The sequence below is a fragment of the Bos mutus genome, chromosome 7 (assembly GCF_027580195.1).
Source record: "Bos mutus isolate GX-2022 chromosome 7, NWIPB_WYAK_1.1, whole genome shotgun sequence".
In the NCBI taxonomy this organism is placed as follows: Eukaryota; Metazoa; Chordata; class Mammalia; order Artiodactyla; family Bovidae; genus Bos; species Bos mutus.
Window position 1 is genome coordinate 82,918,986 of NC_091623.1, and position 116,826 is coordinate 83,035,811.

Genomic DNA, 116,826 nt, shown 5'->3' on the forward strand with positions numbered 1-116,826 from the left:
CAACCAATCTCTATGGCCAGAGGGTATAGGGAATGCTCTGATTGGCTGGTCTGGGTCCCATGGTGTTGAGGGCTGCAAGGAGAAGGGTGAACTGAAGGAGGGAGGACCCAGATGAGCCTGGCTAGGACCCTTAGACTTGCAGGAGCCCCAGGGTGCTCATAACAAATGAGTTTCATACCATCTTTATTCATAACAGCCAAAATCTAAAAGACCCCAGATATCCATGGACAGATGGAGGGATAAACACACAGATGATGGATAAATACAATGTGGTCCCTCCACAAGCTGGAATATTATTCTGCCTTTAGAAAGAAAGATTCTGACACCTGCTACACCATGTATGAACCTTGAGAACACAATACTCAGAGAAACCAGATCCAGAAGGACACACACTGATTCCACTCACAGGAGGTCCCTAGAGGAGTCAGATCCAGAGACAGGAAGTATTTGGTGGGGCCACGGGCTGGGGGTGGGGCTGGGGAGTCAGTGTTTCATGAGGACAGAGCTTCAGTTTGGGAAGATGACGTTCTGGAGATGATGGGGAGGGTGATCCCATGACAATGTGAACGTACCTAATGCCATAAGCTGTGCATTTAAATACAGTTAGGATGCTGCATTTATGGTGTGCGTATTTTGCCACAATGAGACAACAGGGCAAGGAAATGATCGAGCTGAAACCACACAACACCACGGCTGAGCTGGGAGGTGGAACATGACGGGGTAATAGATGCTCAATAGGGATTCCTGTAAATTTTTCAGATGTGATCATGGTGACAGGGTTTTGTCTCCAAAGAGTGCATATCTTTCAGAAACACCTGGGGGTGATGTGGAATCATCCGGAGCTGTGAATGTCACCTCCCTCCCCCACAGGAAGGGTGGGTGTGAACTGTGCTGGGGCTCGGGGCCAGAACCGTGGAGGCCCCCAGATCCAAGATGCTGCTCCTGCTGGTGGTCCTGGAAGCCCTGTGGGCAGGTGAGCGAGGTGGGGACCCTGAGGCTGGAGCTGCGGCACCCAGGGTCCACGGCGAGGGGCAGGGCAGGGGGGTGAAGAAACAGACTGGATACAATTTCCCTGTCCCCAGACAGGACTCACTGAAAAAACATCAGTGGCCCCCAGAGCACGAGATGGCTGTCCATGAAACAGCCTCGAAAAGAGCTTGTGGGGAAAGCAAAGAGCAAAGGGCAGAGGACACCCGTCGTCCTGAGGGTGTCCGTTCCCCTTCCCCAGATGAAATATTTCTGGAAGGAGGCTCCAGAGCAGGAAGCAGGGCGGCAGCGAGGGAGCTTCACTTTCCTCCAACAATATATTTTTTTTAATTTAAAGTGGAGTGGGGGACTTCTCTGTTGGTCCCCTAGTTGGGACCCTAAGCTTCCATTGCAGGGGACATGGGTTTGATCCCTGGTCAGAGAAATAAGATCCTGAAAGCTATCATTCAGGATGGCCAAAATTTTTAAATTAAAAAAAAAAGGAATAAATTAGAAGTTTCGAATTAACAGATACATAAAGGGCTTCCCAGGTGGCTCAGCGGTAAAGAATTTGCCTCCCAATGCAGGAGACACAAGAGATGAGGGTTTGATCCTTGAGTCGGGAAGATCCCCCTGAGAAAAACTGGCAATCCACTCCAGTATTCTTGCCTGAGAAATCCCATGGACAGAGGAGCCGCGGGGGCTGTATAGTTCATGGGGTCACAAAGAGTCAGACGTGACTTAGTGACTAAATAACTACAAGTATATATAAAACATACAGCAAGGTTCTACTGTTTGGCACAGGGAACTATACCTAATATCCTGTAATAACCTAAAATTGAAAAAGAACCTGAAAAAGAATATAAATGTGAGTGTTAGTCACTCAGTCATGTCCAGCTCTTCACAACCCCGTAGACTGTAGCCCGCCAGGCTCTTCTGTCCATGAGATTCTCCAGGCAAGAATCCTGGAGTGGATTGCCATGCCCTCCTTCAGGGGATCTTCCAGACCCAGGGATGAATATATATATAATATACATGTATATGTATATAACTGAATAATATATATATATTTTATATATATATATATATTTTTGCTATACACCTGAAACTAACACATGGTAAATCAACTATACATCAGTCTTTTAAAAAGTGAAAAAAAGAAAAAGCAACCATTAAAGAAAAAAAAAGGTGTGAAGTGGGTTGCTAACAGTTCGGGGCTTCTTCCTGGGGTGATGGGACTTGCTGTTGGGGAAGAGTTTGGTTTCACAGCTTGGGTGACCGAGGGTCTGTCAGTTTCATCTCCATATGGCTGTCATGACTTCTTCTGAGTGAGGCCTGAGGGTGAGGGCAAGGCTTGGCAGATGTGAGGTTCTTTTCCTTTCTTGAATTAAAAAGAAAAATGTGTTTATTTTGGCTGCACCAAATCTTTGGTGGCACGCAAGATCATCAATCTTTGTTGCAGCAAGCAGGATCTTTAGTTTTGACATGTGAATTCTTAGTCACTGAATGTGGGATCTAGTTCCCTCACCAGGGACCAAACCCACGCCCCCTGCACTGGAAGTACAGAGTCCTAGCCTCGGGACCACCAGGGAAGCCCCCCCATTTTTTTCCTTCTGACTTCTTTCCACTTTCACAGAGAAATCAGGAGAGTCCTGCAGACAACTTTCCTTTTCTCCTAATCCCTCGGTGGTAAACATTTTGCCTCCATTGCTTTATCATCCCCCCCAACCTACCCCACCCCTTGGTGTGTATACAAAATACAAATATGTGTTTATCATTATTTTCCTGAACCATTTGAGAATGAGATTTAGATGCACTGCCCCTCACCCCTAAACGCTTTGGCATGTATGTGTGTGTGTGCGTGTGCATATGTGTGCGTGTGCGTATGTGTGTCCGTGTGCTTATGTGTGTGTGTCGGGGTGGGGGGGGGTTATGTGTGTGTGCTGGGAACAGGCCATCCTGTCACAGGATGGATTCTCAGCATCCTTCCCCTCAGCTCACCTACAGACCTCACTCCAGTTGTCCACACGGTGTCCTCAGTGAGCAGGATCTAGTCGTCCTGCTGTTCTCGGTCCCCTGTGCTCTGGTAGCATCTCCATCTCCCCCAAGTCCTCCGACCGCGGCCCTGGGCTGAGTCCCCAGGCTGGGCTCGGATGATGCATTTTCCGGAGGAACCACGGAGGGGCGCTGTATTCGCCCCTTCATGGTGGATCCCACCAGGCCTCTCCAGGGTGAGGTCGCGCATGTGCGCTTGGTTGTTGTCTTGAGAGGCGGCCGTGGGGCTCTGGTGGAGCTCTGGTGGAGCTGGATTCGCAGCATGTGGGACAGGTGCAGGCTGTTTGCTCCCCAGCAGCACCCAGGAAGTGCAGAGAAGGAAACCACAGCCCCACGAGCGAGGCAGCCTTCACACGACCGCCCCGCTAGGAGGGACGGAGCTGGAATTTCAGCCCCAGCTGGCTACCTCCCCAGATTGTATACACTTGTTCATAAATGGCACCTGGGAGCATGAGATGCAGACTGGGTGGGATGGTGGGCATCCCACCATGCTGGCCCACCATCACTGTGATCAACTGGTGACCCAGCAGGATAGGGGTTCCCACCACCCACCCATCATCCTTTCTCCCTTCCTTCTTTCCTTTCTTCCATTCCATGCATGCATCCATCCATCTGTTATCCATCCATCCTCATCCATCATCCATCCATCAACAGCAGGGAGACCGGAGTGCTGGAGGGGATGGGGGCAAGTGTGAAGGAAGCAGGGTCAGCTGAGGTGTGTCTTGTGGGTCATGAGGAGTTTGGATGTTTAACGCATGAAGGAGGGACTTCCCTGGTGGCCCAGGAGTTAGGAGTCATGTTTCCACTGCAGGGGGCATGGGTTTGACCCCTAGCCAGGGAGCTAAGATCCCACATGCCATGCAGCACGGCCAAAATTTTTAAAAACAGATTTTAAAAATTAAAGCATGATGGGGAATCACAGGTAGATTTTTTTAAGCTAATTTACATTAAAATGCTTTTTATCAATCATTTTTAATTCACAATTTTCCAAAAAATTTCTGGCCACATCCCAGGGCATGTGGGATCCAATCCTTGTCCCTGCATTGGAAAACTGGTAAGTCCCCATGATTGGTTTTAAAACAATTTTTATGGCAGCTTTATTGAGATGTCATTCACATACTATGCAATTTACCCAGTTAAAGGGTACAAGTCAGAGAATTTTAGCGCATTTGGAGTTGTGCAACTATCACCATAGTCTAATTCCAGAACATTCCATCCAGGGCCTTGGAGCTGGAGTCAGAGTGTCAAGGCAGGGGTGGGGCACCCAGTCCTAACCTGGCCTTTTCTCTCCCTCTCCCCAGGAGGCAACACCTTCGAGACACACATCATCGGGGGTCGAGACGCTGTCCCCCACTCACGCCCATACATGGTCTCGCTGCAGAAGTCGTCTGGCTTACACCAATGTGGTGGGGTGCTCCTGCACCAAAATTGGGTGTTGACAGCTGCCCACTGCCTGACCCAGCCGTGAGTGACCCAGCCCCACCCCATCACACCAGATGTCCCCAGACCTATCCTGGTTTCCCCATTCCCACCAGGAGGTGGGTCTGGAGAGATTTAAGTCAACTGTAGTGTTGTGAGGGGGTCCCCTTCCCCTCTGCAGTGATTGCTGAGGCAATAGTACATCACAGCAACCTTATTTGTGTATGTGACATTAGGCTGCGAGGATTCCTGGGGGCAGCTTATTTGCTATAAAAAAGAACCTTCCAAATGGACAGAGGTGGGTCTCTTGTGACACCCAGGAGTGTGTCTCCCACCTGTGGCCACAGGGACAGAGCTGGCCTATGAGGGTGGCAGGGCCAACACAGAGAGGAACCTGGGTGCATGACGCCATTGTGAAACCACCAGGTAAAGCCATCCCAGAGCTGTCCTACCTCTGGACTGGCCAGTAACAAAGACCGCAGATCAAACCCAGAGAAGTAATCAAAGGGGGTCTGTTTATTCAAGTAACTGAAAACATGGAAAAGAGACAGCCTTCAGGCATGGCTGGACAGGAGTCTGGGGTGAGGCGGGAGCAGGGAAGGCTTCCTGGAGGAGGCAGGGAGAAGACCAGACTGGGCAGGGGAAGGACTGCAGAAAGAAGCCGGGTGAGGGGGTGCAGTATTGTGAGTGCCCCTGGGCCAGAGCCTGGGAGGGCTGGGGCTCACACCCAGGCCTGCCGCCCCCCACAAATCCTGCAGCACCCCCACACCTCAACCCTGCCGCCCCCAGGACGCAGCAGCTGAGGCTTGTGCTGGGGCTTCATGTGCTGGGAGAGATCAGCCCTATCTACCGCATCAGGAAGGTGGTCTGGCACCCCGAATACAAGCCAGTCCCTCATCTGGAGAATGACCTCGCGCTGCTAAAGGTGCTGCCAGTGGGAGGAATGGTAGTTCCAGGTCCCCTCCCCCTGGCTCCCCTCCCTTACTGTCCCCTTCCCCAGACTCACCTTCCCACTGCCCCTCCCGCTGTGTTCTCCTCCCCCAGCATCCCCTCACCTACTCACCTGCCTCTTCCTGTCCCTATAGCTGGACGGGAAGGTGAAGCCCAGCAGGACCATCCAGCCCCTGGCGTTGCCCCGAGGGCGCCAGGTGGTGGCCACAGGCACCCGGTGCAGCCTGGCCGGCTGGGGCCTGACCCACCAGCCTGGGAACCTGGCCAGGGTGCTGCAGGAGCTGGACGTGCATGTGTTGGACACCAGGATGTGCAACAACAGTCGGTTCTGGCACGGCAACATCAGCTCCCACATGATCTGCCTGGCAGCTGACTCCAAGAACCAGGCCCCCTGCAAGGTGCGGGTGCTGGGGGTGGGGGCGCCCAGGTGAGCCTGGCTCCCTCCCTTCCCTGGAGGTCCTGAAGCTGGGAAGGAGCAGGCGCCCACTTCTCAAGTGCAGAAACTGAGGCACGGAGAGACTAAGCAGTTTGCCCATGGTTACACAGCGGGTGGCAGAGCTAGGCTTTGAACTCCAGCACCTAGAAACATCAGGGCATAGACGGAGCATGTGCAAAGGCCCTGGGGCGGGAAGGGGTCACAGAGAGAGTTACCAGGCAAGAAAGGAACTGAGAAGGGACTAAAGGAGGTGGGGGAAGGGGATAGATGGGGGTCTCTGCCCTGGAATCAGCCTTCCATCCCCTCCCACTGGATAAGCGGCCCCCTTCATCAGGAGGTGACTGGTGCTCCATTGCCTCCACAGGGGGACTCAGGCGGGCCGGTGGTGTGCAAAAGAGGCCAAGTGGCTGGAATCCTGTCCTTCAGCTCTGAGAATTGCACCGACATCTTCAAACCCCCCGTGGCTGTCGCTGTGGCCCCCTACATGCCCTGGATCAAGAAGGTCCTCCGCCACAATGGCTCACCTCCCTCACCTTGACCCTCCAGAGGTGGCCCTGATTCTGTGTTCCAAGGGGCATCCTGCAGCAGGGCAGCCAGGGGCCTGGATGTATCAGGGGACCAATACACCATAATAATAAAACTGCTTGAGCCTCCTGCGGGCCTTGGGCCTCGGGTTTGCCACCTACAAAATGGGTGGCACTTTTCAGGCTGCATGGGAGGGCCAGCCGCGGCCAAGGCCCATGGGCACTGGGGGCCAAAGGGAGAAATGGAGAAAAGGCCCCCGAATCTCCTTCCTTATCTTTTTGACTTTGGTTCTGTGTTTAGTGGGCTTCTCTGCTGGCTCAGAATTTGCCTGCAATGTAGGAGACCCGGGTTCCATTCCTGGGCTGGGAAGGTCCCCTGGAGGAGGGCATGATAACCCACTCCAGTATTCTTGCTGGGAGAATCCCATGGACAGAAAAGCCTGGTGGGCTACAATCAATGGTGTCACAAGAGTCAGTCATGCCTTAGCAGCTAAACCATCAACCACCACCATCTTTCAGTTCAGTCACTCAGTTGTGTCCAACTCTTTGCAACCCCATGCACTGTAGCACACCAGGCTTCCCTGTCCATCACCAACTCCTGGAGCTTGCTCAAACTCACGTCCATCGAGTCAGTGATACAACCCTACCATCTCATCCTTTGTCATCCCCATCTCCTCCTGCCTTCAGTCTTTCCTAGCTGCTGCTGCTGCTGCTGCTGCTAAGTTACTTCAGTCGTGTCCGACTCTGTGCGACCCCACAGACGGCAGCCCACCAGGCTCCGCCGTCCCTGGGATTCTCCAGGCAAGAATACTGGAGTGGGTTGCCATTTCCTTCTCCAATGCACAAAAGTGAAAAGTGAAAGTGAAGTCGCTCAGTTGTGTCCGACTCTTAGCGACCCCATGGACTCCAGCCTACCAGGCTCCTCCATCCATGGGATTCTCCAGGCAAGAGTACCGGAGTGGGGTGCCATTGCCTTCTCCCTCTTTCCTAGCATCAGGGTCTTTTGCAATGAGTCAGTTCTTTGCATCAGGTGGCCAAAGTGTCAGAGCTTTAGCTCTGGCATCAGTCCTTCCAATGAATATTCAGGACTGATTTCCTTTAGGATTGACTGCTTTGATCTCCTTGCAGTCCAAGGGACTCTCAAGAGTCTTCTCCAACAGCACAGTTCAAAAGCATCAATACTTCAGCACTCAGCTTCCTTTATGGTCCAACTCTCACATCCATACATGACTACTGGAAAAACCACAGCTTTGACTATACAGACGTTTGTCAGCGAAGTAATGTCTCTGCTTTTGAATAGGCTGTCTAGGTTGGTCATAGCTTTTCTTCCAAGAAGCAAGCATCTTTTAATTTCATGACTGCAGTCACCATCTGCAGTGATTTTGGAGCCCAAGAAAATAGTCTGTCACTGTTTCCATTGTTTCCCCATCTATTTGCCAGGAAGTGATGGGACCCGATGCCATGATCTTAGTTTGTCTTTATTGAGATATAATTCACATGCCATGCAATTCACCCTTTTAAAGTGTGTAATTCAGGGGTTTTCAGTGCATTCCCAGGGTTGTGCATCCAGCACCTCTATCTAGTTCCAGAACTTTCCAGCACCCCAAAAGCAACACCACCTCCTCCCCAGCCCCTGACAACCAGGAACCCACTCTCTGTGTCTGTAGATCAGCCTGTTCTGGACGTTTCCCATCAGTGGAATCACACCCTTCGTGTCCTTCTGTGTCTGCTTCTCTCACTAAGCTCGTGTTCTCAGGGTCCCTCCACGTGGTAGCGAGTGTCAGGGCTTCTCTCTTCTTCAGAGCTGAGGGATGCCCCATGTGTGGAGGGACACGTGTGTGTATGTCTGCTCACCTGTCCATGGACACCTAGCTTGTTTCCACCATGGCTACTGTGGCCACGGGTGCCAAGGCATATGTGGATGTGTTTTTAGTTCTCCTGAGTGTGCTCTGATGAGGCAGAGAGAAATTGCTGGACCGTGTGGTGACAGACTCTGTGTGGAACAGTGTGAGAAAACTGCTATTTTCTGGTAGAATCTTCTGCTTTTATTATGAAAACGCTCAAACAGCCACACTGAAATAACCGCACACCAGACACCTAGGTGCCTGCCCCCCCCAGCCCCCCACCCCTACCCCTACCCAACTCCCACCACGCAGGTTTCTCCCAGGAGCAGCTGAAGTGCTTGCTTCTTCCTCCACTGTCCGTCTGTCCATCTGTCCATTTGGCTTTGTTGCTGGTGCATCTCATGGAGGTGGCAGCCTCCCCGAGGAGCCCCCAGACTGCCCTGGGGGGCCAAGGCTGGGTCGCAGGACTTACTCAGGCCCATCTCTCCCTCCCTCCCTCCCACACAAGGAAATACACATATCTTGATCAAGGGTTTGCTGCTCTGACAGCAAGACATGCACATGAGCAACCCAAGCCCTGTGGAATCTGCACCACCGACCCCAGAAGATCCCTCACTTCTTGCAGGCTTGTCTCGCTCAGGAGAGAAAATCATCTCTCCTCCTCCATCGAAACATTTTTCCCAGGAAGCAACGGTCTCTGGCAGCACCTTCCGTGCTCATCCAAGGGTGTTCTGAGCAGGAAAGGCCACTGGTCAGGCAGCCCAGAAGGTGAGTTTGCCCATCACAAGGCAATAGCTTTTCTCTTCTGGTGATGCGGCAGAATTTCCTGTCTTCTGAGCACTGTGAGTTCCAGGCCTCCTGCAAGGTGGTAAGACGCTTTGGGAAACGCTTATGTCTTTATTTCAGAGCCAGAGAAAAGGAAGGACAGAAAGGAGAAGGAATCTACTCAACTCATTTTTCTTTTTTAAATTGCTAAAGGTTCTTTTATCTGTCTTTTTTTTGGGGGGTGGGGTGGGGCGTGCCATGCAGCATGCAGGATTTCAGTTCTCCCATCAGGGATCAAACCCGTGTTCCCTGCATTGGGAGCGTGCAGTCTAGCCACTAGACAACCAGAGAAGTCCCTAGAACAGTTTTATATTTACAGAAAACAATGAAGAGAGTACCAAGTCTCCAAGTGTTCCTTCCCCTTCAGTTGACGAGATTCTTATTATGATGTGCCTGGTGCTCTGTCGTGTCTGACTCTTTATGACCCCATGGACTGTAGCCCACCAGGTTCCTCCATCCATGGAATTTCCCAGGCAAGAATACTGGAGTGGGTTACCATTTTCTCCTCCAGGGGATCTTCCCAATCCAGGTGTTAGGGGAAGCACACTGATTGAAACTGCCCAGCCTGGCCAGGCACCATAGTAACCATTTCCATCTGAGTTGTTTTACAACAGGAGGTCCTGGTAAGGAACATGGAACTAATAAGTCTCCACCAACCAGAAGAGTTTGGGAAAGGTCAAAACGAGACACCACATGTCCGACCACCTCCCAGAATCCTTCTATCTGGCATCCATCTTAGTTGAAGAAGGCGTGCACCACCAGGAAGGGCTCTGACTCAGAATGATTGGCTAAAGACAACCCGGAAAATAATCCCATCACCATAAAACCCGAGACTGCAAGCCACATGTCAGAGCTGTTCTGGGTTCCCTTACCCTACTGCTCTCCATTCGGGTGCCTTTCCCAATAAAATCTCTTGCTTTGTCAGCACATGTGTCTCCTCAGACAATTCATTTCCACATGTTAGACAAGAGTCCAGTTTCGGGCCCTGGAAGGGGTCCCCCTTCCTGAAACACAGGGATCAGATCAAACTCATGTCTCCTGCACTGGCAGGCAGATTCTTTACAATCTGAGCCACCAGGGAAGCTGTCACAATTAATGAACTAATCTTGGTATGTTATTATCAACCGAAGCCCATATTCACCTCTCCTTGGGTTCCCTGACATCCTCTCAGCCCCAGGACTTTTCAGGGTCCCCTGTGATGTTCAGGCCTCTCTGGGATCCCCCTGGGCTGTGCCTCTTTCAATGGCCTGGGAAGTCGGGGGTGGGGGCACAGGTCAGGGGTTTTGGAGAGCATCCTTCCACGGAGCTATTTTTTCTCTGATGTTTCTCTCAGGACTGGATAACCCAACCCAAGATTGATGGGTCTGCAGGGGCAAGTGCCTTGTTAACCTTTAACTGTTTATGGAGGTGTCACCTATATACAGAACACACCCAGGTCACAACAGCTGGTGATTTTCCACAAACCAAACTGCTGAATCCTGTCCTGGCACACGGCTCCTAAAACCCTCCTAATGAGCCTCTTTCAACCACCTGAGTTCACATCCAGGACAGGAGGGACCAGGCTAGAAGCCCTTTGTACCTAAAACTCTGGGACAAAGGGTTCCCTTTTCTCCACACCCTCTCCAGCATTTGTAATTCTTAGATATTTTAACAATGGTCATTCTGACTGGTGTGAGGTGATATTTCACTGTAGTTTTGATTTACATTTCTCTGATAATTAGTAATGTTGAGCATCTTTTCATGTACCTATTGACCATCTGTCTGTCTTCTTTGGAGAAATGTCTGTTTAGGTCTTCTTGTTTTTTTGATTAGTTTTTTTTTTTTTCTTGATACTGAGCTTCATGAGCTGTTTGTATATTTTGGAGACTAATCCCTGTGGGTCACTTCATCTGCAAATATTTTCTCCCATCCTGTGGGCTCTCTTTTTGTTTTGTTGGTAGTTTCCTTTGCTGTGCAAAAGCTTTTAAGTTAAATTAGGTCCCATTTGTTTGCTGTAACAAATTGGTCAGACCCAGGGAGAGGGGTGGCAGGAACCATGACACACAGCTAGTTGGACGGTAAGAAGTTCAGGGGTCACAGAGGACTCGGGACTGGTATGAGAAGGGGACAGGGTTGTGGACTGAGCCCTTAAGCTGTGGGTTCTGCACTGACTCCAGGCAGAGAGGGTCAGAACTGAATTAAAACTGCATGATGGTGTCCTCTGGGCATTGGAGGATTGCTGGATGCTTGACAAATACCCCAGGCAAACAAAACACCACTGTACTCAGTGCCCAGGTCAACACAACAGGATCCCCCAAGCCTCCACCCCAGCAAGGTTCCTACCTCCAGGTTCCCATTCCTGAGGTGGGTCCTGTCTGCTGTACCCCCCAAGGTTTCTGGGCTGTGTCTAGTCCTCCCCTCAACACTGAGTGTGGCAGTGCTCCCACCTGGCCAAGTGTGGGGCGGAGGGAGAAGTGGGCCATCCATGCCATTCCATGGGGGTTCCATCACGCACCCCCTCACATCTATTCTCTCCCATAGACCAGGGGGTCTCACTGGGGGTGATTCTGCCCCAGAGACATCTGTGGTCCCCAGGACTTGGAAATCTGGCATTGAGCAGGTGGTGTGGCTCCACACCCTGCAATACCCAGGACATCCCACAGAGGGTGACCCCCCCATATCAGCAGTCCAGGGTGGGGGAGCCCCAATATGGATGGATGGATGTCGATTGTCTTCAAAGGTTTGGGACTTTGCAAGATGAATGCCATGCTTGCCCACCTGTAGAGGGAGAGGGCCAAGAGCCTGAGCCCATAGGACGCACCAGCCTTTCCTGTGTGCATTCTCTAGCCTGCAGAAAAGCTGAAGCCCCTGCAGAGAATAGCGACATTCCCACCTCCTGGGCCGACACGAATGGCCCTGTGCATGGTCCCTGCCTGTTCTGGATGTTTCCCATCAGTGGAATCACACCCTGCATGCCCTTCTGTGTCTGCTTCTCTCACTGAGCATCATGTTCTCAGGGTCCGTCCACGTGGTAGCAAGTGTCAGGGCTTCTCTTTCAGGGCTGAGGGATGCTCCGGGGTGTGGAGGGACCACGTGCTATCTGTCCCATTTATCCATCCATGGACACATGGGCTGTCCCTGTACCCTTGGCTGCTGTGGGTCCGTGGCTGCTCCGTCTGGCCACCACTATCCTGCAGTTGGCCTGAGGCATCAACAACCAAGGATGTAATATCCCTCAGTGATTTCGGACCTCCAAATGTGAACGAGGTTCCCAAAAGGGAAACAAGGCCTGCGACTCAGATCCAGGAGATGCCGCCAGCCCCTTTGGTGACTGCTGAGGAGCTGCAGGAGGGGGCATGTGAGAAATCAAAAGGACAGGATGCTGCCCCCAGGTAGCTGAGATGCATGAAAGGAATGATGTCAATAATCCCAGACTCTTGCATCTTCTCATATGGAGAAGAGCGAGCATTAAATTCCTTGAGGTATCTGATTTTCCTTAATTAACAGTAATCCTTTGAGGTGCTGACTGCCTGCCCCCATTGTGGCAAACTCCTATAATCCTGACTCCTTCCCTGGCCTCCTCCATGCTACCTGAGACGCTACCTCCCTGGCTTGAAGTCCTAACATTTGCACCAAATAAAATAACACAACTCTCTATTTTCAGGTGGTGACTACATTTTGTAGTTGACAGAGGAATTTCAGCACCGCACCCCCACCAGGGCCACGGGAGCTGTGGTTTTAGGGATCTCCATTGTCCTGGGCAGGGACTTGGAGTGACTCCAGCAGGACGGAGATCAGTGGAGGTGGGTAGTGTTTGGAAGCCCAGCACCCTGGTGGGAGGAAGCTTATCTGTCTCCACAGAGGTTCCTTCCCGTGCAGCTAGGCCCTACCCCACCCCCAGTGATGGGAGCCCAGGGGTTTCAAGGGTTGGGAGAGGGGGTGAGGCAGCTGCAGCAGGAGGCGCTGGGGGACTGAGGCACCACTGCCAGGTGGGCAGAGGGCTAGACCAGGGGCTCTGTTCTCAGCTGGACAGCTGGGGTGGGGGGAGGGACCCTGCAGAGAAAGACTTTCCTGAAACAAGCCCCACAAACAAGCCCCACACCCAGCCCTTGGAGCAGCAGCTGTATCTGTCCCAGAACCTGGGCCCAGATGGCAACAGGGCAGCTCGACACAGTCAGGCCCCGGCTGGCCCTGGAGCTGGGAACAACTGCCATGAAGGAAGGCTGAGGTCAGTCTTTGGGGTACTAGACTGCAGGGAGGATCCCACACGGACCTCAGAGGGGCCTATGGACCCCAGGCCCCTGCTTTGTTCCTAGGGTGAAGCTGGTGCCTGTCCTTACTCCAAAATGGTTCTGCAGGGAAAATGTGAGAGACACAGAGACAGAGAGATGGGGCACAGACAGAAAAAAGAGAGTGAAGAGACAGCAGACAGGGAGGGAGAGACAGAAATAGAGACACAGAGATGGAGAGATAGACAAAGAAAGATAAAGAGACAGAGAGACAGGGAGAGATGGAGAGACAGATAGAGAGACAGGGAGGGAGAGACAGAAGCAGGGGTGGGGGAGGCAAACGTGGCCAAAGTCTTGACTGGGAATCCAGGTAGCTGGGGGTGGGGAGTGCAGGGGTTGCTGTCCCCAGACTCCTCTGCCTTTTGAGGACGTCGCAAAACAAACCTGAGAAACAAAGACCCCTCTCCTTATTTCAGGATGACATATCAGCAAACAGGCCGAGGAAACCTGGAAACACCAGCACACCTTGAAGCTCGGCCCCCTTGCGGCCCGGGGAGGTCTTTCGTTGACAACAGCCTCCCAGGTGGTCAGGACAGGGCAAGCCATGACTGTGTAGGACAAGAGTCTGAATTACCTGCAATCTTGGCTGGGGAGGCTGGACCCACTCTCACTCTCAGAAGCTTTCATTTTTGCTTTGTCCTGCTTCACCCATGGGACTTGCCCCCTAGGAAAGATCACTAGCCCCGGGCCACCCCATCACAACCCCGGGTTCATTTGGGGTTGTCCTCTGTCACTTTTCCAGGGACGACAGAGGTGAGAGGACGGCGGTGCCTATAAACCTCCCCTTCATGTGTCCCCCTCCTCCCACACACACCGACCTTAAAGCCAGAGCCAGGCTGGCTTGTGGGGCGTGTCCAGGGCCAGGACTCACTCCTGCAGGGAGCCTCCCAGGCTCCCAGCCTGGTGTTCCCCCAAACTGGGCAGCCCATGGCACACTTGAGTCAACCCCAGCGCCAGAGGGATCAACCACCGGACCCCCTGTACCAGCTCCTGGAGCTGCTCAGACAAAGCATGACCAATTAGGCCATTCACACAGCAGAAACCATGCTCTTGGGAGGGTCCTTTCTGCCTCTTCTAGCTCCTGGGGGCTCCAGGCATCCTGGGCTTGTGGCCACATCACCCCAGCCTGTCCCTCCATCTTCACATGGCCTTTCCTTTTTTTTTTTTTTAAGATTTATTTATTTACTTTTATTTTTGGCCTTACTGGGTCTTCACTGCTTTACATAGGCTTTCTCTAGTTGCATCGAGTAGGGGCTACTCTCTGGTTGAGGTGGATTCTCTTGCTGCAGAACACAGGCTCTAGGCACATGGGCTTAGTTGCTCTGAGGCATGTGGAATATTCCCAGACCAGGGATTGAACCTGTATCTCCTCATTGGCAGGCGGACTCTTATCCACTGGACCCCCAGGGAAGCCCTTCTTCTTCTGTCTCCTCAAGGACACTGGTCATTGGATGCAGGGCCACTCTAACCCAGAATGACCTTATGTGAAGACCTTTAATTAACAGTTACATCCGCAAAGATGTTTTTCAAATAAGGCCCCATTCTCAGGTCTGGAAGCAACCACTGAACCCACTGTACCATCCTGTCCTCCCTAAATTCCACTCCTAACCTGCCCATACCCAGCCCCAGATCAGTCTAACAGCAGGACACGTCCCTCCCAGGGCTCCTGAGTACCCTGAGGATAAAATCCACACCCCAGCAGAGGGAGGGTTGGATTTCAAACCCCACCCTCACAGAAAAATGCACATAAATCCTTAAGCTGGACAGAGAGATGGGTGTGATAAATGATAACTCATCCTGCTTTCTCTCCCCTTATCTGTGAGTTTGAAAGGTTTTGTAGGAAAAAGTAGAAAGCAAACAAACCAAACTGCAAACAAAGCAAACTGGACAGAGGCTGGGGTCCCAAGTTGGGGGGCCCAGGGCCAGAACTCTGGGAGCGGCCAGGGCGACGTGGGAAGGAGCGAGGCAGTGACCTGGGAAGGCATGCCTGGCGGCAGCAGACACTGCCCAGGCAGAACTCAGGGCGGGAGCAGGGCCAGCGAGGCTGGAGCCAAGCCGTGGGGGAGGTGAGGGCTACAAGGCCCGAGGGTCAGTACGGCCAGGCCCCAGGGCGGGGTTTGGCGCTAGCTTCTCTCTATCTGGCTGAAGGTAGCGGAGGCCTGTCTGTGCACACTGCAGAGGTGGGGGGCTGCTCCCCTTGTCCTTCTGTTTGTGGGTCTCTGGGCCCCTCCCAGTGTGCCCTCAGGCCTCCAGAGGCCAGGGAAGAATGGGGATCCAGGGAGGATCTAACCCTCCCATGGCCAGTTAGGGGCACCGGCTGAGTGCCGACCAGAGCATGGCAGCAAGCCCAGGCCAGGCTGCCTGGCCCTGCCTGCACGCACGGCCAGCGAGGAGCACGAGGTGCCCACGAGGGCAGAGAGTGACCAGGGGGCCAGGGGAGTTAGTTACAGAGGGTGACCAGACCGGCTGCTTTGACAGATGGGGTCAGAGTGAGGCAGGAGACAGACGGGCCCCAAGCTAGGTATTTACAGCTGGCCTTCTGTTCACACATCCCGGGGTAAGGAGATGAGCTCCAGGAGTCCATGCATCACCAGCCCCCTGATTACATTTCCTGAAGCAGGAGACAAACGGGCTCCAGGACAACATATTCATGACTGACTCCTTTCCATAAAAACCAACTAATGGAGGGCTTCCCTGGTGACTCAGTGGTAAAGAATCTGTCTGCCGGTGCAGGAGACAGGGGTTCAATCCCTGGTCTGGGAAGATCCCACATACCTCAGAGTGACTAAGCCCATGCACCGTAACTATTGAAGCCCATGTGCTCTGGAGCCCATGCTCCACAATAAAAGCAACTGCAATGAGAAGCTCGTGCAGCACAACTTGAGAGTAGCCGCCACTCCACACAACTAGAGAAAGCCCAAGCAGCGATGACGACCCAGTGAAGCCAAAAGTAATAAATGAAAATTAAAAAACATACACACAGCAACAGGGATGGGGTAAATAACCAGATAGCGGGCATTTTTATGGCAGGAACAGATTGGGGCTAGGCTGTTATTAATAAAGGGTCAGGAGGTCACACACTTCCCATCCTTGGAGCAAAGAAGACACTAGACATGGGCGAAACCTTCATGGGGTCAGAAAGGTAGGGGACGCCAGCCCATAATGAGTAGTTTGTTGTTCAGTCGCTAAGTCGTGTCCAACTCTTTGCAACCCCATGCCACCCCATGCAGCACACCAGGCTTCCCGTTCTTTACTGTCTTCTGGAGTGCTCAAGTTCATGTCCATTGAGTCGGTGATGCTATCTAACCATCTCATCCTCTGCTGTCCTGTACTCCTTTTGCCCTCAATCTTTCCCAGCTTCAGGGTCTTTTCCAATTGGTCATCTCTTCTCATCAGGTGGCCAAAGTATTGGAGTCCTGTTACCCCCTCCCATGAGCCTCTGCTATGAGATCCATCTTAACTGAGGGGTGCCTGTGCACCCAGGGGAGGGTCCAGAGGCAAATTAGCCAGGGGGTCAAAACAATACAATTGGCCAAAAAGAAGACAAAGACCTGGAAAACTGCACCCTTCCCTGACTCAGTCAGTAAAGAATCTGCCTGCAATGCAGGAGACCCAGGTTCAATCCCTGGGTCAGGAAGATTCCGTGGAGGAGGAAATAGCAACCCACTCCAGTATTCTTCCCCAGGAAATCCCACGGATAGAGGAGCCTGGTGGGCTACATTCTTTGGGGTCGCAAAGAGTTGGACATGACTGAGAGATTAACACTACTCATAAAGGAATTAAATACTTCCCAAAGGAATGACTCTCTCTCTGAATTTGCCCCTGCATCTTTCCACAGGGACTTTTATTTTCAATGAACTTTGGACTTTACTCTTTACCTTTTGCGTCCTGGTCAGGCAGGCAAGGACTCAGAACCCAGCCCCGCACTGCTGGCCCCTGTGGTCCAGCGGTTAGGTCTCCAGCTACTGCTCTCTGCCCTTACAGCTTCCGAGGTCCGGCATCACAAAGGGCCCATGGAATACAGGGCTGCAGTGAAATCTGAACTTCTGACAGACAACAGATCGTTTTTAATATAAGTATAAACCAGACAGTGCGTGGGATATACTTATACTGAATAATTCGTGATTTTTGGAAGATCTGAAATTCCAGTGTAACTCGGAGTCCTCTGTTTTTATTTGCTAAATCTGGCCACCTTTTCCGGGGTGATCCTGAAAAAACTCTTCTTGGAAGCAAAAGGGGACAGGGACCACCATCCTGAACTGGCAAAGAGGGGGTCCGGTGGGTGCAGGACAGCCAGGTCTGCAGGGAGCCGCTGCTTTGTTCGATTAACACAGAGCCTTCCTGGCAGCCCGGAGATCTCCCCAGCCCCACTCCGGGTGGGCAGGGGGCCCAGAGTTCTGTAGGGGCCTGGAGGTGCTTTGAGGCCAGCTGGCAGCCTGCCTCTTTCATCCAGCACGTCCATCTCCATACTGCTCCCTGCGGGCTCGCTGAGCCTGCCAGTCCCAGGCCCCAGCCCTGCTGGCCGCAGGAAGGGTCCTCGGCTCCCCTCCCTCACCGCCTCCATATCAGCAAGTCCAGGCTCCTCTACCACGCCCTTCCAGCCCAGGCTCTGTCAGCTGACCACCCCCACCTCCTTCGGCCCCAGCCAGCTACCCACCATCACTTCCCCGCACAAGGCTGCCCCGAGACTCACAGCTCAGCCCTTCCCTGGCTGCTGCCCCCTCCTCATTCATGGGTCACCTCCAACATCATCACCTCCAAGAGGCCTCCTGATCCACATCACCCCATTTTTTAATTGAGATGATTCACTTACCATACAATTCACCCATTCGAGCATAAAGGGTTTTGGTACATTCAGAGTTGAGCACACTTTACCGCAATTAATTCCAGAACTATCCATCACTCCACAAGGAAGCCCCGTCCCCACCAGCAGTCACTTCCCATCTCCTCCCCTAGCCCCTGACAACCAGGAACCTGCTCCCTGTCTGTGGATCGGCCTGTTCTGGACATTTCCCTTCAGTGGTATCACACCCTGTGTGTCCTTCTGTGTCTGCTTCTCTTACTGAGCATCGTGTTCTCAGGGTCCCTCCACGTGGTAGCGAGTTTTCAGTTCTCCTGGGCACACACCTAGGACTGGCATTGCTGGGTTAAGTTATCACTTCATCTCCTTTTGAGGAATGGAAGCACAGTTCGTTCCACCTCCTCATCAGCCCTGCACAGGGCTCCACTTTCCCTATCTCATTATTTCCTGACCTTATAGTGGCTGTGAAGTGGTGTCTCACTGTGGTTTCCACTTGCCCGCCCCTGAGCACCTTCTCATGTGTTTATGTTGTCTATTTAGGTGTCTTTTTTTGAAAGCTATGTTTTCAGATCCTTTATTTTGTAATTGGGTTATCTGTCTTCATTTAAACTTTTTAAAAAGTTGAGTTAAAAAAAAGTTGAGTTGTAAGTGTTCTTTATATATTCTAGGTACAAATCCCTTATCACATATATGCTTTACCAGTATTTCCTTCCATCAGGTGGATTGTCTTTTCACTTTCTACTTTGAAACAGAAAAGTTTTTAAGGGCTTTCCTGATGTGGCTCAGTGGTAAAGAATCTACCTACGGGTGCAGGAGAAATGGGTTTGATCCTGATCCCTTATCCAGGAAAATCCCACATGTCTCAGGGCAACAAAACCCTGCACCACAACCACTGAGCCTGTGCTCTAGAGCCCAAGAGCTGCAAATACTGAAGCCAGCGTGCCCTAGAGCCCATGCACGGAGTCTTAACCACTGGACCACCAGGAAAGTCCCCCAAAGTTTTAATTTTGATGAATTCCAATATATCTAATTTTTTGTTGTTTTTGCTCGTGCTTTTGGTGACATTCATAAGAAATTACCTAATCCAAGGCCACAAAGACTATATACTATATACCCTGTTTTTTGTGTGTGTCATTTTGCAAAGTATTTGTTGTAAAACACGGGCATCTCAGGGTATGCAGTCCAGCCAAATACAGGACGACTAGTTACGTTCAATTCGGACAAATGATGATACTTTCCTTGCAAAGCAGTGTGCATACACTGCACTGAACACCTACACTACGAAATTACTCATCCTTCACCTGGAATTCAAATGTAACTGCTGTCGGGCTATTTGTATTTGCTAAATCTGGCAATCTCACCCCAGGGGACATAGCCTACCTGTTCACAGTGATCCTCATCGCCTCCGTCGCTGCTTTTTTTAGTTTTTTGCACTGGGGCAAAGTACACAGAAATTGAGCATTTTAACTACTTGGAGCGTAAATCAAGCCAGAAAGAGGTGAGACTCCCGGCCCAGCCTGCCAGGCCCCGCCCCGTTTCTTAGCAACGTAACCACGCCCCTGGACACAGGGCGTAGCTCACCCGGGTGATTACACGGCTCCGCCCACTCGGCTTCCTTAGAACGAATGAGTCGGCCGGGGCTGGAGTGTGCGTACATGCGTCCGTGCGCGTGCGCAGGTGGTAGGCGACTCACCGTGCACGCGCCCCGCCCGCAACGCTGCCTGCGTGCGCGCGCCCGGCGACTGTCGGGTTCTTATAGTGCCGCGGGCAGCGGTTGCGCGGGGACGGCTGGACGGCGGGATATGGCGGCCGGTCAGATCGCGGTGTTGGGGCTCGTGCTGCTGAGTGCCCAGGGTGGCTTCGGGGCAGGTCAGGACCTTGGGGTGGGGGCGCGAAGCCTGTCGGTGGTCCGAGCTGGCAGGGAGCAGCTCGCCTTCAGCTCAAGGGGAGATCCTGGCCTCTGCGAGAGGGGGACCCACGGCCTGGCGAGGGAGACCCCGGCCCGGGCGGGAGAGGAACCTCGGACCCGGGAGGGAGACCCCGCTTGGGGGAGGGTGGGAGACCCCAGGGGAGTAGAACCCGGCTTGTGGAGGGAGACCCAGGCCCGGGGAGGGGGTGGGGAGGGAGACTCCGGGCTGAAGCAGATCTGCGCGAGGCATCTTATGAAGAGCCTTCCCAGCTCGGAGAGCTGGAGCGTAGGGCGCAGGGGAACCCCTGGCGCCCAGACACTGGCTGTCATCCGGGAGGTGGGTGGGCTTTTGTCCCCAAGGGGACCTGCGGCTCCCCGGCACGTGACGGCCCCTGAGGCGGGCCGGCTTTTCGGCCGGAGGGATTGTCGCATTCTTGCCAGGATTTAGGTCCCATGTCTCTCTGATCGTGCACTCAACCCCTGGGGTCGCCGAAACACTTAAACCTTTGTGAGGAGGCCGACACTCCACCTCCTCCAGTTTTGTCCGATTTCAGGGCCCAGGAGGAGGTGGCGATGGTCCACCCTCCTATTTTTATCGGGATAGGAGTGGAGGCACCGGCCGGGAGGGGAGGTGTTCCAAGGTCACCGTGAGCCACCCGACTCAGAGCAGGAAGTGTGGGGGGCCCAGACGTCTGTTTTTTACAGACTCTTCAACACGAGGCTCTGTTTGCCAAGCTTCCTTAAGGTAGAGGCAGCCTGTTTGGTGGGCAGGTCGGATTTAGAGAATGCTCGCCTGAAAATACATTAAGGCATGCCTTTCCTGGAGAAAACCCCACAGACTCTTTGCCTGAAAGACAGATTTTTTTTTTTTTTCTTGTGTGGATCGAGGCTTCACAGTTGGTTCTGGGTTAACGATTTATACTGACCGGCACACGGAGAACAAAGTGCAAACCAACAGGGTCTGGGTCTCTTTCCCAGGGGAGGCGGGAACAGGTGGGCTCTGAGCAGGGCGCCAGCTGCCTTAGGGTGTGGAAGGGTCTGCATTTTGGGGAAGCTTCCCCTGGTTGCTCCTGACCCACTTTAAGATCCAAGATCTCAGTCCACCTCTTTCCTCTTCCTTATAATCAAAGTGGCCCTTTATTGACCACCTCTGGGTGAGGCCCTGGCAGCTAGCGCCCTCCAGGTGCAGGCCTCGCTGGCCAGTGGGGCAGGAGGCCCTTTGTGGCCCTCTGTAGAGGGCCATTCCTCCGGCGGTCCATCACCCTTCCCTGTGGACTGCTCGCGTGCTCGTGCGCACGCACACACACACACACGTGTACTGGGTGGGGGGTGGGGTGGTCAGGACTGGTCAGTCCTGGGGCAGTGTCTGCCTCATCCTCCGTTTTCACTTTCCACCTTTTCCAGGGACTCTGGCAGAGACCGAAAAGTCTGGGTCCCATGTCCTTTTTCTGCCCGGGGTGAGGGCGTTCGTGGAAGTCTTTGCCTCTCCTGGCCAGGTCAGCCAGAAACTTGCCTCAGGGGCCTCTTCGGCCCTTCTGTCACCTGAGGCCCCAGGACAGTGTTCCTGCTGGGAGGGACCTGCCGTCCAGATGTGCAGGGTCCCCTGGTCCTGGCACAGCTGGTGGGCAGGCAGGGGCTTGCTCGCTGGTCCCTGTCTGGGTCTTGAGCGAAGGACTGGCCCCTCGCCAGCACAGTGGAGGGGTGAGCAGCCCAGGCTGGCCTTCCAGAGGTGGTCTCCTGTCTGCCTCGTCCCAGGAGCTCCCTCTGGGCTGTGTACCAAGGCCTGCCTGGCCCTGCGCCCGGCCCGGCTGCTGAGTGGGCACGGAGGAGGGGTGGCTGTTTTTAGATGAAGGTGACTTTACTTGAGAACGTGGGTTGCAGTCACATGGCCAGGAAAGGAGGAGGGTCAGGCGCCCTCCCTTCCTGGGCTCTGCTGCTTCTTGCCGGGGTCCCTGTGAGTCCTGGGGGTGCTGCCCGGGCCTCCTGGTGCTGGACTGGCTGGGGGTCAGGCTTGCTTTTCCCGTCAGTGCTTCCTGAGGGGCACTGGGAGGCGTCCTTCCTCGTGGCCCTGTCCTGGTGACTGTCAGTGTCGCAGGTGTCACATCCTTCGTGGTGGCCTTGGGTGGCTGCATCCACTGCACCCCACACACACACACGCACAGGAGGGACCCAGCCCTGCTGATGGGCAACCGGGATGGGGCAGATCACTCGAGGGGGTAGGATGACTCCCTTGCTGTGTGCAGCCCTCTGACCAAGCTTGGGGTGTTGGCCTGCAGGGCCTCAGCTGGGGAGACTCTCCTGGTTGATTCTGGCCCCACTGGCTCCTGTAGACGCCCTGGGTGAGGCTGGGGCCCTGCCTCTGCCCCTCTGAAAGCTGAGGCCTCACCTTGCTGCCACCTGGAGGTGGCCTAGGGCACTTCTTTTCTCACTCAGGAGGCAGGGTGGGGCCTGTATAATACCTGCCTGAGCTCCTTCCTAGCACCCTTGAGTCCGAGGGCCTTCTCTGGGAGAATGGGGACTGCCAGCCTCACTTCCTGCCCTGACTCACCTCCCAGCTCTGCACAGAGCTGCTGGTTTTGCAATCTTGGGAAATCTTGACAGAGAAACGGGTGACTGGAGGCAAGCCTTCGAAAGTGGCGCAGAGGTGGTATCCAGCCTCACACCCCTGTTCCTGTCACCACCTAGCCTGGGGGCTGAGTTGCCTGTGGGCTGCCCTGGGTGGTTAGACTTGAAGGTGGGCCTGTCCCTGGGCCTTGTGGCCTTCCAGGCGCATTCTCCTACACAATCTGTGTGCGCACATGTGCAGGTGCTGCTGTGGGAGAGTCCCGGGGCAAGGGCACCCAGAGCTGCCAAGGGGCCTCCTTTGCTTCAAGCCCTGCTGGCCTGTATTCTGAAACACCCTGTCCTCTTTTAAAGAAAGCCAGCAGGTGGTTGGAGGTGGGGCAGTGAGGACTGGCGCTCAGAAAGAGACCCCACCGGGCCGTCCAGTGTCTTGTCCACGGGCTCCCTTGGGTCTCCCTCCTCCACCTGAAGGAAGCTGGTGTCCCCCGAACCAGAACTAGAGCTGGGGTCTGGATCAGCCTGCGGCCAGCCCACCCAGGACCTAAAGCCGAAGGCAGCCCAGCTGTGAAGTCTGTCCTGGGATTCAAGCCTCAAGCCTGGACACTGGGGCGATGCCCAGCAGCCATTCCACTTCGTTCCACCCAGTCTCCTGGGTGGCTGGGAGTCAGTGTTGACAGAAGTGGGGAGTGGGGGCTGAGCAGGTTGTGCTCTTAGGATGGCCCCTGGTTGGGGTATTGGGCATCAGTTGGAGTTTTCACCATCTCCAATCACTCCACCAGCTTCTAATGCTTTGTCTGTGCTGTCAGATGGCACTGTGACCCCATTGAGGAAGCAGGAGTCCGGATGGCGGCCTGGGCTGCTTTCTGGCTGGCTGAGCTGTCCCAGTGCAGCCCTGGGCTGTGCTTTATGCCAGAGACCCCTGGGCTGGCTTATTCTGCGCATCCACCCTGGGAGTATGGCCTTCCCCAAGGGACACCTCGGGGGTGTGTGTGTGGGTGATGGTTCCAGAGAAACAGACACCTCCTGGTGGATGACCTGGCAGCCAGCTTTATTACAAAGTCCACTGTCCCCAGGCACAGTGAGAGCCCTGTTCAGCCACGGATCCCAGGGGGCTGACGGGAGTGTCCCCGGGACGCCTGCTCCCAGTGCTGGGAAAGGGCTGTGGTGTGGACATGGCTGAAGGTCAGCACCTGGAGGCACAGCCCGACCCCCAAGAGGGGTTCTCTTCTGGTCTGCCTCCTGGCTCCTCCCTGAATGCCTGGAGGTCTGGAGTGTCCTGCCTTGGTCACTGCAGAGGGACCTTCCCTAGCTCAAGCCCAGTTCCCCTCTCCAGAACCATCCACCTGCTTCTGACCATCTGGTTCTAAGTGGCTTCGCATTTTGGTTCCTAAAGAGAAGGTCGTAACAAATGGGGAGGTTTGCCTGGCTGGAAACGAAGTGGAATGGCTGCTGGGCATCGCCCCAGTGTCCAGGCAGGACACTCTGCATGGAGGCTTGGTGGCAGGTGTGGCCTCCTGGAAGGCAGGCACATCCAGCTGGGCTGCTGCAGCACCATGGCCTGAGCACACCTGACCCTCATGGTGGCCTTGCCTTGGTTGGGGGAGGGGGGAGTATACCAGGCCGTCCAGAGGGGGCAGACCCAGCACTCACTGTCCTGGTCCTTATTCTGGCATGAGGTGGGTGCTGCTGCTCCCCCCAGACCTGCGGCCCGGCCAGTGAAGACCATTCTCCCAGAGTCCCGCCCCAGATCCCAGGGGAGGACCTTCCAAAGCCCTTGTGCTTCTGGACTCTGGGGACTAGCCCTGGCCTCCCTTCCCCTGTGGAGGGGGCTGGGGCCCATGGCAGACTGACACCATGGGTTCTCCTGACGGATGGATTTTCCTGATGCCTTTCACATCTCTCCTTGGCTCCGTAGGGAGCAGGATCTGGACGAACATAGACAATGATGGCTCCAAAACACGACTCACCTGTGCCTTGAATCACAGTGCCACTGAGATTGTGGGCCACCGCTGGGTGAAGGGGGGCAAGGTGCTGAAGGAGGACGCCCTGCCTGACCTGAAGACGGAGTATGAGTAAGTGGGGCCACCATACAGATGGGTGTGGAGATGGCTGAGGCCCAGGATCCAGGGAAGTTCCCGGGCTGCCAGACTCCACCACCTTCAAGAACCTTCCTGCTTCCTGTGGATTGGGTTACCCCACTCCTGGCTCTCTGGGCCCTGCGACCCACAGGGAGCAGCTCCAGAAGCTGCCATGGGCTTGGACTGCAGCCAGGCCGGGGCTCCTGGGTGTGGTCCCTCCTCCCCGGGAACCTGCCCACTTCACCCTGCTCCCTGCATCCGCTTGCAGGGTGGACTCAGAAGACCGCTCAGGCCAGTACTCCTGCATCTTCCTTCCGGAGCACGCGGGCCGCACCGATCTGGAAGTGAAGGGTAGGCTCCAAGGGGAGTGGGGGCAGGCGCAGATCCCACCTTGGGGGCTGGGGCAGGGCAGCTCCACCACCATCTCTGGCTGGGGGTCAGGCTCCAGACTGCCCTCTTCCCCGCAGGACCCCCCAGCATCAAGGCCGTGAAGAAGTCAGAGCACGCCACGGAGGGGGAGACTGTGATCCTGGTCTGCAAATCGGACTCCTTCCCGCCAGTCACCAACTGGCTGTGGTACAAGGAAAGCGAATCTGGGGACCAGGTCATCACCAACAGCACCCAGAGCAAGTTCTTCGTGGTCTCCTCAGAGAGCCGCACAGAGCTGCACATCCCCAACGTGGACCTGAAGGAGGACCCCGGCAAGTACGTGTGCAACGGCACCAACTTGGAGGGCACCAGCCAGGCAGCCATCACGTTGCGCGTGCGCAACCGCTTTGCTGCCCTCTGGCCCTTCCTGGGCATCGTGGCCGAGGTGCTTGTGCTGGTCACCATCATCTTCATCTACGAGAAGAAGCGGAAGCCAGACGAGGTCCTGGATGGTGAGCCGGTGCCACAGTCTTCCACTCCCTCCTGGGTGGGGGACCCTGGGCCTCTCGGCGGGGATGCGCTCCCTTCCCTGGCAGGGAGTCTTCCAGCCCATGAGACCTGACCTCTCCTCTCCTCCTCACTGGGCTGCCTGGTGGGGCATCCGGGGCCGGGCACCTGCCTGCAGGGGTGCTCCAGGGTACCAGACCCACCAAGACCCTAGACAGCCCATGTGAGGGTGCCTGTCCCAGGGGCGGCTGAGGGCAGAGTGCTGTAGGTCAGGGCCACCCAGTGAGGGGTCTGGTGTGGGGAACCCCTGACGCCTGCCCCTTCTCTTGCATGTGGCTGCCTCTGCTCTGCTCAGATGAAGACATAGGCTCTGCTCCATTGTAAGTCCCCTGCTGGGGAGTGGGTGGGTGGGGGAGGGGCTGGGACCCCGATCCACCGGGAGGGGGTGCAGGGGTGAAGGAGTGGGGACTCCCAGTCTCGTCTTCCTGAGGACTCCTCTGCCCCTAGGAAAAGCAGTGGGAACCCCTTGAATGACAAAGACAAAGACAAGAATGTTCGCCAGAGGAACTCCAGCTGAGAGGTGAAGGGGAGGGGAGGGCACGGCAGGGGGCGGCGGGGGGCTGCTCCCGGGCTTGTCTGAGTCCCCACTTCCCGGGCTGGTCCGAGTCCCCTCTTCCCGCAGGACCAGGATGAGTCTACAGGCAGCGCAGAGAACAACCCCACGCTCTTCCCTCTCTGAAAACCCCCCAGCGAAAGCAGACCGTGTTGTACATTCAGACTACACATTTTGTCTCCTTTTTAAAAACTGAAGTAGGATTTTCTCTGTGTAGAATTCTGTTCCTTAGGAGCTTTGCTTTTCTTGTTTAAACATCTCGTGAGCACCCCAGACCTCATGAGGTTTGTGTAAGGCTCCTGCTGCACCTCCTACCCCACTGGTCCCCTGGGCTGTTGGTGTCCTGATGTATTCACAGGGCAGGGGTGAAGGCTCCTGCCCCAGGTCCATCTCTGAGGCTGCTGGGCTGGGCTGGGCTGGAGCCAGGTCCCTGCCCTTTGTGGAAGGTCACAGGAAGGTCCCAGGCTGTGTGCCGTGCCAAGCGTCCTGCCGTGTGGAGCCAGTGTTGTCAGGTCACTGCAGGTCTGACCACATGGAAGCCTTAAGCACATCCCCCTCACCAATGCCCCATCTGCACACACAAGAGGAAGGTAGTCTGGCCGACAGTCTCAGAGCCGCTGTGCTGGGCCTGAGCCCCACTCCCTACCATCCTGCTCACAATAAAGTCTGACCCTCGTCCTCTGTCCTCTGTTGTGTGTCTTTGCTGGGCCTGGGACTCACCAGGAGAGCTCGGGAGATGGGGAGGTTTAGCTGGTGAGGCTGAGACTAGAGCATGGCAGGAATGCTGGGGGCCAGGTGAGGGGGAAAGGTGGGAAGGGATAGGAGGAGCCCTGCAGCAGAATTGAAGACACCCGCTGGCTCTTCAGGCAGCAGCCCTTCTAATAAGCCTGTTTATGTCCTTCGAAGGGAACCTGGGCAAAACCAAGGCATCCTTCCCATAGGGCCCCCAGGTCGGGCAGCTCTCACACCAGCTGCCAGGTACCCCCCTCCTGGGCAAAGCAGTTCCTGTGTCTTGGGTGGGCCTCACTCAAGCTGGAAGTCTGTCCAGGAGGCATAGCGGGTAGGGGTGGGGGACTCAAGGAAGGGCAGGGCCAATGCCCTGAGACCCTCCAAGGGAGAAGAGAGTTGCCTGCTTGCCCATTCTGTACCCCAATAGCTGGACCAAATGGGGATGGGGCCAAACCCTGGTCTTGGGGAGCCTAAGCCCCAGGGTTGTGTGGTCCCCCAGGTGCCCTCTGGAGGCCTGCAGACCTTCAGGTCTGGATGAGGGGCCCGGACCCCTGCTTTTCCGGAGAGGCAGGGGTCTCAGTGTTGGGCTGGCTTTTCCCATATTTCCAGAGAAGCCAGAGATCTGGTGGTAGTGGTTTAGTCGCTAAGTCGTGTCCAACTCTTGCGACCCCACAGACTAGCCTGCCAGGCTCATCTGTCAATGGGATTCTCCAGGCAAGAATACTGGAGTGGGTTGCCATTTCCTCCAGGGGATCTTCCTGACCCAGGGATTGAACCCAGGTCTCCTGCATTGCAGGTAGACTGTTTACCAACTGAGCTACAAGGGAAGCATTTTTCAACACTGGCAAAAATTCCCTACATACCATGTGGATAAATTAGGCCCGCTGGCCACCAGTTTGAGGCCTGGTAGGTTCTGAGGTAGAATGGACATGCCTCTGCTCAGCAGATCCCACTGCACCAGGCTGCTGACCAGGTGTGTCACAAAGTCACCTGCTGCTCTGGTTCCTCTGAGCGCCCGTGGAGTGAGTAGGGGCACTTTACAGGTACTTTGCACCCCACAGCCTAGAGAAGATGCCCTCATTCACAGCAACTGAGGCCACTGGTTCCAGAAAACCAAGGGGCTGGGGCAGAAGGGCTGCTGCTGGCCAACCATTCCCTCCAGCCACCACCAGAGGGCACCTAGTGCACACCCCTGAGGGTACTGGTTCCCGGGAAGTCAGAGAATCGTGTCTAGAGGCTTTCGGTTGCCCTACCTGGTCCCAAGTGCCCCCTTGCTGGACACACTGGGCTCTGGGCCCCGGGCACCCACCACTTCAACTTCTCTGGACATCCCTACTGGGCAGTGTGGTCAGCACTGATGCACCTGAGGCTGGGTGTTCCTCCAGCACAGAGGAAGTGATGACAAGGCTGGACCTTCTGGGGGTGCTGCCGAGGCTGGGGCTCAATATTGGTATGGAGGGGGCATGGGTAGAGGTTCCCTTGCTTGGGGCCTGTAACCCCAGACCCCTGGGGCTCCACCCATTCTGCCAAACCCCTTTTTTGTTGTGCCTCGGGCACCCGCACAGCAGCTTGGGGTTCAGGAGGCAGTGCTGGTTTCTTCATCCAAAGTGTGCATCTTTCCCCAGGCAGCACCTTGGGGGACAGAGTGGTGGTCCATGTGGTGTGGGGAGGGGACCAGTTCCAAGATAGGCCACTGCTCGCAGGGCCGGGCCGTGGGGCACAGACACACGGCTCCGCGTGTCTCCTTCACCAAGTGTTCCTGGCTGTTCCTGGAGCACGTGTTTGGTGAGTGTGGCAGTCTGCGGCTCCTGTGCCACAGGGGCTTCCTCAGTTCCCCCCAAGGGGATGTCACAACCGTGTCCCAAGATCCAGGGAGACTGTCTGCGGCAAACGCCTGGAGGCTCACGACCTGGGTCTGTCTTGAGGTCCAGTGGCTGAGGCCGGGGCAGGACTGGGTGTGCCTTCCCTCTGGGCCACAGCCCCAGCTGCCCACCCCGTCCCTGGGCCCACCGCCCCTGGAGGCACCCCAATGTACCACGGCAGTGGGCAGTAAAAGACGGACTGAGGGGTCTCTCCCAGCAGCAAAGGGAAGAGCTGAGAAGGAACAGCCCAAGGTGTGGGGGTCCTCAGACCCCGGTCCTCCTGTGTCCTTGTGCCCTCACCAGGCAGTTCTGGGGCTCTGTAGGGAAAGGAAATTCCAGGCCAACAGAGGACCCGCCCTCGCTGTGCAGGTGCCAGGACTCAGACCTGGGCAAGGGGCACTCTGCTTAACTAAGGCCATGGGCCAGGCAGGGCCTGACAATGGCATTCATGCGGGCACCCCCGACCAAGAGTCTTCCTCCTCCTCCAAAGTCAGCGGTGCATGTGGGCGCTAGGCCGCCATGCAAGGCTGAGGAGTTGTTTGGTATTTCCCTTGAACTTAAACTCTGGGCCCCTCTCTCGCTGGTCCCCGGCCTGCCAAGACCCTGGCCTAGTCTCAGCTCCTTGGCCTAAAGCTGTTTTTCACTCAGAGGGTCCCCAGACTGTAGGCTCCATGACTTCAAACCTGGCTCTGGCCCGACTGAGCAGGAAGTGTGGGTGGTGTGCTGAGGAGGTGCTGAGAATCTGTGGCAGGGGGCTGGACAGCCAGATTTCAGGACAAAGGCTCCAGGCCCCGCCTGCTGGAGGCCCCCGGGCCCAGAACGCGATGCCGGTGAGGAAGAGGCAGAGACACAGGGTGGCAAGAACTGGGCTTTCCTTCCACACAGTGGGGGTCCAGCAGTTAGGACAACAGACTATTAAGAGTTTTATTCCATCTGCACTGTCTGGTCTCCACCCCCACCATCTCTGTGTGCTCATCTACACCTCCCACCCCCTGGGGCCTCAGTGTCCCTTCTCCTCCACCAGCCAGGCATCACGTTGCCCAAGGACCTTTGCATAGGCGGTGCTGTCTGCTGGACCCTCTTCCCACAGACATCCACAAGGCCCCATCCCTTCTGTCGGGTCCTGGCTTGGCTTCGGACACCACCCCTAACATCTCCTCATCCCCTGTCCTGGCTCAGGCTGAGCTCTGAAGGATACAACCATGTCTGCTAACATCACACCTGCCATGCTGACTGTAGCCTCCGCTCGACTGTCACCTACCAGGGTAGGGATGGCCTGTTAGGTTCACTTCTGAATCCCAGCCCCTGATCAAGTGCCTAATAAGTATTCATTGAATGAAGGAATGAATGATGCTAAGAACACTCTGGCTTGGGCAAGTGGTAAGAGTGGGAGGGAGGGACAGGGAGCCGGATGGTGGCCTGGCTCAGGGTGGAGCCCGTGGGTTGGGGAGGGGTCTGTAGGAGAGGGGTTGGGACCCTGTTCCTCTGTGACTCACAGGTCCCTGGTGGCAGGGTGCCGTTGTGCCCCTCCAATGTCCAGTGGGTCCTTGGGCTGAGCTGTGGGCCTGCCTCCTCCCTGCTCTCAGCCCAGAGCCCCAGGGCTCTGGCGGTCTGCCCAGACTGACATCTTCCCAGGGTGAGCATGAAAGATCCCCCTTCAGCCAGAACACACATCTGCCCAGGGCGGGCGGCAGCCTGGCACTGCAACTCCATGGCTGCCCAGCCCCTCTCTCACAGACTCAGGACAGACGGCAGCCCAGCCCCTCTCTCACAGACTCAGGACAGACGGCAGCCCAGCCTTTCCGCCCATCTGGCTGCAGGTCTGGCTGAGGGCACAGCAGAGATGGCCCCCTGGAAGGCCCCTTGGGGCCCAGAACAGTCTAGAGGGTGCCTGAGATGGCCCAGTTCAGCCCACCCACTGTCCACATGGGCCCATCCCTCAATCAATGTTGAGTACCACCTACTGTGTGCACTGTCAGGGCCCTCTCCAACCTCACCATCCTGGTCCTGACATCCAGGTGGATGGAGGCTCCCAATATGATATCAAGTCTGAAAGCACTCAGAAGGCCCGATGGTCTTTGGAGGCCGAGGTCCCCCACCCTCCCCCACTTCTCCAGGCCCTTCCTAATCTCTGCTCTCTGTCTGTCCATCAGAAAGCTCTGGTTGAGCTGGGGTGTGGACTGGAGGCCAGGAGGAGCCCCAGGGTTGTGGCCTATGTTACCTAATGCCAGGAGTCACCCCCACCCCCAGCCTGGCTACAGCCCCCAAAGCAGAGCCTCAGGTGTTTTCCCAGATCTGGGGACCCAGAGTTGAGGGGCCGGCTGGGGCCTGAGCCCAAGAGGCAGAGAAAGGAGGCAGCCCAGTGGGGATCACATGCGACCATCTGGTGAGAAAGGGTGGCAGACCCTGGGTTCCCCTGTGATTCTGGGTAACTTCCCACTTTAAAGTCCACCTGCCTTTTGGGAGATCCCACTTCTCACTGTTTGAAAGTGGGATCCACAGCATCCTTGGGTGGTTCTTCCTCTTGGCCTCATCCTGCCCAGTTCAGCCTCAGTTTCCTCATATGCGGGAGGTGGTGGTGAGGCAGGGCGGCCACCGTGGAACCCGGAGACTCCTGGCCTGACCGCTCTTTGCCCCTCCCCCTCCACAGATTCTTAAGGGTCCTTGTGGAGGGGCTCAAGTGACAAGGCAAGGAAGGGCTCTTGTGGCCTTTTATTATGGAAATTCTCAAACCTACAGAAAGGAGGGAGGCTGTCGCGGGGGCGGGTGGGGGGGCGGCTCCATTTCTCCGAGCCCCAGCGTCAGTGGTTCCCGCCCCGCTCTGCCCTCTGGAGAGAGGAGAACCGAAGCGCCAGGAGAAGGCCCCTCGCCAAGGTCGCGCGCCAAGGCCCCAGCTCCGCGGCTGGGCTCGGTGACCTTGGACGCGTCCTTCCGTTTCGCGGGCCTCAGTTTCCCCTTCTGGGACTCAGCTTGATCGGGTCTCCGAGGTCTTGAGCCACGTGACCTTGGACTGTCCCCGACCCGGCGGCCTCAGTTTCCCGGGCGCAGGACGGGGAGGGGCGCGCCGGGAGTGGGCGCGGGCAGAGGAGGGGCTCCCACCCCCGCCCCTCCCCCGCGACCGTGGCTCCGCCCCCCGCGGCTCCGCCCCGCCCTACCCCCGCCTTCCCCCCTCCCTTGGGCTCCGGCCGGCGGCGGCGGCGGCGGCGGCTCCGCTCCGCACTGCCCGGCGCCGCCTCGCCATGGACGCGCGCGGGGGCGGCGGGCGGCCCGGGGAGAGCCCGGGCGCGACCCCGCGCCGGGGCCGCCGCCGCCGCCGCCGCCCGCGGCCCCCCAACAGCAGCCGCCGCCGCCGCCACCACCCGCGCCCCCTCCGGGGCTCGGACCGGCGCCCCCTCAGCAGGCGCCCCGGACCGAGGCGGCGCCCCCGGAGGCAGCAGATGAGAGCGGCCCGCGGGCCCGGCTCCGCAGCCGAGACAGCTCTTGCGGCCGCCCGGGCACCCCGGGCGCCGCGAGCACGGCCAAGGGCAGCCCGAACGGCGAGTGCGGGCGCGGCGAGCCGCAGTGCAGCCCCGCGGGGTCCGAGGGCCCGGCGCGGGGTCCCAAGGTGTCGTTCTCGTGCCGCGGGGCAGCCCCGGGGCCCGGGCCGGGCTCGGGCGCCGGGCCCGGGCCGGCGGACGAGGCGGGCAGCGAGGAGGCGGGCCCGGCGGGGGAGTCGCGCGGCAGCCAGGCCAGCTTCATGCAGCGCCAGTTCGGCGCGCTCCTGCAGCCGGGCGTCAACAAGTTCTCGTTGCGGATGTTCGGCAGTCAGAAGGCCGTGGAGCGCGAGCAGGAGCGCGTTAAGTCAGCGGGGGCCTGGATCATCCACCCTTACAGCGACTTCAGGTACTGTCGCTCGGAGGGCCAGCTGGCCTGCGCGGAGGGGCACAACGAGCGGACGCGCGCGGAGGCCGTCCTGGGAGCGCTTTGGAAGGGCGGGGCGGTGCGCCCCACGGGTGACCTCGGGCCCCCCTCAGTGACCTCGGGAGAGTCTGGGACCCGCCCCAGAAGGACCTGGGCGTCAAAGGCGCCGCCCTTGGAGGGGCGCTGGGAGTTGCACGCAGGCTCGTGCCATGACCCTGGCGCGCCCCCTCCCACGCAACCTGACATTCTCCGCCCTTCGAGTGGGCGCACGTCACGGGCCGCAGGACCAGGGTCTGAGCGCAGAGGGGCGGAGAGGACGAATAGAGGGGAACGTGGGCGCCAGGGAGGCGGAGGAGCGGAAGGAAGGAGGAAGGAAGGGCGCCCAGGAAGGACGCGCCCCGTAGAGGCTGGCGGAGAAAGGGTTAAGCGGACACGCCGGATCCCACGGTCTCCACCTGCGCCCCACGCCGCAGAGAGGCGCGCCCCGGGTCCCTGGGCCTGGGTGTTGCGCGAGGAGTGGATGCTGAGCGTGCTGGTATCCCACGGCCGTGTCTTCTCAGCCTTATCAGCTCTGGAGGCCGGGTGGCGTGCCCAGGTGTCGGTGGTTGGGTTGTCGATGTGGAGCCGGCTGGTGCGTGGAAAGGCTCAGAGCGAGGCTGGAGCAGGGTCATGCCGCGTTTGTTTGCAGTTCCGTTCCTGGGCGTGCGCTGTGTGGCCTGCGAGTGAGAACGATGCCTGTCACTGCAGTCCGTGTGTGTGATCAAGAGCATGTGACTGCGGGGGACGGGGGTCCTGGGGGCGCGGGCCGAGCGCTCTGGGGGGTGTGTCTGCACGGCAGATCGCGGCTGTATGTTGGGGAGAGATGGTGTGTGTGTGTGTGTGAGATGATGTGTCCCTGACTGGAGTGTGTGAGCTAGGGTGCACAGGGTCTGTGTGCCCCACTCCGCTCGCCTACTGGCTGTGGCTCCCAGGGAGGATGCGGTTTCAGCACCACGGACAGCAGTCCGGAGGCCTGCGGGTCCTCTCCTTCCGCGGGTCTCCGGTCTCCCCTCTTCTGGAGTCGGAGGTCTTTTGCTCCTGGACCCCCAGAGCTGGGAAAGGGGGCTGCGGGACTCTCCCTTTCTCTGGACGGCTGGGGAAACGGAGGCCCAGGGACACAAGTCAGGGGTAGAGGCTGGAGGAAAGTCCATGATTCCAGCTCCTCACCCTTCAGACCCTCCTGGGAGGTGAGTGCAGCCTTGACTAGAGGTTTGGGTTTGGGGAGAGGCCAGGGGCAGAGGTCTCAGGGTCACGTTCTGATGGGGTGGCGGGGGGCGGTGGGGGGGCCTCTGGATGGTCCTGACCTGCCTGGGGGCTTTGCATCCTTCTGTAGATGGTTCTGGTCTGTGAAATGGGGATGGACTTGACTTCCAGGGCTCTCTGGCCCACCTGGTCCCCCTGTGAACCGGGGGCTAACACCAGCTGGCTGGAAAGCGATATGGGGACATGTGGGCACCGGGAGGTAGCTGCAGAAAGTAGTCATTCCCCTGTCCCCTCCAGCACGTCTGTTTGCAGCTTCCCCAGGGCAGTGGGTAGCCCAAGCTTCCTCTCAGCTGCAGAAGGGATGGTGGTGCTGGGAGAAGGAGCTGGATGTCCCCATCCTTCTGCCTGTCCCACACAGTCATTCGTGTGTCCCTGGGCAGATACATTGTAAACTGGGGGTGATCAATGGGGTGGGGGCGAGGGAAGGGGCATGTGTGGCCTGTAGCTGGGACAAGGTAAGCCAGTCAAGGTAAAAACCCTAAGATCCTGCCAAGTTGGAGTGCAGCTACCCCAAATTTACACACCAGGAGAGGGGCACAAAGAGGTAAATTCACTTGCCCAAAGCCACGCAGCTAGTCCCAAGCCAGGTAGAATGGGGATTCACGCCTAGGGAGGCTAGCCTCTGAATCCACACTTTGGATTGTCAGGCACGCTGGTTTCTGGCCATGTCCTGTCCAGGCCAAGAAGAAACAAGAGGAACAAAGGCATCCTGTGTTCATGGGTGTGTGTTAGTTTTAAGAACCATTCATAGAGCAGCAGGGAGGGTCCTTGGATCTGCTTGTCCACACTTGGCTCTGTCTGTGCTGATGACCTGATGGTGCAGACACTGTCCACGCTGGTGCCCAGGTGAGCCCTGGACACGACTGAGAAGGGAAATGAGGCTAAGAGGCCAAGGCTCCCACACCAGCCCCAGGACCACTTCCTTGAGCAACAACTTTGTTCAGGTTGACCTGGAACCTGTCTGGCACGGACGACAGGACAATTCACGTTTGATGAGCTGGAACAGCTGCAGCCATGCCTCACTCCAAGGACCACGAGGGCTTCCAGGGAGAGGGAGTGTCTGCAGAGGCCTCGGGGAGGAGGGCTCTTGAGGCAGGTGACCAGACCAAGGCTTGGAGAGAGGAGTACAAAGTCTGGAACAGGCTGCGGAGGGGCTGGGGAAGTCTGCAGTGAGGCCTGAAGTCCCTGTGTATAGCCTGGAGCCCTTCCCAGGCTTCCCTGCCTCAGTTTCCCCAAATTCAAGGTGTACCCCACTTCTCTTGATCCGATTTGTGTCTGCACCACCTGTGCACTTGGAAGTGGCCTTTTCCCCCTTGATACGCTTACCGGCCTTTCACACACTCCCCTACCATGGTTTCCTGGGGCCTGGCATGCAGGGGGGCCCAGGATGATTTGGGGAGCCCATTGAGGGGCCCATGTGGGTGCCAGGTGAGGCCGAGAGTCAGGTCATGAGCCCCATTTCCTGGCAGCTTAGGACCAGCCCCAACCCTTTCTGGCATGTCTTCACTTTTTCATGGGGCTGTGGGTAACCCTAGAGCTGGCGCCTGGATACAGTCTACGAGTGTCTGTGGGGTTGGGGAGGGGAAAAGCATGTTCCAGGAACAACAGGAAGCTCTCCCACTCTGGACCATCCACTCCTTCTGCCACTTTCTTCACCTCCTCGGATGGTGATCACTTGGGGATCAAGGCAGCTGTGGTTGAGTGGGGGCCTGGGCATGTCTGGGATGGGGGGCCAGTGGCCTTATCTCCCCAGAAAGAGTATGGGCGGTGGCTTCCCAGGGCCTTTCATCCTGTTTCCAAGTCTGTAAGCTCCTCTGAGTTCTGACCTGAGTCTCTCCTGCTGCTCAATGTTCCCAAATTGTGTGCCACCAGAAGGCCTGATTTTGCAGGGAAAAGAGAAGTGGGTCCCTTTCCTGGCCCTCAGCAGAGTTCAGACAAAGCCAGGTCCTGTGGATGCTGGCCTGTATCTGTGACACCCTAGGGGACCCCAAGAGCCTGGGGTGGTAGAGGACTGGCCTGAAGATCCAATAGGACTAGAGGCCTTCTCCTGCCCCAGATGGCCCTATGGATCAGCGGGAGATCAGGATGCGTCAGCTCATGAGAATAAGCCCTGAATTATCCCAGGGGTGGTGGGGGTGGGGTGGGGTGGGGAGGGGAGGCAAGACAGGAATGGGGCTCAGAGCTTCCCTGGTTCTGAATCCAGCACTCAGAGTTGGGGGCAGTGGACATACCCATTTCCCAGGTGGAAGACCTATGGCCCAGGCCCACCCAGCAGGTAGGAAGGGAGCTTCACTGTCCCTATAGGGGGTCGGGGCCCCCTGTCACTCTACGGGGTTCCTGCCTGAAGTTGGAGCTTCTGGACCTTGAATTCCCTGCTTTAGATTGTCACACACCTATGCCCTGTGTCCACATCCAGGGCCTGGGCATGACCTGGGGGCTCAGGGGGAATGCTGGGAGAGTTCACTTTATATAAGCTAGCTTCCTCTGCTACTCACTTGCTCAGGAAAAACCCTGCTTCACTTCCCCCAAACACAGTGAGCACAGGCCACCCCACCTCCTGCCTGAACACTACCCTCCACCCCTTCCTGGCAGGGATGTTTGTCCTTCTTACTTTAAACTCACTCTGGCCATGGCCCCCACAGCCCCACAGAGCCCGGCTCCCACACCTCTCATCGCTTTTCACCTCCCTTTATGCCCCTGCTCCAGCCCCAGACCTTCCAGCTGCCCAAAAGGCAAACTCTTTGCTGGCTGTTCCCTGGGCCCAGGGTGCAGTGCCCTGTACTTTGCCTAGCGGCCCTTCTCCATCTTCTGCCCACATGCCACTTCCTCTGAGAAGCCCTCCTGATTCATCCTGGCTAAAGCAGCCCCCCTGAAGCATCCCAGTCATTTTTCTGTCTGTGTGGAACATCCAGCTCCCCACCTGGGCTGGGGCCCCGAGGGACTGACAGGTTTGTCTGGTCACCACGTGTCCCCCTGGCCTGGCACCCAGTTGGCCCCACAGTCTGCCCTGTCTTGGGATCACCCAGGAATCCTCCCCCGGGGAGTCTCCCTTTCCAGATCACTGACACCTGCCTGGGATCTGTAACTCATGTCCAAGGGCTCAGGCCCTAATCCTCCACCACCCCACCCTCCACCCCTCCAGGCTCATCCTTAATTGCAGACCTCCAGCCCCTAATCCCCTGGGATTTGCCTGATCTGATCCATAATTCCTAGACTGCCTCCTGCCCAGTTCTTGGTTCTCCAACCTGGAACGGAGGGAGCTGCTGCCCTTGTTCACCGTGTCCATGGCCAGCAGCTTCAGGCTCCTGGGATGCCCCTACCGGCCCCTCTCCTGGTCCTGCCTGCCCGGTCCTGGAAGCACAGGCTGCTTGTCCAGTTTCCAGAGTTGAAGGGAGGGGCCTGGAGCACTGGAGATAGGAGGGTGATCACGTGGTCCCCAGCTCTGGTCCTGAGGTCTGACTGCCTGGCTTCTGTCACTTAACCGTTTCCAGCCTCGGTTTCTCCATCTGCACAAAGAAAGGCCGGAGAGCTGCTGGAGCAGGTGCTGGGCTCCCGGTGGGCCCCACTGACATCAGAACCACCTGGGAGAGGGTTCTGAGTGCTCCTGTTCACAGAGTGCTGGGGTCATTGTGCTGAGCCCCCCACTTCCTGCCCAGGAGCCCTGGCCTTGCTGTCTTTCAGGGCCCAGTTCCTATCTGGGCACAGGTGGGAACCAGGGTCTGAGTGTTTTCTCATGGGGTCTGTTTGTTCGGGAGGACTTCTCCGTACAGGGTTTAATTACCATCCCCAAAGACCCTGGGTAACTGAGGTAGCTGTGACCCCAGACCCTGAAGCCCTGACCTTGTCCTGGGAGCTCTTGGGGTCCTGGGGGGTTCCCTGGGTCCTGGTGGGAGGGGTCTCTGGGTCCCAAGGGTCCCTGGGTCCCGGGGAGTCTCTAGGTCCTGGGGGATGTCTCTGGGTCTCAGGGGTCTCTGAGTCCTGGGGATACTGGGAGGTATCTGGGTCCTGGGGGAGGTCTCTGAGTCCTGAGGAGTCTCTGGGTCCCAGGGGGGGTCCATGAGTTCTGGGGAGGACACCTCTGGGTCATGGGAGGGCATCTCTGGGTCTTTGGAGGTCTCTGAGATGGCCTACTGTAGGAGGGGCTGCCGGGATTGGGCAGATAAGGCATGGAGGCTCAGAAGAGAGTGATCAGCCCTGGGGCTGCACAGCCCAAGGGGGCGGGCAGGCCTGCCCAGGAGACGTGGAGGTACAGGGGAGGGGGACTTGGAACCTATACCCCAGGCCTCAGTCCCCTCCTCCTGCCCACCTCCAGGAGGACTGCGTTGGCTGAAAGGGATGAGGCTGAGACCCTGGGCAGCCAGGGATAGTTCTCAGTGACCAAGGGGCACTGGCCAGGGCTCAGGCCTGAAGGTGGAGTTCCTGGCAGTGTGGGCAGTAGACAGGACAGGCCCAGGGGTGGCAGGCTGGCTCTCAGGTCTCTGGCCCCGCATCCCAAGCCTGGGCCACCTCTCTGGTCTGTCAGTAGGGAAGTGTGGTGTCTGCCCACACCTGCCCCCCTACCCACACCCTGACCGCAGAACAAAAGGAGAGAATGTCTGTGATGTGTCACCTGGGGAGGAGAAGCACTTCTGCTTCTGGCCATTTAGACTTTCTGCCCCACCCTGGGGATTTCTAGGCCTCCCAATTTAGACTGTTTCTAACCCCCTCTCATGAGTTTCTGGGCTCTCTGGAGGTTTCTTCTTCACTGGCCTTTAGTTACTCTTTCCTACTTGCTTTGTCCTCAGGCATAAGCCCTTCAACCCCAAAACTGGGGCTGGGGGAGAAGGTCTCAATTCAGAAAGCGGGGGGGTTAGGAGCTTTGCTGTGGACATGCTGGGGGTGGAGGTAGGGAGCAGGCAGGTGAGGCCCCTCGGTCAGGTTGGGTCTTGGGTCCTGGGGGTCTCAAGGCTGAGTAGATGATGCAGATCAGAGGTCTGAGCCCTACATCTGCTCTAGATTTATGTAAAGAAGGCTTTGAACTTGGAGCAGTCCTTTGTTCTGCCCTTATCACTCACCCCAGATCATGTTGACACTTTCATCTCTAAAGGTCTCCATCTATCTCCACCCCAAGGTGGGTTTCCCAGCTGGAGTCCCCATGGCCACTGGGAGAAGCCCTCAGCACGTGTGGGTGGACAGGGCCAGGTGACCCTCAAAGCCTGCCTTTCCCTGGGCTCCTCCCAAACAGATAGAAGAAGAGACTGAGGTTCCCAGGGGCTGGAGGGACTTGCCAAGGTCACACTTGCCAGTGGGCAGAAGCCCAGACCTGGCTGTTGTCACCACTGTCTTGGACTTTGGGTCCTTTCCAGGCTTGGCTCTCACAGACCAGGCTGCTGTGAACATCTTGTTACAAATCACTTTTTAATTTTTTTCTCTTCCTCTTGGATGATTTCCTTGGGATCAGTTCCCCGAAGTGGAAGGCCTGGGTTACTGGGCAGGTGAGGTGCTATACTGCTGCTGCTGCTGCTGCTAAGTCGCTTCAGTCGTGTCCAACTCTGTGCGACCCCATAGACGGCAGCCCACCAGGCTTCCTCTTCCCTAACAGGGCTGCTCCCGAGAGAACCAACCCACAGTGTCTCCCAAATCAGGGTGCTCACTGTAGTCAGGTCAGCACTGCTGTTTATACCTTTCTGTTAGTTTTTGCTAATTTGGGAGAGTCCCTCCAGCCCCTGGGAACCTCAGTCTCTTTCTGTCTGAGGGAGGTCCAGGAAGTGGGAGGCTTTGAGGGTTCCCTAGCCCTGTCCTGCCTGCATACACTAGAATCTTCTCCAAGAGGACTTGGGGACTCTGGCCATCATGGGGAGGGCGCCTGGCCTACCAGATGGCCCAGGACACCCACCTCAGGGTGGGCGTCTCTCCCTGCACTGTGAGAGGCAAAATCAAACAAAGGACTCTGTTCTGAATTTTAGACCATCCTTTGTCTGAATCTTGACAGGGAATGTGGCCTCAGACCCCAATCTGGGGCATCCCTTCATCACTAAGATCCTGGTCCTCGGTGTTCTCTTGTATACATGTGTTAACATAAATACAACATAGCATTTGGCCTTTAACCATTTAAAAGCATACAGTCAAGTGACATTAAGTACATTCACAATGTTGCTCAATCACCACCTTTCATCCTTGCCAGAACATTTTCATCTTCCCAAACAGAAACTCCCTAGCCTCTGACAACCAGGAACCCACTCTCTGTGTCTGTGTATCTGCCTGTTCTGGACGTTTCCCATCAGTGGAATCACACCCCACGTGTCCTCCTGTGTCTGCTTCTCTCACTGAGTACCATGTTCTCAGGGTCCATCCACGTGGTAGCGAGTATCAGGGCTTCTCCCCTTTTTGTGGCTGAGTGATGCTCCCATGTGTGGAGGGAACACATTATGTTTATGTGTTCATCCACTGATGGATGCATGGATTGTTTCCAATTCTGGCCACTGTAAGTCGTGCCATGGTGGACACTGGTGTACAACAGTCTGTTTGAATACCTGCTTTCCATCCTTGGGTGTAGGTCCAGGACCCATGTGGAATTGCCAGGCCACATGGTAACTTTAACTTTCTGCAGCGCCGGACAGTTTTGCCTTGAGTAGTTTTGATTCCTGTTTGTTGCAGGGCTGGGCATCTTTCCATGTGGCCTTTGCTGCGTCCATCTGTCCTCACGGGTGAATGTTGAACTCAGGACACGGTGCCCGGCTGTTGATAGATTTATTCCTCAAATGACAGGCCGTTTCGAAAGAGCATAGCATTCCCAGGTGGAATTCTGGAATTGACCTCAGGCACACATTATCAGTCCTGGGTGTGTGGGTCTGGCAGCAGAAGCAACCAGTCATCCCACTTTTAGGCATATTTATCACATGAAACATCCAAGCCTGGCCAAGTTGGGTCACTCAGGTTCCTCTGTCGCCTGGCCCTATGCTCTGCCTGCCAGGCCTTCCTCTTCCTTTCTCCCTGCCCCTGGGGCACCCCAGCCTCTTCCCTGTCTCCAGCGCCTCCCCCCCCGCCCCCCACCCTGTACCCTGAGCGCTTTCAGAAATGGAGGGATAGCCAGTGACCCCTGCTCAACCTTCCGGTGCCCTACAGGGAAACCCAGTGGGGGTGGGGGTCCTGCACTCTGTCTGGCACCCATCCCATACCTGCAGCCACCACCCAGCCACCCAACACTCCTGGAGCCAATCCCCACCCCACCCCTCCAGCTTCTCCCTTGTCTCCTCCCTCCCTGCTCAGCCTTACTTCCTTTGGCATGCCAACCTTATGCCAGGCACATCGGACCTTTTTGGTCCCAGGAAACATTTAGTCAATTTTTTGAGTGGCTATTCTAGGTCTCTGACTTCTTCAAAGAAAGACGGTCAGGCTGGGCCTGTGAGAGGAACTGGGCTGGAGGAGTCCAGGCAGCAGTAGAGTGCAATCTGGGACGTGGGAGGGCTTCCTGGAGGCAAGGTCCACACTAGCCCTGCGTGCTAAGTCACTTTAGCCATTTCCGACTCTTTGCAACCCCACGGACTATAACCCTCCAGGCTCCTCGGTCCATGAGATTCTCCAGGCAAGAATACTGCCCTCCTCCAGGGGATCTTCCCAATCTAGGGATCGAACCTGTGTCTCTTACATCCCCTGCATTGGCAGGAAGGTTCTTTACCACTAGCGCCATCTGGGAAGCCCTCACCAACTATGACCCGGGGTGGGGGCAAATTGTCAGCTTCGCTGGAGTATGCGAGTTCTGGGCTGGTCTTCAATGGTACCTGCGTGCACAATGGGGCAGGCAGAAGCGCTCAGAGGAGGGCCCCACACAAAGGCAGAGTCGTGACCCACTGCACCTCGCCCCCAGGTTCTACTGGGACTTCACCATGCTGCTCTTCATGGTGGGAAACCTCATCATCATCCCCGTGGGCATCACCTTCTTCAAGGACGAGACCACGGCCCCATGGATTGTGTTCAATGTTGTCTCGGACACATTCTTCCTCATGGACCTGGTGCTGAACTTCCGCACGGGCATTGTGATCGAGGACAACACGGAGATCATCCTGGACCCCGAGAAGATCAAGAAGAAGTACCTGCGCACGTGGTTCGTGGTGGACTTCGTATCCTCCATCCCCGTGGACTACATCTTCCTCATCGTGGAGAAAGGCATCGACTCTGAGGTCTACAAGACGGCCCGCGCCCTGCGCATCGTGCGCTTCACCAAGATCCTCAGCCTGCTGCGCCTGCTCCGCTTGTCGCGCCTCATCCGCTACATCCATCAGTGGGAGGAGGTGAGTGGCTCTGCGTGGGCTCAGGGGCGGGGCCAAGGCCATGGGCGGGGTTTTGCGGGGCTGGTGGGCAGGGGCTGTGGGGCTGGGGCACAGAGGCAAGGGTGGGGTCAGTGGGGTCGTAATGGGCTGGAACTGGGCTGGGATGTAGGGGCAGGGTTGTGATGGGCGAGGAGGTGGTAATGGGTGAGGATGCCGTTGTGATGGGACCAGGCGATGGCTACAGGAGGCACCGGCAACAAAAAGGCCGGGCCATGATGGGAGACCCTTGGCGGGGGGTGCTGCAGGGTCCAGGGGCGTACTACAATGAGAAGACAGGCGGGATTAGACACACAAGAGTAGCGGTGTCATTGAGTACACCGAGCGGAGTTACAGGAGCTGCGGAGACGGGCCTGGGAAACACGGGTGGAACCTGGGCGGATTGGGGGCGGGGAGCTAGGGGCGTGGTCACAGGAGCCCCTACCTGCTGGGGAGTGGGTTCACAGAAAGCACTGCATGAATCCTTGACACATCTGCAGCCCTTCCTTCGTTCTGCCCTGTGAGAGGCAGACTTCACAGCCCTGTTGGCAATGGGGAAACTGAGGCCCCAAGAAGTGAAGTCATGACCCTCTCTCCCAAGTTCAGACCCACTTCTGGACTCAGTGTGACCTGACTTCTGCAACCCTCGGCCACCATACGGGCTCAGTCACCAGCACTTTCCAGGACGGCGACAGGCTGCCGGGGGGGTGTGGGTGGGGACTGGGTCACTGGAAGAGGCAGTGGTCCTCAGAGAGGACACTGGGTGGCTGGCCAGGCAGAGATTTGGTGCCTGGGTGGCAGGCTGGTAAGGGGCCATGTTCTCTAGTCTAGGGCACTTCATTACCTTGAGAGGCCTATGGGGAGTGGGGGCTACAAGGAGGCAAGGGCTGCCCCTCGTTGGGGACTGCGTCTTCCCACTGCTGGAGCATGAGTAACCATGGGTCTGCCGGACACTCACGTGAGCTGCCCTGCCTCGCCCCTAGATCTTCCACATGACCTACGACCTGGCGAGCGCCGTCATGCGCATCTGCAACCTCATCAGCATGATGCTGCTCCTCTGCCACTGGGATGGCTGCCTGCAGTTCCTGGTGCCCATGCTTCAGGACTTCCCACGCAACTGCTGGGTCTCCATCAACGGCATGGTGGTGAGCCCCGCGCTCGTGTCCCTCCTGCGTGCCTGGAGCACAGGGCACCTGAAACCCCCTCTGGTGGTGAGCGCTCCTCTGGGCTGCTGTCCCAGTTGGAGCCTTGCAGGTCCGGAACTATGGAGATCCTTCGCCGTTTGAGGGCAGTAGAGCTGCTTTTGTCCCCCTCTCCCCTCTAGAAATCACGTCATCTGCTTATTGTGTTTTGTGATCCATTCCACTCTTTTATTTGCACGCATGTGTGTGCATGCTGTTGCTTAGTCATGTCTCTTTTCGACCCCCTGGAGTGCAGCCCACCAGGCTTCTCTGTCCGTGAGATTCTCCACGCAAGAATACTGGAATGGGTTGCCATTTCCTCAAGGGGATTTTCCAAACCCAAGGATCGAACCCGCATCTCCTGCATTGGCAGGCAGACTCTTTCCCACTGAACCACCTGGGAAGCCCATTTTATTTGCACCCATGTGTTTAAATGACAATTTTATCATAGTCCTCAAATGGGAAAGTGGTATCATCGGTCTTGAGAAGTAAAAAATTGGGAGATTCAGGAGCACCTATTGCTTTCTGGCTGAGACTGTTAACAAGCCTTTCTCCCGCTGGGATGCATTTGGGGCACAGGGCAGGTGGGCATTGATGGGCGGGAGCAGTGGAGGGAAAACCCTTGGGCGCCCAGCCCAGCGCCTGGCACAGCTGCCTGGCTGAGGCAGCTCATTGTCTGGCCGGACACCCGGGCATGTGGTCCTGTTTCCTGAACGGGGCCTGCTGCCCCTCCCCTAGCTGGTTCAACTGAGGACTGGCAGGGGGTGGTGGGTTTCTTCCTGGTCCTGTCTGATGCCTCTTCCTCCCTGCCCCTCTGATCAGTTCAGTGTCCTCAGCTCACTGTCCCCAGGACTTCCCCATTCTTTGGCCTCAAAGACACTCATCAGAAGTTGTAAAGTGGTGAGGGCTCTTGAACACCCAGGGCTGGACTCTAGCTGCTCGGAGCCTGTTTCCCCAGGAATGAAGTGGGGAGGTGGCTTCATGCCAGCCCTCTGCTGAGTTGCTGTAACATGTGTACACATCACGTTGGCTGCCTGAATCTAGTTTCCCTTGGTTGACTCTGGACACAGGGAGCTGGATGCCTGGGGAAGGGTGGGCAGGCAGGGCCCTGGGGGGGGGGGGTTGTCAAGAGGCTCCCTGGGGACTGCGAGCCCCTGCCCACCACCCACCCTTGGACTTGCAGAACCACTCATGGAGCGAGCTCTACTCCTTCGCGCTGTTCAAGGCCATGAGCCACATGCTGTGCATCGGGTACGGGCGGCAGGCGCCAGAAAGCATGACGGACATCTGGCTGACCATGCTGAGCATGATCGTGGGTGCCACCTGCTACGCCATGTTCATTGGCCACGCCACCGCCCTCATCCAGTCGCTGGACTCCTCAAGGCGCCAGTACCAGGAGAAGGTCTGAGGGGGGAGGAACCCCCGAGGGTCTGGGGTCCACCCCATGTCCCTCCAGCTCCATGCGTTGTGCTCAGGATGGAGGCCAGAGGGGTAGAGGGGATGGGGACCTCAAAAGGATCTGTGGCTGTGATCAGGACTGAACATCCCCCCCCACTCCTTGGTGGGGGGAGCAGCTCACAGAAGGACAGTGAGAAAGCTCAGAGCCCTGAGGAAGAAGTCTAGAGGGGACACAGGGGCCAATGACGGGGAAAGGACAGGGCCAGGAGACCCCTTGGTGAGGGGTGTCTCTGGGCTGTCCCAGGAAGGGTGGGGGTGCTGGGGTTGCTCAAGGACACAAGGGAGGCCTCTGGGAAGCAAGGATGTCCTGGAACTTAGCCTCCCTGGGGCGAGGCCAATGTGGCCCCATAGACCAGCACTTCCTGGAGGTCAGCATCAGTCTTCTGCCTCAGTTTCCCCTCCCTCGGGCCAAGGATGGCCCAGTTCCCCAAACCCTGCCCCACCTGTCCCTGTACTGCTACCCCAGGGCTGGCCTTGGCCCAGCAGCTGCCGCACCCCCAGCAGTGGCCCAGCAGTCAGGTCGGCCGGGTCAGCTGGGCCTGGTGCCAGGCGCCCCGGCTGTCCGGAAGCCACCAGCCTCCCACCCAAACACGAGCTGGTGCCGCCACCCGCCCGCCGTCACGGGTTCCGCTGAGCTCAGGACAGCTGTGGCTGGGCGGGGCTAGGGCGGAAGCGGGGCCCGAGCTCCCCTGGGGGTGCCACCCTGGGGACAGTAGGGCCTGGCACCCCTGACTGGTGCCCTTGCCCCCAGCCCTGTTCAGGAGGGGCTGGGCTGGCGATTTCTAAAAAGATCATCGAGGAGGGGGCCACCAAAGGGTCAGGGGTGGTGGGAGGGGTTGCCAGAAGATATTCAGGACACAGGAGTTAACTTTTACTGCCAGGGTTAAAATTATCAGGGGCATTTTAGCCATTCATCTGAAATTCAGATTCCCTGAGTGTCCCATGTTGTCGTGGTCATAAGCTGAGGCCCGCTCAGGCTGGGGCTCTGGAGCGGACACTGCTGACCCGGGCCCCCCCATCCTGTTACAGTACAAGCAAGTGGAGCAGTACATGTCCTTCCACAAGCTGCCAGCCGACTTCCGCCAGAAGATCCACGACTACTACGAGCACCGCTACCAGGGCAAGATGTTCGACGAGGACAGCATCCTCGGCGAGCTCAACGGGCCCCTGAGGGAGGTAGGGGGTTCTGAGAGAAGTGAGCTCCTGGTGATCTGTATTTGATCTTTACTTAGACATTTACATCAAGTTAAACTGGCAAAACTGGATATAGGCAGAAGATAGCCATCTTCTGTCCTGTCCCTCCACCGGGTTCCTCCGGCTCTCCATCCGTTTTCTTACAAAACCATGGACGCCTGTGGGCCTCCAGGTGTCGGCACTCCCAGCGCCCCCTCTCTGAGCCCATCCTTCGCATTGAGGGAGGAGCTCGTGGCGCCCAGAGAGGCGAGGGAGGGGCACACCCTTCGATCCCTCTGAGGGTGACACAAGGGATGCCCTGGGAGCTGGTTCCCAAATGCTCAGTGAGAGGTGAGCCCCAAGGAGCTACACTCAGGTGCATTCTCTTCTTTTGGGAGAGTTTCCCTGTGATCAAGGGCTTGTGTTTCTGTGAATTGTCCGTAACTTTTGTTTTCCTTCGGAACTTTTGGCCTTTTTTAGAAAATTTTATTTTTAATTGAAGTATAGTTGATCCTCTGGGAAGATCCCCTGGAGGAGGTCACAGCAACCCACTCCAGTATACCTGCCTAGAGAATCCACAGAGGAGCCTGGTGGGCTACAGTCCATGGGGCTGCAAAGAGTCAGACACTACTGAAGCAACTTAGCACAGCACACAGTTGATTTATAATGCTGTGTCAGTTTCTGGTGTACAGCAATGACTCATCTATCTATACACACTCTTATAGATTCTTTTCCATTATGGTTTATTACAGGTTAAGAGCTTTCTGTGCTACATAGTAGGACCTTATCTATTTTACATATAATATCTGCTAATCCCAAACTCTGCAATTACCTACCCCTTTCCCCTCTGGTAACTGTTTTGTTTTTGGCCAAACCATGAGGCTGCCAGATGGTTCCTCAACTAAGAATCAACCCAAATCTGGGCCCTTGGCAGTGACAGCATCGAGTCCTAGTCACTGGACCTGCCAGGGAATTCCCTAAAAACCTGGAGGACTTTACCTCTTGGTGATGTAGATTTCCACCCCGTGACCATTTGTCTTTTTTGAGATTTTTTTCTGACATGGACCATTTTTAGTCATCCTTGAATTTATTACACTATTGCTTCTGTGTTACGTTTTGGTTTTCTGGCCAAAAGGTGTGTGGGATCTTGGCTTCCTAACCAGGGATTGAATCTGCTGCAGCCCTGCATCAGAAGGTGAAATCTTAACCACTGGACTGCCAGGGAAGTCCCACCATTTGTCTTTAAACCTTGCTGATTGTGGTTTCTCCCCCATGTGGAATTTTTATGCTGTATACATCAGGTGCTTTGTGTATGCTTGCTGTGTACAGCAGGTATTCCATGTACGCTTGCTGCATACTGCAGGTGCTCAAACCTGACTGCTGCACACAAGTCTTCAATATCTCCTCTCTGTGTATAGCAGGCATGCAGTACATGCTCACTCTACAAAGCAGGTACCTAACACCTGCCTGCTCTACACCTAGGTTTTAGAGAAATTCTCCTGTGTCTTCTTCCGATATGTGTGGTCCCCTGTTTTGCATGTGGACCCCTGATGCCTTTGGAATCTGTCCTGGAACTGGCGTGAGGAAGGGTCCAGGCTCTCCTGCTGTGGGGCTGCACCCTCAGGCTCTGGGTGAACCGCCCTCGTGCCTGGTCTGTTTCTGGACTTTTCATCTGGCCCACAGGCCTGTCTGCTTTGTGTGCACCAAACCCACACTGTTTGTGTCGCAAGTTTTCAGTGTGTTTTGGTGCCTTGGAGGCTGAGTCCTCTGCTCTTTCTTATTTTGGGCTAAGCTGGGTCTTTGTTGCTACACAGGCTTTTCTCTAGTTGCGGTGTGCAGGCTTCTCATTGTGGTAGCTTCTCTTGTTTCAGAGCACAGGCTCTACGGTGTGTAGGCTTCTCATTGCAGTGTCTTGTTTCCTGGACACAGGATCTAGAGTGTGCGGGCTTCAGTAGTTGCGGCACACAGGCTCAGTAGCTGCGGTTCCCGAGCTCTAGAGCACAGGCTCAGCAGTTGCGGTGCACTGGCTTAGCTGCTCCATGGCATGTGGGATCTTCCCCATCAGGGATCCAAGCTGTGGCTCCTGCATTGGCAGGCGGATTCTTTACCAACTGAGTCACCAGGAAAGCCCCCTCCTCTTCTTTGTCATGGGTTTCCTGATGTTTCTGCTTGTGTATTGAGTGAACAGCCCCGGTTGTTAAGAAGCGAGCCAGGCAGCATTTCCACAGGCTGTGCACTGTGGCCCTACCCAGGGAGAAAGGGTGTCTCCTGTGTCAAAGATGGTAAGTGGCATGTGTTCATGGCTCTTCTGTGCCTTTGGGGGGTTTCAGTACATCTTCATGTAGGGTTGGACGTGTCTTGTTAAACTCATGCCACGCCACCTCATATAGCTCTTTATCTGGGTGGATACAGGGTCTTCTCACGCATTGCATCTTCTTTGGAGTGGCTTTGTTTGTACAAAAAGCTGGGTTTTTCTCTTTATGGTAAGCACTCCTTCTTATTGAAATGTACCTTAGAGAAAAGTACCCCTCCTGTCATCAGGGCTCACCTGATGGACATTCTATCAAGTAAAATCTGCACGTAATCCCTACACAGATCAAACATGGAATCTTCCCATCCCCTGAAGCTTCTCCACCAAAGATAAATGGTACCCTGTCTTCTACACCATGCGTTTACTTTAAGGCTCTTGGTTTTCATGTTGTTTTTTAAAAATCACTTGCTATTTTGACTAACTTCCCTTGTTATAGTTTTCCATTGACTCTTTTGGGTTTTTCAGGCAGTCCTATTAATAGAAAGAGTAAAGAGATAATTTTACTTTTTCCTTTCCAGTTCTTATAATGCTGGAATGCTTTCCCATGTCTAACAGCATCGACCAGTGTTGCCAACACAGAGTTAAACAGTAGGGAATCTTTCCCTGATCCTGTCCTTGGCAAAACCTCCAGTGACTGCCTATTAAGACGCTGGTCTTTGGGCTGAAGTGTACAACTGCTTTCACAGACGGAGAGTTTGAGGTGCAACCTCCAAAAGGAGGATAAGATGGGGAAGCCTGACACTGTCCCCCTCCCACCCCCACAGGAGATCGTCAACTTCAACTGCCGGAAGCTGGTGGCCTCCATGCCACTGTTCGCCAATGCTGACCCCAACTTCGTCACGGCCATGCTGACCAAGCTCAAGTTTGAGGTCTTCCAGCCAGGCGACTACATCATCCGTGAGGGCACCATTGGCAAGAAGATGTACTTCATCCAACACGGCGTGGTCAGTGTGCTTACCAAGGGCAACAAGGAGATGAAGTTGTCTGATGGCTCCTACTTTGGGGGTGAGTGTTGGTGGGGAGCCAGAGGCCAGGGTGGCGAGCTTAGGGGCACAGGTGCAGCAGGAAGGACCCCAGATTGGGTGAGGGGAGCTGGGGTGCTCCGCTGGCTGGAAGTGCCCTGGGGGATGGCCCAGCAGTGAGGCCGCCGCCCCTGGCCACACGCAGAGATCTGCCTGCTGACGCGGGGCCGGCGCACGGCGAGCGTGCGGGCCGACACCTACTGCCGCCTCTACTCGCTGAGTGTGGACAACTTCAATGAGGTGCTGGAGGAGTACCCCATGATGAGGCGGGCCTTTGAGACAGTCGCCATTGACCGCCTGGATCGCATTGGTGAGTCGACACAGCGGTCAGCCTTAGTGGCCGCCCAGCAGGGACAGTCTGGGGGGTGGTGGTGCTATGGCCTAGCTGACCCTCAGGGCCTCTTCTCTGGTCTTGGGACCAGATTCCCCAACCCATTTTCTCCCTTGACTAAATACAGCCTGGGTTTCCCAAGGAAGAGGAAATTTCTGCTCAGCAGGCAAGTATTTGAGAACCTGCTGTGTGCCAGGAGGTGACAATGTGGCCCCTGAGGAGGATGTGGCAGCCACCCTCAGGCTTGTCACGGAGGAGAGGTGTAGGGGCAGGGAGCTTCCATGTGATTCCAAGTAGAGACCCAGATGAGTAGGTGTTACCAGTAGAAAGACAGAGGGCATGACCTGGAAGTGGACACAGCATGTGCCAAGGCCCTGAGGTGGGAAAGGGGCCTGGATTACCGGGAGTCAGGGAAGCTGGGACGAGGGAGGCTTGAGAGGGGTGGGCAGGCACAAGAGCCCTAGCTAGTGGTAGAAGGCATTTGGACTCAGAAGCAATAGGGAGCTATGGATGATTCCAGGCAGGGGAGGACCTGATCAGATGTGTATCCTATGAGGCTGTGTATATACAGGAGGATTCTGGGAGCCTGCCTGTGTGTGTGTTGGGGGGTGTCCTGGGGAACCGGGGAGAGGCAGTGGAAGGGGTAATCTCAGAAATGGCTGAGCACTAGCTGAAGACTAGATGCAGGAGTCAGGGAGGCCCTTGATACCGTGTGTGGGAACAGACACAATGAATGGCTGCAGGACCGAGAGAGGGTGTGGGGGGAGGAGAGCCAACAGAAAGAGGACTTCCCAGGATACAGAAAAAACACTCAGTATGTTTATAGACAACAAGCACATACAATGTAGCTCTATACAATAGGTGCTTAACATATGTACTATGTACAGTAAGTGCTCAACAGCAGCTTGCTACATATACCATAGACCTTCAGCATGCTGAAGGCAGCGCACAAGGCACGCCACGGGAATTCCTGACTGTGTACAAGCAGGAATTCCACATGTTAGCTACACATAAAGGTGCCTGCTTCCTGCTTTCTGTATACAGTAGGTGCACAATTTCAGCTTTCTATATGCAGCAGATACTGGAATCTGTTCACGCTGGCTGTGCAATCAGGGTCCAATACCTGCTTGCTGTGCACACCAGGCACTGGGACACTGGCCTATTGGTTGGACGAGGCGCCCAGGCATGCCTGCTGTGCAGAGGCTGGCACCTCTGACACTTCCCCCTGCCTCGCCCCCAGGCAAGAAGAACTCGATCCTGCTACACAAGGTGCAGCACGACCTCAACTCTGGCGTGTTTAACAACCAGGAGAACGCCATCATCCAGGAGATTGTCAAGTATGACCGCGAGATGGTGCAGCAGGCTGAGCTGGGCCAGCGTGTCGGCCTCTTCCCGCCACCACCGCCACCTCCACAGGGCACCTCAGCCATTGCCACGCTGCAGCAGGCCGTGGCCATGAGCTTCTGTCCACAAGTCGCACGCCCGCTTGTTGGGCCCCTGGCACTCGGCTCACCGCGCCTCGTGCGCCGCCTGCCCCCGGGGCCTGCACCCACTGTCGCCACTGCTGCCGCCTCACCCGGACCCGCCCCTGCAGCCAGTCCCCCTGGCGCGCCTGCCAGCCCCAGGGCACCGCGGACCTCGCCCTTCGGTGGCGCACCCGGCTCCCCTGCTGCGCCCCGCGCTGGGCCTGCGCTACCTGCGCGGCGCCTAAGCCGCGCCTCGCGCCCGCTGTCTGCCTCGCAGCCCTCGCTGCCCCACGGCGCACCCGGCCCTGCGGCCACGGCGCGACCGGCCAGCAGCTCCACGCCGCGCCTGGGGCCCACGCCCGCCACCCGGGTCGCGGCGCCCAGCCCGGACCGTAGGGACTCAGCCTCGCCCTCACCGGGCACCGCCGGCGGACCCGACCCGCTGGACTCCGCGCGCTCACGCCTTTCGTCCAACTTGTGACCCTCGCGCGCCGCCCCGAAATGGGGCGGGGCCGTCACCCAAACCAAAGCCATGCCATTGCGCAGCCCGGGCCGCCTGCCCCAGAAGCCATAGAGGAGATGTAGGTAGTTGTAGTCGGACGGGCGGCCCGGGCAGGTGGGAACAGCCCCCGCCGTGCCCCACCCCCCCATCGCCCTGCGCCCACCCACATTGCCCCTGCCCCCGGCAGCCGCGCACGGGCGAGGGGGCTCCCTTCACCTCGGTGCCTCAGTTCCCCCAACTGTGAAGGGGGGACGGGCTGGCCGCGGCCGAGGGGAGAGGGCCGGGGAGGCTGCCCGCGCCCGCCCTCTGACGAGGATTGGTTTTTAAGTGCAATACTTGGCCTGCCGGCTTCCCGCTGCCTCCGTTGCGCTCATGCAATAACCAGCCTAGTCCCTGTCCAGGCGCATCCACGGTGACCTCCCCGGAGCGGGCACACCCTTCTCCCTCCAGCGCCCCGGCGTGGGGGTGAGGCCGGGGGTCCCCGCCGTCGTGATGAATGTACTGACGAGCTGAGGCAGCAGCGCCCACCGCACCCCCCACGCCCCATTAACTCCCACACCCCCATTCCGCGCAATAAACGACAGCATTGGCGCCCAGCCTGCCGCGTCTGATTGCTCGGTGGGGACACAGAACGTAGCCCCCCCTCCCCAGGCAGCAGCCCCCATGTGGCGACAGACCTTTATTCACACTAGAGTACAGGGCGGCCCGGCAGTCAGCTGAAAAAGAACGTGGAACGCTTCACCTGGTCCAGGTCAAAGGTCCCTGCAGAGCGGAGGGAGACTGTGGGTGGGCTCTGGGGGCCCTGCCCCCAGCCCACAGGGGTGGCCACCCCGCCGGGGGTCCCACCTGTCGGAGGCACAGACAGCAGAGTGTCCTTTAGTCTGGAGACCCACATGCTCTTGGAGGTTCTGAAGGCAAAGACAGGGTGGGGGTGAGGCCAGGGCAGCCTGGAGAGAGGACAGTAGCAGTGCGGGTGGGAGGGGGGCCCTTACCTAGAATCAGAGCAGAACCGCTTGATGAGGAACCTGGACAGGTCATGGAGGATGGGCTGGCTATGCAGTCGGACGAATTGCTCCCGGCAGACCTGGGGACCGGAAGCAGGGGCAGAGGGCATCAGCAGCCAGAAACCAGACCCAAGCAGCATGGAGAGTGGGCTCCCTGGTTAGGCAGGGTGGGGAGGAGGCTGGGGATGCGAAGCCGCTAGTGGGCGCAGGGCCGCACCTGGTTCATGACCCCGACATCAGCCGCATGCGTCCAGAAGCAGTCATGCACCGAGACGAAGGTCAGGCCCTTCCTGCAGCCAGAATGAGGGGTTCCTATAGAGGCACTGCACCTCGAGGTCCCCTCCTCACAATCCACACCTCCCCCAACCCCCACCATTGACCCAGTTCTCACCTCAAGCCCCTTCCCACCACTCAGTGATGCCCACCCTCCTCCTGCCTGCACCCCTGCGCGCTCCAGCGGCTGTCTGTGTGCACGCCCCGCTCAGCGGGTAGGTGACGAGTTCTCTCAGGAAGATGCCTCTTTGCCACCAACCCCCAGCTGCTGCCTGATTCTCAGCTCCCTGTAGGGGGCTGCTGATGCTGGGCCCTGGTCCACCACAGGGCTCCATCCCACGGTAGCCACCCAAGGGGAGGGGAGGTCAGTAACACAAAACTCCAGTGAACACCAGGCTCAGAACAGCCACACACACCACCCCCCACCATGTGAGCAGCTGTTCCTAACAACCATCAATACTTCCCACCAGGTCAGAGGAGCTCAGGATAAACCAGACACCTTTGCCCAAACCTAGAATGTCCATGCACGTTGGGGTACCCTCAGAGAGCCAGCTTCACACTCAGAGCCCCTCCCGTACACCCCCACACGAGGACCCTGACCAGCACACCTGTAACAGTACAGGGCGGTGAGCATCATGTGTGTGGAGTCCAGTGAGTGGATGAAGTTGGGTGGGAAGCCGTTCTTTTGCTTCAGTGTGTTGGGCTTCCTGGGGGCGAGCAGGGTACATAGTCAGGACTCAGAGCCTGGCCACAGCCTGGGCCCCACCCATCCCTACCCGGGTGGCCTCCTGCATGTCTGCCCGTGCCCACACTCACTGGTTGGTGTCCACGCTGCTGCTGAACGTGAGGCTCTGGAGCCCGCCTTTTATCTGCAGGGTGGGCATGGGGGACACAGAAGTGAGTCCTGCCCTGCTCAGTGGGGGTGGGCATGGGGGACGGCACGTACCATGACCTTGGAGTCTCGGTGGTAGGGCTGGATGATGGGGACACCCAGGGGCGTGATCCACTCCACAGCCGAGCCCGTAAGTGAGATGAGCCGGGCACTCTCAGTCAGCCAGCGCTGCGGGGATGAGCACCAGGTCAGCAGGGCTGGGTCTGGGGCCACAGCCCGGGGCAGGGGGAGGATAAGGCCTCACCTGGATGGACCGGGTGCCAGAGAACATCTCCTGGAGGCTGTTGAACACCTGGCGCACAAGGTAGTGAGATGCCTCCCACACGAACTCCTGGAGAAGAGTAGGGTGGATAGGGTTCAGGGTCCCTCGCAGGAAGTCCCCCCGCACGCAGGGGGTGGGTTTGCTCTGGGGACCCCGCAAGTGGCAGAGCCAAGCCCCTCCGTCAGGACTACCTACTGCCGGATGCGCACCTGGGGGAAGTCCTCGAGCTCCCGGAGGCGCTTCTCGATCTGCAGGCGGCCGCCGTAGCGGGTGACGCCGTACACCACGGTCATCACTGTCTGCTTGACCACCTTGCGGCTAATGAAGCCCTCCAGCACCTGGGCCACCCGCACTCCCTGCTTGGCATCCTGCCTGCGGAATACCTCCACCTGCAGAGGCAGTGGGCGGGGCCACCCACCCAGAGGTGGAAGTTTCCTCTCCTCTTGTGGGTTACCCCCTCTGCCTCCCGGGAACCCTGCTCACGGCCTGGTATGGTGACAGCTGGTGGCCATGGGGTCCAGCATCCAGACCCTGGTGGGTTTGGGGGATCAGGGCACACGGGGGTGGGGGGGGCCATGGTGCCTACCTGTGCAGCTACCTCACTGTACACGTCCTGCGGCAGGTCAGAGGGCGACAGGTTGACAGAGGTGGCCCCCGTGCTGTCCCGGCCCAGGGCGGCATAGTGCTGGAGGCCGTTACAGGAGCCGTCCTGGGCAGGGGGTAGACAGTGACGGACTGGGTGAGGTGGGCCAATGTCCGCGGTGGGGGGCTGGGGCTCCTGTTTCCCCAGCTCTGCTTAGGCAAGACCGCCCTGGACCCGCACACTGACAGGCAGCCAGGAACCTCTGCAACAGGGAACTGAGGCACAGAGAAGCCCTACCCGGGAACACCAGCCAGTGCAGAGTGGACACCATGCCATCCCTCAGCTCCTTAGCCTGAGGAAACTTTGGCTGAGCCCATGAGGGCTGGGCATGCTCCACAGCAGGGTCCCCCAACTCACCTGGTGAACCGGAAAGTGGGAGATGTAGGTGGTAGGGTCGGGGGAATGCACCACCTGGGCAATCTCCATGCAGCAGGCCAGGGTTTGCCAGGGCTCATCTGCCTCCATCCACCACTTCCGGCCCTGTGGGAGGCAGTGGGCAGGGTGAGGCCAGACCCACGGTCTCCAGGCCCCACCTAGTGGGGTCAGAGCCAGCCTGGGAGTACTTCCTGGGCACAAGCAGCAGCTGGTTGGGCCCAGGTGGTAGAAGACATAAGGAGGCCCTGGAGGCATGGAGAGGACCAGAGCAATGGACCAGGGAGGGGACCGGCCTGGAGAGAGGGCCACAGTGGTATGAGAGGTGACAGTGCTGTCCACAGCCCGAGACAGAGAAAAGGCCAGCAGGAGAGTGCCAGGAAAGCAGCAGGGCTGGGGGTTGCCTGCAGGGTTCTGAGGTGGGTGCGGGGGCGGCGGGGCACGCCCGATGGTGAGGGGTCAGAGCCCACCGTCATAGGTCGTTCAGCTGAGTCCAGGATGTCCTCCATCACCGCGTCTGCGTAGTCGCGGCGCGTCTGTAGTGACTCACGCTTCTTGAGCCCTGTGAGGTTGATCAGGTGGATCTTGAGCCAGTCGAGGCCATGGGGGCCAAGTGGGCGGCCCTGGGCAAACTCCAGCAGCGCGCGGGCCAGGTCACTGCCGAGGTGGTTGAAGTGTGGTGAACAGGGGTAGGTACGGCCTCGGAAGTCCATGTTATGCGGCAGCCAGAAGACGTGGTTCCGCAGATGCTGGGCCAGCGACAGGCGGTAGAGTGCATCTGCACGCAGGCTCTGCATCTCCCGTGCCACCTTCAGCCGCCGTGCCAGCTCCCGCCGCATCTCCGCCTTGTCAGCGGGTGAGGCCTCGGGCAGCAGGCAGCCCTTGGGGGTCTGGCGGCCTTCGGGGGGCCGGGGGGCCTCAGTGGGTGGGGCGGGCACGCCCAGGCGGGGGCAGCCCTTGTCCCTGAAGAGGTCAAGCACCAGGTCGAGCACGCGCCCATTGACACGCCAAGCACAGTTGCCCAGCTGAGTGAGGGCATCCAGAGCGCCATGCAGCTCAGCGGGCGGGCAGCGCTCCAACAGGAGCTGGTGCTGCTGGGTGCCCTCCAAGGACCGCATCATCTTGGTGGGGCTCAGCAGGAAGGCGCCCGAGTGTGGTGACGTCCAGGGGAGGGGCGGGCACAGCATGGGCACCTCCGTGGACTCGAAGATCAGCGTGCGCTCCGCCGCTGTCTCCTGCAGCTGCGTGAAGGCTGGGTGCGGCTTCAGGATCCCGATCTGGAGGCAGGACAGGCCAAGAGGTCAGGGTACACTGTGAGGCAGCGGAGGAAGACACCAGGGTCCCCTCAGACGCCAGGACCCTGAGTCCAGGTCCTCAGGGTCTGGAGCCACAGCAGGATCCCAGAGCCCCACAGCCCCTAGGGTGCCCCCTCCCCCTTCCAGCGCAGAGGAGCACCATCAGAGAAGCACCTGGCGGAAACTGCGGAAAGAATACACGTGGTAGAGCACAGGGATGAGTGTGCTGGGGCCCCGGGGCGCTGCCAGGCTGCTGGGCATCTGCACGGCTCGCACCAGCACCTCTGCCAGCTGCTTGCCCAGCTGCACTAGCACAGACACAGGCCAGGGCTGCTCCGGGGGGGCCTCAGGCACGCCCAGCGCTTCCCAGTGCTGGCGAGGCAGGCAGGGCTCTGCTACCTGCGGGTGGGAGGGTGGTTCAGAGACCTGAGAGTCCAGGTGTAGACCTGAAGACCCCGGCTCAGCCCCTGGCAATGAGCAGGGTTAGGTGAAGAAACTGAGGAGGAGTCTGGGGGCCAATCTGGCCACCCCAGGCACGGAGGGGGAGGGGACCTCTGCTTGAGGCCTGGGGCACCCGGCCTGGGCTCCCCAGAGCTCCTCGCCCAGGCTCCCCCTGTTCAGGCTCCCTGGCCTCACCTGGGTGTCCGAGGCCAGCAGGTGCAGGTACTCGAAGTAGCGCTGCTCCAGCTCTTCTACCTGGTTCCTGAGCCGCTTCCTCTTCAACACACGCACGCCCAGCTCGTGCGCCAGGAAGAAGAGCGACTCGCCATGTGAGGGCAGCGCCTGCAGGGTCTGCGGGGCAGCCCCAGAGGACAGCACCGTAAGCCCCATGCTCCATCGGGACCACCTGACCCACCCCCTGGCCCGCACAGCAGCACTCCTCCCACAGCCCCCCAGCCTACAGCAGTGGCCCCGCCCCCTCCTGGTGTGCACACCTGCAGCAGCAAGCCCACTAATTCCTTCTCACTGAGCAGGCACAGGTAGGGGAAGAGGGATGGGCGGCCTTCTGCAGCAGCGCGGGCCTCACTCTCCTTGGTCTCCTGCAGCTCCAGGGACAGCACCGACTCCCATTCGGCACGCAAGGCCGCCAGGGTCTTCCGCTGGCAATTGGAGGGAACAGGGCAGGGTTGCACAAGGAGTCACTACTGTGCCCAGGCAACCTGGCCCAGCCTGGTGGTAGAGGTCCTGGCTCAGAGAGAGGACCTAGTGGGACGGGTGCTGGGATAAACCCTGCCCAGCGGACACCCAGCTCAGCAGGCAGAAGCACCGCCAGCCCCTTACCGCCTGCAGGACCTCCTCGGTCAGGAGCGGGGCCTTCTCCACGGACTCCACGGTGACAGTGGTGGCCATCTCCACACCAAGCTGCTGTCGGAAGAGGCCCTGCAGCTCCTTCAGGGACAAGTGCAGCTTCGGGTAGGACACAGAGGGGTCCTGCTGGGGCAATAGGCTGCCAGTGAGGCCCCGCTGCTGACCTCTCCACCCACCAGAGTAGTGCAGCGTCTCCCTGGCCTGGGGTGGGGGTGGGGGAGGTGCTAGAGACAGTGCGAGGCCCCGGATGCTGCTGTTTTCTCTTCCAACTTGCAACTGTGTGACCCTTCTAAAGATAGGTACACTATAGAAAACCCAAAATATACATCCACACAAAGACTGGTCCACAGACAGCCACAGGAGCCTGGTTTATGGTGGTCGAGTGTCCAGCAAGGGATGATGGATAAACACCACGTGGTCCCTCCACACATGGGCATCCCTCAGCTGTGAAAAAAGAAGCTCAGACACTCGCTACCACCTGACGCTGAGAACATGATGCTCAGTGAGAGAAACAGACACAGGACACACGGGGTGTGATTCCACAGATGGGAAACGTTCAGAACAGGCCGATCCACACAGGGAGTGGGTTCCATGTTGGCAGGGGAGAAGGTAGGAGGTGACCACTGATGGGGATGGGCTTCCTTTCAGGGTTATGGAATGTTCTGGAGGTAGAGATCAATGTACTAAAAACAACCCACTGGATTATACTTTAAAAGGTGAACTGCAGGTCAGGAGAAGTCTGTCCCAGTAAAAAAAGAAAACTCCTTGCGTCGCCCCAGGGATCTGGGTGTTACGCTCTCCTCCACCCTGGGAGGTGGCTTTACCTCATGCGCCCTGTGCCGCCTGCAGCATTAGCTGTGCAGTTTCAGGTGGGTACCCTGGCCCTGCAATACCCCCTTGCTGTGCCTAGGGTGCGCCTCCATGTGGAAACCAAATATGGCAGGGTGTGGGCCCCCCAGGACAGGGCAGCCTCCCATCCACCAGCATGGGGTTGGGGGGCCAGTGCTGCCAGGAGAGACAAGGGGAGGGGTCGAGGCGCCCAGTGACCACCCGCCCCCTTCAGGTTCCCAGATGCAGGCCAGCTCACCTTGGCGTAGATCTCCTGGAGCAGTGGCGAGGTGTTGACCTGGGGTGGGGGCGGGGGTGGCGGCTGGGGGCTGAAGGCAGGTCTGGCCTTGCGCACAGCACGCAGGAGCTCCTCCCGCTCCTCCGTGCTCAGGGGCACGGCTGAGAAGAGCCCCTGCAGCGACAGCCCGTCCTGCTCCATCTGCTTCAGGCACCTGAGAGCACGTGCACCCAGCTGTTAGCACCAGCGGGGAGCCCCTGGGGTCCCACCCCAGCTCCACCACCGCCCCCCGCCCACCTTCGGATGGTGCCGGCATCCTGGTCCAGGCGCCCCATGCACTGCAGGGCGGCTGCGTAGGACAGCAGGTCCGGGGCCAGGCCGGCATCTTTCAGCATGAAGAACACGTACATCAGTTCTTTGAAGGAGCCCTGGGGGGACCAAGCCGGGTGAGAGCCTGCAAGGGGAGTAAGGGGGTGGGGGTGGGGGGGCACGCCTGCTCCTTCCCCAATTACCCCACCACAGGCTTCCCAGACAACTCAGCCAGCACCTTCCCCTTGGCCCTGAGGATCTAGGAGAAGTGCCACAGAGATGGGCATTGCCTGTGCCCTGCCCTGGGGCCTGCTCACTGTCTGAGAGCTGGGTCTACACCCAGGACAGATGGGCCGGGGGCTGCCCAGTGTGGTGGTCACTGGGCACGCTGACCAGAGCTCAGTTTCATACCCAGTTTGGCAGCAGCAGGAGGCTGGTGCAGCTGAAGGAGATTGGCAAGGTCACAGAGAGCTCCATTAGACACACTGGTCTAGAAGCAGCCCATCTCTCCTGCCTTTCTAAACTCACAGGACCGTCACCACCACCAGGAAAACAAGCACAGACCTTGCACAGCATCCCCCCACCCCCAGTGCCAAAGCCCTGGGCAACAGCCTTCACGGCTCCCAAAACCCAGCAGGGCTCCCCGTTCTGCAGATAGGAAAGCCAAGGCCCAGAGGGGAGGGGGGAAGGGTGTGGATAGAGGGGAGCTCGTGGCAGAAACAGGAGGGCCGCCTGACACATCCACCTGGAGCCTGAGCAAAGGGCCTTGTCTGGAACAGGTACTGTATACACGCTGGACGCTGTATGGCACTCAAGGCAGAGGTCAGGGGGACACAGACACGCCTGAGAGACATCGCTGCCCAGGAGCCGGCAGAGGCAGGAAGGAAGGATGGGATGCGGGGAGGGGGGGCCTGCCTCGCCCTGACCTTGAACGTCAGGCCTCTGGGACTAACAGAAAACTAGCATCTACTGCTGGAAGCCTCCCAGATGGTTCAGGTGTTCTGGGGCCCCAGGAAGCTCGTCTAATCAGAAACCTGCCGCCCTGACAGAACTCTCCGCAGGCAGATGCCAGAGGGCCGGCACCGCAGGAAAGGAGACTGACGCCTGGAACTGAGCAGGCCTCCCACAAAGACAACGCAGGAAACCCCCTGTGACTGTTGCCGTGGAGACCTGGTGCCTCCCAGTGCTGCCAGGCTGCTCTGGGCCCCATTCTATGGTGAGTCAGCACAGCTGAGGCCCTGTTGAGAACCTGCCTCCCCAGAGCTGCACCCGCACTCGCCTCCCTCCTTCACCGCGCTAAGACTTTCTCCGATGCTCCTCAGATGAGGGTGCAGACGCACAACAGGGAGGGTGCTGGGGAAGTTGTCTCCACAAGGGTGCTTAGGCAACTCTCCTCAGCAGTCACAGGTCAGAAAAGTCACAAGTGAAAAGAGCACTTCCCTTGAGGGAAGTGGCTAAAGCTGCACCCAGCGGGAAATTTATAGCTGGGGATGGCTGCACCATAAGGTTCTCGTCCCAGACAGGAGCATCGAGGAGGCTGCCCTGAGAAGGGCCTACAGTGCCCCGTGCACCAGAGCCCTGGCTGAGTAACCACACAGGAATGCTGTCTTCTGGCCGTTTTGTCATTTTCACATTTTCCATCGAGGGCCACGTGTGACTTATAATTAACAAGTCTCAAGAATTGTTAAATGGCCACTTAAGAAAAGATGCTCAACATCACTATTAAAGACTGCAAATCAAAACTACAAGGAGGTATCACCTCACACCAGTCAGAATGCCATCATCAAAAACTCTCTACAAATAATAAATGCTGGCAAGAATGTGGAGAAAAGGGAACCCTCTCAACCTGTTGGTGAAAATGAAAATTGATACAGCCACTGTGGAGAATGGTATGGAGATTCCTTAAAAAACTAGGAATAAACTACCATAACCCAACAATCCCACTACGGGGCATATACCCCAAGAGAGCCACAATTCTAAAAGACACATGTAACTCAATGTTCGCTGCATTCTAAGTCACTTCAGTTGTGTCAGACACTTTGAGACCCCACAGACTGTAGCCCGCCATGGGAGCAAAGAATACTGGAGTGGGTTGCCATTTCCTCCTCCAGGGAATCTTCCTGACCCAGTGAAGTACATATATACAATGGAATTTGACTCAGTCTTAAAAAAAGAACAAATTTTGAAATGTAAGTCCAAATGAGGTGAATGAACCTAGAGCCTGTTATACAGAGTGAAGTGAGTCAGAAAGTGAAAAACAAATATCGATATTAATGCATACATATGGAATCTAGAAAAATGGTGCTCATGAACCTAACTGTGGGAAACGAATGAAGACGCAGATACAGAGAACAGACTTGCGGACACGGGGTTGGGGGAAGGTAAGGGCTGGACGAAGGGAGAAAGCAGCAGTGACGTATATACACGATCGTGTGTGAAACAGACACTGGCAATAAGTTGCTATGTGATGCAAGCAGCCGAACTGTGCGCTCTGTGATGACTGAGAGGGGTGGAGGGAGGGGGAGGTTCACAAGCGAGGGGTATTTGTATAATTATAGCTGATTTGTGTTGTTGTACAAAAGAAACCAAGACAGCATTGTAAAGCAATTTCCCTCCAATTAAAAAATAAATCAATGAAGAAAGAAATGACAACCCACTTTAGTATTCTTGCCTGGAAAATCCCATGGACAGAGGAGTCAATGGGCTACAGTCCACGAGGTCACAAAGAATCGGATAGGACTTAGTGACTAAACAACAACAAAAAGAGTAGATATAACTGATTTGCTGTGCTACCTAACACAACACTGTAAATCAACTATACTCCAATAAATTAAAAAAAAAATCTAAAAAAAAAAAAAAAAAGCTGTCAGAATAATAAAAACTGAAGGCCTGACTCCTGGGGCTGAGAGACCAGAGTTGGGATCTAGGTGCCCCGGGTTGGCTCCCGCCTCCGACCCCAGCCCCTCACCTGGCGAGCCCAGCCAAGCATGACGGTGTTGTACATGGGGAGTGTGAGCAGCTGCTGCTGTGGGGCCCGGCTGTGCTGTGCAACCAGCACGTGGTGGGCCAGGGGCAGGTGGCCTGTGAGCAGGCAGCACTCCAGGAAGGCCAGGAGCTTCTGGCGCTGGCCCTCCAGCCGGGATTCGGAGCCCTCATCTGCCTCCCGGCTCAGCTTCTTCGGGGCCTCCTGCAGCAGCCGGGCCAGCTGCTCCTCCCAGGGGCTCTGCGGCCTCTTGCGCTCCCACTGCTGCAGCTGGCCCGCCAGCTTCCTGCTCAGCAGCCGCGGCTCCATGCGCAGACGCTTCTCCCAGGTCGACTTCTCCACGATCTTCGGCAGCTTCCCCTCCAGCTGCTGCAAGCGCTTCTCTATCAGCTGCTGATCCTTGTCCAGCTTCTGTACCCAGTGGCTGCTGAGCACGGGGGCAGCCCCTTCAGCCCCCACTGGGGCCTGCCTGGGGGGCCAGATGCCACCAGCCTCCGGGGCCTGAGCCATGGCCACCCTCTTCACCATCACCTCCTCTGCCGTGCCCTCAGCCTGCAGTTGCCGCACCCGTGCCTCGAGCACTGTGGGGAGAGAGATGTCAGGGGACCCCGCTGTCAGGAGTGGGGATCAGTCCTGGGTGTGTGTCTGCTCACCACCAAACGCACAAGTCTGCCTGGGCTGCTCAAACCCAGCCCCGAAGGAGCTCCTGGAGTTGCCCACCACCTGCTCCTTGACATCCTCCCGCCCCAGCAGCTCTGTCCTTCCCAGGGCTCTCTCCCTCCAGGTCCAGCCAGTCAGCGCCTCCTTGGGGCTCTGCCTTCAAAATCTACCCACAGCCCCTGCCTTCTTGAATCCCTGCCTCCCTTCCCTGTCGCCACTCCAGCTGTAATGCACATGCACAAGCATTCACAGCCACAGCCCACCCCTGCCCTGTGCTGCTTCACAGCCAGCTCTCATGACTCTATGGGGTTTGGGGCCACTGAGTTGGTGAACAAGAATCGACCTCACCCAGGGAACACAGGGTTCCTGAATGCCCAAGCCCACACTCCCACTAGCAGATCCATGCATCACCCTGTTGTGAGTTTTCCCATCTGATACACCTTATTTCGTACACATATTCGTGATATATACATATACAATGGCCAATACTGGAACTCACTCCTGAACAGACTTTGCCAATCCGACAAATTTTCTCCAAAAGGCACATTACAGACCCCTGGAGCTGAGGGGCTCAAGATGGTCCTGCAGCACCATGCCCAGGGCCATTTTAAACTGCTAAACCACCAACACACAGCACAAAATGCAAACACAGGGCACTAGATATACCCTGAAAAGGACGCCTACTGACAGAGTGTCACCCAGCTCCACCTCAGCTGAGAAGGTGTGCACTGACTGGGGTTTCAGGTAAAGTTCAGCTGGTAGGAGATTCTGCAAACACAGAATCCGCAGATGTGAGGACCAATGGTACTTGTCTCTTGCCCGTGCCTCTCTCACTGTAACATCAGCCCAGACACAGGAGGGCCGGTCTGGAGCAGAAACACAGCAACAAGAAAGGCACAGCCCCCACCTCAGTGGATGGAAAGTCAGCAGACACTTTCTGAACGTGCAGATGGTCAGTGGCAAAGTGCCACAAAGGGCACGAGGTGGCCACATCTGAACCCCCTGGGGGGTGACCGGGGACAAGTAGGTGCATTGATCCCGCTGGCAGAAGCCAAGGACGCTGGCAGAGGCCACAGGGCTCTGAGGCCCTCAATGGGGGTGGAGACGGAATTCTGCCAGAAAGGATACAGCTGGAGGGTCGAGACTAGGGAGTGACACGAAGTGATCACATTTTCAGACCCTGGGCTTTGCCTTAAAATAATGAGGTGGGTGAGAAATCAAAGAAGGTTGCTCTTAAAGCTGGTAGGACCTGTGGCTTCACTTCTGCACGTTTGGGATTTTCTGAAATCAGGCTTTTCTTTTTAAAGGTTCCCCCATCCCACTCCTGGCTGCTGGCCACTCACTGGATGCGGGGCAGGAGGGAAGCAGGAGGCATTGGACACCTGAGAGGGAGGGGACAGTGAGGCCCCCAGCTCACTCTGGAGATGCCAGGACCTGGCTGTCCATCCCCAGTGACAAAGACCACCAGCAGACCCTATCAGGTGCCAAGTCCAGGAAGTTGAGCCAGGACCACTGAAGTCTGGCATGTCACAGGGCAAAACCCAGCTCTGCACACAGCAGGCCAGTCTCTCCAGCCACAATTTAGGCTTCAAGTCTCTCATCTATTAGGACTTCCTTGAGAGTTCAGTTGGTAAAGAATCTGCCTGTAATGCAGGAGACCCCGGTTTGATTCTTGGGTCAGGAAGATTCCTCAGAGAAGAGACAGTTTACCCACTCCAGTATTCTTGGGCTTCCCTTGTGGCTCAGCTGGTAAAGAATCTGCCTGCAATGTGGGAGACCTGGGTTCGATGATGCCCTGGAGAAGGGAAAGGCTACCTACTCCAGTATTCTGGCCTGGAGAATTCCATGGACTGCATAGTCCATGGGGTCTCAAAGAGTCCAACCCAACTGAGCAACTTTCACTTCATTCTCTCATCTGGAAAGTGGGAGCCCCTGGTGGGTTTGGGAAGACAAGGGAACTATAAGAGCTCACTGCACACAGCATTCACTTCACAGTGGCAAAAAGGGGGCCCGTGGACCACTAGAGAGCAGGACCCAGTGAGTTACCCTATCTTGCAGACTGACAACCCTTCTCAATGGGGTGGAACCAAGGAACCTTGGAGGAACGAAGGAGGTGGCTCCCAGGAGTGTGGTCGGCGGGCTGACAGTGAGAAAGGAGCATCAGGACCAGTGCCCTGGGATCAGGCTCACCCTCCAGCAGTTCCGCGTGGCCGCAGCCCTTCCGGCGGTCCTGCTCACAAGCGCTGGCAGACAAGCTCCTCTTCCGGCCCCGGACGCCACCAAGGGTCCCTGCGGGAGAGACCAGGGAGGCTGAGGCGGGTGGATGTCAGGGCTGGGGCGGGGAGGGCCGTCGCAGGGTCAGGAATGGCAGGATCCGGGGCAAAGGAACCCTGAAGACCGTACAACTGTCAGTGGTCACCCGTCTCAAAGGAAACACCACAGGGTAAGGGAAAAAGGAAACTGGGGCCTGAGTTCGAAGATAAATGGTTCCGCGAACTAAGGCACAGACAATTCAAAGGTTAAAAACTCTAATTCGTAAATAGTGGGTCATGGGACTCCAAAAGAACCCAGGAATCAAAGGTCAAAGTGCACCGACGACCCCGGTCCGTAGAGTGGCCCAAGGGGCCACTGAAAGCGGGATACAGTCACTCGGTTCGGCAGAATCGCCAAAGCAAGTTAGCTGGATCCCTGGGGTCGAGAAGCCAAAGGTCACGGCGGCGGGTGAGGGGGCAGAGCAGCGGTCCCGGCGTCATCCCCGGGCCTCCCCTGCGTTACCTTCTTCGGCAAGGAAGCAGGGGTGGCCCTTCGGCCACAGGGCCCTCCGAAGCCCCGCAGCCCCGCGGCCACAGCGCAGCGCCGACATGCCGCCTGCACGCGGGACCACCGCGCCACGGCAACGCGCCTGCGCCGCCTACGCCCGCCGGGACTCGTAGTTCCGCTGCCTACGGCGGCCGCGAAGAGACCACGAACCGGGAAGGCACCAGGAGAACCACAACTCCCAGGAGGCAGCGGGCCCTGAAAGGGGAGGGGGGGGGCAATGAGCCGGTAGTGCCCGCTGATTGGCTGTTCCCTGTCCAGGAGGGGCGGGACAGATCCGTTGCTTGGGCAACACTCTAAGCCATCTTTGAGAGGACCCGGAACCTGAGTTTTGTTTATTTCTGTTTAAAGCGGTGGTTTCCAACGTTTTTGGCACCAGGGACCGGTTTCGAAGACATTTTTTCCATTGGGGCGGGGGAGGAGGAAGATGGGTTGGGTTTTCCTCACCACTGACCTCCTTCTGTGTAGCTGGGTTCCCAACAGACCACAAAGGGCACGAGTAGTGGCCCAGGGGGTTGGGGACCCCTGGTTTAAGGAATAGTCCCCGAATAATTGGGCTTCTTAGGTGGCTCAGTGGTAAAGACTCCACTTGCCAATGCAGGAGACACAGGAGACACGGGTTCCATCCCCGGGTGGGGACGTTCCCCTGGAGGAGGAAATGGCCACCCACTCCAGTATTCTTACCTGGAAAATTTCATGGACAGAGGAGTCTGGGGGCCTTACAGTCCACGGAGTCGCAAAGAGTCAGGCATGACTGAGCACTCACGCATGCCAAATAATTAGGACAGCATTCCGCAATTTACAAATTCCTGTCCATCTTCATTGATCCAATGATAGCTTTGGGGAGGTAACTATTACTATTGCCCAAAGACACATCACGAATATCAGAGACACTGGAATGAAGGCCCAGGCCCATCTGACTCCAAGTCCCAAAGCCAAGGGTGAGCTGCATCAAGGTGTTTCCTAAACTTTACCCTTACACACTCTTTCTGGCCTCTGTTTACCCACTAGTTTCCAAGTTTCCAAGGCCGGAAGTGGAGTGGGGTGGGGAGAGCAATGATAATTGGAATAAAATACTCCCTGGAGCCTGAAACGTCTCCGCCCTAGTCTCCAGACAGATCCCACTCAGGGGTGAGCAAGCCAGAGCTTTAGAATCAGACCTGAAAGGTATGCCCCACCTTATCATTCGGGTGGAGAAACTGAGGTCAGGGGAGGGAGTGTCTGTTCTGGGATCAGCTGGTATGTGAAGGATGATAATAGAAATAAGTGGTGTAACTTCCCTTCAAGCTGCAATCCTATCTAATGCAAAAGCCTTGAGGTGAGAACAATTGTGGATAAACTGTTGGAATTGGAGCAGTGTTTGGGAGAGAGGTGGTTGTTCAGTTGCTGTGTTGTGTCCCACTCTTTCTGACATGGACTGCATCACACCAGCCTCCCCTGTGATGCTATCTAACCAACTCATTCTCTGTCACTCCCTCCTGTCTCCAATCTTTCCCAGCATCAGGGTCTTTTCCAATGTCACCTCTTTGCATCAGGCGTCTGAGGTGTCGGAGCTTCAGCTTCAGCATCAGTGCTTCCAATAAATACTCAGGGTTGATTCCCTTTGGAATTGACTGGTTTGATCTCCTTGCAGTCCAAGAGACTCAGTGGTGTCTCCTTCAGCACCACAGTGCAAAAGCATCAGTTCTTCAGCACTCAGCCTTCTTTATGGTCCCACTCTCGCATCCATACGTGACTACTGGAAAAACCAAAGGTTTGACTAGACAGACCTTTGTTGGCAAAGTGATTTCTCTGCTTTTTTAATAATCTAGGCTTGTCATAGCTTTCCTTCCAAGGAGCAAGTGTCTTTTAATTTCATGGCTGCAGTCACTGTCCACAGTGATTTGGGAGCCCAAGAAAAGAAAATGTGTCACTGCTTCTACTTTTTCCCCTATTTGTCATGAAGAGATGCGACCAGATGTCATGATCTTAGTTTTTTTAATGTTGAATTTTAAGCCAGCTTTTTCACTCTGCTCTTTCACCCTCATCAAGAGGCTCTTTAGTTCCTCTTCGCTTTCTGCCATTAGAGGGGTATCATCTGCATATCTGAGGTTATTTATATTTCTCCTGACAATCTTGATTCCAGCTTGTGATTCATCCAGCCTGGCATTTTGCATGATGTACTCTACATAGAAGTTAAATAAGTAGGGTGACAATATGTAGCCTTGACATACTACTTTCCCAGTCCGTTGTTCCATGTCTGGTTCTAACTGTTGCTTCTTGATCCACCTATAGGTTTCTCAGGAGACAAGTAAGATGGTCTGGTATTCCTGTCTCTTTAAGAATTTTCCACAGTTTTCGTAATCCACACAAAGCTTCCCTTGTAGCTCAGTAAAGAGTCTGCCTGCAATGCAGGAGACCCAGTTCGATCCCTGGGTCGGGAAGATTCCCCTGGAGAAGGAAATGGCAACTCACTCCAGTATTCTTGCTTGGAGAATCCCACGGACAGAGGAGCCTGGCAGGCTATAGTCTATGGAGTCACAAGAGTTGGACACGATTGAGCGACTAAGCACACACACAGTCAAAGGCTTTAGTGTAGTCAATGAAGCAGAAGTAGATGTTTTTCTGGAATTTCCTTGCTTTCTCTATGAGCCATGAATGTTGATGATTTGATTTCTGGTTTCTCTGCCTTTTCTAAACCTAGCTTGTACAGCAACTTGTATATCTGGAAGTTCTTGGTTCACATACTGCTGAAGCCTAGCTTGAAGGATTTTAAGCATTACCTTACTAGCATGTGAAATGTGTGCAATTGTACAGCACTTTGAACATTCTTCGGCATTGCTCTTCTTTGGGATTAGAATGAAAACTGACCTTTTCCAGTCCTGTGGCCACTGCTGAGTTTTCCAAATGTGCTGATGTATTGAGTGCAGCACTTTAACGGCATCATCTTTTAGGATTTTAAATAGCTTAGCTGAATTCCATCACCTCCACTAGCTGGTTCATAGTAATGCTTCCTAAGGTCCACTTGACTTCACACTCCAGGATGTCTGGCTCTAGGTAAGTGACCACACCATCGTGGCTATCCAGACCATTAAGACCTTTTTTGTATAGTTCTCTGTGGCATAAGTAGTTGGGTCATAGACTTGGGTTACCATGATGTTGAATGGTTTGCCTTGGAAACAAACTGAAATCATTCTGTCATTTTTGAGATTGCACCCAAGTACTGCATTTCGAACTATTTTGTTGACTATGAGGGCTAATCCATTTCTTCTAAGGGATTCTTGCCCACAGTCGTAGATTAATGGTCATCCAAGTTAAATGCACCCATTCCCGTCCATTTTAGTTCACTGATTGCTGAAACATCGATGTTCACTCTTGCCATCTCTGGCTTGACCACTTCCAATTTACCTTGATTCAGGGAACTAACATTCCAGGTTCCTGTGCAATATTGTTCCTTACAGCATTGGACTTTACTTTCATCACCATACACATCCACAGTTAAGCATCATTTCCAGTTTGGCCCAGCTGCTTCATTCTTTCTGGAGCTTAGTAATTGCCCTCCCCTCTTCCCCAGTAGCATATTGGACACCTTCCAACCTGGGGTGTTGGGACTCATCTTCTGGTATCACATCTTTTTGCCTTTTTTGTTGATGGGGTTCTCAAGAATACTGAAGTGAGCTGCCATTTCCTCCTCCAGTGGACTGCATTTTGTCAGAACTCTCCATCCTGACCCATCCATCTTGAGTGGCACGGCACAGCACGGCTCACAGCTTCACTGAGTTGTGCAAGCCCCTTTGCCATGACAAGGCTGTGATCTGTGAATCAGTGGGAGAGAGAGACAAAGCTGGAAGGGTGTTCAGGGGTCACACTACAGCTGGCCTTGGGGCCTCAGCTCAAGCCGACACCTATCCCCAGATGCTCAGACCTCAGTCTCCCCAGTGTCAGTGTCGAGAGTGGAGGCTGAACCTGAACTTTAAAGGGGCCTTACTCCCAGGTCTGGGAGCTCTCAACAGCACATTCCAGACGCAGCTGCCCACGCGGGCCTGTGCGACGTGATGCCACCGGCTGGGAATGTTTTCAACAGATGGCAGCGTCCTCTGGAACCCACCCATTCCACCCCAATATGCCCTGGGGGGCCGTGACCTCAGAAGTGACTCACACCTGGGGTTGCCTTCCTGGTCTTGAGCGGGGTATGCTGAGTCAGCTGGACCCCCCCACTCCCTGAGACCTAAAGACAGCCGCTTACATCCCCACAGGCTGGCAGTACAAGGAGCCTGGGCTGGAAGCCAAGACTTCTGAATTCTTTTGCCTCAGTTTTCTCTTCTGTTCACTGGGACATCACATGCCCTAAAGCAGTGTCTCCTCACAAGCCAGCTCTTCTCTCAGTTTCTGCCTCTCAGTTGCACTCAGGTTCTGAGTGGGGTGGTCTCTCTTGGTGCCACCTGTGTGTCATCATATCATGGCTCGCAGGCTGGGGTCCTGCTGCTCTGAGACCTTGTCACGTGGTCTCTTCTCTTTGTATTTCTTCTTCAGCTGTCAGTGAGTCAGTGTGTGGCTCTGGTTTTCCACTCCTGATGGGGATATCACGTTTCCTTGTAAAACTGAAGCAAGAAAATATGAATAACCCATGAGACAGGTGGAGACAGATGCCCTTAAGAGAGGGACGTGGTGTCCAGATGTTGTGGCTTAGGCAAGACTACATTTCAGAAGCTGTTCATGTATGCCAGCGAACATACTAAAGAGATGCCAAAACATCTCACCCAGATCAAACAAAGAGATGCTCAGATGAGTTTAGGCTGTGGCACTCTCTATGAGACTTCAGAAGTGTTGAAAGGAAGGAGAGGGATAACTTGGGAGATTAGAATTGACATATACACACTGCTATATATAAAATAGATAACTGAGAGGTCCCTGGTGGTCCCAGAAATCTTCCTGCCAGTGTAGGGGACATGGATTTGATTCCTGGTTGGGGAAGATCCCTTGAGCAACTAAGCCCATCTGCCACTTTGGGCTATTGAGCCTCTGCTCTGTAGCCTGTGCTCTGCAACAAGAAAGCTACCATGATGAGAAGCCCGCACGCCACCACAGAGTAGCTCCACTTCCAGCAACAAAGAGCCAGCAGAGTTAAAAAAGAAAAAAAAAGGGGGGGATAACTAATGGGACTTCTCTGGAGGTTTAGAGGTTAACGTTTCAAGTTTCCACTGCAGGAGGCATGTGTTTGATCCCCAATAGGGGAATAAGATCCACATGCTGCACAGCATGGCCAAAAAGGTAAAAATAGTTTTAAAATAAATAATGAATAACTAAAATAGATAACTAATAAGGACCTACTGCATAGCTCAGGGAACTCTACTCAATACTCTGTAATGACCTATATGGGAAAAGAATGTAAAAAAGAGTGGATGTGTGTATACATATAACCAATTCACTTTGCTGTACAGTAGAAACTAACACAATATTGTAAATCAACTACACTTCAATAAACAATTAATTAAAAAATGAAGACGTGTTGAGAAAGGCAAGGGCAACTCTCTAGATGGAAGGGTATGGCATCACATTCTCTGGGCCACTGTAACAAATGACCACAAACTTGGTATTTCAAACAACAGATATGTCTTTTCTCATATTTCTGAAGACAAGACATTCAGAACTAGCATCACTGGGATGAAATGAGGGTGTGGGCAAAGCCGTGACTTGTTCGGAGGTGCCCGGGGAAGGTCCTTCCTGCTTCTTCCAGCTTCTGGGGCCCCAGGCATCCTGAGCTGGTGGCCGCCTCCCTCCAGCCTCTGCCTTTTTTGTCACTGGCCTCTGCTCTGAGTCTGTGTCTCTCATAAGGATACTTGCAGCTGCATTTAGGGCCCCTGAGGACGATCTCCTTGTCTGAAAACCTTAATTTAATGGCAGCTGCCAAGACTCTTTCCAAATAAGGTCAAATCCACAGGTTCCGGGGGTTAGAATGTAGACGCGTCTTTGTGGATCTTTATTCATTCAGTCACAGAGACAAAGGGGAAGGGAGGGCCCTGCATGTGCCCCACCTGGATTTGGGATGAGAAAAAAAGGTGCTGGAGGATGTCACAGTGACAAGAGGGGACACTGGAGCATAGATGAGGGATGACGTTGCAGCCTGGCTTCTGTGGAGGACCTCAGGATTCAAGGCTCATTTGGGAATTCCCTGGTGGTCCAGTGGTTAGGACTTGGCTCTTTCACTGCAGAGGGCCCAGGTTCAATCCCTGGTCAGGGAACTAAAATCTCACAAGCTGTGCAGCCTGACCAAAAGGAAAAAAAAAAAAGCAAAACAATTGAACCAATAGATTTAAGGGTGAAGCAGCCAAATGTCGGAGGCTGCCTCTTGAACAGCCATGTACATAAACAGACCACAGGTGTATATTTTTCCTGGTAAAGCATGGAACACTGCACACATCAAAAATACAGTTCAATTAATTTTCCAGAACACAGGGTGTTCCAGAGAAGACCCAACCCCTGAAATCCTCTCACACCCCCCATCACTGCCCTCAAGGATGACACCCTTTGGACAGTTCTCACGGTGGGTGGGTTGGTTTTCCAGACTGTCCCACAGACAGACCTCTGCTGTGTCCAACTGCTTCTTGTTCTGAAAGTCATCCACGTTGTTGTGTGTTCAGGGCGTTACTCTTTTTTCATGGCTGCATAGTGTGATTTTGCTGCAGTGTATATACCCATCCTCCAGCTGATGGAAATAAATAATATGAAAGAATTGAGAACTCCCAAAACAGGGCGTTCATTGTGCTGCTCTCGTAACTTGTCCATAGGCTTGACGTCTTCCAGAAAAGCACAGCAACACACCACTGTACCCTGCTGGGATGGCTGCAGTCAAAACCATGGCCCATAACAGCTGCCAGTGAAGAGGTGGGGACACTGGAGCCCTTGTGCACAGCTGGTGAGAATGTAAGATGGGGCAGCTGCTGTGAAATAAGGCCCTCAAAAAGCCAACCAGGGACTTTGTTGGTGGTCCAGTGGTTGAGAATCTGCCTTCCAATGCAGGGGATATGGGTTTGATCCCTGCTTAGGGAACTAAGACCTCACATGCTGCAGGGCAACAAGGCCTGTGTGCCACCACTAGAGAAGCCTGCCTGCCACAACTAAGACCCTAGGTAGGCAAATAAATTAATTATTTAATTTTTAAAAAAGAAGCCAACCACAGAATCACCATATGACCCAGCAGCTCCACTCCTGGGTACCTGCATGAGAGAAATGGAGACTTGTGTTCACACATAAACTTGTACATGAATGTCCACAGCAGCACAATTCACAACAGCCAAAATGTGGAAACAACCTCAAATCCATCTATAGATGATCGACAGAATATGGTCCCTTCACACAGGGAGCATCACTTGGTCATGAAAAGAAGAGATGCCCTGACACTCACTACCACATGGATGGACTTTGAGAACATGATGCTCAGTGAGAGAAGCGGACATAGAAGGACACACAGGGTGTGATTCCACTCATGGGAAATGTCCGGAACAGGTAGATCCACAGACAGAGAAATTGGGTTGTCAGGGGCTGCGAGAGGGGGTGGGAGTGCTGCTGATGAGGACAGGGCTTCTCTTTGGGAGATGGAATGTTCTGGAATTAGAGCTAAGCATTGACAACTCTATGCTAAAAGCACTAATTGCAGTTTCCTGGGTGATGTGTGAACTCTATCTCAATGATGCTGTTGTTAGAAGCACCTGGAGCACAGCTGTCTTTCCAGGCATGTTCCCCCCAACCCTGGTCACACAGAGTCCTGGATCTTGTCCTCCTGGCAGGTTGGGGTTGGGACAGTCTAGGAAGGGAAGACCAAGCTCCTGGTGGGCCGGGACTGAAGGTGTCATTCGGAGGACCAGCAAGGTCATGGACTATCTCATCCATCCTTCTGGCCTGCCTCTCCTGCCCTATCTTCCAGAGGAGGAGCCAAGACTTGGGAGGGTGATGCCCGTGGGCAAATCCCTCTGAGTATGAGGATACGGGCTGAGCGGGACCCCCATCTCAGTCCTGGGTGTCTGTCACACCCCCGCATGATCCTACTAGGCAGGATGAGAAGTGGGGGAGCCCCAGAGCCACCAGGGAGGCATGTTGGCCATGCATCTGGCTGGACTGGTTGCCCCCCAGAAGTCCATTAGGGCAGGCTTGTGCTACTTAAATGTGCCTTCTGTAGCTGTGGCCATAGGAATGAGGCACCGGAAGCTGAAAGGCAGGGCTCTGAGCCCAGGCATGTGTCCTGTGTGGGGCTTGGGGGAAGGCCCTGCCCTGCTTGGGCCTCAGTTTCCCTGCTTGGCAATGTTGCTGTTTGGCTGAGTCTGTGAAGCTTTACTGCACTCACCTCATGGGGCCCAAGGCTCCAGGTGTGTCTGTACATGACAAGCAGGTGTGGGTGTAATTGAGGTAGCCCCATTCCTACCCCCTTGGACGGGCAAAGCCAGATGTTAGGGATGGGCGCTGGCCTTGGTCAGCATCCCTGTTCCCATTGGCTGGCCTTGGACACGCCTACCTCTCCATCCTCCTGTCAGCCACCTTCCTGCCCAAATACCTCTGCTCACAGTATCCTTCAAATAGTTCACCTGCTCCTCACATTTCCCAGGGCCAATCTCTCAGTGGAACTCCAGCCACCAGCCTGGCTCTCAGGAAGCTCCAGTTGGAAGGGTAGACTGACCCCCGCTCCTGTACTTCTGGGCATGGCCACCCAGTCCAGGGGTCTGGGTAACATGGACAGACATTTGGGCCAGAACTTCCATCCCAACCTTCGGCCCCTGGGCAGCTCTCTGTCTCCTGTTTTTCTGCCCAATTTTTCCATCTCTCTGTCTCTCTCATACTGTCTCTGTCTAACCCATTTCTATCCCAACTGACTCTGTCTCTCCTTGTAGCTTTATCTCTTGTCTCTTTGTCTCTCCCTCTCAGTCTCATGTCTCTGACTGTCTCTCTGTCTGTCTCTCTCTGTTTCTGGCTCTCTCTCTCTTTTCTAACCTTTTTTTTGACAAATTGAAGTGTAGTTAATTTACAATGTTGTGGACTTCCCTAGTCAAGAGAGGACACCAGTTCAATCCCTGGTAGGGGAAGAATCCACATGCCATGGGGCAACTAAGCCCATGCACCTCACCGCAACTCCAGAGTACCCCTCACTCGCTGCAACTAGAGAAAGTCTGTGTGCAGCAACAAAGACCCAGCACAGCCAAAAAGAAATATATGAACTTTTTTACAACGTTGTGTTAGTTTCACATGTATAGCAAAGTGATTTGGTTATACATACATATTCCTTTTCAGATTATTTTCCTTTATGCTGCTCCTTCTTAGTCGCTCTGTCTGTGTTCGACTCTTTGTGACCCCATGGACGCATGGCGCCCTCCAGGCTCCTCTATTCATAGGGATTCTCCAGGCAAGAATACTGGATGGGTTGCCATGCCCTCCTCCAGGGCATCTTACGAACCCAGGTTTCCCGCATTGCAGGTGGATTCTTCACCGTCTGAGCCACCAGGGAAGTCCAAGAATACTGGAGTGGGTAGGTTATTATTCAGATCAGATCAGTCGCTCAGTCGTGTCCGACTCTTTGCAACCCCATGAATCGCAGCACGCCAGGCCTCCCTGTCCATCACCAACTCCCGGAGTTCACTCAGACTCACGTCCATCGAGTCAGTGATGCCATCCAGCCATCTCATCCTCTGTCGTCCCCTTCTCCTCCTGCCCCCAATCCCTCCCAGCATCAGAGTCTTTTCCAATGAGTCAACTCTTCGCATGAGGTGGCCAAAATACTGGAGTTTCAGCTTTAGCATCATTCCTTCCAAAGAAATCCCAGGGCTGATCTCCTTCAGAATGGACTGGTTGGATCTCCTTGCAGTCCAAGGGACTCTCAAGAGTCTTCTCCAACACCACAGTTCAAAGGCATCAATTCTTCAGCGCTCAGCCTTCTTCACAGTCCAACTCTCAGATCCATACATGACCACAGGAAAAACCATAGCCTTGACTAGACGAACCTTTGTCGGCAAAGTAATGTCTCTGCTTTTGAAAATGCTATCTAGGTTGGTCATAACTTTCCTTCCAAGGAGTAAGCGTCTTTTAATTTCATGGCTGCAGTCACCATCTGCAGTGATTTTGGAGCCCAGAAAAATAAAGTCTGACACTGTTTCCACTGTTTCCCCATCTATTTCCCATGAAGTGGTGGGACTGGATGCCATGATCTTTGTTTTCTGAATGTTGAGCTTTAAGCCAACTTTTCCACTTTCACCTTCATCAAGAGGCTTTTGAGTTCCTCTTCACTTTCTGCCATAAGGGTGGTGTCATGTGCATATCTGAGGTTATTGATATTTCTCCCCGCAATCTTGATTCCAGCTTGTGTTTCTTCCAGTCCAGTGTTTCTCATGATGTACTCTGCATATAAGTTAAATAAACAGGGTGACAATATACAGCCTTGACGAACTCCTTTTCCTGTTTGGAACCAGTCTATTGTTCCATGTCCAGTTCTAACTGTTGCTTCCTGACCTGCATACAAATTTCTCAAGAGGCAGATCAGGTGTTCTGGTATTTCCATCTCTTTCAGAATTTTTCACAGTTTATTGTGATCCACACAGTCAAAGGCTTTGGCATAGTCAATAAAGCAGAAACAGATGTTTTTCTGGAACTCTCTTGCTTTTTCCATGATCCAGCGGATGTTGGTAATTTGATCTCTGTTCCTCTGCCTTTTCTAAAACCAGCTTGAACATCAGGAAGTTCACGGTTCACATATTGCTGAAGCCTGGCTTGGAAAATTTTGAGCATTACTTTACTAGCATGTGAGATGAGTGCAATTCTGCGGTAGTTTGAGCATTCTTTGGCATTGCCTTTCTTTGGGATTGGAATGAAAACCGACCTTTTCCAGTCCTGTGGCCACTGCTGAGTTTTCCAAATTTGCTGGCATATTGAGTGCAGAACTTTCACAGCATCATCTTTCAGGATTTGGAACAGCTCAACTGGAATTCCATCACCTCCACTAGCTTTGTTCGTAGTGATGCTTTCTAAGGCCCACTTAACTTCACATTCCAGGATATTTATTAGTACAAGATAATGAACGTAGTTCCCTACACCGTTGGCTCTGTCTTTATGTCTCTCTGTCTCTGACTCCCTGTGGGTCTCTGCACTCTACCTCTTTAACACTCACACGCCCGCAGTCCGTTCAGACCAATCTGGTGACTCAAGGAGAAGCACCGCTCTCCCCGCCCCGCAAGACAAACACGCGCAGTGACCGCAGGGTTTTCCTCAATCTGCCGGGGCCGCCCACCCTCCCAACTCCAGAGGCGTAGTTGTTCCGCCGTCTGCGGCTCTGGCCCCGCCCCTGAGGAGCCGCGATGGTCGGCCCCCGGACCACAGCCCCGCCCCGCATACTGACCCGCCCCCTCTGGAGCTGGCCCCGCCCCCAAGGCTTCCAATTGGCCTGCGTGGGGCGGCCGGGTCGGTTGCTCGGCTCGCTGATCTCACAATGGCAGAGCCGCGGATGCTCGCGGGGAGGCGAGAACGGGCAGCGAGTTGGGCGCGTGGCCATGCGCGGCCGCCTATGGCTGGGCCTGGTGTGGCTATTGCTGGCACGGGCGCCCGGCACCGCGGGGACACTAAACACTCCGCGGAGACCGCGCAGCTACCCGCACCTGGAGGGCGACGTGCGTTGGCGGCGTCTCTTCTCTTCCACCCACTTCTTCCTGCTCGTGGACCCCAGCGGCCGCGTGCAAGGCACCCGCTGGCGCGACAACCCTGACAGTGAGTAGCCGGGGCCGCTGCCCGGGGGCGGGGGACAGGGCAGATAGGCGGACAAAGGCAAATAGCAAAGGCAGGGCAGGGCAGCAGGGATGTGACACCAGCTCAGGTTCTATGCACAGTTCTCGTTCCTTCTCTCACTTGAGGGAGGTTCTGGAGGCTCCTTCGGCTGCGTGGTGGCGGCCAAGTCATTTCCCGTCTGGGGCCTCAGTTTCCTCAACTATAAAATGGGCCCAACCCACTTGGAAGGAGGGTTGAACAGTTGAGGTCAAGGTCATGGGGGAAGCTCCCACCTCCAGGCCTGGCTCATCAGCAGAAGGGTCTCAGAGAGATAGTTGAGGTTGGGACCACGGGGGCTCCAAAGAGGAAGGGGAGGGGAAGCTGGGACTCCGGGAAGAGCCTCCATGGGCCCAGCACATAATGAGGTGAGGGTAGAGTTGAGTCTGAACTCTGAACTCCCCACGCTGCAAAACCAAACTCAGGGCCCTTCTGAGTTGGGGTCCCCTCTATGTCTTCCTGGACACCCACTTGGCAGATGAGGAACTAAGGCACAGAGAGGGCCTGGGGTGGGAGGTGGGGGTATGGAGCTGGGGCTCTACAGTGCCCAGAACCTCACTGAGTTGGTGTCACATCCCTGCTGCCCTGACCAGGAAACACTCAATAAGTGTTTGTGGAATGTATGAGGTAAGAGGAGATGAAGGGGCAAAGAAAGAGAAGGAGGAGATTGGCAATAAAAGGGAGGCTAGGGCGGTCAATGACCCCAGGCCTGTCTCAGTCTCCCTGCAGCTCTGAGACTGGGCAGAGTGGGAGTGGGGGAGCTGAGGCAGTGCTGGCCACTGCCTGAATCACCTCCATTAGGGCAGATAATCACCTTGCCCTTCCCAGTTGCTTTCATCTGGGGCTCTCAAGGCCCTCATTAGTCTCACCAGACGAGGGCAAGGACAGGGGCACTGGCTGGGCCGGTCGCTCAGTGGTGGGCATGGCCAGGCATGGTGGCCCTGGGCTGGGGGTGAAGTCTGGCTCTGCTGGATGGCTTAGGACAGTCACTGCTTCTCTCTGAGCCTTGGTTTCCCCACCTGGAACTGGGTGTCTCACCCAAAAAACAGCTGGTGCAAATGTCCTGTGGGACATGGGGTGAGTGCCCCATCACCAAAGGCATCCAAGTCCAGGCTGAACACCAGAGGGCAGGGCTTTGACTCCAGATTAGGCCCCCGTGCCTGGGTGGGGCTCAGAGTGTGAGCTGGGGCTTGTCCCCCAACCCTGCTCCACTGGACAGGAAACATCAGCTCAGATGGGGCAGGGCTGCCCTAGGGTCACCCATCCAGCAACAGGGCCTGAGAAATTGGCTCTGCCACTTCTCAGGCCTCAGTTTCCCCACCTGGGAAGTGGGCATAGTTAGCACCTTTCTCCTGGAGCTGTGTGTGGGCTTGGTGGGATACAATGCCTGGCATACAGTTAACACTCAAGCAGTGTTAGAGGTAGTGTTGATCTGAACACCTTGTGCCCCACCCCCAGGCCGTTGGCTGGGCGGTGTCTCCCCTGTAAAGACATGGGCCTGGCTAGCCAAGCTGTCACCATCAGATATGGTAACAGCACTGTGGGGACTGTGGGCAAGGCCCACGGGGCCTGTGCTCACTGCCAGGGGTCTATATCTGTCACAGAGGCACTCACCTCCTCTGGCTTGGTTTTCTCACCCCTGACTAACAGGTTCCCCGCTACTGCAAAGCTTGGGGATGATCTCCACTGGCCTCCAGAGAAAGGCCTTACTCCTTCCCCACTGATTCCCACCCCTACCACCTCCCCTGCCCCGCCCCCGGGCTTGGAGTACTCTTTCCCCGACCCGTCAGTCCCACAGCTTCAGGACCTGCATGGCCCCTGGTGCGTCCCCACGCCCAGCACAGGGCCAGGCACACAGGAGGTACTTGGGAAATGTTTCCAATGGGGAATGTTTCCCACGTGAATGAATGAACAGAGAGAGCGGGTGGGGGGGGAGTAGGGAAGTGGGGAGTGGGGCGGGCCCTGACAGAGCCCCTCCCTGCAGGCGTCCTGGAGATCCGATCCATCCGTGTGGGCGTCGTGGTGCTCAAGGCGGTGCACAGTGGCTTCTACGTGGCCATGAACCGCCTTGGCAGACTCTATGGGTCGGTGAGTGGAAGTGCACAGGGCGGTCGGGGGTGCGCGCAGAAGTGTGCGGGGGCGTGTTCGGGGGCGTGTCCAGGGCCGCTCACCGCCCACCCCGCAGCGGTTCTGCGCTGCGCACTGCAGGTTCCGGGAGCGAATCGAGGAGAACGGCTACAACACCTACGCGTCAGTCCGCTGGCGCCACCAAGGCCGGCCTATGTTCCTGGCTCTGGACGGTCGGGGCGCCCCGAGGCTCGGGGGCCGCACACAGCGACACCACCCGTCCACGCTCTTCCTGCCCGTCCTGGTCTCCTGAGTCCCAGAGTCAGTGACGCCTGGTCCGAGATTTCGGGAGACGCGTGAGGCTGGGGAAGGCGGGGTTTGGGGCGAGCCCGTGTCCAGTTACTCACTGGTTTCACCTGCATTGAGCACCTGCTCTACTGGGCACTGGGACCACCACCAGACTCCACAGATGTGGCCCCGCGCTCGGAGAGACTGAGTTGGAGGGGAGGTGGACAGTGAGCTGAGCAGGGGCGTAAGAAATCCAGCCACAAGCTGGGGGCCAGGGAGGCTTCAACAAAGGCACCGGTCAGGCTGGAGATGGGGAGGCAAACATGCCAGGGTGGGAACCTACTGGGGTGTTTGAGGCAGCAAGGAGGTGGGGAGGCTGGGGGCTGGGGTACACTGATGCCATGGACTGGCAGGGCCTGGTCCCAGGGCCCATGGACATGTCACCTCATGGGGCATAGGGGACTTTGCAGGTGGGATTAAGGTCCCTGAGATGGGGACAACCCTGGATCCTCCGGGAGGCCCAGTGTCATCACAGGGTCCTTATAAGAGGGAGGTGGGAGGGTCAGAGGCAGAGGAGATGCTGCGCTGCTGGCTGTGAGGATGGAGGGAGGGGCTGTGAGCCAGGGACGTGGCACCTCTAGAAACTGGAAAAGTGGGGAGTCGGTACTCCCCTGGAGCCTTGGGAGGGACTAGCCCTGCCCACACCTGGATTTAGCCTTCTAAGACCCAAATTGTGACCCCAAGACTGAAGTTGATAAACGTGTTGTTTTAAGCCATCAAGTTTGGTGATTTGTCACAGCCATCCTTGCAGACCCACACACACTGGCCTCAGAGCCCCTTATAAGGTGTGCAGCCCCTTGGGGTGTGCAGGCCAAGGGGGGTCCCAGGTCAGCTTCCTGGGGGCTGAGCTCCCCCAGGGGGGACAGGGGTGGAGCCAGGAGGTGGGGGGAGGCTCCCACCCCTCCCAGTGGCTATTTCCACTTAAAAGACCAATTTGGGGGGCACTCCCATGGGGTACAGGCTGGACACTCACCCACAGAGGGAGCAGAGTGATCCTGCTGTGGACAGACTGGGCCCCAGGCTGCACCGACGCACACAAGGAATACGCCGACCACTGGCTTCTTTCTAAGTAGGTGTATTTTTAAATAGCTTTCAAGATACACATATTTTCTCCTTTAAAAAATGTCTGTCAGAGCAGTCTTGTTCTTGTTTCGCTGGTTATCCTGGTGTCCCAGGCCCCAGTGTTCAGGGTGGGGAGCAGGGCCTGTCCACGCAGCCAGGACCCCAGCCGAGTGGCTCCACCCCGTCTCTCCACAGATCATGCAGGGCCGCGAGTGAGCTCAAACGTCCATTTATTTCAAAGCAGTAATAATTTAAAATTATAAAAACCTTTCCGCTGTTGAACATGTAGAGGGTGAGGTCAGAGACAAAGGGGAGGGAAGGTGGGACGCCCGGGCAGTGTGTGCGGGCGCCCGGCCCAGCCGGGTTGTCCCTGGGGAGGCCGAGCTCCCTCCGCAGCCTGGAAGGGTGGGTCCTCCGAGCCTCCTCCGCGGCGGGCCCGGTGGCGCTGCAGTCCGTGGGCGCGTGGGCTGTCTGCTGTTGCCCTGGGGGCTGGTTAGCCGGTTTGCTCAGGAGCTGCTGGCCGGGTTCTCATTGCCAGGTGAGCTGGAGGATGAGGAGGAGGAGGAGGAGAAGCTCACCCCAGCCAGGCCCGGGGGGTCAGTGGCCGTGTTCTGTCCTGTGAGGCTTTTTCGGCAGACGGGGCAGCTGTCGTGCTTCGCAAGACAGAGAGGAGAGGGAACAGTTCAGAGGCAGCGGGGGTGAGGGGTGAGGGGGATTGTCCCCGCCGGCCCACCACTCACCTGCTCCAGCCAGGGCACGATGCAGCCATCGTGGAAGAGGTGGTTGCAGGGCAGCTGCCGCACATGCTCACCCAGCCCATAGTCATCCTTGCACACGGGGCACTCCAGCCCCGAGCCTGCAAGGCAGGAGTGCGTCTCTCAGGGCAGCTCCCCTGCAGCCCTGCCCAAGGTGTCCCAGGGAGGAGGGGTCACTGGCCCAAGCCCAAGCCCAACCCCCCACCCCACCGCTGACCCCTGGGGCTCGTACCAACGTGCTCCTCAGTCACGGGCACAGTGGGGAGGGCCTGGATTTTCTCTTTGTCTGCGGGTGGGGGACCCGTGTTTTCAAACTGATTGAGGAGCTGAAAGACAAGAGGCCAGAGAGCAGGTGGGCTGGTGGGGCCCCTCGCCCCACGGGGCTATGAAATGCAAGGCGGGGTTACCTGCAAAAGCACCGAGGCCCAGTTTGTCCTGGCCTGACCCTGAGGGGTCAGAGGTCAGCTGCCCCAGGAGGCCCAGCCCTGGGCTTCTGCCCACTCTTCTGCTCATCACCACCTTGTAGCCAGGGCTGGTAGCCACCCCAGGGACACCACAGCCCCTTCCTAGGGCCAGGGTGGCTTCCAAGTCCTCACGTGGCTACAACCAGGGGGCAGTCACCGGTGACAGAATATGCAGCAGAAGGCCCCAAGGTGGCTACAGCCCCGCCTCATGAGTGCCACCCAAGACACAGACACGGGAGACACTCTGTCCTCCTGGGCCCAGCCTGTAGGGTTGTGGTCCCCACACCAGCTGAGCAAGGCCCTTGTACCTGCGTGATGATGGCGTCCAGGCCGTTGGCCCCCCAGGCGTAGTCCATCGGGTTTGAATGCAGGACGCCCCTGGGCAGAGAAGGCTGGGGTTCAAGTGGCAGAGGGGTGGGCCGGGCACAGGGGGCCCCTCCCCTACTCACCAGGGGCCCAGGCCCAGGTTGGGGATGGTGGCCGGGGTGATGATGCCGTTGACCAGCTGCTGGATGATCCTGGAACAGAGTGGCCAGACCCATGGTTAGCGCCCTTATGAGGAGGGGCCAGTGTAGGGGGCCTCGACTCTCAACTGGTGAGAAAAAGCCCAAACACAAGGGTGCTGGGGTAGAGGTCTCCTTGAGGCCTGGACAGTGCTGGTTGATACACAGTTGCATCCACCCCCATTTTGCAACCAAGAAGGAGTGCCATGGGGGGGCCTAAGGGGGGACCAGGAGCTCTGGAGTCAGCCCTGTTCCTCACAGCGGCCCTGAAACATGCCAGCCGAGGTCACAGTGAGTCAGGCCATGTCCTGAGCTGGACTAGCCTCGGCCTGCCTGCAATCAAGCTCCATCTACAAAGATCCACAGGACGCTCAGCCCTGTGTCCCGTGGAGCTAGGACGGGCCTTCTAGGTCTTCCCATCCTGTCCTCAGGACCCTGCACGCAGAAGGGGTAAGGACACTGGATACTGCCGTTTGCCTGTGCCCTGGGGCGGAGGCCTCTCTGAAGGACGCTGAGGGGCACACAGTGGGCACACGGCCTCTCAGCCAAACTGGACCCACAGGGGACCCACCCTGCCTGGAGGACGGCCCCTGAGCCAGCACCCACGCCTTGTGCCCACAGCACCTCCTGAAAGGACAGCTGGTTGCTCTGCCCAAGCGGGTGGGGTGGGCTGGACGCCCCCAGCCCCCCGCCCGCAGCCACCCCCGGGCCCCCTCACCCTTCCAGCGTGGGGACGCCTTCGTGCCGGCCGGTGGCCCGCCGCGCAGTGAGGCGGGCGCGGGGCTGCCGGGCGCCGTACCGGTGCCGGGAGTGCTGCTCTCGCTCCCGCCGGCTCTCGGGGTCCCTGCTATCATCAGCCTGTGCCCCAGGGGGGAACGTGGGGATCTCGAAGCTGTCGTCAAAGATGCCGAAAGCAAAGTGCCCATAGCCCTGCGGCAGCGTGAACAGGGGCTGGTCCACATTCTGCAGAGAGGAGGGCCATCATCATGGGAGAGGGGCCAGGGCTGGGCGGGAGGTGGGCAGCCCTCACAGGGAGCGGGGAGGCTGCCTCTCACCTCGAACGGTTGCTGCCGGCTCTGGTCCGCAGAGGCTGTGGAGGGGGCTGAACCATTCTCTGCACTCCTGAGGACAGTCACCATTAGCAGCAGGTGCACCCCACCCCAGACCGATGGCCAGAGGGTCAGATGAAGGCGGACCCCCTCCACCCCTGACCCAGGTCCAGCCAGTGCACCCTTGGGCTGAGGGTCCATGAGGGGGGTAGCCTTACCTGGTCTCTTCCGGAAGCTCCTCGATAAACCCAGACTCGCATCTTGGGCAGATGTAATCCTGGGGAGGACAGGGCAGGCAAGCATGATCTCAGGGCAAGGCGGTGCGTGTGTGTGTGTGACTCATCTCAAGGGCCCAGGTGGGAACCTGCTAGTTCCAGCCGTGTGGCCCCAGGCAGGGCTGGTACACTGACTTCCTTGCCCACATGGTGGGCCGTGACCTTGGAAGTTACATCACCAACCTCCCACGTCCCTGAGTCCATCAGCCTGTGCTCCCCACAGTGACAGAAGTCACAGTTTCAGGGCCTCCACTCAGCCACGTGGCCTGATGAAGGCTCTGACAAAGCCTGCAGCAAAGGGCCAGCTGACACGGGTCCAGGGAAGTTTCCCAACTTGGGGGACCTGAGAATGTTCCCTAACACCTCCACACCCATACAAGTATAAAGGAGGAGAGTGACTAGGAGAGTGACTAGTGGGGCTCCAGGACCACCTGGGCCTCAGAGACCAACTCCCAGGAAGGCAGCCACCGAGGGTGGGAGGCATACCCAGGCAGAGGAACCGGCCTGCAGAACATTCTGGACTGCCTGAGGTGTGGCCTGTGACCCCAGGCTGGACAGCCAGCAGGCAGACTGTGATGTCTCCAGTCAGCAGAGAGGTGGCTCTGCCCCTCAGGGACAGGGAGCCTGAGCACCAAATCCACTAGTTGGGCCTGGAACTGGCTCAGGTCCACATGTGTTCTAAGGCTGCAAGCGTGAGGTGCTTCCACTGAGGCCGCCCACGGTCCCAGTTCCCAGGAGCCTGGGGCACCGATGGCTGGGCCACCCTCTGTAGGGAACAATATGGAGGTGTGTGGGGTGTGGCCTGCCCTGAAGATGCTGGGGGCCAGGCACCTGTCAGGAAGGCGGGACCCCCACCTGCTCCACTGCAGAGAGCAAAGGGGCTAGGGAATCAAAGGACACCTCCTGAGCCAGGAGGGAGGGTAGGCCAGAGCTGCACATGTCCCGGGGACCTGTGTCCAGATGTGTAATGAACTCTTACGATTCAACAACAAAAGACAAACATCCCAGTTAGAAAATGGCCAGAAGTTCAGAACAGCATTTCTTCACAGACAGACAGGTGGCAATGAGCCAAGAAGGGATGTACACGTAGTCTGCCAACAGGGAAACACAAACCAAAACCAGCGGGACACACTCCACATCCACCCAGATGGCTGGACCCACAGAGCTGACAGGGACCACTGTGGGAGGCGGTGCAGAAATTGGAACCCCCACACGCAGGTGGACTATGAAATGGGGCAGTGTCCTCAGAAAACAGTCATGGTCACCCCATGACCCTGCAATTGCCCCACCAGGCACCCACCAGGGTGACAGAGACAGGTCCACACAGAAACCCACATGCACAGCAGCCAAACATAACCACATGTCCCTCCACACCCGGGAGCATCACTCAGACAAGGAAAGGAAAGCCCTGACACTTGCTACCATGTGGACGGACCCTGAGAACACGGTGCTCATTGAGAGAAGTAGACACAGAACACACAGAGCGTGATTCCACTGATGGGAAACATCCAGAACAGGCAGATCCACAGACAGAGTGGGATCCTGGTTGTCAAGGACCAAGAAGGTGACTGCTGATGGGGACGGGGCTTCTTGTTGAGTGACCAAATGTCCTGGACGAGGACACTGGTGATGGCCGGCTGCAAGACCTGAGCTTTAAGTGGGTGGGACATGTGGCACTGAAACTGTGAACCAGGAACAGCAGGACAGCAGCCCTCTGCCCTCCTGAGCAGGGGCGTGGGGCCCAGGGGAGGCTCCCCCAGGGAGTGCCCACCATAGCTGTCACTGGCATGGGGTTTCCAGGGCTGTCACTCAGCCTGTTGTTTACTTCAACATTTCATAGGCCAAGAAACGCAGTCACTGGAGGCTCTGTGCTTGGTAGCCAAGGTTCTTGCCCTCTCCAGGAGCCCGCAGGGGGAGGGCAATGGATAGGGGCAAACGTGGCTGCAGTTGAGTCTGAGCTGACTGAGGTGAGGAAGCTGGGAACCTTCTGGCCTGGGTCAACAGGAAGGCCCAGAACCTCCCTGAAGCCTGGCGGAACCCCCGTGAGAAAACTCTCTCTCCCGGGCACCCTTCCCAGGCCTGCACCCTGCCCTGGGCAAGCCTGGGAGAGCCAGGGCGGGGTGAGCAACACGCCCACTGGAGATAGGGTGTCTGTCCTCCACCCCTGAGGCTCACTGCTGCTCCTGGGGCCTGAGAGAGCCAATCACCATGCCATCCTCAGGGGTCCCTGTGTTCCCCGAGCCCCAGCACAGCCCAGACCGGCCATCTCAGGGCCTAGGCCTCTCCCTGTCCTGGGTCCCCACAGCCTGAGCTGGTATCTACCTGGCTTGCCCCCTCTCGGAAGCTGGGTCCCGGCTGCAAGCCTCCATCTCCTCTGCAAATGGAGGGTAGCCTCAACCCCAGGCTCTGGAATTGGCCCCTGAGCCACAGTGACCTGGTTTCAGGGAGGCCCCAGACTCTGCTGCACATGCAGAAGGTCCAGACCTGGGTCTTCAATGCTCCCTCCTCCAGAGGCCACACATCCCAGAAATTTAATTACCTCACCGTAACAGAAATGGGGACACCCTGGGATGGAATGATCACCCCCAACAGGACAGAGTCTATATACCTTGGCAGGGCCCTAGCTCGTGTGCACCTATCCCCAGCTGACAGCTTCTCTCCTGAGGAGACCAGGGTGAACACTCCCTCATTATTACCATGGCAACAGTGGCCCACAGGACAGACCATGCACTCCATTCACTCAGCACTTGCTCCCTGCAGTAGGCCCTTGGAGACAGACCTCACCTTTCATGCCACATGCAGACCCCAGGTTCCTGGCCAGGTGAGTGTCGGGGAATGGGGGACATTGAGGTGGGAGCTGGAGAGATGCTGGCCTTAACACTGAGCTGGCAGGGGGACCAGCCTGTGCCCCAGGGGCTCCGTGCAGAGGAAGGACCTTCTCTCTTCACCCTGACGGCTCTCCGAGGTGGCCTGTTCGACGGAACAGAGCTTGTTCCCATCCCCCCGACCCTGCTCAGGGACACTTCTGAGAGGAATCAGGGGTGTCCATAGGACAGCAGACAGAACCATGACCGCCACCAGTCAGGCCACCAGGAGCCTGGCCCGTGGATGTCCCAGATCCACCTCATCCCCGGTACTCCTGTTTCCTGGGGGATCGAGTCTGGGCCTGTGCGCCCGAGCAGAGGCCTCTGAGCTGGCCGGCCTGCCTGGTTCCTGCTCCCACACGCCCATTCCAGGCAGGCACCCGCCCTTCCGGGGCATCCTGGCCCCCTTGTGCAGGCACTCTTGAGCACAGGGGTGCCCTCGCCAACCCATCTGATGGGCGAGGAGAATGAGGCAGAGTCTCGTGGCTGCAGCGAGAAACCCCGGGAGCAGAGGGCCTGCAGCCACCCGAGTCTCACTGCCCCACTGGGGCAGGGGGAGGTGGGAGGGGTGCTGCTGGCGGGAGCCTCCCACTGTCACCAGGTTAAGAGCCCACCTCCCTACCCTCATGAACACCAAGTGCACCCCTACTCATAAACAGACACCTGTCTACAGGACCCCGTCAAACCCCTCCCAAACCCACAAATCAGTCCCCTTGCCTCCAATATTTGCTCCTAACAGAATTTACCAACATTCCAACAAATCAAATATTTGCCAATCATTTGCTCAGCATTGGCTCCCTGTAAACTCTGAGAGCAAAGGTCATGGCTACCTTGTCACCACTGGATCCTGTGACTAGAAAGGCCCTCGCCAGCTCAGTGTCCACAGACTGTCCACAGAGATCAGGATCCTTCTGGTCCGAGACTACATGGCCAGGATCCGGCCGCGTGCTGGCCCTGGGAAGGGAGGCCAGAACAGCTAACTACACAGACTACTTGGCCCCGGGCTGCCGATGGCTGTGGACAGGTCACTCTGGGGTAAGCCCAAGGCCCAGGGCCTGTCCGGGGCTCACACCAGCTGCAAGGGGCTCCCTGCAGCTCACCTAGGCTAGAGGGCTGTCCCACCAACCCGACCGTTCCTGCCAGTGGAGAAAACCAGACCCAGAGCTGGGGCGCACAGGAAGCCGGAAGAGGCAGAAGCAGTACGTCTTCCGGGAGGCTGGAGTGGGGGAGTCGGACAAGTCTCGGCCCCCCGAGTCTGCTCGCTCACCGAGGTTTCCATTTATCTGCCGGCCCTCATCCCCTTGCCTCTGGAAGCCACACCACCCTTCCCTTATCTTACACTCTCCTCCTGGGTCCAGGCACCCGTCTCCATTCCAGCTCACTCTCCTCTGTGGCTGGGATAATGCCCGGGATAATGCCCACGACTCCTACTAACTCCCCCAGGGAAGTCCACAGCAAGAAAGGCAGGGATGGGAATCTGGTTCTTAAAACAGCCAAAAGACCAAGGAGAGCTGGTGCTCAATCAATCGTCGCCACCCACAGCCCCTTTCCCTGGCCCCCCACATCGCCCTCTTCCTGCTCCTCCTGAGCTGGCCGAGCGGCAAATGCCACGAGCGGAGCCGGCCAGGGGTGCCGTCCCTTCTAGCCTTCCTCCCAGTCGGCGGGGGAGGGTCGGCCAAGCGGGGGACACCGACCCCATCCCAGACCTACCCACTCGGAACTTCCGGGCTGAGGGGCCTGGAAACCGAGCCTTTCACGAGCAGCTGTCCCGTGGCCTCCACCCGGACGAGAGCACAGGGCCCACCTGGGTCCAGACCCCGGGCCCCGGAAGGCGCAAGAACGCCGGCTCGGGCCGCCGTCGGGCCCGGGAGAGCTACGGCTCTCTCCCACGAGGCGCCCGCAGCGCTGACCGCGCTCGGGGCCGACTCCGCTCCCTCCCGGTAATCGGCCTCGCTGCGCCACCAGGGCCGCCGCTTCCGGACCCTCCGCAGGGACCTCAGTTTCCCCGTCCGTGCCAACTCGCCTCGGGCCAAGGCAGTGGCCCCCGCCCGCCCGGCCTGGGCCTCACCGGCAGGCGCGGCACGATCTCGACTGAGCAGCAGTGGCAGAAGTACCGTCCGGGCTGCGGCGACGCCTCGGCCATGGCCACCGCCGCCTCCTCCGCGCCGCCCGCCCCCCGCGCGGCGCCCGCCGCCGGCCGTTTGCTGCTCCCTCGCCGGCCGACGAGCCCGCGCACGCTCACGCACGGCACGCACAGCACGCACGGCGTGAGGAGGCGAAGGGCAGCGGAAACGGGACGGGCACCGCGCGAGGCGGGCGGTGGCTCGGGTGACGGTGGCCGCCGAGGAGCAAACTAGGAGCGGAGCTGGGCGGGGGTGGGGCCATGGGCGGGGCCTTGCTGGGCGGTTGCCTGCCGTAGCAACCTGGATCAGGGCCTGAGGTGGGTTTGGAGGCGGGCCCGGCTCGAAGGCTAAGGGGAAGGCCGAGGGCGGAGTTGGGGCGGGGTGGGGCCAAGCCCCTCCTCTTCTACAAATCTGCTACCAGCTCCCACCCCGACCCCCCTAGTTCCTTCATTATTTCTTCTATTGCCAAGACCCACCTGTTTGGAAATCAGTCCTGAATATTCATTGGAAGGATTGATGCTGAAGCTGAAACTCTTAATACTTTGGCCACCTGATGCAAAGAACCGACTCGTTGGAAAAGACCCTGATGAAAGATTGAAGGCGGGAGGAGAAGGGGATGACAGAGGATGAGATGGTTGGATGGCATCAACGACGCAAGATTGAAGGCGGGAGAAGGGGATGACAGAGGATGAGATGGTTGAATGGCATCAACGACGCAATGGATATGAGTTTGAGCAGGCTTCGGGAGCTGGTGATGGATAGGGAAGCCTGGTGTGCTGCAGTCCATGGGGTCGCAAAAAGTCGGACACGACTGAGCGACGATTGAGCGACTGAACCGAGTGACTGACTTACCTGTTTCTCACTTCTCTGTCCTCACTGCTCCTGGGATGCTCCGGTGCGCTCTCACCTCCAGGCGTTTGCACGGGCTGTAACCTTGCCCTGGTGCACCGTTGCCTAGATACCCACATGGCTTTCTTCCCCCACACCTTTCAAGTCTGTTCAAATGTCCACCTATTGAGGCATGTTCTGCAACAGCGCTTAGGTCCATATGATAAACTGTAGGGTCAGTTCCACAACAAAATGGATTTTTGTATCTTGTTCCCAGCTGGACTCAGAACAGGGCCTGGCACACAAGCTTTACATAAACATTCTTTGAATGCATGCAGACAGAAGACCCATTCCTGGATCAAGGAGGCCTGCTCTCCCATGCCTCAGTGTGACACTTGGCATAAGAGACTCTGAGCGAGGTGTGGCCTTGTTTCCATGATGCCTCAGGGTGAGGAGAGGGCAAAAAACCTACCCCTCCTCTCAAAATTAATCAGGCCAGGATCATTTCTGAAGTTAGTTTCAGGACAATTATATGCTTATTTCCTTACCCACTAGACAAACATTCATGAAACTCCTGTTGCATGCCAGACTCTGCTGGGGTGCAAGGACATAGCAGAGGAAACCACAGACAGGAAATGAAAGTGGTTTTCTGAAATACTCCATGACTGGAGGACACAGAGCAGGCTGCAGACGCCCCAGCCCCACGGGACTGAGCCAGGGGATGAGCCCCTAGGGTACCCTTGGCTCTGCCTGGAGAGACAGAACTTCCCACGGGACAGGACCTTAGAGCCAGGACTTTGAGTAATGAATAGGAGTTAGATGGAGGTGGGATTCCTGCTGAGAGTTGGGAGTATTGGAGCCAGAGTGTCAAAGAATTACAAATTGGAACCTGTGCATAAAGGGTCTTAAATGTCAAGAGGCAGGGAATAGGGACTTGTCTGCCAGCCACCATCTTGCACCCCTCAAAGCTCAGAGGTGATTCCGAGGCATTCCTGCTCTGACCACCAGAGAGCGCCCCAGCCCTGTTGCTGGGAAACAAGCCCTGTTGCTGGGGTAAAAGACACCCCCCTCCCCAATTTGCCTCCACCCAACCCTCCCCTGAGGGGTATAGGGAGGGGCCCTTTGCTTCAGACCTTTACTGCCTAGCTCCTGACTTGTTTCACACCAGACATACATTCATTGATTCATTCATCCTACAGAAGTTTCATTTTGTTTTTTTTTGTTTGGTTTGTTTTTTTCTTTTCCTTTTGACTTATGGGATCTTAGTTCCCCAACCAGGGATTGAACCTGGGCCCAGAGCAGTGAGACCACCTAGTTCTAACTACTGAACTGCCAGGGAATTCCCCATCCTGCAAAAATTTATGAAGTACCACCCAAGAGGCCTTGGAGTCAGTGGGCTCACAGCATTCAAATCCGACCAACTCACACTGGCTATGTGGCCCTGGGCAACTCACTTAACCTCTCTGGGCAGGTGGCAGAAACTTCCTCTTGAGGGTTTGAGATTGGATTATGCTTGAGGTTCCTGTGGGCCATACGGCCTTCCTGAGTTCATCTACCCTTCTGGCACCTATCCCCAGCCCAGTGCAGTCTTATTGGCCCCCATGAGTGGGCCGAACTGCAACCCCCCTCAGGACCTTTGCCTGGTCATGCCCTCTGCTGGGAGTCCCATTCCCACCATCCTTTCTCTTTTGCTGCTTCTCAGAAGGGTGCTCTGATCCTGTCCTGGGGGAGCCCAGTGCCCTCTTCCTTCTCTCCCCAGCTCAGCCACCCCCAGATCCAGGAGTTATCAGTGGTATCTCCTAATATGTGAAGCCAATACCCAGAATATAGTAGGTGCTCAATAGATTCTTGAATAAAAGAACAATTAGTGAGTGCCTGCTGTGTTCCAGGCCAGAGTAGGGTGCTGGGAATGCAATGGGAACAAGAATATGGAGTTTTGTATCTTATAAAACTAAGCGCTTAGGATGTACCAGCCAGATGTTTAATCCTCACACAAGCATCAGGATGTGGGAGCAATGAAGACTCTTGTTTTACAGATGTGAAAGTGAAAGTGAAAGTCACTCAGTCTTGTTTGACTTTTGGCAAGCCCATTAACTATATGGTCCATGGAATTCTCCAAGCCAGAATACTGGAGTGGTTAGCCTTTCCCTTCTCCAGGGGATCTTCCCAACCCAGGATCGAACCCAAGTCTCCTGCATTGCAGTAGACTGAGGCTCAAACACGGTCACACAGCAGACACAACCATTGGACCTCTGGGTCTGGGCTCCTTGCCCTGCTGGTTACCCTGGGACTGGGACATCCAAATTCAGGTAATCAGGCCGGTATCTGCATGTGATCCAGAGGTGCTGATGTTCTGGGGCCTCATGCATCCATTTATGACCAGTGGGCACCTTGCTGCTGCCACTGATGGGACAGATGTGTGATGGGAGGCCTGGCCACCCCAGGGCTCTCTGATTGTGGAGTGCCTCCTGATGGGTTCTCAGCATTTTCTTGAATAGTCTTTGAAAGTGCATTAGGAAGTAACCCCTCAGCACAGGACTATTTCACCCCCTAGTCACTGACTTGGGTTCAAATCCAGCCTCTGGGAGGGAGCTTTGGGAACGCTAGAGCTGGAGAAAGCAGTTCTGTCACCCACTTCCCAGGGAGGCCACCGCCCCACGGGGCATTATTTCAACAGGCATGAATACACTGCTATCTGCTTAAGCATTTTATTGCTTGCTTTTCAACCTTTTATTTACATATTTTGACTTATGTCCTTTTTATTATTTGTATTTGTTGGTTTGTGTGTTATATTTTTAATTTTAGACCCCTGAGTCACCCATACCCAGGACCTGGCAGCCCCAGAACCTCAGATGCCCTTCAATCTATTCTCCTGGGGTCAAGCCACCATCCTCTTAGGTCAAACTTCCTTCATTTCCACCTGCTCAAGGAATCTATCAGGACTAAGTCGTCAGGACCAGGACCTGTGAAGCCAGTGGGGGAGATGGATACCTCCATCCTCTCTCTCTTGAGCAACCTCTCTTGAATGCTGCTCAAAAGTTGTTATTTTAAACAATTTCTAACTTCCAGAAGTGTTTCAAGAATAGTACAAAGGGTCCCACGCGTCCTTGACTCGGGTACACCAGTGGCGAACTTTTTTTGCTCTATGTGTCTGTGTGGAATTTTGGGCAAACTTGCTGCCCCCAGCCCCTTTATCCCAAGCACGACCAGGTGTACTTCTAAAGCTAGGCCACTCTCTCATCTGAAGAAGCAGCACGTTTACCAAATTGGGTAATTAAGCTTTCATAGCTTTATCAAGGCTGCTCTGCCTCCCTCAAAGGAGGTGGGGTTGCACCACCTCTCAGCCTGGCAGGGATGGAGATCACCACGCAATCCTTCAATCACAGATGCTGGTATCGACCGTGTGCCAGGCGCAAGAACACAGCCGGGATACAGCAACAAATGTCTGCAAAGTCAGACACTCAACAATATTGAGCACTGTGATGTGCAGAATAAAGGCCCCCATATACGTCTGACATTTTAGCTCATTAAGACTCCTGTCAGACTGCTAATTTCCAGAACAGTAAATAATAAGTCTGTGCTATTTTAAGCAGTTAAATTTACGACACTTTGTTAAAGCAGCAAACAGGAAACTCATACGTCAAGCTATTACATGGTCACCTCCAGACACAGGCCGCCTGAGCATTTCCGTATTTCCCTGAAGTCTCGCCCCAGTAGGCTATCCCTCCTGCCATTGGCAAGTGCTGGATCACGTGGTTGTGCCTGACATCACTTCAACCCTGTTCAGCCAATCAGGATTCGCCTCCAAGCTGAGGGCAGGTCCGGCCTTCTGGGTCAAACGTGGCCGCCAGATTCCTGCGTAAAATCCTGTTGTTCTTTCATAGGGAAGAGGATGGCGTGGGGACATTAAGGGGGCAACGTGGGAAAGTAGCTAAGGGAAGGGGCAAGAATTGAGTTGTCTCTGAAGGAAGGGCTTCAAACCTAGGCCGACAAGCCTAGACTCCATCCAGGGGCTATGGGGAGCCCTGGGTGGCATTTGGAGCAGGGACCACACAAATGGTTTGGACGTTACAATACCCAGCTCTATTCAGAGTTCTCCTATGCTATCTGCCATGGCCGAGTCTTCAGTGTTGTCTTGTGTGAAGTATTAGTCACTCAGTTGTGTCCAACTCTTTGTGACCCCATGGACTATAACGTGCCAGGCTCCTCTGCCCATGGGGTTCTCCAGGCGAGAATACTGGAGTGGGTTGCCATTTCCTTCTTCAGGGGATCTTTCCTACCCAGGGATCAATGCCACTCCTGCATTGCAGGCAGATTCTTTACTGTCTGAGTCACCAGGAAACCCCTTGGTTATCATCATATGTCCCACTAGGGAACCAGCAAGACCTTGCTTCCCACAGCCTGCAGAGTTTCAGGTCTAGTCCAAGGGTTGCACAGGCTAAGATGATGTGGGGTCTATCACAAGCATTCTTCTGGCTTGAGTAATATGGGATCCAATGACCCTGAGCATTCTTTACCAGGCCATCCTGGAGGCAGTGGTTGGTACAGCAGCGTGGTGTGATTCCCACAGCCCCTACAGAACCTGCTGCTCTGGATTCGAAAGCCTTTGCCTAAATAAGATATAAGCAGGATTATTGTAAGCTGGTTTTGTTCCCTGCAAGGGACAGAAATGCTGCTTAGATCAGCTTTATCTTATGGTGAAGAGGAGTTCAGGCACAGCTGGATCAAGGACCTCCAATAACACCACAGGGCATTACTACTGCCTCTCTTGGTTCAGTGTCCCACTGAGCTGGCATCTCCCTGGACATTGGCAGAAGCCATCTGCAGCCCCAGGCTCACACCCCTCCAGCTCAGGCAAGAAGTGGGTGGTCCTTTTCAAGCTAATGTCTCAGAGCTGACTCTTCCTGTTGCTAAATGTCAGATGATTCTAAGTGGTCAGGCCTGGGTTGGGGCCACTCTTGGGGGCTTTTGAGTTGGGAGTGCAGGTGATTCCCCAAAGGAAAACCCGGCTCTGGGACCTGAGGAGTCCCACAACCTGGGGATGCACCCTGATTGTTCGGGTCCTGGAATCTTGTTTGCCTGGTACTGACTCCATTCCCGACCCTGTGGGAATGGAGACCCCCAGAAATTCACTTTCCTTTCTCCAACCTCAGTTGACCCCTCTGTAAAGTGGATGCCTTCCTCGTTCTGAATGGTAAAATACTTACCTATTCCTTAAGTAATAATCTCTGCACCCATGTCATGCCTCTCCCGTGCACCAAGCACTGTGCCTGGCGTCCTGACTAGAATCTGTGGTACTGGGATCTGTGCCCATTTTACAGTTGAGAGCATAGAGGCACAGAGTGGTCACATGTGGCCTGGCCAGGGTGGCACAGACTGGACTGCACTTCCACGAGATGCCTCCTCCTCCGTCCAGGCCTTAGAGTCACCTCCTCGGAGACCCCACAACCTCCCTGCTCCCGGGGTCTCTGTCCTCCACTGTCTTCACATGTGTGTGTTCACCCCCCTGTTTTTCTCCAGCCAGGTAGGGATCGTATCATTGCAACACTGAACCCCTTTGTATTAGCGGCTGTCACAAATTGACGCAAACTTGGTGGCTTAAAACAACACAGATTTTTTTTTCTCTTCCATTTCCAGAGCTCAGAAGTCCAACACAGGTCTCTGAGCTGAAATCAAGGTATTGGCAGAGCCATGTTCCTTTCCAGAGGCTCCAGGGGAGAATCTGTTCCTTGCCCTTTCCAGCTTCTGGAGGCTGCCCACATTCCTTGGCTGGAGGCCCCTTCCTCCATCTTCAAAGCTGAAAATGGCAGGTCTAGTCCTCCTCATGTTGCATCTCTCCGACCACAGTGGGGAGGGTCTCCACTTTAAAGGATGCTGTCATTACACTGGGCCCACTTGGTTAACCCAGGATCATCATCTCCCATCTGAAAGGCCTCAACTTACTCCTATGTGCAAAGTCCTTTTGCCATGGAAGGTGACATATTCACAGGGTCTGCAAACCCACATGTCTCAGAGGGCTGTATTCAGGCTTTCTTTACTTGTAGCACAAACATCCCATGACTTCAGTTTCCATCCCCCCTTCCCTCATACAGTTCAATCTAATTCAACATAAACATTCTCTCCTTCTGAGAAGTCTGCCCTGTCTCCCTGGGCTGGGTCAGGTTGGCATCTTACATCACAGATTTGATTAGCGGATTGTTTCTGTCAGTTTCGCTGGGGGTAGTAAGTTGGGACCATGGGGAGTTAGGATGGGTGTGGGCCAGGAAACCTTAGGGCAGGCGGCTAGGGTAGGAAGCTGCTGCAGGCTGGGTCAGGGTAGAGAAGAGGGCACAACGGGAGATACTGGAAAGAGGGGCTCCGTGAAGAAGGCCATGACCTCCTTAAGGTCATGCAGTACAGAGCTTCTGGGTTCGGGAGACACGCCAGACTGGGAAGCAGAAGGCCACGGGCTGCTGGCCTCGGTTTCGAACCCACGCCAGGCCAACAATGGCCCTTTTATTTATACAGCTCAGGACTGGGTGGCTGAGCCATGGTAGGGTCAGGTCTCGGCCAAGGTCACCCTGTGCAGCCCCCGCACACCCTTGTTAAGAACACAGGGTCTCATTCGTGCCCCATTTCCCAACCAGGAGAGAACCCCCTTGGATGGTCAGAGGCCAAGGCCAGGTCAAGACGGCTGGTGCCCTCCCTCAGTGCTGCTCTGAAGTAATGTCTCCCCTGGCATTGGCTGGGAGACATGGGTCAGGCCAGGCAGCTAAGGTGGAGGACAGGGTCTGGGTGTGGTGTTGGCCACAGATCTCGTGCATGCAGAAGAGGGGTGTGGCTTTAGGGGGTCCTGCTTCTACACCTGGGGAGGGGGCAGATGCAGGAATGGGGGGCGATGAGGCATAGGTGGCCCTGGGAGATAACCAACAGCTCTCAATCGTTTGTTTTTCCTAAAAGCATTTTCCACTCCTTAAAGTTACACATTAATTTGTCTGTCTATGTGTTTTGTTGTCTATGACCTGGACAGACCACACGAGCTCACTGAGGATGGGAGTAGGTCTGCCTTAGTTAACCTGTTGCCCCAGTACCCTCAAACATCTTTGCCTCCAGGAGACTGTCACTAATTATTCCCCAGAAACACAAACACAAACTGTGTAGAGGGGCTGCACAGGGTCCATGAGATGTGGAAGTGCCCTGACAATTTTCTGGGGCCCCAAGGACTGAAAGGATCAGCCCAGAGTAGGAAAAGCATCCTTCTGCACTGAGGCCCCAGGGGGCTGCGTGCTTCCCAGCCCATCGTGCATTTTGGGAAACCAGGATTCCAGGTGGCAAAGGACAGAGAGCACTGACCCTTGGAGGGGAGGAGCAGGCAGATTATTCAGGCCACCTAAGGGGTTGTTGCAGGCTCAGGGTAGGAGGAGGGGCAAAGGCCAGGCACACAGTAGGCACTCTGGAAGATTTGCAGTATGATTATTGCTGTTGGCATGTTGTTGGGACCACTGGTGTGTCTGTATCTGTCTCCTCTCCACAGCCCCTCCCCCCCCCCCCACGTGCTCACACCCAGCTGTGCCCACCGGCTCCAGGGGCCAGGTGGCCAGGCGGGTGGCCTGGAGGGTTGGATTAGGGAGTGGCTGGGGCTGAGGTCCCCGGGTGTGTGGGAGGGGACGGGGAGGTCAGGCTACGAGCCCAGAGCACACTGGGGCCACGCCAGCCATCACATGCAGACCACGATGCGCAAGGCTCAGCAGACGCACTCTTCGTGGGTCACTGGCCAACTCGTCCCCCAAACGCACGGCGACACCTCGAACTCGAAGCCACGGGCCCGGCTCCCGGGTGGGGCCCCCGCCCCTCATCAGCTGCCGCCCACATCGCGAGCGACACTGCCCCGAGCCCCGCCGTCCCCGCGCCCCGCCCCGGCTGGCCCGCCCCGCCCCGCCCGCAGCCCGCGGGACCTTTATAGGGCGCGCCGGCCGCGCGCTGGAAGTGGTGCCGCCGCCGCCCTCCCTGCCGCCCGCCCGCCAGCTGCCCGCGCGTCCGACGCGGGGGTCGCCGCCGTGTCTGCGTTCGCCATGCGTCCCCGGGCGCCGGGGCCACTATGGCCGCTGCCCTGGGGGGCCCTGGCATGGGCCGTGGGCTTCGTGGGCTCCCTGGGTTCGGGGGACCCCGCGCCGGGTGAGTGGGGCGGCCGGAAGGGGCGGGCGGGGCGGGCCACCCACGTGGGCCTGCCGGGAATGCGGGCCGGGGGATAGGTCGGGGCGAGGCGGCGGTGGCAGCTGGGGGCAGAGAGCAGTGACCCGTGGTGACCCATGGCCACTGCAGGTTGAATGTGGGAATGCTTGGGGCTCCCCTCCCCCAGCCCTAAAAGACCTAAAGGAGGGTCACCAGGAGGTCAGGCGAGCAGATGTGACTCCTCACAATTTATTATCAAGAACTAGTCCCCAGGGCTGCTGACAGTTACTGAGTGCTCAGGGTCTGCCGCCTCCCTCCTGGAATCCACGCAGCAGCCCTACAGTGTGAGCACTCTTATGCCCGGTTTCCAGATGGGAAAACTGAGGCAAAGGGTCAGACAGCTTGTACGGGGCAAAGCGGATATGAACCTGGACTTTCCGGGTCCCAGTGCCCCAGAGAGGCAGGGCTGGGTGGTTGGACTCAGGATCTCCAGCCCGGGTCTCAGATCTTCGCTGGGTCTGGCGCAGGCAGACTTGTTAGAATCTCGTATCTGCCAGTTGTGGAGACGCCAGGGAAGTCACACCCCAACTCTGGGCCTCAGTTTCCCCTTTTATAAGGGGAGCAAAGATGCCGAGCTCCCCGAACTGAGCTGGTCCCTCGGAGCTCAGCAGTGCCTGGGAGCTCCTGGGATGGGGGCCCCGGCCACTCCTGCCCCCACTTAACGGTGCAGAAACTGAGGGCCATCTGTCCCCCCCACCCCACCCTGCAGCCCCACCCCAACCCTGCACTGAGGGGAGAGCCAAGCCCCCTCCCCGAAGGCCGCGTCCCCGGGGAGACAGTGAGCTCATGCAAGGGGAATGTTCCCAAGTTGGAGTGAGTAAGAGGCGGGCCAGGCGAGGGGGGGCTGCCAGGCGAGGGGGCTCCGCATGCCCTCGGGCGCTGTCTAGACAGAGGGCAGAGGCGGGAGAGGCGGCTCTAGGGCCCACTGACCCTGACACGTCCAGCTCCGGGTGTTTGACTGGTCGGGCAGGATGCCAGGCCTGGGCTGGGGGCCTGGAGCCATGGGGAGAGCTTGCCGGGAGGGGAGGGGGTTGGCAGTAGAGCCGTATGGGGGCCGGAGCCCAGAGGAAGGATCCCAGAAGAATCTGCAGCCGGAGCCGGGACACCTGTGTGGTTCTCTATCCCTCCGTCCCAGGTGGGAGGTGGATCATCCCCTTTGCAGTTACTGAGCACCAACTTTATGCATCCCCATGGGCCAGTAGCTGCCTGGCAGGCCAAGGCTTGGGTGTGGAAAGGAGCACCTGGGGGCACCTCTGGCCCTGTAGGAACTGCCCCTCTGTCCGCAGGTGGTGTCTGCTGGCTCCAGCAGGGCCGAGAGGCCACCTGCAGCCTGGTGCTGAAGACGGATGTGAGCCAGGCTGAATGCTGTGCCTCTGGCAACATCGACACCGCCTGGTCCAACTTCACCCACCCGGGGAACAAGATCAGCCTCCTGGGCTTCCTAGGCCTCGTCCACTGCCTCCCCTGCAAAGGTGAGACCCTGTGCGTCAGCAGAAGGCCGTGGTCTCTTGGTCAGAGGCGGCACAGGCAACAGTGAGCTTCCTGTCTTGGGGGCATGCGGGAGGTTGAGGCTGCTGGCAAGGGGATCCCAGACTCAGAGAGGGTTTGGGGGCCTTCGGGCTCCCAGGCCCTCAGCCTCCTGCAGAAAGGATTCCCCAGTTTGGTTTCCAGCCTCTAGGGTCTCACTCAGGGGGAGCCCTCTGCCCTGGTAGCCTTGCCCACCTTCACTCCACATGGTGGATAGACAGGCACACCTAGCTCCTAGAAAGGTGGATTCTCCCTGACTGGCCATTAGGGTTTGTGACCCCACACTCAGTGTTCCCAAACACTCATCTGCCCTTAACCTCGCAGGTTCCAGGGTCTGTGGTTAGGGCCACAGCTGTATGTTTAACAAGCATTTGCCTTCTGGACTGTGTTCTGTGAAATGCTGCCTCCTCCATGAGAGACTAGGAGCTCTTTTAAGGCACAGTGAATGAATAGGTCAAGACATAGTCTCGTTGGAGACCCTCTCAGCCCCCTGTGCAAGACTGAACCTGCAAGGACCCAGAGGGCGCATGGGGACATGACTTGAAGGAGGTGGGCTCTGGAAACCAGGGTGTTGTTGGATGATTAGGAGTTTGCCAGCTGGAGAGACCATGGTGGGGCGGGTGGGGAAGGGGGAGCACGGAGACCATGGCCTGGGATCAGACCCGAGTGGGTGGAGTCAGGACAGAGGTGCTGGATGGAAGCTGGAACTGAGGGCTGCAGACCTGCAGGCCAAGCCGAGGAGCCTGGCTGGCCGGCTGGGATGTGATTAATACCAGATCAGCCTGGCTGGGTGGTCCTGAACTCAACTGCCATGTGCCCTGGCTCCCTCCAGAAGCCCCTCTGGGTTTTAGGAGGAGGACAGACTTCAAAAAGTGCCTGGCCCAGGCCTGACATGGTCCAGGATGCCCTCCCCCACCTCATCTGGCCCTGGCAACAGGAACTCAGCCCTGCCACTTCTGTTCTAGCGTGCGTGAAGCCACCCGGGGGAGCGTTTCCAGATGTGCGTGTGGGCGGGCAGCACAGGAGGCACCCAGGTGCAGTCCACATGCCCTGGCAGGGAGACATGAGGGGCTCTGGCTGGCCTCTAAAGGAGCTTCCATCACTGTATGCTCACCCTGTAGGGTGGAGTTCCGGATTAGCCTCACTGTTACACTCAGGGCAACTGAGGCTGAAACTTCAACTCGAGCTCAGAGACAGACCCAGACCCACAAATCATGGAGCTGGGGGGTCCATCTGGTCTGGCCTGGAGTTCTCACGCCTAGGTGCCCTGGCTCTCCTCAATTCACAGCTGTGATGGGGCCTCAGTTTCCCACTTTGGTGTGTGTGTGTGTGTGTGTGTGTGTATATCTATATATATTTGTTCAGTTGCTCAATTATGTCGGACTCTGCGGCCCTGTGGTCTGTAGCCCGCCAAGCTCCTCTGTCCATGGGATTCTCCAGGCAAGAATATTGGAGTGGATGACCATTTCCTACTCCAAGGGATCTTCCCGACCCAGGGATCAAACCTGCATTTCCTGTGTCTCCAGCGTTGGCAGGCAGTTTCTTTACCACTAGCGCCACCTGGGAGGCCCCTTTGGTAAAATGATGACAAAAGAGCACCACCTTGTGGGGGCAGGTGGGAGGCTGTACTGGGCCTGGGAGGCGAAAATCAGGCTTTCGTGGGGCCGGGGTGGGGGCGAGGAGCCAGAGAGAGATTTATTTCCCTACCTGAGAAATGGGGTTGCGGGGGGCGGTAACCCTGTTTCGAGGGCTCGAGCTGTGCGAGGCCCCCTCCTCAGGAAATGAACCTCAGACCAGGCCAACACCCCGCCCTCCCCGACGCTTCTTCAGGGGAGGTCCTGGCAGGCGGGAGGAACAGACGCTGCCCATCCTCCCCAGCCCCGCGCCTGGACGGGGTGGAGCCCCCCGGGCTGACGCAGCCGGTCCCCCGCCGGCCTTCCCAGAAACGCGCGTAAATCAGGGAACAGACGTCAGCCTGAGCGGGTGGCCCAGCTGCGGAGCGAGAGCCGGACTGGGGGTGAAGCCTGTTCCTCCCAGACCCCCAGATTCCCGACAGAGACCCCTCGCTTCCGCCCACACTGAGCCCTGTACCCCGACAGAGGCCCGTCCCGCGAAAAGCGTCGAGTCCTAGTCCACTCTGGAGTGGCTGAAATTCCCCGAGACCCCAAATCAGTTTCCTCCCCCGTGAGCCCCTTCTTCGGACCGCCCCTCGCTCCGGTCCGGCCTTTATCCGTCGGAACAGGGAGCGAGGGCGCTGGGCCTCGGAGGACCTCCGGCCTCGGCCACGCGCCGCAGCCCACGCGTGCGTGTCCTCTGTCCACAGATTCGTGCGAGGGCGTGGAGTGCGGCCCCGGCAAGGCCTGCCGCATGCTGGGGGGCCGTCCGCGCTGCGAGTGCGCGCCCGACTGCACGGGGCTCCCGGCGCGCCTGCAGGTCTGCGGCTCTGACGGCGCCACCTACCGCGACGAGTGCGAGTTGCGCGCCGCGCGCTGTCGCGGCCACCCGGACCTGCGCGTGATGTACCGTGGTCGCTGCCGCAGTACGTTGGGGCGGAGCCTTGGGGAGGGGCGGGGCCACCGGGCCTGAGCATCCTGTTAGAGGCCGCTGCCGCAGCGCGTGGGGGTGGGTCACTGGCAGGAAGGGGCGGGGTCTATAATCCAGGGTGCTTATTACAGGTCTCGTAGATTTGGGTGCGGCCCATGGTAGGCGGGGCCTAGGTGTGAGCTCGTGGGCGGGACCTATAGTCCCAAGAGAGTATCACAAGCTCAGGTCTTGTGGGATCGGGAATGGGGAAGAGTAGGGTACAAGTTTGGAAAGGGGGCTTCTGGGGCCCCTATGGGGTGAGAAATACGAGTATGAGAGTCAGAGGAACTTATTGGCGCAAAGTGGGGAAAGATTGACCGTAGATCTGGGGCGTGGCGTGGTTCGTGGAAGGGGTGTGACTTCGGTACACCAAGGGGCGGGTCTAAAGGTGGGACCAGTGAGTGGGCGGGACATTGGAAGGGGTGTGGCTTCTGGTGCAGCAAGGGGCTGGGGCCTGAAGACCCCGCCCTGTCCGGAGTCGCGCTTTTTACCTGTCCCCACGCCCCACCTGCAGAATCTTGCGCCCACGTGGTTTGCCTGCGGCCACAGTCGTGTGTGGTGGATCAGACCGGCAGCGCGCACTGCGTGGTGTGTCGCGCGGCGCCCTGCCCCGCACCATCCAGCCCCGGCCAGGAACTCTGTGGCAACAACAACGTCACCTACCTGTCCTCCTGCCATCTCCGCCAGGCCACCTGCTTCCTGGGCCGCTCCATCGGCGTGCGCCACCCGGGCAGCTGTGCAGGTGCGGCACGCAGAGGGGAGCAGCGGGGGGGTCTAGCCCCCAGCCCCTCTCCGCGCCCGCATTTCTCTTTTGGTCCCTCCCACTCTGCAGGCGCCCCCGAGCCGTTAGATCCTGAGTCCGAGGAGGAGGAGGAGAACTTTGTGTGAGCCTGCGGGACCGGCCTGGGCCTGGCGTTCAAGGCTTCCCCATTTTATTTATTGCCACAGCAGAGTCTATTTATGTCCAACGGACACCCCCAGAACCTGGACAGGGACCACTGTGGGAGCCCTGGTGCCCCTCGACGATATCTTGGAAGGACTGGGGAAAAGAAGCCTGGGAGCAGGCTGGTGGGTGGGTGCCCAGCCCCCAGCCCCCACCCCAGGTACCCTATTGCCCAGGAGGACCTCAAACTTATGCTCCCTTGGGGATCACTCTGTTAATTGTCGCTGCCACCAAGAGGTCTAGGGATTTCCTGCCAGCAATTAATGAGGAGGTACCCTGGCCTTCTAGAACAGGGACCAGGGGGTGAGAGGGGGTTCACAGCCTGGGTGTGAATAGATGAGCTTCAGAACATGCCCAGACCGCAGACAGATCAAGGAAGCAACCACTGTCCGCCACCAGTCCCAGGGTGACCAAGGGACTTACCTTCCGCCTTCCTCACCCATTTCCCAGCATGTCCCTGGGGGATGGGGGTGCCATCTGTGCCTCCTGACACAGGCCTTGGGCGTGGAGAGGCATCTGCTAGAACAAAGCAGGCACCATGTCAGGTGGGAGGGACCCGGTGGGGCCTGTGAGGCCCTGCTCACCCACTGGCCCAGGGTGGGGCGTATATGCCAAGACCCGCTGCATACCTGGCATCCTGGAGCCGTGTGTCTGAGGGGCACACCGGTGCCTGCTACCCTATCCACAGGTGGCGTTCCCTGTATCTTGCCCTGGCCTCTAGGCCCAGTTCCCAGCTGAACCCTCCTTGCCTGCCAGCTGGGTTTCCTCCTGCCACCTGGACTGTTGCTCTTTGTCACCTCCCCATGCCCATCTGTAGGCCAGAGGTGCAGACCCAGAGGGGGAGGGGCGTCCAGTGGGGCAGGAGCACAGCTCCCCAAGGTGGTGGTGCTCATCCATGTCCTTCACTGCCTCCAGGAAGTGCCTTACCTGTGACACCCAGAAAAGTGCCCTTTAGTAGTGGGTTCGCCCAAGCCCGCCAACAGGGCAATCTCCCCCGCCCTGGGGTCCTGCCTTACCTGCCAAAGAAATAAACACTGAAAAAGCCACTGTGGGTGTTCAGACCTTGTTTTGCTCTCCTCTCTCTGAACCTCTGTGTCCCCCCACTTTGGGAGGGGGTTACCAGCCTGGGGTGCTGTGGGGGTTTCTGAAAGCATCCAGAAGAGACACAAGTGCATGTTCTTGGGGCAGGTGCTGCCTACTTCTGGGCCTCAGCATCCAGCTTCAGCTGTGGGCAGTAGCAGGCATAGAACTGAGGCAGGTGGCATGGGGTTGGGTAGGAGAGTCTTGGCCTTTATGGGGAAGGGGAGGAAAGGAACGGGGTCTTGGTGGCTTAGGGAAGCCCCAAGAGGCCACTTGGTTTAGGGTCCAGAAATGGCGGTTTGGCCTGGAAGGGTTGGAGGTGCCCTAATGACACTGACATGATTAGTAAAAGCACTGGGCTGGGGCTCACCCAGCCTTGCTGCCAGCCAGGCACCATTTGCCTGAAGTTCTTTTCGAGGATCAGGCTTAACACGGAGGTAGGCCAACCTGAGACCCCACTCTCTCCCAGCCTTGGTTTCCCCATCTGTGAATGGGTCTGGCCGGAGGGCAGAGGAGTGGCTTTCTAGGCAGGGGCCAAGGAGGCCGGGAGGCTGTCCCCAGCCTGGGCTGTGAGGCGCAGATGGGAAACTCCAGGGGGGTCAGTGTGGGGAACGGGAGGGAGGGTGGTGAGGAGTCCAGGTCCTGTGGCTCAGGGTCCCTCAGAGAGAGGGTGGCAGAGCTGGAGCCTTGACCATTCAGAGGCCAAGGAGAAGCTGAAGGGCATGTGGGTGGACCTTGAGGGCAGACCATCATATCTGTGAGTCAGTTAACACTTTATTGTTATTTTGCCCTTTAGTTGGGAACTGATGCCCCCTACCTGCCCTGACACCAGGCTTCCTGGAGTTTAAGGGCTCATGGACCCTCTGCTCCAGCCTCGGAGTTTTCCAGGCCAGAGCTATTTGTATCGTTTGCCATCTTGGTGGTGTACCCGGTGCTGCTGTGGTTCAGACAACGCCTGCCGGCCCCCCGTGGTCCTGGGCTGGGGGCCACGCTGGCCATGCCGAATCACGTCCCTGATCCAAGTCACGAAGGCGGACACCTGTGTGTACACATCGGGTGTCTTGGGATCCCCACACCAGAGGCCAGAGAAGGAGACGAGGCCATAGGCCCGATTTCTGCATACCAGGGGTCCTCCAGAGTCCGCCTGAGGGTGGAGGCAAAGGTGAGGTCAGGGGTCCCTTGCTGGGCCTCACTTTCCTTAAAGAAGCTAATATATGTAGATCTGATCTGGACCTTCTCTACCTCAAAACCCTTTTATGTCCCATGGACAGTCCCCAGAGCTTGGGCTGGGACCATGGCTCCCCAGTGCTCTTAGAGCAAAGACTAAACACATCATCTCAGCCTTTAGGGCCTAGAGAAGCCAGCCCCCATCACTCATCTGCTCTCCTCTCCCCGAACTCATTTGGTTTCAGCCAGACATGCCAGCTGTTTCTGCAGCAAACTGAGCTCCAACCTCTGTGTGCTAAGTTGCTTCAGCCTTGTCCAACTCTTTGCAACCCTATGGACTATAGCTCTCCAGGCTCCTCTGTTCATGAGATTCTCCAGGCAAGAATACTGAAGTGGGTTGCTGTGCCCTCCTCCAGGGGATCTTCCTGACTCAGGGATCGAAGCCACGTCTCATATCTCCTGCATTGGCAAGGGGGTTCTTTACCACAAGTGCCACCTGGGAAGCCCAAGCTCCAACCTCTAGGCTTTTGCCTATCCTTGAGACCCATTACTGCCCCCTGCTGGACACTCCTTGTATACCACACAAGTCTATAGCTCCTTGTGCAATGCACAACCTGCGCGACTACACAGCAGCCCTGTGACTGGTCTGTCTGCCTGGCATGTCTCCCCTCAGACATTCTCAAGGCTCCTCCAAGTCTCGAAAGTACTGTCCTCAGAGAGGCCTTCCTGAATACTCACCCTAAAGTCCCTGCTTCCTCCTCTCCCCAGACCTATCACCCTAATTTTCACCTGGAATCAGCTCTGACCCAAAGAAATATGTCCTATTGGTGTGACCATTTTACAGACGGAGAAAGTGAGCTCCTGAGAAGTGAGATGACTTTTCCAAAACCATATGTGTAAGAAGTGGCTCATCTGGATGTGGACCCGGGCAGTTGGGCTCTAGAATCTGAACCACGCACTTTGGCTAGAACAAAAGACACTCCCCTGCTCCCAGTCTGGGCTGTGTTTCTCCCTGGGCATCAGGCCCAGGTTTGCCATTAATCCATACAAAGGCTTAGGAGCAGAAACGCCTTCCTTGAGATCTGGACACTGCTTTTAAAGACACAAATCTGTAGTCCTTTGTGCAGTGCACAACCTGTGCAGCCGTACATGGCAGCCCTGTGACCCTGGGGGCTCCCTCCCCTTCCCAGGCCTCACCAACTGGTTAAAGGTGAGCAGGGACTTAGTTGCCCAAGCTCTCTGACCAGCTCTGACCTCTCTGAGGGCCTCAGTTTCCCTACACAGCAAGCAGGCAGGACTGAGAGTGAACATCTCACCGAGCAGAAGCCACGTCGCCGGCGGTCCCCACTGTGGGTGCAGAGCATGGCAGGGCTCAGCTGCCCCTTCCAGGAGCTGTTGCAGGCGTCCAGCTCCAGCACGCGGACCTCGGCTTCCATCAGCCCAGGCGGCAGTTCCTCGAAGTCGGACACGGAGCCCCAGCCAGCCACCTTGCAGCGTGTCCCAGCCCGGGGAGGCCTGGCGCCCCTTCGCGGCAGTCCCAGTAGTCCCACTGCAGGACCCAGGGTGGCAGAGCTGTTCAGCTGCAGGGGCGGGAGGTGCAGGGAGGTTAGGCCTGCCTGCAGCTGCCCCCTGCCACCCCTTCCTGTCTACCTTTCCTCGTCTCTTCCTGTCCTTGTGGAGAGAAGTCAGTTGCAGCTGTTGTTAGGCTGTCAGAGGGCCCGGCTGCTTCTGTCACCTTGGGCCCCTGCTCATCAGACCTCACCAGCCTCCATGCTTCCAGTCTCGCCCCCGCAGCTGCCCAGGGGTCCTGCTAACCAGCATCTTCTTCCCTGCTCTGAGCTCTCCTCCGTGCCCATTGCCCTTAGGACACGGGGATAAAAAACCTCTTGGCCCATTAGTTTGGCCCTCCCCTCCTCCCACCTGCACACTTGCTCACACTGTAACACTGTACCCCCTGCTGGGGGCACCTTTCCTATCCAGCTTTTAGGACTCAGCTTAGACACCACTTTCAGGAAGTCCTCCCAGACTGCCAGTCTAGGACAGGTGCCTCCTCTGGGCTCCCATGTGCTCCTGTCAAGGCTGATTTACTCAGCTGCCACCTAGTTAGACTGGGAGTTCAGAGGGAGCCAGGCCAGGGCTGTATGTTCATGGCTGTGTATTCATGGTTTCCTGGCACACAGATGGCACTCAATCAGCAGTTATGGAATGAACAACTGGGACCCCTGGTTTGGGTGTTCACTCCCTGATCTTGGGTGCATCCCTGATCACCCCTAGCCTCAGTTTCCCCGTCTGCACAGTGGGCTAGGTGAATTAGAGCAGGGGTTCCAGGCTACGGGGTTTCACAGAGGAGCAGAATTCATATGCCAGCTTTGGCTGCCAACACTGGCTGCCCACATTATATTTTGCCAAGAAAACCCCACACCCTAGACCCTCCTGTTCCCAGGGTTTCATTTTTGTTGTGTTGAATGTCCCCTCTGTTTGATTTTCACCCATTTCAAGGGCAGTTTGGGGATATTCTCCCTTTAAATGGCAGCTCCGTAGTCCCTGGGGTTGAATTTGGGGCCCCCCAGGTGGGGGCTGTGGGAAGGGTGGTCCCCCAAGCAGGAAGGGCCATGTGAGGTCCAAATAGAGGCACATGTGCGGGGAGGGAGGAAACCCCCTGGAGGGCCTGAGGGGGCAGGGATCAGGGTCTTTGATGGCCCTACAGTCTCACTGTTTCAACGTGAATGTTGAGCATCTGCTGTGTACCACAACTCACCACAGACGAGATAAAAATCCCCGCCCTCAAGGGCAGAGGTGGAACCAGTGGTACAGGTGCTTCCAGAAGGTGTGGGTGGTGCTGGACACAGAAGAGGGGATGGGGTGAGAAGGGGGGGAGCCAGGCGCAGCCGAGAACTGGAGGTCATTAAGGGAGGCTGCCTGAGAAGGGGACAACTGAGCAAAGACCTGAAAGCCACATGGAGTCTGGGGAACATGGGCTGGGCAGGGCCACAGCCAGCGCAAAGGCCCGGGGGTCAGAGCCTGTTGGGGTGCTGACTGCTCAGCAAGCAGCAGGCCAAGCGGGCTGTGTGGGTGTTCCAGCGGGCAGTGGAGGGAGTGACTTGACTCATGGGTGCTCACAGACGCTCACAGGCGCCTAACAGCTGTTTTTAAACAAGTCAGGCCATGGTAAGGGGAGGGGTAGGGACAGGTCCGACCTGCACCGAGGGCCCGATCCCCACGCAATGGGTCACCTGCAGCAGACAGATGTCACTGGTGTGCGTGGTGGGCTGGTAGTCTGGGTGCGTGATGACAGCGGAGATGCTGAACACCTGCTGTGTGGCCTCCTTGGTGCGCAAGGCATGGGCCCCCAGCACTACCAGGCCTGTCCCGGGGTCTCTGTGGGGGGAATGGGCGGGGAATGTGAGCAAGGCTGAGGTGAGGGCTGTCTCACACAGGCTCAGTCTCTCGCCTCCTGGGAAGTAAGCCCATGCCATCCTCCTGCCAGCTTGTGATGATAAATGTTGAGTTGATCACCCTCCCGTCTCAATTATGGTATTAACTCCAATTGCTGCAATATATATATATTTTTTTTTTTTTTTTGACCACTCCATATTAGATGTGGCATCTTAGTTCCCCAACCAGGGATCAAACCCATGGCCCCTGCAGTGAAAGTGTGGAGTCCTAACCACCGGATCACCAGGGGAGTCCTGCTGCACTATTAATTTGAATACTTATTATAACATTATACTTCAAATGAATATAACACTCATTATATTTATTCTAATTCCCATCTGGATTATAGCATTGCCTCTAATAATTTCAATATTAATGTTAGTAATTATTGTATCAATATACTCAGAATGAGGGCTTCCCAGATGGCGCTAGTGGTAAAGAACCCGCCTGCCAATGCAGGAGACGTGAAAGACTGCGATTCGATCCCTGGGTTGGGATGATCCCCTGGAGAAGGGCATGGCAACCCGCTCCAGTATTCCTGCCTGGAGAATCCCATGGACAGAGGAGCCTGATGGGCTACAATCCGTGGAGTCTCAAAGAGTCAGACACGACTGAAGCGACTTAGTATGCATGCAAGCACACACTCAGGATGAATGCAACGGTTGTAACCTCTGCTTATGGTCATGGCTGCCGGTCCTTCCCTACTTCTCCTGCCCCTTTTTCTCTGTTAACTCCCCCTGCCCAGCTGAGAGGCCCGTCTGCACAAGCCCCCCTCCACCCCCCTGCCCACACCAGTACATGCCCTCATCCCAGGCTCACCGGCCGCTGAAGCAGTGGGCAGCCGACACAACCCAGCGGGCCCTCAGCAGGAAGCCCCCGCAGTGGTGCTGGCCCTGGAACTTCACGGATGCCATATAGGGCCGGGAGTGGGGGGTCACCTCGTGGCCCCCAATGATCTGTGCCCCCCAGGAGCCTGCAGGCAGGGTGGGTGGCCTGTCAGGGGTGGGGCAGGATGGGGAGGGGGTCAGGCTGGGGGGAGGCAGGAGAGACAGAGATGGAAAGAGAAGACCCTGGAGTTTGCAGAGTGGGGGGCCAGACTCCCTAAAACCTGGGGCTGGGACTGGGCCTCCTGCCCGCCCCCAAGCTGCAACCCGAGAGAAGCAGCCATGCAGGGGGCTGGGGCTTCCTGGGTGGGTCCCTGTGGGCCTCTGGCAGGCTTGGGTGGAATACTTGGGGGTCCTCACCTGGGGGCCTCATGGGCAGTGTCAGGACAGCGGTCACAGTCAGCAGCAGGCGGCCCCAGTCCCCCACCCCGGGCCCCATGGCTGTCACAGGCAGGTGTGTCCCTGGAGAGCTCAGTGGGCCGCACCCCTCCCAACGTCCAGGAAAAGGGAAATGGGGCTGTGGCCTGTGGTCGGAGGCCCCGCCAGCAACGGCCGGTTCTGAGCCAGCACTTTAGAAAACCCAATGATTCTCCTGCATTGGGGTTGTTGATGACAATCATAATTGCCCAGGAGACCAGCAGTGGAGGGGTGTGAGGGCTCCAGGGCCCTGTTGTTCACCCAGAAACCAAGTAACCAGTAACCTTCACCAGAAAATGCTAAGCAGCCGGCAGCACTGCAGCCTTGGCCACCCCTCCGGGTTGGGGGCCAGCTCACCAGATGGAGGCAGTCCCGCCTCAGCCCTGCTGGTCACTGTCTCCGGCCTCAGTCTCCCCATGTGCAATCCCAGCCCCAGAAAGCCCTGTGATTCCTGCTGCCTTTGCTGCATTTTTGAGCACCTACTGTATACCAGCCTCTAGTAGGTGCTAGAGGTGGAGCGTAATGTGACAAAGGCCCCCACACCCTTGGTGCTAACGTTTCTCCCGGTTGACGGTGTAGATCCGCTGATCTGGGCTCACAACGGAAGCACAGGGCCTGGCGGTCAGATAACACCAAGCTAATCGGGTTAGTTCAGGCCCTCAAAGGTGGGGCCAAGGGGCAGGGGCTCCTCCTGTGGGCACTGGGGAGCCAAGGAGGCCTCAGAGCAGGGAGGGGGTGGCAGGGCCTTGGTGAGCCTATGGACATATAGGTCAGAGACCCTGTGCTGCCCTGGGGAGGCTTTGCTGAGGCCCCGCTAATGTGGAGACGCAATGAGAGGTCTGGGAGGCAGGTTAGAATTCCAACATGGGCTCATGGAGCTGAATCCAGGGGTGGGCAGGGTTGGTCCCTTTGGAGGCTCCTGGGGAGCACTGGCTCCCCCCTTTTCCAGCTTCTAGAGGAGCCACATCCCTGACTTGCAGCTCCTCCCTCCATCCGCACAGCCAGCAGCGCAGCATCTCCTGTCTCTCTGCCTCTGATCCTCCCCTCTGCCTTTTATAAGGACCCTGTGATGACACTGGGCCCCCTGGGGAATCCAGGGTCGTTCCCATCTCAGGTTGTTGCTGTTCAGTGGCTCAGTCATGTCTGACTGTGACCCCATAGACTGCAGCAGCAGGCCAGCGTCCTCTGTCCTTCACTATCTCCTGGAGTTTGCACAGATTCATGTCCATTGAGTCAGTGATGCTATCTAACCATCTCATCCTCTGTCGTCCCCTTCTTCTCCTGCCCTCAATCTTTCCCAGCATCAGGGACTTTTCCAATGAGTCAGCTATTCGAATCATGTGGCCAAAGTATTGGAGCTTCAGCTTCAGTATCAGCCCTTCTAATGGATATTCAGGGTTGATTTCCTTTAGGATTGACTGGTTTGATCTCCTTGCTCTCCAAGGGACTCTCAAGAGTCTTCTCCAACTCCACAGTTTGAAAGCATCAATTCTTTGGCACTCAGCTTTCTTTATGGTTCAACTCTCACTTCCATACATGACTACTGGAAAAACCATAGCTTTGACTAGACAGACCTTTGTCAGCAAAGTGATGTCTCTGCTTTTTAATACGCTGTCTAGGTTTGTCATGGCTTTTTCCCATCTCAGGGGCCTTAACTTAATCTCACCTGCAAAGTCTCCTCTGCCCCATGAGGTGACATGTCCACAGGCCCCAAAATGAGGACAGGGTTGTTGTGGGGCTATATTTAGCCAGCCTCAGTCCCCTGTGTTAATTACTATGCTGCACAAGCTAGAATCAAGATTGCCGGGAGAAATATCAATAACCTCAGATATGCAGATGACACCACCCTTATGGCAGAAAGTGAAGAGGAACTCAAAAGCCTCTTGATGAAAGTGAAAGAGGAGAGTGAAAAAGTTGGCTTAAAGCTCAACATTCAGAAAACGAAGATCATGGCATCTGGTCCCATCACCTCATGGGAAATAGATGGGGAAACAGTGGAAACAGTGTCAGACTTTTTTTGGGGGGGCTCCAAAATCACTGCAGATGGTGACTGCAGCCATGAAATTAAAAGACGCTTACTCCTTGGAAGGAAAGTTATGACCAACCTAGATAGCATATTCAAAAGCAGAGACATTACTTTGCCAACAAAGGTCCGTCTAGTCAAAGCTATGGTTTTTCCTGTGGTCATGTATGGATGTGAGAGTTGGACTGTGAAGAAGGCTGAGTGCTGAAGAATTGATGTTTTTGAACTGTGGTGTTGGAGAAGACTCTTGAGAGTCCCTTGGACTGCAAGGAGATCCAACCAGTCCATTCTGAAGGAGATCAGCCCTGGGATTTCTTTGGAAGGAATGATGCTAAAGCTGAAACTCCAGTATTTTGGCCACCTCATGCGAAGAATTGACTCATTGGAAAAGACCCTGATGCTGGGAGGGATTGGGAGCAGGAGAAGAAAGGGACGACAGAGGATGAGATGGCTGGATGGCATCACAGACTCGATGGACGTGAGTCTGAGTGAACTCCGGGAGTTGGTGATAGACAGGGAGGCCTGGTGTGCTGCAATTCATGGGGTCGCAAAGAGTCAGACACGACTGAGCGACTGAACTAACTAACTGACTGATTGTTATCACCCGTGGTACTGACAAGGAAACTGAGGCACAGCCTTGAAAGTGGCAGGGTGAGGGTAGAACCAGCTGGTTTGGAAAGAAACATGGCATTCAGGCACCTGGATCTCATCACAGAGAGGCTCACCAACCAGGCAAGCAGATGTGAATTTTTTTAATTAATTAATTTTTGGCTGTGCTGGGTCTTCATTGCTGCGTGGGCTTTCTCCTGTTGTGGTAAGTGGGGGCTACTCTTCAATTGCAGTGTGGGGGCTTCTTATCGCGGTGGCTTCTCTTGTTGCTGAGCAGGCTCTAGAGCACAAGCTCAGTAGTTGTGCATGGGCTTAGTTGCTCCATGGCTTGTGGGCTCTTCCCAGAGCAGGGATCAAGCCAGTGTCTCATGCATTGCAAGGTGAATTCTTAACCAGTGAACACTGGGGAAGCCTGGGCACATGATTCTAGGCCACTAAGTTTGTGGTGATATGATAGCAGCTGCAGGAACCATCAGGCCTTGAACACAGAGCAAAGTGGGAAACAGGGTCCACGTGGAAGTTGTTTCCGGGGTCTAGGCCAGGCTGGACCCTGTGCTTCCCCGGAGGTCAAAGCAGCTGGTAGGGGATTATTCCTTAGGTGACTTCAGTGGCTCCTGTCCACTGTGGGGCCCTGGGATTGGCCTGTCACAGCTGTGCTCCCGTGTCGGTCACTTCCCCCAGCCACACGCCCCAGGGTGTGTGGGACTCATGCAGTCCTAGAGAAACCCAAGGCTGTTGGAATTGTTGCTGTCCCCATGTTACTGATGGGGTAAACAGAGGCACAGAAAGGTCAAGTGCTTTCACCAAGTTTGCACAGCGAGGGAGCGATGCGCCAGAGTTGCAGCCTCAGACTAGCTCGTGCTGTCTCTGCCAGGGGCCAACTCTGCCCACAGCCTGGAACATTTCCTTCTTTTCTGGTGAGAGTTGTGAAACCAGCAACCGTCCTTCAAGGATCCGAATAACCAAGCTTGCTGAAATTCTAAGGAACCTCCTGTGTGGGGCTCAGTGTTTCCATTTCCTAAACCAAGCACCATAGAGAGGAGCCTGGCTGGTCTGGGGCTGCACAGCAGAGGGTCTTGAAACCAGAACTCTGAGACTTGAAGGGTCTTTGCATGGAGGATTTGGTGGCTTTCTAAGTCACAGCAATGATGGTGATGATGATGATAATGATGAGAAAACTCCCTTTACTCCCCTGAACACTTACTTTTGTTGTTGATTTGTTGGAGCTTTTTATATATTGAGGAGGTTAGCTCAAAGTCAGCTGCTGAGCACCTGAGTAGGGCACACATGCAGTCGGTGTCTATCACCTTGCCCTGAGCGGGTCATGCAGTCAGCACTCAATAAGTGAACAGGCCCTTCCTTAGCCCAAATTAGCAGCAGAGGTTCAAGCAGTTAGAAGAGGAATGGAGCTTGGTCAGGAGCCCCTGAGAACTTGAGAAAAACTCAAAATCTTCCCAGTGAGCCCCCAGACACAGTGTTGAAGCCCAAGGACCCCACCCACCCCGACTTGGCCTCCATGTGTCTCAGTTTCTTCATCTGTGGATGGGGTTGGTGCTTGGCCTGGGGTACAGGCCATGCAGGTGTCAACTGGTGACGCTTACCCTTTACTTTTTTAACCCCTTTAACTCACACTCCAAGGAGATTGCTTCTTATTACTTGAAATGGGTGATGCTGCCTTAAGAATAAACAGCCCAGGGACATCACTGGTGGTCCAGTGGCTAAGGCTCTGTGCTCCCAATGCAGGGGTGCCTGGGTTCAATCCCTCGTCAGGGAACTAGATCCCCCATGCCGCAACTAAGACCCCAGTGCAGCCAAATAAACATTTTTTTTTTTTTAAAGAATAAACAGCCCAATCCACCAGCATCTTGTATGGCAGTCACTCCCCTGTGGGTGCCAGCCCAGCCAGTGAGGGGTTGTGCCAGACACAATTGCACTTCCCAGACTTTCTCCTGGACCTGCATCCAAGGACCTGGCAGAGAAAGGGATGTGTGGGTCTCAGTGTGCGGCACATGGGGGCCCTGAGCAAACCCATTCAATGAATGGGTCTCTGAAGCAGCAGGCAGAGACTCACCACTTCTCTCCACCTTGTCTGCCTTTTCAGCCTCCAGGATTTCTGCAGGGGGAAGATGGGTCACTGTTGGGGTCCCTAGAGCTGCCCCCACAGCTGTCTGGGCCTCAGTCTCCTCCTCTGAGGAGCAGGTGACCTGAGAGGATCTCTAAGGGTGTTGGCGAGAACTCAGCAGGGGGCTGGGTGTCCTGTGCACCCCTCATCTGTAAACCGCATGCTACTGCCACCACTCCTGCTGAGAAGATCAAAGGAGACAGCAGGAGGCATGCAGTCCTTCGCTCCATGAGTGTTTACTGAGCGCCCATTGTGAGCAGGCACTGGATATGGGAGGAAGGGGACACAGACCCCCGCTCTGGCAGAGAGCTGGGCGCGAGACACCACAGTGAGTGACATCATCAGAGGCGGAACTCAGGGGGGAAAGTGACTGAAGTTGGCAGGAAGCAGAGGGAGGAGAGTAGGATTTTAGGGCAAGAAGAAGACCCAGGAACACGGGGAAGGTGGGGAGGGGGCACCTGGAGGAGGGCCCAGTGGGTGAGCGGTGGGGCGAGCGGCAGGGGCAGGGGAAGGAAGGGCACTTCCAGGGCTCAGCTGGGCCTTCAGAGCCAGGCTGCAGGGCACTGGGAAGCTATAGAAGGTGCTTGAGTGGGGCAGGTTGGGGAAGACCGTCTGGTGAGAGTGGAGAGGAGAGAGGAGGCAGGGAGACAGGGAGAGGGCAGTGAAAGGAGGCAGGAGTAGCAGGCACAGGGCCTGAGCTAGAGTCAGGGCTGGGAGACATGGGGCAGCGTCTCTGACTCGGGAACAGGAAAGGGGTGGTGACTGGGGCCCATGCAGAGCCCAGTGTCAGACGCACTGAGATCCAGATGCCCAGAGGATGTCCAGTAATGGCGAGAGCTGTGAGGTGGGCATGCCTGTTTCATAAATAAAGTTTTATTGGCACAGGGCCACTTGATGCCGCAATCTACCGCCTCTGGCTGCAATGGCAGAGCTCAGTCCTTGCAACAGATCGGCCAGCCCGCAATGCTGGGAATATTTACTATCTGGCCCTTTACAGAAACAGTGCCAACCCCTGCACGAGTGTGAGCTGGGCCCTATTCCAAGTCCTTCAGCAGCCCTAGGAGGTAGGGAAGTGAGGCTCAGAGAGGTTAAGGAGCAGACCTGGCATCACACAGCACCTGAGGAGCTGAGCTGGGACTGGAACCCAGGCCCCCTGCTGTTTCTGAGTCTTTTCCTTTGTTCTGTTTGGTAGTTTATTTCATTCTTTCCCTGCTAAATGGGTGCATGTTCACTGTAAAAAGGGGGTGCAAAGGCCTTTGGGGGTAAAGGTGGACAGGCCCCCATCTGGGGCACATCCTGCCCCATCTTTCTCCAGACCTCATCCAAGCCTGTTTCATTTGTTCTTGTCATTCAGTTGCTCAGTTGTGTCTGATTTTTTGTGACCCCATGGATTGCAGCACACCAGGCTGTCCTTCACCATCTCCCGGAGCTTGCTCCAGCTCACATCCATTGAGTTGGCGATGTCATCCAACCATCTCAACCTCTGTTACCCCCTTCTCCTCCTGCTCTCAGTCTTTTCCAATGAGTCAGCTGTTTGCATCAGGTGGCTAAAGTATTGGAGCTTCAGCATCAGACTTCAAATGAATATTCAGGGTTGATTTCCTTTAGGATTGACTGGGTTGATCTTCTTGCTGTCCAAGGGACTCTTAAGAGTCTTCTCCAGCACCACAGTTCCTTTACACAGCCATTTACTGAGCACCACTGAGCAGAATCGTTTTACAAAAGCCCTAAGTACTTCAAAAGAACGTCCCTCTCTGCTCCCCCGCAACTGCCCTACGGAGTAAATGTGTTCAGAGCCTGAGGGCTAGTGTCCTAAGACAAGTCTGCCTCCCTCCTGATCCGTGGGGTCCACATGAATGGAGGACCCAAGATAGACCACAGGGAACAGAGGGAAGGGCAGGGGACAGAGTTGGCTCTTTCAGCTGCCCGCACCTGCTCCCCCTGGGGTGCCCCCCTCCAGTGCAGGCCAGGCCTCCCCCTTGGGGATCCAGCTGTCTGGCCAGTGTTTCCTTCTTGTTCCCCAGGCCCTGTTCATGTCACATGTCCTTCCAGTAGCTCAGGCCGGAGAGGGGACCAATGATGCCTGTCATCCCACATCCCATCCCGTGGCCATCTGCAGCACCACCTTTCAAGATCCATCCAGAATCTACTTGGTTCTCAGCCTGGCCCAGCCTCCACCAGG

General features: G+C 56.7%; 8 protein-coding genes and 1 non-coding gene across 15 annotated transcripts; 6 read left to right on the forward strand and 3 right to left on the reverse strand.

The window, feature by feature from the left end:
* The first annotated feature begins 886 nt into the window (after positions 1-886).
* GZMM (granzyme M) lies at positions 887-6,378 on the forward strand. Its single transcript, XM_005892744.3, has 5 exons — positions 887-973; positions 4,323-4,485; positions 5,230-5,365; positions 5,526-5,789; positions 6,192-6,378. Exons 1-5 carry the CDS (start codon positions 934-936, stop codon positions 6,363-6,365), a joined length of 777 nt encoding a protein of 258 aa, XP_005892806.1. The 5' UTR covers positions 887-933; the 3' UTR covers positions 6,366-6,378.
* Positions 6,379-19,706: 13,328 nt separating this feature from the next.
* On the forward strand, positions 19,707-26,810 carry BSG (basigin (Ok blood group)). The gene is made up of 7 exons (XM_005892730.3): positions 19,707-19,958; positions 24,476-24,632; positions 24,907-24,989; positions 25,106-25,519; positions 25,870-25,894; positions 26,022-26,094; positions 26,197-26,810. The coding sequence occupies exons 1-6, from the start codon at positions 19,715-19,717 to the stop codon at positions 26,089-26,091; spliced, it is 993 nt and encodes a 330-aa protein (XP_005892792.3). The 5' UTR covers positions 19,707-19,714; the 3' UTR covers positions 26,092-26,094; positions 26,197-26,810.
* Positions 26,811-31,957: 5,147 nt separating this feature from the next.
* Positions 31,958-52,099, forward strand: HCN2 (hyperpolarization activated cyclic nucleotide gated potassium and sodium channel 2). Its single transcript, XM_014477292.2, is given in 9 exon segments — positions 31,958-32,009; positions 32,012-32,600; positions 41,767-42,190; positions 43,189-43,350; positions 44,570-44,788; positions 45,874-46,020; positions 49,093-49,333; positions 49,496-49,660; positions 50,922-52,099. Coding segments are annotated over 9 exon segments (2,706 nt in total). The 3' UTR covers positions 51,629-52,099.
* Positions 52,100-52,315: 216 nt separating this feature from the next.
* On the reverse strand, positions 52,316-65,649 carry POLRMT (RNA polymerase mitochondrial). Of its 4 annotated transcripts, none has more exons than XM_070374235.1 (21): positions 65,492-65,649; positions 64,907-65,005; positions 62,042-62,637; positions 59,062-59,192; positions 58,786-58,978; positions 57,672-57,821; positions 57,326-57,490; positions 57,027-57,182; positions 56,565-56,789; positions 55,566-56,372; positions 55,081-55,203; positions 54,667-54,789; positions 54,290-54,469; positions 54,063-54,149; positions 53,873-53,986; positions 53,743-53,795; positions 53,535-53,633; positions 52,871-52,943; positions 52,642-52,733; positions 52,496-52,557; positions 52,316-52,411 (listed from the first exon to the last, which is right to left on the reverse strand). In XM_070374235.1, the coding sequence occupies exons 1-21, from the start codon at positions 65,577-65,579 to the stop codon at positions 52,362-52,364; spliced, it is 3,666 nt and encodes a 1,221-aa protein (XP_070230336.1). In that variant the 5' UTR covers positions 65,580-65,649; the 3' UTR covers positions 52,316-52,361. The 4 variants fall into 4 exon arrangements, with proteins under 4 accessions (XP_070230336.1, XP_070230335.1, XP_070230338.1 ...); XM_070374234.1 differs by having other exon boundaries at positions 57,672-57,824; XM_070374237.1 differs by lacking the exon at positions 56,565-56,789.
* Positions 65,650-71,681: 6,032 nt separating this feature from the next.
* Positions 71,682-71,754, forward strand: TRNAE-UUC (transfer RNA glutamic acid (anticodon UUC)). The gene has a single exon. It is a non-coding gene; the product is annotated as a tRNA-Glu (tRNA).
* Positions 71,755-76,962: 5,208 nt separating this feature from the next.
* Positions 76,963-80,153, forward strand: FGF22 (fibroblast growth factor 22). 2 transcript variants are annotated; one of them, XM_070374857.1, is made up of 3 exons: positions 76,963-77,251; positions 79,290-79,393; positions 79,491-80,153. In XM_070374857.1, exons 1-3 carry the CDS (start codon positions 77,038-77,040, stop codon positions 79,683-79,685), a joined length of 513 nt encoding a protein of 170 aa, XP_070230958.1. In that variant the 5' UTR covers positions 76,963-77,037; the 3' UTR covers positions 79,686-80,153. The 2 variants fall into 2 exon arrangements, with proteins under 2 accessions (XP_070230958.1, XP_070230959.1); XM_070374858.1 differs by having other exon boundaries at positions 79,514-80,153.
* A 631-nt stretch (positions 80,154-80,784) lies between these two features.
* On the reverse strand, positions 80,785-89,007 carry RNF126 (ring finger protein 126). 2 transcript variants are annotated; one of them, XM_070374239.1, is made up of 9 exons: positions 88,761-89,007; positions 83,772-83,830; positions 83,560-83,626; positions 83,223-83,434; positions 82,451-82,519; positions 82,310-82,379; positions 81,770-81,863; positions 81,523-81,638; positions 80,785-81,435 (listed from the first exon to the last, which is right to left on the reverse strand). In XM_070374239.1, the coding sequence occupies exons 1-9, from the start codon at positions 88,833-88,835 to the stop codon at positions 81,289-81,291; spliced, it is 909 nt and encodes a 302-aa protein (XP_070230340.1). In that variant the 5' UTR covers positions 88,836-89,007; the 3' UTR covers positions 80,785-81,288. The 2 variants fall into 2 exon arrangements, with proteins under 2 accessions (XP_070230340.1, XP_070230339.1); XM_070374238.1 differs by having other exon boundaries at positions 83,223-83,467; positions 88,761-89,003.
* Positions 89,008-97,417: 8,410 nt separating this feature from the next.
* On the forward strand, positions 97,418-103,953 carry FSTL3 (follistatin like 3). Of its 2 annotated transcripts, XM_070374242.1 has the most exons (5): positions 97,444-97,797; positions 99,141-99,326; positions 101,705-101,920; positions 102,479-102,706; positions 102,797-103,953. In XM_070374242.1, the coding sequence occupies exons 1-5, from the start codon at positions 97,695-97,697 to the stop codon at positions 102,850-102,852; spliced, it is 789 nt and encodes a 262-aa protein (XP_070230343.1). In that variant the 5' UTR covers positions 97,444-97,694; the 3' UTR covers positions 102,853-103,953. The 2 variants fall into 2 exon arrangements, with proteins under 2 accessions (XP_070230342.1, XP_070230343.1); XM_070374241.1 differs by having other exon boundaries at positions 97,418-97,797; positions 102,479-103,953.
* An 801-nt stretch (positions 103,954-104,754) lies between these two features.
* PRSS57 (serine protease 57) lies at positions 104,755-109,988 on the reverse strand. The gene is made up of 5 exons (XM_005909724.2): positions 109,834-109,988; positions 109,409-109,562; positions 108,388-108,532; positions 106,471-106,734; positions 104,755-105,131 (listed from the first exon to the last, which is right to left on the reverse strand). Exons 1-5 carry the CDS (start codon positions 109,910-109,912, stop codon positions 104,883-104,885), a joined length of 891 nt encoding a protein of 296 aa, XP_005909786.2. The 5' UTR covers positions 109,913-109,988; the 3' UTR covers positions 104,755-104,882.
* Positions 109,989-116,826: the final 6,838 nt, after the last annotated feature.

Coding starts and splice junctions, on each gene's coding strand:
- PRSS57 (XM_005909724.2), bottom strand. CDS start 109,912: ATGGGGCCCGGGGTGGGGGACTGGGGCCGCCTGCTGCTGACTGTGACC. Junction 109,563..109,833: donor ACTGCCCATGAGGCCCCCAG/GTGAGGACCCCC, acceptor CCCTGCCTGCAG/GCTCCTGGGGGGCACAGATC. Junction 106,735..108,387: donor GTGACATCTGTCTGCTGCAG/GTGACCCATTGC, acceptor CCGCCCCTGCAG/CTGAACAGCTCTGCCACCCT.
- GZMM (XM_005892744.3), top strand. CDS start 934: ATGCTGCTCCTGCTGGTGGTCCTGGAAGCCCTGTGGGCAG. Junction 4,486..5,229: donor GCCCACTGCCTGACCCAGCC/GTGAGTGACCCA, acceptor TGCCGCCCCCAG/GACGCAGCAGCTGAGGCTTG. Junction 5,366..5,525: donor ATGACCTCGCGCTGCTAAAG/GTGCTGCCAGTG, acceptor CTGTCCCTATAG/CTGGACGGGAAGGTGAAGCC.
- POLRMT (XM_070374234.1), bottom strand. CDS start 65,579: ATGTCGGCGCTGCGCTGTGGCCGCGGGGCTGCGGGGCTTCGGAGGGCC. Junction 54,790..55,080: donor CCCACTTTCCGGTTCACCAG/GTGAGTTGGGGG, acceptor CCCCCTGCCCAG/GACGGCTCCTGTAACGGCCT. Junction 52,558..52,641: donor CGGTTCTGCTCTGATTCTAG/GTAAGGGCCCCC, acceptor CTTTGCCTTCAG/AACCTCCAAGAGCATGTGGG.
- BSG (XM_005892730.3), top strand. CDS start 19,715: ATGAGTCGGCCGGGGCTGGAGTGTGCGTACATGCGTCCGTGCGCGTGC. Junction 24,990..25,105: donor CACCGATCTGGAAGTGAAGG/GTAGGCTCCAAG, acceptor TCTTCCCCGCAG/GACCCCCCAGCATCAAGGCC. Junction 25,520..25,869: donor GCCAGACGAGGTCCTGGATG/GTGAGCCGGTGC, acceptor TGCTCTGCTCAG/ATGAAGACATAGGCTCTGCT.
- RNF126 (XM_070374238.1), bottom strand. CDS start 88,835: ATGGCCGAGGCGTCGCCGCAGCCCGGACGGTACTTCTGCCACTGCTGC. Junction 83,831..88,760: donor AGATCGTGCCGCGCCTGCCG/GTGAGGCCCAGG, acceptor TGTCCTCCCCAG/GATTACATCTGCCCAAGATG. Junction 81,639..81,769: donor CGTGACTGAGGAGCACGTTG/GTACGAGCCCCA, acceptor CCTGCCTTGCAG/GCTCGGGGCTGGAGTGCCCC.
- FGF22 (XM_070374858.1), top strand. CDS start 77,038: ATGCGCGGCCGCCTATGGCTGGGCCTGGTGTGGCTATTGCTGGCACGG. Junction 77,252..79,289: donor CTGGCGCGACAACCCTGACA/GTGAGTAGCCGG, acceptor CCCTCCCTGCAG/GCGTCCTGGAGATCCGATCC. Junction 79,394..79,513: donor TTGGCAGACTCTATGGGTCG/GTGAGTGGAAGT, acceptor TGCGCACTGCAG/GTTCCGGGAGCGAATCGAGG.
- FSTL3 (XM_070374241.1), top strand. CDS start 97,695: ATGCGTCCCCGGGCGCCGGGGCCACTATGGCCGCTGCCCTGGGGGGCC. Junction 97,798..99,140: donor TTCGGGGGACCCCGCGCCGG/GTGAGTGGGGCG, acceptor CTCTGTCCGCAG/GTGGTGTCTGCTGGCTCCAG. Junction 101,921..102,478: donor GTACCGTGGTCGCTGCCGCA/GTACGTTGGGGC, acceptor CCCCACCTGCAG/AATCTTGCGCCCACGTGGTT.